This window comes from Triticum urartu, chromosome 7 (genome assembly GCF_003073215.2).
Source record: "Triticum urartu cultivar G1812 chromosome 7, Tu2.1, whole genome shotgun sequence".
Classification (NCBI taxonomy): Eukaryota; Viridiplantae; Streptophyta; class Magnoliopsida; order Poales; family Poaceae; genus Triticum; species Triticum urartu.
The window spans coordinates 547,731,083-547,875,261 of NC_053028.1; positions in this window are offsets into that span (position 1 = coordinate 547,731,083).

Genomic DNA, 144,179 nt, shown 5'->3' on the forward strand with positions numbered 1-144,179 from the left:
GTGGGCTGGGGCGCCACTTCCCCTAGGGCCCATGCGCCTAGGGTGAAAGGGGAACCCTAAGGAAGAGTCCCAAGGAGGGAAGGCACCTCCTAGGTGCCTTGGGGGGGAGGGAAACCTCCCCTGGCCGCCGCCCCCTAGGAGATTGGATCTCCTAGGGCTGGCGCACCCCCCCCCTTGGGCTCCCTATATATAATATATAGTGGGGTAGGAGGGCCTCTTACACACCTTTTGCCTTTGGTGCAGCCCCTCCCTCTCTCCCAAGTTCTTCTCCTCTTCTGCGGTGCTTGGCGAAGCCCTGCAGGATTGCCACACTCCTCCACCACCACCATGCCGTTGTACTGCTGTTGGATGGAGTCTTCCTCAACCTCTCCCACTTTCCTTGCTGGATCAAGGAGGCATGGGAGACGTCACCGGGCTGTACGTGTGTTGAACGCGGAGGTGCCGTCCGTTCGGCACTAGGATCATCGGTGATTTGGATCACGACGATTACGACTCCATCAACCCCGTTCACTTGAACGCTTCCGCTTAGCGATCTACAAGGGTATGTAGATGCACTCTCCTTCCCCTCGTTGCTAGTCTTTCCATACATAGATCTTGGTGACACGTAGGAAAATTTTGAATTTCTGCTACGTTACCCAAGAGTGGCATCATGAGCTAGGTCTATTGCGTAGATTCTATGCACGAGTAGAACACAAAGTAGTTGTGGGCGTTGATTTTGTTCAATATGCTTGCCGTTACTAGTCTTATCTTGATTCGGCGGCATCGTGGGATGAAGCGGCCCGGACCAACCTTACACGTACTCTTACGTGAGATCGGTTCCATCGACAAACATGCACTAGTTGCATAAGGTGGCTAGCGGGTGTCTGTCCCTCCTACTTTAGTCGGATCGGATTCGATGAAAAGGGTCCTTGTTAAGGGTAAATAGCAATTGGCATATCACGTTGTGGTCTTTGCGTAGGTAAGAAACGTTCTTGCTAGAAACCCATAGCAGCCACGTAAAACATGCAAACAACAATTAGAGGACGTCTAACTTGTTTTTGCAGGGTATGCTATGTGATGTGATATGACCAAAAGGATGTGATGAATGATATATGTGATGTATGAGATTGATCATGTTCTTGTAATAGATGATCATGGAGCCCCAAGATGGAGATCAAAGGAGCTATATGATATTGGCCATATCATGTCACTATTATTTGATTGCATGTGATGTTTATCATGTTTATACATCTTATTTTCTTAGAACGACGGTAGTAAATAAGATGATCCCTTACAACAATTTCAAGAAGTGTTCTCCCCTAACTGTGCACCGTTGCTACAGTTCGTCGTTTCGAAGCACGCCGTGATGATCGGGTGTGATAGATCCTTACGTTCACATACAACGGGTGTAAGACAGTTTTACACAGAAAAACACTTAGGGTTAACTTGACGAGCCTAGCATGTACAGACATGGCCTCGGAACACAGAAGACCGAAAGGTCGAGCATGAGTCGTATAGAAGATATGATCAACATGAAGATGTTCACCGATGATGACTAGTCCGTCTCACGTGATGATCGGACACGGCCTAGTTGACTCGGATCATGTAATCACTTAGATGACTAGAGGGATGTCTATCTGAGTGGGAGTTCATAAGATGAACTTAATTATCCTGAACATAGTCAAAAAGGATTTTGCAAATTATGTCGTAGCTCATGCTATAGTTCTACTGTTTAGATATGTTCCTAGAGAAAATTTAGTTGAAAGTTGATAGTAGCAATTATGCGGACTAGGTCCGTAAACTGAGGATTGTCCTCATTGCTTCATAGAAGGCTTATGTCCTTAATGCACCGCTCAGTGTGCTGAACCTCGAACGTTGTCTGTGGATGTTGCGAACATCTGACATACACGTTTTGATAACTACATGATAGTTTAGTTAAACGGTTTAGAGTTGAGGCACCAAAGACGTTTTGAAACGTCGCGAAAGATATGAGATGTTTTGAGGGCTGAAATTGGGATTTCAAGCTCGTGGCCACGTCAAGAGGTATAAGACCTCCGACGATTTTCTTAGCCTGCAAACTAAGGGAGAAAAGCTCAATTGTTGAGCTTGTGCTCAGATTGTCTGAGTACAACAATCATTTGAATCAAGTGGGAGTTGATCTTCCAGATAAGATAGTGATGTTTCTCCGAAGTCATTACCACCAAGCTGCTAGAGCTTTGTGATGAACTATAATGTATCAGGGACATATATGATGATCCTTGAGATATTTGCGATGTTTGACACCGCGAAAGTAGAAATCAAGAAGGAGCATCAATTGTTGATGGTTAGTGAAACCACTAGTTTCAAGAAGGGCAAGGGCAAGAAGGGATACTTCATGAAACGGCATATCAGCTGCTACTCTAGTGAAGAAACCCAAGATTGAACCCAAACCCGAGACTGAGTGCTTCTGTAATAAGGGGAACAGCCACTGGAGCAGAATTACCCTAGATACTTGGTAGATGAGAAGGCTGGCAAAGTCGATAGTAGTATATTGGATATACATTGTGTTGATGTGTACTTTACTAGTACTCCTAGTAGCACCAGGGTATTAGATACTGGTTCGGTTGCTAAGTGTTAGTAACTCGAAATAAAAGCTACGGAATAAACGGAGACTAGCTAAAGGTGAGCTGACGATATGTGTTGGAAGTGTTTCCAATGTTGATATGATCAAGCATCGCACGCTCCCTCTACCATCGAGATTGGTGTTTGCGTTGAGCATAGACATGATTGGATTATGTCTATCGCAATACGGTTATTCATTTAAGGAGAATAATGGTTACTCTGTTTATTTGAATAATACCTTCAATGGTCTTGCACCTAAAATGAATGGTTTATTGAATCTCGATCGTAGTGATACACATGTTCATGCCAAAAGATAGTAATGATAGTACCACCTACTTGTGGCACTGCCACTTAAGTCATATCGGTATAAAACGCATGAAGAAGCTCCATGTAGATGGATCTTTGGACTCACTCATTTTTGAAAAGTTTGAGAGATGCGAACCATGTCTGTTGGTGTATATGCATGAAGAAACTCCATGCAAATGGACCGTTTGGACTCACTTGATTTTGAATCACTTGAGACATGCAAATCATACCACATGGGCAAGATGACTGAAAGCCTCGGTTTCAGTAAAATGGAACTTGAAAGCAAATTGTTGGAAGTAATACATTTTGATGTGTGCAGTCCAATGAGTGCTGAGGCATGTAGTGGATATCGTTATGTTCTTACTTCACAGATGATTTGAGTAGATGTTGAGTATATTTACTTGATGAATCACGAGTCTGAATTATTGAAAGGTTCAAGTAATTTCAGTGTGAAGTTGAAAGATCGTCATGACAAGAGGATAAAATATCTATGATATGATCATAGAGATGAATATCTGAATTACGAGTTTGGCACAGAATTAAGACATTGTGGAAATTGTTTCACAACTGATACAGCCTGGAACACCATAGTGTGATGGTGTGTCCGAACATCATAACTGCACCCTATTGGATATGATGCATACCATGATGTCTCTTATCGAATTACCACGATAGTTTATGGGTTAGGCATTAGAGACAACCACATTCACTTTAAAGAGGGTACCACGTAATTCCGATGAGATGACACCGTATGAACTATGGTTTAGAGAAACCTAAGCTGTCATTTCTTGAAAAGTTTGGGGCTGCGACGCTTATGTGAAAAAGTTTCAGGCTGATAAGCTCGAACCCAAAGCGGATAAATGCATCTTCATAGGACACCCAAAACAGTTGGGTATACCTCCTGTCTCAGATCCTAAAGCAATAAGGGATTGTTTCTAGAATCGGGTCCTTTCTCGAGGAAAAGTTTCTTTCGAAAGAATTGAGTGGGAGGATGGTGGAGGCTTGATGAGGTTATTGAACCGTCACTTCAACTAGTGTATAGCAGGGCACAAAGAGTTGTTCCTGTGGCATCTACACAAATTGAAGTGGAAGCTTATGATATTGATCATGAGACTTCAGATCAAGACACTCCCAAACCTCGTGGGATGACAAGGATGCGTACTGCTTCAGAGTGGTACGTAACCCTGTCTTGGAAGTCATGTTGCTAGACAACAATGAACCTACGAGCTATGGAGAAGCGATGGTGGGCCTGGATTCCGATAAATGGCTCGAGGCCATAAAATCCGAGAGAGGATCCATGTATGAAAACAAAGTGTAGACTTTGGCAGAACGGCTCGATGGTCGTAAGGCTGTTGAGTATAGATGGATTTTAAAAGGAAGACGGACAATGATGGTAAATGTCACCGTTAAGAAAGCTCGACTTGTCGTTAAGAAGTTTCCCGACAAGTTCAAGGAGTTGACTGCGGTGAGACTTTCTCACTCGTAGCGATGCTAAGAGTCTGTTGGAATTATATTAGCGATTACTGCATTATTTATGAAATCTTGCAGATAGGATGTCAAAACATTGTTTCCTCGACGATTTTTGAGGAAATGTTGTATGTGATACAACCGGAAGGTTTTGTCAATCCTGAAAGATGCTAATAGGTATGGAAAGCTCCAGCAATCCTTCTAAGGACTGGAGTAAGCATCTCGGAGTTGGAATGTATGCTTTGATGAGATGATCAAAGATTTTGGGTTTATATAAAGTTTATGAGAAACTTGTATTTCCAAAGAAGTGAGTGGGAGCACTATAGAATTTCCGATGAGTATGTGTTGTTAACATGTTGTTGATCGGAAATGATGTAGAATTTCTAGAAAGCATGTAGGGTTATTTGGAAAGTGTTTTTCAATGGAAAGCCTGGATTAAGCTACTTGAACATTGAGCATCAAGATCTATAAGGATAGATCAAAACGCTTAAAAGTACTTTCAAATGAGCACATACCTTGACATGATCTTGAAGGTGTTCAAGATGGATCAGTCAAAGAAGGAGTTCTTGCCTGAGTTGTAAGGTATGAATTTAAGACTTAAAGCTCGACCGCGGCAGAATAGAGAGAAAGGACGAAGGTCGTCCCCTATGCTTAAAACATAGGCTCTACAGTATGCTATGCTGTGTACCGCACCTGAAGTGTGCCTTGCCATGAGTCAGTCAAGGGGTACCAGAGTGATCCAAGAATGGATCACAGGACAGCGGTCAAAGTTATCCTTAGTAACTAGTGGACTAAGGAATTTTCTCGATTATGGAGGTGGTAATCGAGTTCGTCGTAAAGGGTTACGCCGATGCCAACTTTGACACTAATCCAGATTATTCTGAGTAGTAAACTGGATTCGTATAGTAGAACAGTTATTTGGAATAAGCTCCAAATAGAACATGGTAGCTACATCTAGGAGATGACATAGAGATTTGTAAAGCACACACGGATCTGAAAGGTTCGGACCCGTTGACTAAAACCTCTCTCACAAGCAACACGGTCAAACCTAAAACTCACTGAGTGTTAATCACATAGTGATGTGAACTAGACTACTGACTCTAGTAAACTCTTGGGTGTTAGTCACATGGCGATGTGACCTGCGAGTGTTAATCACATGGCGATGTGAACTAGATTATTGACTCTAGTGCAATTGGGAGACTGTTGGAAATATGCCCTAGAGGCAATAATAAATTGGTTATTATTATATTTCCTTGTTCATGATAATCGTTTATTATCCATGCTATAATTTTATTGATAGGAAACTCAGATACATGTGTGGATACATAGACAACACCATGTCCCTAGTAAGCCTCTAGTTGACTAGCTCATTGATCAATAGATGGTTACGGTTTCCTAACCATGGACATTGGATGTCGTTGATAACGGGATCACATCATTAGGAGAATGATGTGATGGACAAGACCCAATCCTAAGACTAGCACAAAGATCATGTAGTTCGTATGCTAAAGCTTTTCTAATGTCAAGTATCATTTCCTTAGACCATGAGATTGTGCAACTCCCGGATACCGTAGGAATGCTTTGGGTGTATCAAATGTCACAACGTAACTGGGTGACTATAAAGGTGCACTACAGGTATCTCCAAAAGTGTCTGTTGGGTTGGCACGAATCGAGACTGGGATTTGTCACTCCGTGTAAGCGGAGAGGTATCTCTGGGCCACTCGGTAGGACATCATCATATGCGCAATGTGACCAAGGAGTTGATCACGGGATGATGTGTTACGGAATGAGTAAAGAGACTTGCCGGTAACGAGATTGAACAAGGTATAGGTATACCGACGATCGAATCTCGGGGCAAGTACAATACCGCTAGACAAAGGGAATTGTATACGATTGATTAAGTCCTTGACATCGTGGTTCATCCGATGAGATAATCGTGGAACATGTGGGAGCCAACATGGGTATCCAGATCCCGCTGTTGGTTATTGACCGGAGAACACACTTAAGGTTCGATGACGCTAGGGTTATAAAGGAAGCTTGTATGTGGTTACCGAATGTTGTTCGGAGTCCCGGATGAGATCCCGGACGTCACGAGGAGTTCCGGAATGGTACGGAGGTAAAGATTTATATATAGGAAGTCCTATTTCGGCCATCAGGACAAGTTTCGGGGTCATCGGTATTGTACCGGGACCACCGGAAGGGTCCCGGGGGCCCACCGGGTGGGGCCACCTATCCCGGAGGGTCCCATGGGCTGAAGTGGGAAGAGATCCAGCCCAAAGTGGGCTGGGGCGCCACTTCCCCTAGGGCCCATGCGCCTAGGGTGAAAGGGGAACCCTAAGGAAGAGTCCCAAGGAGGGAAGGCACCTCCTAGGTGCCTTGGGGGGGAGGGAAACCTCCCCTGGCCGCCGCCCCCTAGGAGATTGGATCTCCTAGGGCTGGCGCACCCCCCCCCTTGGGCTCCCTATATATAGTGGGGGTAGGAGGGCCTCTTGAGACACCGCTTATGCCTTTGGTGCAGCCCCTCCCTCTCTCCCAAGTTCTTCTCCTCTCCCGTGGTGCTTGGCGAAGCCCTGCAGGATTGCCACGCTCCTCCACCACCACCATGCCATTGTGCTGCTGCTGGATGGAGTCTTCCTCAACCTCTCCCTCTCTCCTTGCTGGATCAAGGCATGGGAGACGTCACCAGGCTGTACGTGTGTTGAACGCGGAGGTGCCGTCCGTTCGGCACTAGGATCATCGGTGATTTGGATCACGACGAGTACGACTCCATCAACCCCGTTCACTTGAACGCTTCCGCTTAGCGATCTACAAGGGTATGTAGATGCACTCTCCTTCCCCTCGTTGCTAGTCTCTCCATAGATAGATCTTGGTGACACGTAGGAAAATTTTGAATTTCTGCTACGTTACCCAACACCAGTAGGCCCATCTGGCATAGCTGTCACAATTATGCCCGTAAGCCTGCAATGAAGAGGAGCTCGAGAGGGGTGCGATAGTGGGGCTTATAAACCACTGCGCTCCCCTCTCAACTAGCGAGGTGGGACTAAACTCCCACCAGCACGCCGTTGTGCGCGGCCATTGGTTCCGGTTGGTGGCACCAACCGATTCTAAAGGGGTGCATTGGTACCAGTTCGTGCCACAAACTGGAACCAATGCACCCCATTTAGTACCGGTTGGTGCCACCAACCGATTCTAAAGGGGTGCATTGGTACCAGTTCGTGCCACAAACCGGAAACAATGCACCCCATTTAGTACCGGTTGGTGCCACCAACCGGGACCAAAGGCCGCCGCTTCCCGCCCTTTGGGCTCCTGAAAAGATACCTTTGGTCCCGGTTGCTGGCACCAACCGGTACTAAAGGTTGCATTCGTAACGGTTGGTGCCACGAACCGGTACTAATGCCCTTGGTATATAAGAAAACACTTTGTATTTTTCACACTCATCTCTGCAGTTAACCCGCCCCGACGCCGCCACCAGGCTGCCCGAGCTCGCCCCGTTGCCGTCGTCGCCGCCCTCTGCCCCGTCGACGCCGCCGCCCCTTCCCCGAGCACGCCACCATCGGCCCGCCCGACCACGCCGCCGTCGCCCCGCCCCGACCACGCCGCTGTCGCCCCTGCCCCGGCCCGACCACGTCGCGCGCCCTCACCCTGCCCCGATTGACCACGCCGCCATCGCCCCTGCCCCGATCATGCCGCCGTCGCTGCCCTCTACCACGCCGTGCCTCTGCCCCTGCCCCGACCACGCTGGTCAGGCCGGCGCCGCCCCCTTTCCTCCCTATTTTTTCCCACATTTATATGATGTTTTTTTCCAGATTATATGTATATGTGTGAGTATATGTATGTGTGTATATATGATTATATGTCCTGGTTTTTTTCCAGATTTTTTGTTCATATATATGATGATTTGTTTTTTGATTTTTTATAAAAATGTATATATGTATGTATGTTCTCTTTGTATATATGTTCATATATGCAAAAGTTAGATTTTTAGAAAAGTTTATCTATATATCTTCTCTGATTTAGTACATTTTAGATTTGTTTCATTTTTTGCAAAGTTTTACATATTTAGGAAGAAGGAAGCGAGAAGGAAGAAGGAAGAAAGAAGAAAAATTTAAATATATGCATATTTTTAGAAAAGTTATATATATATATATGCAAAAGTTACATTTTTAGAAAAGTTTTATATATCTAGCTAGGAAGAAGGAAGAAGAAGAAAAATAAGGAGAGGAAAAAGGAAAATAAGAAGAGGAAGAAATGAGAACAAGAGGGGAGGAAGAAGAAGAGAAATAAATAAGAAGAGGAAAATATTCTTATCCTCTATTCCTTTCTTCTTCTCCTCTTTTTTTTCTTCGATCTTCTCCTCTATTCCTTTCTTCTTCTCCTCTTTTTATTTCTTCTTCGTTTTCTTATTTTTTATCGGGTATGTCGTAGTCGATATACCCCCTCCGGATAACTTCAACACGAGGGGGGGGTCGATATACACCCTCCCCAATAACATTATTTTCCCATGTATGTATGTCGTCGTTGTCGATATAACCCCCTCCCGATAACTTCAACACGAGGGGGGGGGTCGATATACCCCCTCCCCGATAACATTATTTTCCCGTGTTTGTATGTCGTCGTTCACGATATAACCCCCTCCCGGATAACTTCGACATGAGGGGCGGTCGATATATATACCCCTCTCGACCGTGATAACTCATACCATGGGAGCACCCCCCGGCCCTCTCGCTCGACCAAAAATCTCGAGGACACCCAAACCCTAGAAAAAAACAACGTCGGTCTCCTACCTCCTCCCGCCGCGCCCCTACCCGACAAACTCTCTCGAGGCCATCCCAAACCCTTGAAGCGTTGTCGAGGCCACCCCAAACCCTAGAGAAGTAGCGTCGAGGCCACTAATATGATTCGTTATTGTGATTAGCTAGCTAGTTCTACGTTTGCCACTAATATATCCATCTATCATGTTTGAATAATAATTGCCATGTTGTAAATATTTGTAGAAACTATGGAGGACACCCGAGACGAAGCAATAGAGGCGATGTTGGGGGACATAATCGCAAAAGGAAGTGATGCCGTCTTGTCGGAGTAATTGGACACGGATACCCCGAAGACGGCAAGATGATATTTCAAGACATCGGGGCTAGCAAAGCCCCTCAGTCTGACTGCCCGGCCGCTTCCGCCGGCTCCCTAGCCGGCTGCCGACTGCGCCAACCAGCCGGCTGCCGACTGCAGCCCGACCCGACACCGACAAGACCCAGACGGGACGACCATACCGCGGACGAGACAGCTGTACCGCGGCGCCATCATCTACAGTGTACCGTGTCCCCTAGGTACTGATTTATAAAGTACCCTAGGGGACAAGCATGACGTGCACCATGGCACTAGCTATGCCTACATAGCTTGGCTTGTAAGCTACCCAAGGTAGCTTACATCCAACGCCACCACCATTCAGCTTAGGTAGCAAGCTAGCTCCCACTAGCATACCACACGCATACATTTACCAAGTCAGATGCCTTTGGCACTGACCTTATATACAGCTCTAGGAGCGACTCTGTACCAGATATACCAGATATACTCAGACATGCAGGAGTAGGGGTATTATCTCTCCGGAGAGCCCCGAACCTGGGTAAACCACCACGTGCTACTCGCATACCCGCTCCCGGGCCTATCAGCAGCAGTCTTACCCACACACTAAACCCTTGTGGCATCTGTCGACTCGCAAGCCCCCCGTGAGAAATACCACGACAGTTGGCGCCCACCGTGGGGCGGTACTTTGCTACCACGCTGCTGCTGGTTCCGCTGTCCGGGCGGGACCCCTTTTTCTTCATCGCCTCCGCCGCGGCGTCGCGCCGTCTCTCCGGTAGCGCTCGGGGGCTCGACATCGACCCGCCCCCGGAGCGGCCGTGAGGGGTGGCGCGTCCTCGCCGTCGGCCTCTTCGTCTTCACCACCGCGGCGTCGCGCCATCTCTCCGATAGCGGTCGGGGGCTCGACATTGACATGCCCCCGGAATGGCCGTGAGGGGCGGCGTGACCTCGCCGCCGGCGTTGCCTTCTTCACCACCACCGTTGCGACGCCGGCTACCCGTCCCCGCGCGCGCCGCGCGCAGGGCCTCGTCTCGGTCGACCGTGGCCGTCCACGCGCCGCTCACGCCTACTTTCCTCCGTGTTGCGCCTTGCTCCAGCCTCCATATATCATCTACAAGCTAGCTAGATGCATCAGTCAACAATGGTCAAACCATTGGCCATGCACAAGCCTGAAAACCTCCCAGATACATGATATACATCGCATGTATACTACCTAGACAATGGCTTGGTCTGCACTCTGCAGCTAGCACGCTCAACAGACGCTTGCGCCGGCGGCCTCCACCGCGTTCGGCCTCCCTCGCTCGTCTCCGGGCTGCGGCTCCCCCGGCCACCCCGTGCGCTGCTCCACGACCATGGCCGTGGCTACCTCAACAGTCAACACCATGGCCCCAAGCGCCCTCCTCACCATCTTCGGCCCATCTTGCTGCTGCTGCAGTCCATGGTGTGCCTCATCCAGGACCGCCCCGACGCTGGTTGGCTCCCCTGCTTCGACTACACCCGGCCCTCGCCCATGGCCCCCCACCGGACGGCTCCCGCGTGCCCTGCCGGCTTCGCCCGCGCACCCCCGCCGGGTTCGCCGCGTCCGCCAGCCGACTTTCGCGCCCCCGCCTGCGCCGTGTCCGGCCCTCCCGCCGGGTCGCTGCGCCTGGCTGGCCGACTCCGCGCGCCACCCGGCCCCGTGCCGGCTCGGGCTCGCCGCTGCATCCGGCCGTCTCGCCGGGTCCGCCCCGCCCGCTGGCTCCGCGCCGGCCCTGCTCTGCTCCTCCACGCCTGCCGGGTCGCCGCGTCCGCTAGACGACTCCCGCGCCCGGCCTCCCCGCTCCGGCCCGTCCGACCCCCCGGGACCTCCGTGCCGGCTCCGCCTTCTCGCCTAGCCAGCCCCGAGCGTCCGGCTCCTTCCCTCCGGGTCTTCCGCGCCGGTCGCCTGCTCCGCCCTGGCCGGCTCCCCAAACACGGCCGCCTCTGCTGCCGGCCTCCACGCCCGACCCTGGCCGCTTGCCGCCTCCGCCCCGAGCCAGACGGCTGGCTCCGCCGCTTGCCGGCTCCGTCGCCTGCCGGCTTCACCCTCCACCCGGCCGGCCTGGCCGGCTCCCCCGCTCCCTAGCTGTGCGCCTCCCGCATCGCCGTCCGCCTGCTGGCCCCTGGCCGCCGCCGTCTCGCGCGCACACCGAGCCCCTCCGTCGCGCCCGGCTCCGGCTACGTCATGCCTGCCCGGCCTCCCCAGCGGCCGGCTTTGCCTCCATTTGGCCCCGAGCACCGTGCCGGCTTCGGCTCGGCCTACCCCGCGCTGTCCGGCCCCAAGGGCCGCGCTGGCTTCGCCTCCGCCCGTGCGCCCGCGGCCGCCAGCTCCCTCCCGCGTCGCCCGGCTCTGTCCACGCGACCGGCTTCACCAGCGCCTGGCGGTCGGGTCGCCGCGCCCCTCCGCTCCGCCCTGACCGCAACCCGGCTCCGGGTGCTCGGCTCGCCGCCTCACCTCCGGGCGCCCGGGTGCACCTCAGCCGGCTCCCGTTGTTCGCTGCCGCAGCCTGTCGGTGTCGCTCGGGCAGCCGAGAGAGAGAAAAATAAAAAGGACCGGGTGCTCAAAAAAAAGAGCAACTTATACGTCTGCCCGCTACAAGAGAAGAAATGAAAAAACGTCCGTCTATCCGTCCGCCTGCTTCACCACTCGGATGGCTAGACGCGACCCGGCCTGCTTGCCTGCTTCAACATCTGGCCAGCAAGAGCGCCGGCACTGCTGCCTGTTCGCCTCGACGCCTGGCCGGTCGAGCCTAGGCCCGAATCTCGGGGGCTACACCCAGCGGGTGCGCTGACGCGCCCCCGCGAAGAAGAAGACAAAGTAGTTGCCGGAAGATCCGGCCCGACTGCTCAGCAGTCGGCCCGAATCTCGGAGGCTACACCCAGCGGGTGCGCTGATGCGCCCTCGCGAAGAAGAAGACAAAGTAGTTGCCGGAAGATCCCGCCCGACTGCTCAGCAGTCGGCCCGAATCTCGGGGGCTACACCCAGCGGGTGCGCTGACGCGCCCCCGCGAAGAAGAAGACAAAGTAGTTGCCGGAAGATCCGGCCCGACTGCTCAGCAGTCGGCCCGAATCTCGGAGGCTACACCCAGCGGGTGCGCTGATGCGCCCTCGCGAAGAAGAAGACAAAGTAGTTGCCGGAAGATCCCGCCCGACTGCTCAGCAGTCGGCCCGAATCTCGGGGGCTACACCCAGCGGGTGCGCTGACGCGCCCCCGCGAAGAAGAAGACAAAGTAGTTGCCGGAAGATCCGGCCCGACTGCTCAGCAGTCGGCCCGAATCTCGGGGGCTACAACCAGCGGGTGCGCTGACACGCCCCCGCAAAGATTGCAGACAAGAGAAGAGTTTTGTCCAGCTGCCAGCAGCCGGCAGAAGAAAAAGGGCGTTGCAAGATGCCTCGCCGCCTGGCCGGTCGAGCCTGACCGGCCAGGACCCCCCTCGAGCACCCGGGGGCTATAGGGCTACACCCAGCGGGTGCGCCGACGCGCTCCGCGAGCGCCGAGTCGCGCCAGCTGTCTTCGACGACCATGACTACACAAAAATCAATGTGAGCTCCTTGCCCGCATATTTCTGCATCACGCAAGCACGGATAACCCCGAGCGATGCTCGGGTGCTATCTCCGCATTTTTTATTACAGTTGCATCACTGTTCGCCCCGGTGCCAGCCAGAGTTGGCCCGGGGCTGGCCGCTTGGCCTGAGACGTTAATTCCCGCAGACGGCTTAGTAGCGTGCGCGGTACCAAAGGCACACTCTTAGTCACAGACCGCAGAGCTGCTGTCCGACTAGCAAGAGTGAACATTGGAGGCCACCGACGCGAAAAACGTCCGGGAAGAAAAACGGTTCGGGCGACCCGGCCGTTTTCCTTTATAAGTATCTACTCGGTTGAATCTGCTCCTAGACTCTGAGTACTGTACACTCCACTTCGCGGCCCACTCTTAGCCACAGACCGCGGAGCGGCTGTCCGGCAAGAAAGAGCACAAGCCAAAAAGCGGAGGGAACACGAAAAAGATTAAGGGGGCTCGGACGAAACCGAGTCGACACCCTCCGCATAAAACTTGCAATATTGAAAGCAAGCATATGATATATTTGCGTGGACTAACCTTGTCATTTTTTATGATCATTTCAATGAACATTTGCCAAAAAATCTCCGCCCAACTTTGCCAAGTTGCCTGAAGGCTTGGGGGCTACTGTCGGAGTAATTGGACACGGATACCCCGAAGATGGCAAGATGATATTTCAAGACATCGGGGCTAGCAAAGCCCCTCAGTCCGACTGCCCGGCCGCTTCCGCCGGCTCCCCAGCCGGCTGCCGACTGCGCCAACCAGCCGGCTGCCGACTGTGCCAACCAGCCGGCTGCCGACTGCAGCCCAACCCGACACCAAGAAGACCCCGACGGGACGACCATACCGCGGACGAGACAGCTGTACCGCGGCACCATCATCTATAGTGTACCGTGTCCCCTGGGTACTGATTTATAAAGTACCCTAGGGGACAAGCATGACGTGCACCATGCCACTAGCTATGCCTACATAGCTTGGCTTGTAAGCTACCCAAGGTAGCTTACATCCAACGCAACCACCATTTAGCTTAGGTAGCAATCTAGCTCCCACTATATATATACCACACATCCATCCATCCAGGGGCGATGGACTCACACTCTCACGCACGGCCACTAGAGCACACATGCTCTCACGGCCACTAGCATACCACACGCATACATTTACCAAGTCAGATGCCTATGGCACTGACCTTAGATACAGCTCTAGGAGCGACTCTGTACCAGATATACCAGATATACTCAGACATGCAGGACTAGGGGTATTATCTCACCGGAGAGCCCCGAACCTCGGTAAACCTCCGCGTGCTACTCGCATACCCGCTCCCGGGTCTATCAGCAGCAGTCTTACCCACACACTAAGCCCTTGTGGCATCTGTCGACTCGCAAGCCCCCCGTGAGAAATACCACGACACGTCTTGTCGTTTCTCAACGACACCGATGGTCTAGAAGGATAGGGTGAAGAAGCAGGCTATGATTATGATGGTTTCGGTGACCCAATGCCGGTTGCAAGAAGGAGACCGTGATGATGGCTCCGGTGACCCAATGTCGGTGTAAGAAGGAGACCGTGATGACGGCTCCAATGACCGAACCGAGTCCGGGCAGGTATATATATTAGTTAAGACTATGCTGACTAGCTAATTGATGCATTCATTGTTTTGGTATATGTACACATATTAATTAACTTTCATCTTCTTCTTTTTTCTAGCCCTCCAGATCGAGCACAACTTCAGTAAAGAGACGAGGCCCGAAGAAAAAGTTGCGCTCGGATGAAAGGTTTGAGATCAGAGAAATCGCGCACGATGGCCAACCGATTGAACCCATTCGGACAAAGGAAGCATTTGCTGCTCAGTGTGGGGTTCTTGTTAGGGACAAGATCCCGATCAGCATCCACCAATGGCTAAAGCTGGCTAAAGAAGACCCCGAGGTGTCTTATGTCTCTGATATGCAGAAAGATGATCTTTGGACCGCGTTGAAGGCAAATTTCACCCTACCGCCAGAGGAGGATCCGGAGAAGCCAGTTAAAGAGCAATTGATCGAGTCTCATGCTCTTAAGAAGATGGCAGAACTATTCAGGAGGTGGAAGAATGAGCTGAAAAAATTGTGGACAAAGAAAAGACACCAGAATTCATCGGCCAGTATGAGAAAATCAGAGATCACTGGCCCGCATTTCGGACCCACAAGACATCGAACAAGAGTAAGAAGATGTCAGTGAAAAATAAGAAAAATGCTGCGAAGAAGAAGCTTCACCATCCCATGGGGTCAGGTGGCTACCTCAAAGCCCGGCCGTTGTGGGCCAAGGCTGAGAATGACCTGATTGATAAAGGGGTGGAACCAGAGACATTTAACTGGCCAGACCGTTTCCAGACTTGGTTCTTCGGGGTTGGCAGAACCTTGGACCCTGTATCAGGGAAGTGCGTTTGGACGGACGAGCAAATGAGAATGCCAGTCACGAGGCTTCAGGAGAATATCGATGCAGCCCAGCACGGGACGTTCATTCCAGCCAGAGAGAACGACGAGCTCACAATGGGCCTCGGGAATCTTGAGGACCCTGGACGGACGCGAGGCACACCAGGCTCCGTTCCGTGGAAGGTTGGGTTTCCGGACGCAGGCGGTTACAAATGCCAGGAGAGGAGGAAGAAAGTGGAGCATACCCAACTGCAAGCGCTGCACGCAAGGGTACAAGCTATAGAGGAACGAGAAGCAAATCGCAGCAAATGACCTATTGATACATCTCCAACGTATCTATAAATTTTGATTGTTCCATGCTATTATATATTCTGTTTTGGATGTTTAATGGGCTTATTTATACACTTTTATATTATTTTTGGGACTAACCTATTAACCGGAGGCCTGATACGTCTCCAACGTATCTATAATTTTTTATTGTTCCATGCTATATTATATTCTGTTTTGGACATTAATGGGCTTTATTATACACTTTTATATTATTTTTGGGACTAAGCTATTAACCGGAGGCCCATCCCAGAATTGCTGTTTTTTGCCTATGTCAGAGTTTCGCGGAAAAAGAATATCAAATGGAGTCCAAATGGAATGAATCCTTCGGGAACGTGATTTTCGAAACGAACGTGATCCAGAGGACTTGGACCCTACGTCAAGATATCAACTAGGAGGGCATGAGGTAGGGGGGCGCGCCTACCCCCAGGCACGCCCTCCACCCTCGTGGGCCCCACGTTGCTCCACCGACGTACTTCTTCCTCCTATATATACCTACGTACCCCCCAAACTACCAGATATGGAGCCAAAAACCTAATTCCACCACCACAACCTTCTATACCCGTGAGATCCCATCTTGGGGCCTTTTCCGGACCTTGGCCAGAGGGGGCATCGATCACGGAGGGCTTCTACATCAACACCATAGCCTCTTCGATGATGTGTGAGTAGTTTATCTCAGACCATTGGATCCATAGTTATTAGCTAGATGGCTTCTTCTCTCTTTTTGGATCTCAATACAATGTTCTCCCTCTCTCTCATGGAGATCTATTCGATGTAATCTTCTTTTGCGGTGTGTTTGTTGAGACCGACGAATTGTGGGTTTATGATCAAGTTTATCTATGAAAAATATTTGCAAGTCTCTTCGAATTATCAGTTTGGTTTGGCCTACTAGATTGATCTTTCTTGCAATTGGAGAAATGCTTAGCTTTGGGTTCTATCTTGCGGTGTCCTTTCCTAGTGACAGTAGGGGCAGCAAGGCACGTATTGTATTGTTGCCATCGAGGATAACAAGATGGGGTTTATATCATATTGCATGAGTTTATCCCTCTACATCATGTCATATTACTTAAAGCGTTACTTTGTTCTTATGAACTTAATACTCTAGATGCATGCTGGATAGCGGTCGATGTGTGGAGTAATATTAGTAGATGCAGGCAGGAGTCGGTCTACTTGTCTCGAACGTGATGCCTATATACATGATCATACCTAGATATCCCCATAACTATGCTCAATTCTATCAATTTCTCAATAGTAATTTGTTCACCCACCGTAAGACTTATGCTCTTGAGAGAAGCCACTAGTGAAACCTATGGCCCCCGGGTCTATTTTCCATCATATTAATCTTCCAACACTAGTTATTTTTATTACCTCCTATTTTACTTTGCAGCTTTATCATAAAAATACCAAAAATATTATCTTATCATATCTATCAGATCTCACTCTCGTAAGTGACCGTGAAGGGATTGACAACCCCTTTATCGCGTTGGTTGCGAGGACTTATTTGTTTGTGTTGGCGCGAGGGACTCGTGCGTGGTCTCCTACTCGATTGATACCTTGGTTCTCAAAAACTGAGAGAAATACTTACGCTGCTTTACTGCATCACCCTTTCCTCTTCAAGGGAAAACCAACGCAGTGCTCAAGAGGTAGCAAGGCCCAACCCAAATAGTTGTTTTCTTGCCTATTTCAGTGTTTCGAAGAAAAGGAATATCAAATGGAGTCCAAACGGAATGAAACCTTCGGGAGAGTTATTTTTGGAACGGAAGCAATCCAGGAGACTTGGAGTGCATGTCAGGGAAGCAACGAGGTGGCCACGAGGCAGGGAGGCGCTCCTGCCCCCCTCGCCACACCCCCACCCTCGTGGGCCCCTCGTGGCTCCCCTGACCAACTTCTTTCGCCTATATATGTCCATATACCCTAAAAACATCGGGGAACAGAATAGATCTGGAGTTCCGCCGCCGCAAGTGTCTGTAGCCACCAAAAACCAATCGAGACCCTGTTCCGGCACCCTACCGGAGGGGGTAACCCTCACCGGTGGCCATCTTCATCATCCCGGCGCTCTCCATGACGAGGAGGGAGTAGTTCACCCTCGCGGCTGAGGGTATGTAATAGTAGCTATGTGTTTGATCTCTCTCTCTCTCTCTCTCGTGTTCTTGAGGTGATACGATCTTGATGTATCGCGAGCTTTGCTATTATAGTTGGATCTTATGATGTTTCTCCCCCTCTACTCTCTTGTAATGGATTGAGTTTTCCCTTTGAAGTTGTCTTATCAGATTGATTCTTTAAGGATTTTAGAACACTTGATGTATGTCTTGCATGTGCGTATCTGTGGTGACAATGGGATATCACATGATCTACTTGATGTATGTTTTGGTGACCAACTTGCGGGTTCCGTTACCTTGGGAATCTATGCATAGGGGTTGGCACACGTTTTCGTCTTTACTCTCCGGTAGAATCTTTTGGGCACTCTTTGAAGATCTTTGTGTTGGTTGAATAGATGAATCTAAGATTGTGTGATGCCTATCGTATAATCATACCCACGGATACTTGAGGTGACATTGGAGTATCTAGGTGACATTAGGGTTTTGGTTGATTTGTGTCTTAAGGTGTTATTCTAGTATGAACTCTATGATAGATTGAAGGGAAAGAATAGCTTCGTGTTATTTTAATACAGACTCTTGAATAGATCGATCAGAAAGAATAACTTTGAGGTGGTTTCATACCTTACCATAATCTCTTCGTTTGTTCTCTGCTATTAGTGACTTTGGAGTGACTCTTTGTTGCTGTTTTTATATTTTCAAATCACAAAAACCTATATCTATCATCCATATTGCACTTGTATCACCATCTCTTCGCCGAACTAGTGCACCTATACAATTTACCATTGTATTGGGTGTGTTGGGGACAAAACAGACTCTTTGTTATTTGGTTGCAGGGTTGCTTGAGAGAGACCATCTTCATCCTACGCCTCCCACGGATTGATAAACCTTAGGTCATCCACTTGAGGGAAATTTGCTACTGTCCTACAAACCTCTGCACTTGGAGGCCCAACAACGTCTACAAGAAGAAGGTTGTGTAGTAGACATCAAGCTCTTTTCTGGCGCCATTGCCGGGGAGGTTAGTGATTGAAGGTAGATCTTTAGATCTTGCAATCGAGTCTTTTAGTTTCTTGTTTTATCACTAGCTTAGTGTTTAAAAGAAAACTACAAAAAATGGAATTGAGTTTGCCTCATACGCTTCATCTTTTTAATATCTTTCATGAGTATGATGGAAAGGAAAATTGTGCCAAAGTGTTCCAAGAAGAATGCATTAAAATGTTTGGCACTAAATCTTTGAATGATGAGCATGATTGCATTGTTGTTAGTATGAATTCCTTGAATATCCATGATGCTAATGATATGCAAAGACACAAACTTGGGGAAGCTATGTTTGATGAAGATGATATTTTTTGTGCCCCAAGTTTTGATGAGCAAATTTATTATGATGATAGCATGCCTCCTATTTATGATGATTACATTGATGAAAGTGGATTTTAAGAGGTCATGACTTTATTTAGTGATGAATCCACTATTTCATAAGAGGTTCCAATTGATTATGAGAACAAAGTTGCTATCTATGATGATTATTGTGATGACTTGTGTGATATTAATAATAATGATAACCATGAAACTTGTCATCATGATTTTAGTTTTCAATTGGATTATGCTTCACATGATAGTTATTTTGTTGAGTTTGCTCCCACTACTATTCATGAGAAGAATTTTTTTATGTGGAGAGTAATAAAATTTTTATGCTTGTGGATCATGAAAAGAATGCTTTATGTGATATTTATATTGTTGAATTCATTCATGATGATACTGAAAATTATTATGAGGGAGGAACATATGCTTGTAGGAATTGCAATAGTATCAAGTTTCCTCTCTATGTGCTTAAAGTTTTGAAGTTATGCTTGTTTTGCCTTCCTATGCTAGTTGATTATTGTTCCCATTAGTTGTTTGCTCATCCCTATGCATAGAAAGTGGGTTAGAATTAAATGTGCTAGTCATATTATTCATGATGCTCCCTCTATGTTTCAATTCTTATCCTTTTTGTGAGCATCATTGAAATCATCATGCCTAGCTAGGGGTGTTAAACGTTAGCGCTTGCTAGAAGGCAACCCAATTTTATTTTAGTTTCTTGCTTTTTGGTTCTGTTTAGTCTTTACCTAATATTAAAAGAGGGATTGTTTCTCCACTTTTTTTTGGTCATACGGTCGGACCAAGATAAACTTTCGTACGTAAGGCGTTTTCACGTACGTAGCCGCGATGTTTTCTTCCAAAAAAAAATTAAGATGCACATAGCCGCGATGGGTCGGCCCGTTAGTACAGCTCCCGCAGCAGCGAAAAAAGTAGAAAAAGAATACTGCACCTAGAGGACTCGAACACAGGAGCTCAAAGCTAGAGGCTCGGAAAGCTAGCCACTGGACTAGACAAGAACTTATGTTTAGAAAGCAGCGCGACGTCTTACATTAGACTAGGAGCCGGGCCAGATACTAAGAGCAAAAGGAAAACATTTTTTTTCAAGAACTAAATATATTTTAGAACGCAAATATTTAAATTCGAGCACGAAAAAATATTTTTGTTATTTTTTTAACCTGAATATTTTTTAAAACATGAACAATTTTCAAAACCTAGGAGGTACTATAATGATTTTTTTTGAATTTGCGAACATTTTTTAAAAACACAAAAAATTGAACTTTGAATTTGAAATGGCAAAGATTTGTTCAAAACATAAATATTCTTGAAAAATGGGAGGAACTATACCTACTAATAAAACGGGGTGATTTTTTGAAATACACCCACGGATGCATTGTTTTAGTTTAATTTATTAAACTAGGGGTATGGAAGGAATCCTTTTCTTCGTCGCCTTCTCATGTACGACCAGCCTAGCTCGGCCCGGTGACACCCGTTACAATGCATGAGGAGTCCAATTACGACTTCATGGCCTATCTGACACAAACTACTCAATTTATATGATAGCGCAGGCATATATTATGTGCACTACTTTTTCCTAACATATTACTCGGATGATAAAAATAAATCTATGTTCAAGCTCGTCATCTCACCGGACACGAAGGAGGCTCAAGGACCTAGCCGATCTTGGTTAGTGACAACTGGTACTGCAACCGCCGGCGACAAGGACAACAAAGAGGACAAGTGGAAACATGTGTCTGATGTCATATAGAAATGGAGAATGTGGACTTGAGAACGAGGTATTAGTCATGTTTATTATGTTAGGAGAATGAAGGTGAGGTCTTTAGCCATGCTCAATGGGTAAGGACGTATGGGGGCTGCTTCCCCCCGTTGCAACGCACGGGCATGTTTGCTAGTAATAAATAATTTATCTAGCCTAAGGTTAGATGTGGTTTTGTGTTTTAATTAGTGTTTGTGCCAAGTTAAACCTATAGGATCTTCTTGGAGAATAGTTATTTGATCTTGCAGAAAATTCCAGGAACTTTCAGTTCACGAAAACAATTGATAAAAATTACCAGAACGTGATATGATACTGATTCCAATTGCAACAGATCGATAAACAAATTATTTAGGTCGTCCTAGTTTAGTAGAATTTTTAGAGTTCCAGAAGTTTGCGTTAGTTACAGATTACTACAGACTGTTCTGTTTTTAACAGATTCTGTTTTTCGTGTGTTGTTTGCTTATTTTGATGAGTCTGTGGCTAGTAAAGAGTTTATAAACCATAGAGAAGTTGGAATACAGTAAGTTTAACACCAATATAAATAAATAAATAATTCAATACAGTACCTTGAAGTTGTGTTTTGTTTTCTTTCGCTGACGAAGCTTACGAGTTTTCTGGTAAGTTTTGTGTTGTGAAGTTTTCATGTTTTGGGTAAAGATTCGATGGACTATGGAATAAGGAGTGGCAAGAGCCTAATATTGGGGATGCCCAAGGCACCCCAAGGTAATATTCAAGGATAACCAAGCGGCTAAGCTTGGGGATCCCCCGAAGGCATCCCCTCTTTCGTCTTCGTTCACCGGTAACTTTACTTGGAGCTATATTTTTATTCACCACATGATATGTGTTTTTCTTGGAGCGTCAGTTTCTCTTGTTTTTTTTTGCTTGCTATTTGAATAAAATACCAAGATCTGAAATTCTCAAATGTTAGAGAGTCTTCACATAGTTGCATAATTATTCGACTACTCATTGATCTTCACTTATATCCTTCGGAGTAGTTTGTCATTTGCTCTAGTGCTTCACTTATATCTTCTTAGAGCATGGCGGTAGTTTTATTTTGAAGAAATAGATGAACTCTCTGTTGGAAATATGCCCTAGAGGCAATAATAACAAATTGATTATTATTATATTTCCTTGTTCATGATAATCGTTTATTATCCATGCTATAATTGTATTGATAGGAAACTCAAATACATGTGTGGATACATACACAACACCATGTCCCTAGTAAGCCTCTCGTTGACTAGCTCGTTGATCAATAGATGGTTACGGTTTCCTGACCATGGACATTGGATGTCGTTGATAACGGGATCACATCATTAGGAGAATGATGTGATGGACAAGACCCAATCCTAAGCCTAGCACAAGATCATGTAGTTCGTATGCTAAAGCTTTTCTAATGTCAAAGTATCATTTCCTTAGACCATGAGATTGTGCAACTCCCGGATACCGTAGGAATGCTTTGGGTGTACCAAACGTCACAACGTAACTGGGTGACTATAAAGGTGCACTACAGGTATCTCCGAAAGTGTCTGTTGGGTTGGCATGAATCGAGACTGGGATTTTTCACTCCGTGTAAACGGAGAGGTATCTCTGGGCCCACTCGGTAGGACATCATCATAATGTGCACAATGTGATCAAGGAGTTGATCACGGGATGATGTGTTACGGAACGAGTAAAGAGACTTGCCGGTAACGAGATTGAACAAGGTAAATGGATACCGATGATCGAATCTCAGGCAAGTATCGTACCGCTAGACAAAGGGAATTGAATACGGGATTGATTAAGTCCTTGACATCGTGGTTCATCCGATGAGATCATCGTGGAACATGTGGGAGCCAACATGGGTATCCAGATCCCGCTGTTGGTTATTGACCGGAGAATGTCTCGGTCATGTCTGCATGTCTCCCGAACCCGTAGGGTCTACACACTTAAGGTTCGATGACGCTAGGGTTGTAAAGGAACTTTGTATGTGGTTACCGAATGTTGTTCGGAGTCCCAGATGAGATCCCGGACGTCGCGAGGAGTTCCGGAATGGTCCGGAGGTAAAGATTTATATATGGGAAGTCCTGTTTTGGTTACCGAAAGTGTTTCGTGGTTTATCAGTAATGTACCGGGACCACCGGGAGGGTCCCGGGGGTCCACCAAGTGGGGCCACCTGTCCGGGGGGGGCCACATGGGCTGTAGGGAGTGTTACTTGGCCTACATGGGCCAAGGGCACCAGCCCCACTAAGGCCCATGCGCCTAGAAGGGAGAGGGGGCAAACCCTAAGGGCAGATGGGCCCTAAGGCCCATATACCCTGCGCCTCCCTCTCCTCCCCCTTGGGGCCGCCACCCTTAGATGGGTTTCGGGCTGCCGCCCCTCTAGGGGTGGGAACCCTAGAGGGGGCGCAGCCTCCTCCCCTTCCCCTATATATATGAGACCTAGGGCTGCCCCAAAACACAAGCGATTCGATCTCTCGATGGTGCATCCCTGCATCTCTTCTTCCTCCTCTTCTGTGGTGCTTGGCAAAGCCCTACAGGATAGCCACGCTCCTCCACCACCACCACGCCGTTGTGCTGCTGCTGGATGGAGTCTTCCTCAACCTCTCCCTCTCTCCTTGCTGGATCAAGGCGTGGGAGACGTCACCGGGCTGTACGTGTGTTGAACACGGAGGTGCCGTGCGTTCGGCACTTGGTCATCGGTGATTTGAATCACGACGAGTACGACTCCATCAACCCCGTTCACTTGAACGCTTCCGCATAGCGATCTACAAGGGTATGTAGATGTACTCTCCTTCCCCTCGTTGCTAGTCTCTCCATAGATTGATCTTGGTGACACGTAGGAAATTTTTTGAATTTATGCTACGTTCCCCAACAGTGGCATCATGAGCTAGGTCTATTGCGTAGATTCAATGCACGAGTAGAACACAAAGTAGTTGTGGGCGTTGATTTTGTTCAATATGCTTGCCGTTACTAGTCTTATCTTGATTCGGCGGCATCGTGGGATGAAGCGGCCCGGACCAACCTTACACGTACTCTTACGTGAGACCGGTTCCACCGACAAACATGCACTAGTTGCATAAGGTGGCTGGCGGGTGTCTGTCTCTCCCACTTTAGTCGGATCGGATTCGATGAACAGGGTCCTTATGAAGGGTAAATAGCAATTGGCATATCACGTTGTGGTCTTTGCGTAGGTAAGAAACGTTCTTGCTAGAAACCCATAGCAGCCACGTAAAACATGCAAACAACAATTAGAGGACGTCTAACTTGTTTTTGCAGGGTATGCTATGTGATGTGATATGGCCAAAGGATGTGATGAATGATATATGTGATGTATGAGATTGATCATGTTCTTGTAATAGGAACCACGACTTGCATGTCGATGAATATGACAACCGGCAGGAGCCATAGGAGTTGTCTTTATTTATTTATGACCTGTGTGTCAACTTAAATGTCATGTAATTACTTTACTTTATTGCTAACCGTTAGCTGTAGTAGTAGAAGTAATAGATGACGTGACAACTTCAAGAAGACACGATGATGGAGATCATGGTGTCATGCCGGTGACAAGATGATCATGGAGCCCCAAGATGGAGATTAAAGGAGCTATATGATATTGGCCATACCATGTCACTATTTGATTGCATGTGATGTTTATCATGTTTATACATCTTATTTGCTTAGAACGACGGTAGTAAATAAGATGATCCCTCATTAAAATTTCAAGAAGTGTTCTCCCCTAACTGTGCACCATTGCTACAGTTCGTCGTTTCGAAGCACGCCGTGATGATCGGGTGTGATAGATCCTTACGTTCACATACAATGGGTGTAAGACAGTTTTACACATGCAAAACACTTAGGGTTAACTTGACGAGCCTAGCATGTACAGACATGGCCTCGGAACACAGAAGACCGAAAGGTCGAGCATGAGTCGTATATAAGATACGATCAACATGAAGATGTTCACCGACGTTGGCTAGTCCGTCTCACGTGATGATCGGACACGGCCTAGTTGACTCGGATCATGTAATCACTTAGATGACTAGAGGGATGTCTATCTAAGTGGGAGTTCATAAGATGAACTTAATTATCCTGAACATAGTCAAAAAGGTTTTTGCAAATTATGTCGTAGCTCGCGTTTGAGTTCTACTGTTTAGATATGTTCCTAGAGAAAAATTAGTTGAAAGTTGATAGTAGCAATTATGCGGACTAGGTCCGTAAACTGAGGATTGTCCTCATTGCTTCTTAGAAGGCTTATGTCCTTAATGCACCGCTCAGTGTGCTGAACCTCGAACGTCGTCTGTGGATGTTGCGAACATCTGACATACACGTCTTGATAACTACGTGATAGTTCAGTTAAACGGTTTAGAGTTGGGGCACCTAAGACATTTTGAAACGTCGCGAAACATATGAGATGTTTCAAGGGCTGAAATTGGGATTTCAGGATCGTGCCCACGTCAAGAGGTATAAGACCTCCGACGATTTTCTTAGCCTGCAAACTAAGGGAGAAAAGCTCAATTGTTGAGCTTGTGCTCGGATTGTCTGAGTACAACAATCATTTGAATCAAGTGGGAGTTGATCTTCCAAATAAGATAGTGATGTTTCTCTGAAGTCATTACCACCAAACTGCTAGAGCTTCGTGATGAACTATAATATATCGGGGACATCTATGATGATCCTTGAGATGTTCGTGATGTTTGACACCACAAAAGTAGAAATCAAGAAGGAGCATCAATTGTTGATGGTTGGTGAAACCACTAGTTTCAAGAAGGGCAAGGGCACGAAGGGATACTTCATAAAACGGCAATTCAGTTGCTGCTCTAGTGAAGAAACCCAAGGTTGAACCCAAACCCGAGACTAAGTGCTTCCGTAATAAAGGGAACAGCCACTGGAGCAGAATTACCCTAGATACTTGCTAGATTAGAAGGCTGGCAAGGTCGATAGAAGTATACTGGATATACATTATGTTAATGTGTACTTTACTAGTACTCCTAGTAGCACCAGGGTATTAGATACCGGTTCGGTTGCTAAGTGTTAGTAACTCGAAATAAAAGCTACAGAATAAACAGAGACTAGCTAAAGGTGAGCTGACGATATGTGTTGGAAGTGTTCTCAATGTTGATATGATCAAGCATCGCACGCTCCCTCTACCATCGAGATTGGTCTTTGCGTTGAGCATAGACATGATTGGATTATGTCTATCGCAATACGGTTATTCACTTAAGGAGAATAATGGTTACTCTGTTTATTTGAATAATACCTTCAATGGTCTTACACCTAAAATGAATGGTTTATTGAATCTCGATCGTAGTGATACACATGTTCATGCCAAAAGATAGTAATGATAGTACCACCTACTTGTGGCACTGCCATGTAAGTCTTATCCGTATAAAACGCATGAAGAAGCTCCATGTTGATGGATCTTTGGGCTCACTCGTTTTTGAAAAGTTTGGGACATGCGAACCATGTCTATTGGTATATATGCATGAAGAAACTCCATGCAAATGGACCGTTTTGTACTCGCTTGATTTTGAATCACTTGAGACATGCAAATCATACCACATGGGCAAGATGACTGAAAGCCTCGTTCTCAGTAAAATGGAACAAGGAAGCAACTTGTTGGAAGTAATACATTTTTGATGTGTGCAGTCCAATGAGTGCTGAGGCATGTAGTGGATATCGCTATGTTCTTACTTCATAGATGATTTGAGTATATGTTGAGTATATTTACTTGATGAATCACGAGTCTGAATTATTGAATGGTTCAAGTAATTTCAGGGTGAAGTTGAAAGATCGTCGTAACAAGAGGATAAAATATCTATGATATGATTATAGAGATGAATATCTGAATTACGAGTTTGGCACAGAATTAAGACATTGTGGAAATTGTTTCACAACTGATACAGCCTGGAACACCATAGTGTGATGGTGTGTCCGAACATCATAACTGGACCCTATTGGATATGATGCATACCATGATGTCTCTTATCGAATTACCACGATAGTTTATGGGTTAAGCATTAGAGACAACCACATTCACTTTAAATAGGGCACCACGTAATTCCGATGAAATGACACCGTATGAACTATGGTTTAGAGAAACCTAAGCTGTCATTTCTTAAAAGTTTGGGATTGCGACACTTATGTGAAAAAGTTTCAGGCTGATAAGCTCGAACCTAAAGCGGATAAATGCATCTTCATAGGACATCCGAAACAGTTGGGTATACCTCCTGTCTCAGATTCGAAAGCAATAAGGGATTGTTTCTAGAATCAGGTCCTTTCTCGAGGAAAAGTTTCTCTCGAAAGAATTGAGTGGGAGGATGGTGGAGACTTGATGAGGTTATTGAACCGTCACTTCAACTAGTGTATAGCAGGGCACAAAGAGTTGTTCCTGTGGCACCTACACCAATTGAAGTGGAAGCTTATGATAGTGATCATGAGACTTCGGATCAAGTCACTCCCAAACCTCGTGGGATGACAAGGATGCGTACTACTTCAGAGTGGTACGTGATCCTGTCTTGGAAGTCATGTTGCTAGACAACAATGAACCTACGAGCTATGGAGAAGCGATGGTGGGCCTGGATTCCGATAAATGGCTCGAGGCCATAAAATCCGAGAGAGGATCCATGTATAAAAACAAAGTATAGACTTTGGAAGAACTACTTGATGGTCGTAAGGCTGTTGAGTACAGATGGATTTTAAAAGGAAGATGGACAATGATGGTAAGTATCACCATTAAGAAAGCTCGACTTGTCGTTAAGATGTTTTTCCGACAAGTTCAAGGAGTTGACTACGGTGGGACTTTCTCACTAATAGCGATGCTAAGAGTCTGTTGGAATTATATTAGCGATTACTGCATTATTTATGAAATCTTGCAGATAGGATGTCAAAACATTGTTTCCTCGACGATTTTCTTGAGAAAAGGTTGCATGTGATACAACCGGAAGGTTTTGTCAATCCTGAAAGATGCTAATAAGTATGCAAAGCTCCAGCAATCCTTCTAAGGACTCGAGTAAGCATCTCGGAGTTGGAATGTATGCTTTGATAAGATGATCAAAGATTTTGGTTTTATACAAAGTTTATGAGAAACTTGTATTTCCAAAGAAGTGAGTGGGAGCACTATAGAATTTCTGATAAGTATATGTTATGGATCAGAAATGATGTAGAATTTCTGTAAAGCATATAGGGTTATTTGGAAAGTGTTTTTCAATGGACAACCTGGATTAAGCTACTTGAGCATTGAGCATCAAGATCTATAAGGATAGATCAAAACGCTTAATGGTACTTTCAAATGAGCACATACCTTCACATGATCTTGAAGTTGTTCAAGATGGATCAGTCAAAGAAGGAGTTCTTGCCTGAGTTGTAAGGTATGAAGTTAAGACTTAAAGCTCGACCACGGCAGAATAGAGAGAAAGGACGAAGGTCGTCCCCTATGCTTAAGACATAGGCTCTACAGTATGCTATGCTGTGTGCCGCACCTGAAGTGTGCCTTTCCATGAGTCAGTCAAGGGGTACAAGAGTGATCCAAGAACGGATCACAGGACAGTGGTCAAAGTTATCCTTAGTAACAAGTGGACTAAGGAATTTTCTCGATTATGGGGGTGGTAAAAGAATTCATCGTAAAGGGTTACGCCGATGCAAACTTTGACACTAATCCAGATTATTCTGAGTAGTAAACTGGATTCGTATAGTAGAACAGTTATTTGGAATAGCTCCAAATAGAGCGTGGTAGCTACATCTAGGAGATGACATAGAGATTTGTAAAGTACACACGGATCTGAAAGGTTCGGACCCGTTGACTAAAACCTCTCTCACATGCAACATGATCAAACCTAAAACTCATTGAGTGTTAATCACATAGTGATGTGAACTAGACTACTGACTCTAGTAAACTCTTGGGTATTAGTCACATGGCGATGTGACCTATGAGTGTTAATCACATGGCGATGTGAACTAGATTATTGACTCTAGTGCAAGTGGGAGACTGTTGGAAATATGCCCTAGAGGCAATAATAATAAATTGATTATTATTATATTTCCTTGTTCATGATAATCGTTTATTATCCATGCTATAATTGTATTGATAGGAAACTCAGATACATGTGTGGATACATAGACAACACCATGTCCCTAGTAAGCCTCTAGTTGACTAGCTCATTGATCAATAGATGGTTACGGTTTCCTGACCATGGACATTGGATGTCGTTGATAACGGGATCACATCATTAGGAGAATGATGTGATGGACAAGACCCAATCCTAAGCCTAGCACAAGATCATGTAGTTCGTATGCTAAAGCTTTTCTAATGTCAAAGTATCATTTCCTTAGACCATGAGATTGTGCAACTCCCGGATACCGTAGGAATGCTTTGGGTGTACCAAACGTCACAACGTAACTGGGTGACTATAAAGGTGCACTTCAGGTATCTCCGAAAGTGTCTGTTGGGTTGGCACGAATCGAGACTGGGATTTGTCACTACGTGTAAACGGAGAGGTATCTCTGGGCCCACTCGGTAGGACATCATCATAATGTGCACAATGTGATCAAGGAGTTGATCATGGGATGATGTGTTACGGAACGAGTAAAGAGACTTGCCGGTAACGAGATTGAACAAGGTATCGGGATACCGACGATCGAATCTCGGGCAAGTATCGTACCGCTAGACAAAGGGAATTGAATACGGGATTGATTAAGTCCTTGAAATCGTGGTTCATCCGATGAGATCATCGTGGAACATGTGGGAGCCAACATGGGTATCCAGATCCCGCTGTTGGTTATTGACCGGAGAACGTCTCGGTCATGTCTGCATGTCTCCCGAACCCATAGGGTCTACACACTTAAGGTTCGATGACGCTAGAGTTGTAAAGGAAGTTTGTATGTGGTTACCGAATGTTGTTCGGAGTCCCGGATGAGATCCCGGACGTCGCGAGGAGTTCCGGAATGGTCCGGAGGTAAAGATTTATATATGGGAAGTCCTGTTTTGGTTACCGAAAGAGTTTCGGGGTTTATCGGTAATGTACCGGGACCATCGGGAGGGTCCCGGGGGTCCACCATGTGGGGCCACCTGTCCGGGGGGGGGGCACATGGGCTGTAGGGAGTGTTACTTGGCCTACATGGGCCAAGGGCACTAGCCCCACTAAGGCCCATGCGCCTAGAAGGGAGAGGGGGCAAACCCTAAGGGCAGATGGGCCCTAAGGCCCATATACCCTGCGCCTCCCTCTCCTCCCCCTTGTGGCCGCCACCCTTAGATGGGTTTGGGGCTGCCGCCCCTCTAGGGTTGGGAACCCTAGAGGGGGCGCAGCCTCCTCCCCTTCCCCTATATATATGAGACCTAGGGCTGCCCCAAAACACACGCGATTCGATCTCTTGTTGGTGCAGCCCTGCATCTCTTCTTCCTCCTCTTCTGTGGTGCTTGGCGAAGCCCTGCAGGATAGCCACGCTCCTCCACCACCACCACACCATTGTGCTGCTGCTGGATGGAGTCTTCCTCAACCTCTCCCTCTCTCCTTGCTGGATCAAGGCATGGGAGACGTCACCGGGCTGTATGTGTGTTGAACGCAGAGGTGCCGTGCGTTCGGCACTTGGTCATCGGTGATTTGAATCACGACGAGTACGACTCCATCAACCCCGTTCACTTGAACGCTTCCGCATAGCGATCTACAAGGGTATGTAGATGCACTCTCCTTCCCCTCGTTGCTAGTCTCTCCATAGATTGATCTTGGTGACACGTAGGAAATTTTTTGAATTTATGCTACGTTCCCCAACACTCTCATGCTTTAATTATATTATTTTTAGAGTCTTTAGAACAGCATGGTAATTTGCTTTGGTTATGAATTTAGTCCTAATATGATGGGCATCCAAGAGGGATATAATAAAAACTTTCATACAAAGTGCATTGAATACTGAGAGAAGTTTGATTCTTTATGATTGTTTTGAGATATGAAGATGGTGATATTAGAGTCATGCTAGTTGAGTAGTTGTGAATTTGAGAAATTCTTGTTCTAAAGTTTGTGCCCGTAGCATGCACGTATGGTGAACCTTTATGTGGTGAAGTCAGAGCATGATTTATTTATGGATTGTCTTCCTTATGAGTGGCGGTCGGGGACGAGCGATGGACTTTTCCCACCAATCTATCCCCCTAGGGGCATGCGTGTAGTACTTTGTTTTGATAACTAATAGATTTTTGCAATAAGTATGTGGGTTCTTTATGACTAATGTTGAATCCATGGATTATACGCACTCTCACCCTTCCACCATTGCTAGCCTCTCTAATACCGCACACCTTTCGCTGGTATCATACACCGACCATATACCTTCCTCAAAACAGCCATCATACCCACCTATTATGGCATTTCCATAGCCATTCCAAGATATATTGCCATGCAACTTTCCACCATTCTGTTTATTATGACACGCTCCATCATTGTCATATTGCTTTGCATGATCATGTAGTTGACATCGTATTTGTGGCAAAGCCACCTTCATAATTTTTTCGTACATGTCACTCTTGATTCATTGCACATCCCGGTACACCACCGGAGGCATTCATATACAGTCATATTTTGTTCTAAGTATTGAGTTGTAAGTAAATAAAAGTGTGATGATCATCATTGTCAGAGCATTGTCCCAGTGAGGATCAAAGGATGATGGAGGCTATGATTCCCCCACAAGTCGGGATGAGATTCTGGACTAAAAAAAAGAGAGAGGCCATAAAAAAAGGAGAAGGCCCAAAAAAACAAAAACAAAAAAATGAGAGAAAAAGAGAGAAGGGGCAATGCTACTATCCTTTTACTACACTTGTGCTTCAAAGTAGCACCATGATCTTCATGATAGAGAGTCTCTTGTTTTGTCACTTTCATATACAACTAGGAATCTTTCATTATAGAACTTGGCTTGTATATTCCAATGATGGGCTTCCTCAAAATGCCCTAGGTCTTCATGAGCAAGCGAGTTGGATGCACACCCACTTAGTTTCTTTTGTTGAGCTTTCATACACTTATAGCTCTAGTGCATCCATTGCATGGCAATCCCTACTCACTCACATTGATATCTATTAATGGGCATCTTCATAGCCCGTTAATACGCCTAGTTGATGTGAGACTACTCCTTTTTGTCTTCTCCACAACCACCATTCTATCCCTCCTATAGTGCTATGTCCATGGATCACGCTCATGTATTGCGTGAAGATTGAAAAAGTTTGAGAAAATCAAAAGTATGAAACAATTTCTTGGCTTGTCATCGGGGTTGTGCATGATTTAAATATTTTGTGTGATGAGGATAGAGCATAGCTAGACTATAGATTTTGTAGGGATAGCTTGCTTTGGCCATGTTATTTTGAGAAGACATCATTGCTTTGTTACTATACTTGAAGTATTATTGTTTTCATGTCAATATTAAACTTTTGTCTTGAATCTTATGGATCTGAATATTCTTGCCACAATAAAGAAGATTACATTGATAAATATGTTAGGTAGCATTCCACATCAAAAATTCTGTTTTTATCATTTACCTACTCGAGGACGAGCAGGAGTTAAGCTTGGGGATGCTTGATACATCCCTAACGTATCTCTAATTTTTGATTGTTCCATGCTATTATATATTCTGTTTTGGATGTTTAATGGGCTTATTTATACACTTTTATATTATTTTTGGGACTGACCTATTAACCGGAGGCCCAGCCCAAATTGTTGTTTTCTTGCCTATTTCAGTGTTTCGAAGAAAACGAATATCAAACGGAGTCCAAATGGAATGAAACCTTTGGGAGAGTTATTTTTGGAACGGAAGCAATCCAAGAGACTTGGAGTGCACGTCAGGGAAGCAACGAGGTGGCCACGAGGAAGGGAGGCGCGCCCCCACCCTCGTGGGCCCCTCGTGGCTCCCCTGACCGACTTCTTTCGCCCATATATGTCCATATACCCTAAAAACAATGGGGAACAGAATAGATCGGGAGTTCCGCCGCCGCAAGCCTCTGTAGCCACCAAAAACCAATCGAGACCCTGTTCCTGCACCCTGCCGGAGGGGGGAACCCTCACCTGTGGCCATCTTCATCATCCCGGCGCTCTCCATGACGAGGAGGGAGTAGTTCACCCTCGGGGCTGAGGGTATGTACCAGTAGCTATGTGTTTCATCTCTCTCTCTCTCTCTCTCGTGTTCTTGAGGTGATATGATCTTGATGTACCGCCAGCTTTGCTATTATAGTTAGATATTATGATGTTTCTCCCCCTCTACTCTCTTGTAATGGATTGAGTTTTCCCTTTGAAGTTGTCTTATCGGATTGAGTCTTTAAGGATTTGAGAACACTTGATGTATGTCTTGCATGTGCTTATCTGTGGTGACAATGGGATATCACGTGATCTACTTGATGTATGTTTTGGTGACCAACTTGCGGGTTCCGTGACCTTGGGAATCTATGCATAGGGGTTGGCACACGTTTTCGTCTTGACTCTCCAGTAGAAACTTTGGGACACTCTTTGATGTTCTTTGTGTTGGTTGAATGGATGAATCTGAGATTGTGTGATGCATATCGTATAATCATACTCACGGATACTTGAGGTGACATTGGAGTATCTAGGTGACATTAGGGTTTTGGTTGATTTGTGTCTTAAGGTGTTAATCTAGTATGAACACTATGATAGATTGAACGGAAAGAATAGCTTCGTGTTATTTTACTATGAACTATTGAATAGATCGATCAAAAAGAATAACTTTGAGGTGGTTTCGTAACCTACCATAATCTCTTCGTTTGTTCTCTGCTATTAGTGACTTTGGAGTGACTCTTTGTTGCATGTTGAGGGATAGTTATATGATCCAATTATATTATTATTGTTGAGAGAACTTGCACTAGTGAAAGTACGAACCCTAGGCCTTGTTTCCTTGCATTGCCATACCATTTACGCTCACTTTTATCATTAGTTACCTTGCTGTTTTTATATTTTCAGATTACAAAAACCTATATCTATGATCCATATTGCACTTGAATCACAATCTCTTCGCCGAACTAGTGCACCTATACAATTTACCATTGTATTGGGTGTGTTGGGGACACAAGAGACTCTTTATTATTTGGTTGCAGGATTGCTTGAGGGAAACCATCTTCATCCTACGCCTCCCACAGATTGATAAACCTTAGGTTATCCACTTGAGGGAAATTTTCTACTATCCTACAAACCTCTGCACTTGGAGGCCCAACAACGTCTACAAGAAGAAAGTTGTGTAGTAGACATGACCTGCCGAAGCTTCCCCTGAAGCTACCCCGCCATCTCAGCGGAGAAGCAGCGTGGCTTCCACCGAGCAGCTTCAGCTGGAGCCTGTCTTCACGACTCCGGCTAGCTACCCCATGGATGCTATCACGGAGTCTCAACATTGCCACCTTATGACGTAATGGATGAAATTCAAAGTCAAGGCGGCTGTTGGCTCTGTTTTACCTTCTGAACCTGGCGCAACCTACCACAGCTGGCCGATTCCAGAAGGATATGCTAGGGAGATGGTGGATGAAATAATGGATGGATTTGAGGACCTCGAGCTTGAGCACCATACCGGTGAAGGGGAGACTCGGCTGGGTTCTTCTCTGAAGACTCCATGCCTATGACGGAAGGAGCTCATCAACCTTCCGAACTGGTCGCCTCTACCTCCTCCTCCTCCTCCGGCGAGTTAGGGCACTCCGCCTCCTCCCCCGGCGAGGGATCAGGGCACTTAGCCTCCTTCTCCGGTGCGTGGCGGCATTCCGCCTCCTTCTCCGCCTGCACCGGCGCGCCCGAGGAGCCAGCCTCCTCCTTCTCCGCCTCGCCAGCAAGGGCGGAAGAGACCCACCACCGCTCTGGCTGCTCCGGCGCATCGTAGTCCTTCTCCTCCGCCTCGTAAGCAAGCACGAAAGAAGACAGCCGCAACCGCTCCGTCTGCTCCGGCGTCTAGCAGTACAGCCAGTGGCGGGAGGCAATACAGATTCGGTCCTTCTCTGAAGATTCCACTGAAGTTACCATACGAGAGGACCATGGAGGAAAACATGAATATCGTGCGAGCCGAAGTGATGAAATTCTTTGAAGGGGTGAAAGCAAAGAAACATCCACCTCCGGAGGGGAAGATAGTTCCGCTGAAAGCAAAGCGCACTGTGGATGCCCTGAAGAAACCACCAAAGTCCCTGCCGAAAGCCAACTATGACCGCATTATTGAAAAGTCATTTCTAGAAGTGACGCGGTCGGGAAGTACTCTCAGTGATCAAAGGTCAGCAGAACAACGAGCTAGGAAAAAAATTGCCTAGCTCGTCGAACAAGCGGACCAATCGTGCCCCCCGCTCAAGGTGTCTAGTGATATCGTCGCTAATGTTCCGAGGATGGTGCCCGGTTATAGCAATCTTGGAGATTACCTGCCCGACGATGTACATTATGATTTCTTGGTGGTTGACGAACACAGATACGAGTACGGGAAGCCTCTCGTCGAAGATGAAAAATCTCTAACAACGATGATGTGAAGATTCCATGATTGGTACATGAAAACCTGCAGAGAGTCGGGGGGATGAATATTTTGACGCTGAGAGTTAAAGAGGGGCATGACCTCGTTGGAATTGAACTGTTGAATGTTCCATTTGAGGAGTTCTTCCAGTTTTTCAATCAACAGGCCCTCGATAAATTAACGGTCACTTGATACTGTCTGTAAGTACTAATTTTGTCATTAAGTCTCTCTATATATAGGTCAGCTCTTTCATTGCATGTATTTATAATTACCCTCACTATGTTATGCAGATTGAACATCGCCAAATTGAAGAAAAGACAAATCGGTGATATTGGGTTCATTAACACAAATCTCATAGATGCATATGAGGTTGAATTTCAGGCCAAAGATACCAAGGCCAACTTGCTAGGATCGTTGGTAATAAATGAAAACAAAGATATAATACTCTTTCCTTACAACTTCAAGTGAGTGTTACTGTCTTGTACATATTCGGTTTCCCTTATTAGTCCAGGTTATAGTAATGTACTTGATGAGTTATGCATGCGTGCGCAGGTTCCACTATATTCTCCTAGAGATTAAGCTTGAGCAGGGACTAGTAACCGTCTTAGACTCGAGACGAAAAGATCCTAAGGAGTATGCGGACATGACTGAAATGCTCGAGAAGTAGGTTAAATCGATCATTATCACACCATATCAGCAACTTTGTTCATTTCCTGATATCAAGTAATTGTTTTCTTTGTCTGGCAGGGTTTGGACAAAATTCACCAATAAAGCTTTGGGACTGACGAAGAAGCTGCAATTTAGACACCCGAAAGTAAGTACTACTAGCATGTTCCGCGCATCTCCTAGTGATTCAAGCCCTAGTTTCATCAATACCATTTATAGCATGCTTGCTTATCAGTTTGATTGACCTCTATTTCTTATAAACTGGTTGTGGCAGGAAGCCGGGAATAATTACTGTGGATACTATGTTTGCGAGTCCATCCACCACACGAACTGTGAGCGGGGCTACTCTGACAAACAATATGAAGTGCGTAAGCAATAATATTCACAATTTTATTTTATTACCATCATTTGTGTTGAGATTCATTTATTCATATATATATATATATATATATATATATATGTAATGACCCCCTTCTTCAAATTAGATCTGTCGGATGCGGGATGAACTCCTACCACCAGATCGTATGCGAGCAATTCAAGAGGAATTGTCGGCATTCTTCCTTGACCACGTGATCGCTAAAGACGGAGAATACCATGTGGACCTTTACTTCGTATATAATTAGGAGATTATATTGTAAGAGATAATTATATTGTATACATGTAGCCAATAATGTCGGATAGATATACGAGAACTTGTTGTTCGACCAATCTCTCGGAGAAGGAGAGGTGGTCGATATCACTTCTCTCTATATGCATATGTTCATGAAGATCTTCTGTTTCCTTCATTTGCTTACTAGCTAGCGTGTCGAGTCCACTCTATACGTATAATACGTAGCGTACGTGGACCAAGCACGGAGATGAGAGAGGACACTTCTCTCTATTAATTAGCTAGATAACACAATATATGAAACACCTAAATTAACCCGCCAAAACCCCTAAACCACCCCCTTTCAAAAAAAAACCTCAGCTCCTGCCAGCTGCTGACGCGTGGACGCATATTGGACCCGGTTTGTGCCACCAACCGGGACCAAAGGGCCTCCTTCCTGGGCTCGTCGCACGGGCCACGTGGAGGCCCATCTATCCCGGTTCATGTAAGAACCGGGACTAAAGGCCTAGGGCATTAGTAACGACACTTTAGTCCCGGTTCAACAACCGCGACAAAAGGCCCTTACGAACCTGGACAAATGGCCCTTTTTCTACTAGTGGAGGTGTAGAAGATACATACATGCCCTAATGATTGCATCCTCTACCGTGGTGCGTACGAGGATTTCAACGCATGCCTGGTATGCGATGCATTGCGGTACTTGATGACCCTGGTGATGTTGACGGCGAGCCCCGCAGGAAGAGGGTTCCTGCGAAGGTGATGTGGTATGCTCCTATAATACCACGGTTGAAACGACTGTTCAGAAACAAAGAGCACGCCAAGTTGATGCGATGCCATAGTGAGGACCGTAAGAAAGACGGGAAGTTGAGTGCACCCGCTGACGAGTCGTAGTGGAGAAAAATCAAGAGAGAGTACTGGGCTGAGTTTGCATGTGACCCAAGGAACGTATGGCTTGGATTAAGCGTGGATGGCATTAATCCTTTCGGGGAGCAGCGCAGCAATCACAGCACCTGGCCCGTGACTCTATGTATGTATAACCTTCCTCCTTGGATGTGCATGAAGCGGAAGTTCATTATGATGCCAGTTCTCATCCAAGGCCCTAAGCAACCCGGCAACGACATTGATGTGTACCTAAGGCCATTAGTTGAAGAACTTTTACAGCTACGGAATGGAAACGGTGTACGTACATGGGATGAGCACAAACAGGAGGAATTTAGCATGCACACATTGCTGTTTGTAACCATCAACGATTGGCCCGCTCTCAGTAACCTTTCAGGACAGACAAACAAGAGATACCACGCATGCACGCACTGTTTAGCCGACACCAAAAGTATATACCTGGACAAATGCAGGAAGAATGTGTACCTGGGCCATCGTCGATTTCTTCCGACCAACCATCAATGTCGAAAGAAAGGCAAGCATTTCAAAGGCGAGGCAGATCTCCGGAAGAAGCCCGCCATGCGTACCGGTGATCACGTACTTGCTATGGTCAATGATTTACACGTAATGTTTGGAAAGGGTCCCCGCGGATTAGCTGTTCCGAATGACGCTGAGGGACGCGCACCCATGTGGAAGAAGAAATCAATATTTTGGGACCTACCCTACTGGAAAGACCTAGAGGTCCACTCTACGATCGACGTGATGCACGTGACGAATAACCTTTGCGTGAACCTGCTAGGCTTCTTGGGCGTGTATGGAAGGACAAAAGATACAGCTGAGGCATGAGAGGACCTGCAACATTTGCACGAAAAAGACGGCATGCCTCCAAAGCAGTATGAAGGTCCTGCCAGCTACGCTCTTACCAAAGAAGAGAAGGAAATCTTCTTTGAATGCCTGCTTAGTATGAAGGTCCCGACTAGGATATAAAGGGAATAATAAATATGCCAAAGAAAAAGTTCCAGAACCTAAAGTCTCATGACAGCCACGTGATTATGACGCAACTGCTTCCGGTTGCATTGAGGGGCCTTCTACCGGAAAACGTCCGATTAGCCATTGTGAAGCTGTGTGCATTCCTTAATGCAATCTCCTAGAAGGTGATCGAACCAGAAATCATACCAAGGCTAAGGAGTGATGTGGTGCAATGTCTTGTCAGTTTGGAGCTGGTGTTCCCACCATCCTTCTTCAATATCATGACGCACGTCCTAGTTCATCTAGTTGACGAGATTGTCATTCTGGGCCCCGTATTTCTACACAATATGTACCCCTTTCAGAGGTTCATGGGAGTCCTAAAGAAATATGTTCATAACCGCGCTAGGCCAGAAGGAAGTATCTCCATGGGCCATCAAACAGAGGATGTCATTGGGTTTTGTGTTGACATCATTCCTGGCCTTAAGAAGATAGGTCTCCCTAAATCGCGGTATGAGGGGAGACTGACTGGAAAAGGCACGCTTAGAGGGGACTCAATAATATGTAGGAACGGATATTCTTGGTCTCAAGCACACTACACAGTTCTACAGAACTCTACCTTGGTGACCCCGTATGTCGATGAACACAAGAACAGTCTACGCTCCAAACACCCGGAGCACTGCGATGACGGGATTACATGTGAACACATCAGGACTTTCAGCAGTTGGTTGGAAACACGTCTCAAAGGTGACAACACTGTTTGTGATGAGATGTACAGAGGTTACGAGATATATGGGAATACATTTTACACGATCGCCCAAGATCAAAAGAGCACCAACCAAAACAGCGGTGTCCGCTTTGATGCAGCAACCGAGAGGGGAAAGGACACATATTATGGTTACATAGTGGACATATGGGAACTTGACTACGGACATGATTTTAAGGTCCCTTTGTTTAAGTGCAAATTGGTCAATCTGTAAGGAGGTGGGGTACAGGCAGACCCACAGTACGGAATGACAACAGTGGATCTGCACAATCTTGGGTACACTGGCGAACCGTTCATCGTAGCCAATGATGTGGCACAGGTTATCTATGTGAAGGACATGTCTACCAAACCGGGAAAAACAAAAGATACGGAAGCGAATACATCATACGATGAGCCAAAGCGACACATAGTTCTTTCAGGAAAAAGGGACATCGTGGGAGTGGAGGTCAAGACAGACATGTCTGAAGATTATGAAAAGTTTCATGAAATTCCTCACTTCAAAGTCAAGGCTGACCCAAGCATCCTGATAAATGATGAAGATTATGCATGGTTACAGCGCAATAAGGAAAGGACAGAAGCGAAGAAAAAGTGAAGACTTTCTCTCCACAACTATTATGATGATACCATGCCAACTTTCAACATTTTTCGTAGTTCATTAGAAATGCCTATTGTAACAGACAAGTTTCCGTATGAAATCTTGATACTTCGAAAGAGATTGTTCGTTTTGAACACGAAGTGCATCCAGTTTTTGCCGTAACCCTCTCAACTTTCTTGCACATGCTATGTGGATGAAATGATGATACCATGCGAACTTTAACCTTTTTAGAGTTAATTTGAAATGCTTTTCAATTTTAGGGTCTTATAGCTCAAAATAATCAGTAAATGCATGAAAAATAACAAATAAAGTCAGAAAGGGTTGAAAATTGATGATGTGGCTTTGAATGGTGCATTTTGAACACACAAAAAGTCAGGAGTTCAAATAAGTTCTAAAGAATGAAATCCCTTTGTAACAGACGAGTTTTTTTCAGAGTTCATTTGAAATGCTTTTCAATTTCAGGGTTTTATAGCTCAAAAAATCAGTAAATGCATGAAAAATCACAAATGAAGTCAGAAAGGGTTGAAAATTGATGATATGGCTTTGAATGGTGCATTTTGAACACTGAACATAAACCTCTATTATATATAAAATTGATGCGACTAAACTTATCATAGTATTTTCTGTTCAAAATCATTAAAAGCAAAAAGAATTAATCATAAAATATAATAAATAAGTAATTAGAAGCAAAATAATATAAACTTTAATAAAAAATATAGTAGAAACAAAATAAAATAAAGTAAAATAATTTAATAACGTAAATAAAATTTATGAAACTAAAATTATCAAAGAATTTTCTGTTCAAAACATTATAAGCAACCTCTAGTATTATTGAAACTAAAATTATATAAAATTGATGCAACTACAATTATCAAAGTATTTTCTATTCAAAATCATTAAAAGCAAGAAGAATTTTCATAAAAAACTTTTTTGTTAGAAACTTTAATAGCAAAAAGAATTATCATAAAGTAATATAAATAAGTAATTAGAAACAAAATAAAAGAAATAAATAAGTTTTTAGTTGTAAGTAGAAACAAAACAAAATAAATAAAGCAAAAAGAAAAAAATACAGGGAAAAAATAAAAAATATTCCACCTACTGGGCCACCACAGCCTGAATACTACTAGAAACCCATCCATGGGCCAGGATTCAGGCCCGCAGAAGGCCGAGTAGGCCCATCAGGCATAGGCAGTGAAAATTAGGCCCGTAAGACTGCAATGGAGAGGAGCTCGAGAGGGGTGCGGCAGTGGGGCTTATAAACCACTGTCGCGCCGTCTCAACTAGCGAGGTGGGACTAAACTCCCACCACCATGCCGTTGTGCAAGGCCTTGGGTCCCTGTTGGTGGTACCAACCGCGACCAAAGGGGCCCATCGTTACCGGTTCGTGGCACCAACCGGTACCAATGCACCCCCTTTAATCCCGGTTGGTGCCACCAACCGGTACCAAAGGCCTCTTCTTCCCGCCCTTTGGGCTGCTGAAAAGAGGCCTTTGGTACTGGTTGGTGGCACCAACCGCGGTGCTAAAGGTTGCATTCTCCCGGTTGTTTGTCAATGAACGGGGACCAAATGCTTCGTCTATAATAAACTAGCACTTGTGAAAAATTTATTCAGTTCCGTCTTTTCCCCGCCACGACGACGCCGCAGGCTGCCCCTCTATGCCTCACTGTCGCCGTCATCCGCCCTGCTCCGACGCCGCCCCGACTCCGTCCCTCTGCGCCTCCCCTGCCCCGACGCGCCGGCCCTGCCTCCTCGTCGCCCGCACCGCGCCCCTCACCATCGCTGTCGCCGCACCCTGCTTCCTTCGTCGCCCGTCGTCGCGCCCCACCGTCGCCCCCGTGCCTGGCCTCACTACTGGGAAAAGCCTATACACTGAATCTTACCAGCAGCGCGCTTTAAAATCAAGGCGCTGCTGCTAAGGTAGCAGTAGCGTGGGCTATAGAACTCGCTGCTGGAAACAAGTTTATCAGTAGCGCGTGCACTCCAAGAAGCCGCTACTTGCTAAAATTCCCACGACGCCCGGCTGCGAGGCCGGGTTAGCAGCAGCGTTAAACTAAACAGCGCTAACTTCTACGTAACGTAGCAGTAGCGGCATTCCAGGCAATAATCGCTACTTGCTATGGCCATTCCATCTCCCCCCACTCACTAGCCTCATCCACAGATCACACTCACACACACTCACTCGGTCTCCTCCTCACCCCCCGCGCCACCGGTCATCCCCCGTCGCCCCTCCCCCGATTTGCGCCGCTGTCACCTCATCCTCCTCGCTGGACTTGGTACCGGCCTCCTCCTCCGTCCTCCCTCCACTCGCCACTGGCCGGCCCCTCCTCGCTCCGCCTTCCTCCTTGATCCGTCCTCCCTCCACTCGCCGCCGGCCGGCCCCTCTCGTCGCTCCGCCTTCCTCCTCCGTCCTACTATCTTCTCCCTCCTCGAGAGTCGCCCCTCTTGTCCCTCCTCCGTGATACATTTTGATTTAGTAGGCTTTCATATGTAACATTTTGATTAGTTGATATGAATTCAGTTGAATTTAGTAATTTAGAACATTTTGATTTAGTTTATTTAGTAGGCTAGTTGATTTAGTTGATTTAGTAGGCTAGTTGATTTAGAAAATTTGATTTAGTTGATTTAGTTTGCTAGTGGATTTAGTATGCTAGTGGATTTAGTATGCTAGTTGATTTAGTATGCTCGATTTAGTTTTTTCGTAATAAGTTATTTTTTGGCAAAATGTAGGTGCCAATTTAGTTAAATTTGCCACTTGTTTGTTTAAACAATTATCTTAGGCAATAGGGGCCAAATTAGGATTATAATTGTCCATAAAATTGTTTCTCACAGAAGAACCAAAAATATCACATGCTACTGTTTTTCTTTCCTGTGAAGTGAATCATTAATCCTTTGCTCATATTGCTTTAGGAAAATGGCGCCACCACCAGCACCACTATGTCGACTGTGCAAGTCAAGGTACGCTAGCAGCCTTGCAACTGGCAAGTTGTTCGGCATCTACTTCCATCCGAGTTTTTGTCATGCGGCGGTAAGAAATTAGATGAAATGTAAAAACTATTTTATTTTTAGTGTAGGCATTACTGAATTGTGTCATTTTGCTTTTCTTACACAGATCGTCCCATGCAATGTGAGGTTGAAAGGACGCAATATGGAGGTCCAGAAAGGACGCAATATGTCGCAGATTGGAGGAGATGGATGGGCCCATTTCCTCGCTCGCATGTGTCTTACTGGTCGTGAGTTGATCAGATTCTCCTTCAGAGCAGAAAGACCCAAGATGGTTGTCATTTATATCAACCTGGTGGAAGATGATGAAGATGATGAAGATAATGAGGACCCACTCAATGAAGATGATGAGAACCCACTTCATGAAGCCATCATAGCTCAAAGAATGAGGCTGAGCGAGGAGGAGGTGTGCAACCTATGGGACATAATTCCGCCACGTGATGACTTTGTCGGGGTGCCATTCGTGACCCGCCTGACAAGTACCATGGTCAATCGGCATGAAATGGTATGTTATACGTACTGCATGTAGTAATTTGATGATATATATATGCTTTATTGTTATACTTACAAATGTAAATTATCCGATTATATGCTTAGTGAATCCGATGATATGCTTAGTGTAGAGTCCAATGATATGCTTTGTGGAATCTAGTCGATGATATACTTTAGTGTAGAGTCTGATCACATGCTTATTAATGTAGAATCCAAGGCACTATTAATAGTGTAGATAATCCATATATATTTATTAGTAGAATTCATGATTAATTAGTACAAATGCGTAGTACTGTGTCTTTTGATAGTGTAGAAATCTAGACTTCATAGAAATATATTTGCAAGAGTATGTGTGAGGCTATTTATTAATTTATATGTTTTTCTTATTCAGAGATTGCCAAAGAACCTATCTGTGAGTTGTGGTATCGAGCCTGATGTAGAAGGCTCAGTTGGACTACGCCTTACCGCAAGAGGCTCCGTCACCACCTGTACTTACCGCATGGACACAGTTGGTCGCACACACTTGAACTCGGTTGGGTGGAAGAGATTCCTCGTTGGCAAGAATCTTCCTATTGGATAGGCCATCCTAATTACTATCAGGAACACCCACCGCCCAGGCTTGAGGATGATGATCGTCGTCGATATCATCTAGAACTACATATGTGTGTGTCGCTATATCATCTAGAACTACATATGATGATCGTCGTCGATATCATGTAGAACTACATATGATGATCGTCGTCGATATCATCTAGAACTAAATATGATGATTGTCGTTGATATCACCTTGTACTGCTTGAGGATGCATGTTGGGTATATATGAAATTGTTATCTAGTACTCCCTCGGTTCCAAATTACTCGTCATGGTTTGAGTTCAAATTTGAACTAAAACCACGACGAGTAATTTCGAACTGAGGGAGTACTACCTAGTACCTATAATGCTTTATGAAATTGATATCTAGTAGTACCTAGTATCTGGACGATGCCTATCCCGCATCCTCGTCGTCGACTCGGCGGAGGAGGCCGGCTTGATCAGAGGGGCCATGTCCGGGACAGGGCTCCGCCGGGCTAGTATTGGGAGGTGTTACCTTCCGGGTGTTGGGGAACGTAGTAATTTCAAAATTTTCCTACGCACACACAAGATCATGGTGATGCATAGCAATGAGAGGGGAGAATGTTTTCTACGTACCCTCGTAGACCGGAAGCGGAAGCGTTAGCATAACGCGGTTGATGTAGTCGTACGTCTTCACGATCCGACCGATCAAGTACCGAACGTAAGGCACCTGCAAGTTCAACACACGTTCAGCCCGATGACGTCCCTCGAACTCCGATCCAGCCGAGTGTTGAGGGAGTGTTTCGTCAGCACGACGGCGTGGTGACGATGTTGATGTTCTACCGACGCAGGGCTTCGCCTAAGCACCGCTACAGTATTATCGAGGTGGACTATGGTGGAGGGGGGCCCGCACACGGCTAAGAGATCAATGATCAATTGTTGTGTCCATGGGGTGCCCCCCTGCCCCCGTATATAAAGGAGCAAGGGGGGAGGCGGACGTACTAGGAGGAGGGCGCACCAAGGGGGGGGGGGTCCTACTCCCACCGGGAGTAGGACTCCTCCTTTCCTTGCTGTAGTAGGAGAGAAGGAAAGAGGAGGAGAGGAAGAAGGAAAAGGGGGCTTCACCCCTTGTCCAATTCGGACCAGAGGGGGGGCGCGCGCCTCCTTCCTTTTGGCCTCTCACCTCTATTCCCGTATGGCCCAATAAGGCCCATATACTCCCCGGCGAATTCCCGTAACTCTCCGGTACTCCGATAAATACCCGAATCACTCGGAACCTTTCCGATGTCCGAATATAGTCGTCCAATATATCCACCTTTACGTCTCGACCATTTCGAGACTCCTCGTCATGTCCCCGATCTAATCCGGGACTCCGAACTCCTTCGGTACATCAAAACACATAAACTCATAATATAACTATCATCGAAACGTTAAGCGTGCGGACCCTACGGGTTCGAGACCTATGTAGACATGACCGAGACACATCTCCAGTAAATAACCAATAGCGGAACCTGGATGCTCATATTGGCTCCCAAATATTCTACGAAGATCTTTATCGGTCAAACTACATAACAACATACGTTGTTCCCTTTGTCGTCGGTATGTTACTTGCCTGAGATTCGATCGTGGGTATCTCAATACCTAGTTCAATCTTGTTACCGGCAAGTCTCTTTACACGTTCCGTAATACATCATCCCGCAACTAACTCATTAGTTGCAATGCTTGCAAGGCTTAAGTGATGTCCATTACCGAGAGGGCCCAGAGATACCTCTTCGACAATCGGAGTGACAAATCCTAATCTCGAAATATGCCAACCCAACAAGTACCTTCGGAGAAACCTATAGAGCACCTTTATAATCACCCAGTTACGTTGTGACGTTTGGTAGCACACAAAGTGTTCCTCCGGTAAACGGGAGTTGCATAATCTCATAGTCATAGGAACATTTATAAGTCATGAAGAAAGCAATAGCAACATACTAAACGATCGAGTGCTAAGCTAACAGAATGGGTCAAGTCAATCACATCATTCTCCTAATGATGTGATCCCGTTAATCAAATGACAACTCATGTCTATGGCTAGGAAACATAACCATCTTTGATCAACGAGCTAGTCAAGTAGAGGCATACTAGTGACACTCTGTTTCTCTATGTATTCACACATGTATTATGTTTCTAGTTAATACAATTCTAGCATGAATAATAAACATTTCTCATGATATAAGGAAATAAATAATAACTTTATTATTGCCTCTAGGGCATATTTCCTTCAGTCTCCCACTTGCACTAGAGTCAATAATCTAGTTCACATCGCCATGTGATTTAACATCAATAGTTCACATCTTTATGTGGTTAACACCCATAGTTCACATCGATATGTGACCAACACCCAAAGGGTTTACTAGAGTCAGTAATCTAGTTCACATCGCTATGTGATTAACACCCAAAGAGTACCAAGGTGTGATCATGTTTAGCTATGTGAGATAATTTTAGTCAACGGGCCTGTCATATTCAGATCCGTAAGTATTTTCCAAATATCTATGTCAACAATGCTCTGAACGGAGCTACTCTAGCTAATTGCTCTCACTTTCAATATGTATCCAGATTGAGACTTAGAGTCATCTGGATCAATGTCAAAACTTGCATCGACGTAACCCTTTACGATGAACCCTTTTTGTCACCTCCATAATCGAGAAATATATCCTTATTCCACTAAGGATAATTTTGAACGCTGTCTAGTGATTTACTCCTAGATCACTATTGTACTCCCTTGCCAAAATCAGTGTAGGGTGTACAATAGATCTAGTACACAGCATGGCATACTTTATAGAACATATGGCGAAGGCATAGGGAATGACTTTCATTCTCCTTCTATCTTCTGCCGTGGTCGGGCTTTGAGTCTTACTCAATTTTATACCTTGTAACACAGGCAAGAACTTTTTCTTTGACTGTTCCATTTTGAACTACTTCAAAATCTTGTCAAGGTATGTACTCATTGAAATATTTATCAAGTGTCTTGATCTATCTCTATAGATCTTGATGCTCAATATGTAAGCAGCTTTCCCGAGGTCTTTCTTTGAAAAACTCCTTTCAAACACTCCTTTATGCTTTGGAGAATAATTCTACATTATTTTTGATCAACAATATGTCATTCACATATACTTATCAGAAATGTTATAGTTCTTCCATTCACTTTCTAGTAAATACAGGCTTCACCGCAAGTCTGTATAAAACTATATGCTTTGATCAACTTATCAAAGCGTATATTCCAACTCCGAGATGCTTGCACCAGTCCATAGATGGATCGCTGGAGCTTGCATATTTTGTTAGCACCTTTAGGATTGACAAAACCTTCTAGTTGCATCATATACAACTCTTTTAATAAATCCATTAAGGAATGCAGTTTTGTTTATCCATTTGCCAGATTTCATAAAATGCGGCAATTGCTAACATGATTCGGACAGACTTAAGCATAGATACGAGTGAGAAACTCTCATCGTAGTCAACACCTTGAACTTGTCGAAAACCTTTTTGCGACAGTTCTAGCTTTGTAGATAGTAACACTACTATCAGCGTCCGTCTTCCTCTTCAAGATCCATTTAATCTCAATGGCTCGCCGATCATTGGGCAAGTCAATCAAAGTCCATACTTTGATCTCACACATGGATCTCTTCTCAGATTTCATGGCCTCAAGCCGTTTTGCGGAATCTGGGCTCATCATCGCTTCCTCATAGTTCGTAGGTTCGTCATGGTCATGACTTCCAGAACAGGATTACCGTACCACTCTGGTGCGGATCTCACTCTAGTTGACCTATGTGGTTCGGTAATAACTTGATCTGAAGTTACATGATCATCATCATTAGCTTCCTCACTAATTGGTGTAGGAGTCACAGGAACAGATTTCTGTGATGAACTACTTTCCTATAAGGGAGCAGGTACAATTACCTCATCAAGTTCTACTTCCTCCCACTCACTTCTTTCGAGAGAAACTCCTTATCTAGAAAGGATCCATTCTTAGCAACGAATATCTTGCCTTCAGATCTGTGATAGAAGGTGTACCCAATAGTAAATTTTGGGTATCCTATGAAGATGCACTTTTCCGATTTGGGTTTGAGCTTATCAGGATGAAACTTTTTCACATAAGCATCGCAACCCCAAACTTTAAGAAACGACAACTTTGGTTTCTTGCCAAACCATAGTTCATACGGTGTCATCTCAACGGATTTATATTTTTCCCTTTTTGACGTGAATGCAGCTGTCTCTAATGCATAACCCCAAAACTATAGTGGTAAATCGGTAAGAAACATCATAGATTGCACTATATCCAATAATGTACAGTTATGACGTTCGGACACACCATTATGTTGTGGTGTTCCAGGTGGCATGAATTTGTGAAACTATTCCACATTGTTTTAATTGAAGACCAAACTCGTAACTCAAATATTCTCCTCCACGATCAGATCGTAGAAACTTTATTTCCTTGTTACGATGATTTTCAACTTCACTCTAAAATTCTTTGAACTTTTCAAATGTTTCAAACTTATGTTCATCAAGTACATATACCCATATCTGCTCAAATCATCTGTGAAGGTTAGAAAATAACGATACCCACCGCAAGCCTTAACACTCATCGGACCGCATACATCAGTATGTATTATTTCCAATAAGTCAGTTGCTCGCTCCATTGTTCCAGAGAACGGAGTTTTAGTCATCTTGCCCATGAGGCAAGGTTCGCAAGCATCAAATGATTCATAATCACGTGATTCCAAAAACCCATCAGTATGGAGTTTCTTCATGCGCTTTACACCAATATGACCTAAACGGCAGTGCCACAAATAAGTTGCACTATCATTATTAACATTGCATCTTTTGGCTTCAATATTATGAATATGTGTATCACTACGATCGAGATCCAACAAACCATTTTCATTGGTGTGTATGACAATAGAAGGTTTTTATTCATTTAAACAGAACAACAATTGTTCTCTAACTTAAATGAATAACCGTATTGCAATAAAAATGATCAAATCATATTCATGCTCAACGCAAACACCAAATAACACTTATTTAGGTTCAATACTAATCCCGAACGTAAAGAGAGTCTGTGATGATGATCATATCAATCTTGGAACCACTTCCAACACACATCGTCACTTCACCCTTAACTACTCTCTGTTTATTCTGCAACTCCCGTTTCGAGTTACTAATCTTAGCAACTGAACTAGTATCAAATACTAAGGGGTTGCTATAAACACTAGTAAAGTACACATCAATAACATGTATATCAAATATACCTTTGTTCACTTTGCCATCTGAGGGAGTCCTGGATTAGGGGGTGTTCGGATAGCCGGACTATACCTTCAGCCGGACTCCAGGACTATGAAGATACAAGATTGAAGACTTCGTCCCGTGTCCGGAAGGATCTTTTCTTGGCGTGGAAGGCAAGCTAGGCGTGCGGATATTCAAGATCTCCTACCATTGTAACCGACTCTGTGTAACCCTAATCCTATCCGGTGTCTATATAAACCGGAGGGTTGTAGTCCGTAGGACAACCATCATCATACACAATCATACGGTAGCCTAGCTTCTAGGGTTTAGCCTCCTTGATCTCGTGGTAGATCCACTCTTGTACTACCCTTATCATCAATATGAATCTAGCAGGAGTAGGGTTTTACCTCCATCGAGAGGGTCCGAACCTGGGTAAAATAAAGTGTCCCTTGTCTCCTGTTACCATCCGACCTTGACGCACAGTTCGGGACCCCCTTCCCGAGATCCACCAGTTTTGACACCGACACCATCGTTCTTATCCGCCAAATACTTGGGGAAGTTCCGCTTCCAGTGACCAGTTCCTTTGCAGTAGAAGCACTCAGTCTCAGGCTTAGGTCCAGACATGGGCTTCTTCACTTGAGCAGGAACTCACTTGCCGTTCTTCTTGAAGTTCCCCTTCTTCCCTTTGCCCTTTTCTTGAAACTAGTGGTCTTGTCAATCATCAACACTTGATGTTTTTCTTGATTTCTACCTTCATCGATTTCAGCATCACGAAGAGCTTGGAAATCGTTTCCGTTATCTCTTGCATATTATAGGTCATCACAAAGTTCTACTAACTTGGTGATCGTGACTAGAGAATTCTGTCAATCACTATCTTATCTGGAAGATTAACTCCCACTTGATTCAAGCGATTGTAGTACCCAGACAATATGAGCACATGCTCACTGCTTGAGCTATTCTCCTCCATCTTTTAGCTATAGAACTTGTTGGAGACTTCATATCTCTCAACTCGGGTATTTGCTTGAAATATTAACTTTTATTCCTGGAACATCTCATATGGTCCATGACGTTCAAAACGTCTTTGAAGTCCCGATTCTAAGCCATTAAGCATGGTGCACTAAACTATCAAGTAGTCATCATATTGAGCTAGCCAAACATTCATAACGTTTGCATCTGCTCCTACAATAGGTCTGTCACCTAGCAGTGCATCAAGGACATAATTCTTCTGTGCAACAATGAGGATAAACCTCAAATCACGGATCCAATCCATATCATTGCTACTAACATTTTTCAACATAGTTTTTCTCTAGGAACATATCAAAAAATAAACAGGGAGCAACAACGCGAGCTATTGATCTACAACATTGTTATGCAAATACTATCAGGACTAAGTTCATGATAAATTAAAGTTCAATTAATCATATTACTTAAGAACTACCACTTAGATAGACATCCCTCTAATCATCTAAGTGATCACGTGATCCAAATCAACTAAACCATAACCGAGCATCACGTGAAATGCAGTAGCTTTCAATGGTGAACATCAATATGTTGATCATATCTACTATATGATTCACGCTCAACCTTTCGGTCGTAGTGTTCCGAGGCCATATCTGCATATATTAGGCTCATCAAGTTTAACCTGAGTATTCTATGTGTGCAAAATAGGCTTGCACCCGTTGTAGATGGACGTAGAGCTTATCACACCCGATCATCACGTGGTGTCTGGGCACGACGAACTTTGGCAACGGTGCATACTCAGGGAGAACACTTTTATCTTGAAATTTAGTGAGAGATCATCTTATAATGCTACCGTCAATCAAAGCAAGATAAGATGCATAAAAGATAAACATCACATGCAATCAATATAAGTGAAATGATATGGCCATCATCATCTTGTGCTTGTGATCTCCATCTCCAAAGCACCGTCATGATCACCATCGTCACCGGCGCGACACCTTGATCTCCATCGTAGCATCGTTGTCGTCTCACCAACTTATGCTTCTATGACTATCGCTACTGGTTAGTGATAAAGTAAAGCATTACAGGGCAATTGCATTGCATACAATAAAGCGACAACCATATGGCTCCTGCCAGTTGCCGATAACTCAGTTACAAAACATGATCATCTCATACAATAAAATTTAGCATCATGTCTTGATCATATCACATCACAACATGCCCTGCAAAAACAAGTTAGACGTCCTCTACTTTGTTGTTGCAAGTTTTACGTGGCTGCTACTGGGCTTAGCAAGAACCGTTCTTACCTACGCATCAAAAGCACAACAATAGTTTGTCAAGTTGGTGTTGTTTTAACCTTCGCAAGGACCAGGCGTAGCCACACTCGGTTCAACTAAAGTTGGAGAAACTGACACCCGTTAGCCACCTGTGTGCAAAGCACGTCGGTAGAACCAGTCTCGCGTAAGCGTACGCGTAATGTCGGTCCGGGCCGCTTCATCCAATAGTACCGCCAAAACAAAGTATGACATGCTGGTAAGCAGTATGACTTATATCGCCCACAACTCTCTTGTGTTCTACTCGTGCATATAACATCAACGCATAAAACCTAGCTCTGATACCATTGTTGGGGAACGTAGTAATTTCAAAATTTTCCTACGCACACGCAAGATCATGGTGACGCATAGCAACGAGAGGGGAGAGTGTTGTCTACGTACCCTCGTAGACCGAAAGCGGAAGCATTAGCCGACACGGTTGATGTAGTCGTACGTCTTCACGATCCGACAGATCAAGTACCGAACGTACGGCACCTCCAAGTTCAGCACACGTTCAGCCCGATGACGTCCCTCGAACTCCGATCCTGCCGAGTGTTGAGGGAGAGTTTCGTCAGCACGACGGCGTGGTGACGATGTTGATATTCTACCGACGCAGGGCTTCGCCTAAGCACCGCTACAGTATTATCGAGGTGGACTATGGTGGAGGGGGGCACCGCACACGGCTAAGAGATCAATGATCAATTGTTGTGTCCATGGGGTGCCCCCCTGCCCCCGTATATAAAGGAGCAAGGGGGGAGGCGGCCGGAATAGGAGGAGGGCGCACCAAGGGGGGAGTCCTACTCCCATCGGGAGTAGGACTCCTCCTTTCCTTGCTGGAGTAGGAGAGAAGGAAAGAGGAGGAGAGGAAGAAGGAAAAGGGGGCTGCACCCCTTGTCCAATTCGGACCAGAGGGGGGGCGCGCCTCCTTCCTTTTGGCCTCTCTCCTCTATTCCTGTATGGCCCAATAAGGCCCATATACTCCCCGGCGAATTCCCGTAACTCTCCGATACTCCGATAAATACCCGAATCACTCGGAACCTTTCCGATGTCCGAATATAGTCGTCCAATATATCGATCTTTATGTCTCGACTATTTTGAGACTCCTCGTCATGTCCCCGATCTCATCCGGGACTTCGAACTCCTTCGGTACATCAAAACACATAAACTCATAATATAACTATCATCGAAACGTTAAGCGTGCGGACCCTAAGGGTTCGAGAACTATGTAGACATGACCGAGACACGTCTCCGGTCAATAACCAATAGCGGAACCTGGTTGCCATATTGGCTCCCACATATTCTATGAAGATCTTTATCGGTCAAACTGCATAACAACATACGTTGTTCCCTTTCTCATCGGTATGTTACTTGCCTGAGATTCGATCGTGGGTATCTCAATACCTAGTTCAATCTCGTTAATTACCGGTAAGTCTCTTTACTCGTTCCGTAATACATCATCCCGCAACTAACTCATTAGTTGCAATGCTTGCAAGGCTTAAGTGATGTGCATTACCGAGAGGGCCCAGAGATACCTCTCCGACAATCGGAGTGACAAATCCTAATCTCGAAATACGCCAACCCAACAAGTACCTCCGGAGACACCTGTAGAGCACCTTTATAATCACCCAGTTACATTTTGACGTTTGGTAGCACACAAAGTGTTCTTTTGATAAACGGGAGTTGCATAATCTCATAGTCATAGGAACATGTATAAGTCATGAAGAAAGCAATAGCAACATACTAAACGATTGAGTGCTAAGCTAACGGAATGGGTCAAGTCAATCACATCACTCTCCTAATGATGTGATCCCGTTAATCAAATCACAACTCATGTCTATGGCTTAGGAAACATAACCATCTTTGATCAACGAGCTAGTCAAGTAGAGGCATACTAGTGACACTCTGTTTGTCTATGTATTCACACATGTATTATGTTTCTGGTTAATACAATTCTAGCATTAATAATAAACATTTATCATGATATAAGGAAAAAAATAATAACTTTATTATTGCCTCTAGGGCATATTTCCTTCACCGGGGGGCGTAGGTTGGTGAGGAGCCAGCCCGTCGTTGACTCGATCCTTGTTTGGTGGCGGTCGCGTGGGACAGTGACGGTGCCGAGGCTTCCGGACACCGCGGAGGTGGTACGGCACCGTGTCAGCGAGGAGGACGAGCACGTCCGTCGCTACAGGGTTGCGCTCGAGGCAGGTTCGACAATACCTAGCAGGTTCTTCAGGTATCTCACTGGAGCTATGATCGTGTGATGGTTCCTTCTCTTTGGGTGTCCACCACCCGCGCCGATGCCTGTCGGGCGCTACGGTTCTAGCTGTATTAGCGATGCTATATGTATGATAGTATTCGAGGAGTATTAGTGATTATATTCGACGATGTACGGACGCAAGAGATTTAGTTTTAAGATTTGAATACTACTTTATTTTACGATTTGGTTTTGCTTATTTAATTCTCAAATTTGAAAAGTACTCCTACTTTGATTGCTAAAATTGGAGAGCACTATGCGAGGCGTATGCATTTGATTACTTGATAGCTTGTAGGGTTTTTGTTTTTACAGAAATCTAGGAGGCCCTTCCATCATCCGCACCGTCGTCCCCGTCACCGACCGTCCTCCGACCTCGAGGTAAGACCAGCCAAATCTTTATAACCCACAAGTATAGGGGATCGCAACAGTTTTCGAGGGTAGAGTATTCAACCCAAATTTATTGATTCGACACAAGGGGAGCCAAAGAATATTCTCAAGTATTAGCAGGTGAGTTGTCAATTCAACCACACCTGGATAACTTAGTATCTGCAGCAAAGTATTTAGTAGCAAAGTACTATGGAAGTAACGGTAACGGTAGCAAAAGTAATATTTTTGGGTTTTGTTGTAATTGTAACAGTAGCAACGGAAAAGAAAATAAGAGAAGAACAATATGTGAAAAGCTTGTAGGCATTGGATCGGTGATGGAAAACTATGCCAGATACGGTTCATCATGTAACAATCATAACATAGGGTGACACAGAACTAGCTCCAATTCGTCAACGTAATGTAGGCATGTATTCCGAATATAGTCATATGTGCTTATGGAAAAGAACTTGCATGACATCTTTTGTCCTACCCACCCGTGGCAGCGGGATCCTAATGTAAACTAAGGGATATTAAGGCCTCCTTTTAATAGAGTACCGGACCTAAGCATTAACACATAGTGAATACATGAATTCCTCAAACTACGGTCATCACCGGGAGTGGTCCCGATTATTGTCACTTCGGGGTTGCCGGATCATAACACATAGTAGGTGACTATAGACTTGCAAGATAGGATCAAGAACTCACATATATTCATGAAAACATAATAGGTTCAGATCTGAAATCATGGCACTCGGGCCCTAGTGACAAGCATTAAGCATAGCAAAGTCATAGCAACATCAATCTCAAAACATAGTGGATACTAGGGATCAAACCCTAACAAAACTAACTCGATTACATGATAAATCTCATCAAACCCATCACCGTGCAGCAAGCCTACGATGGAATTACTCATGCACGGCGGTGAGCATCATGAAATTGGTGATGGAGGATGGTTGATGATGACGATGGCGACGGATTCCACCCGAGAGAGTTTAGGTCTTGGCGGCGGCTCCGTATTGTAAAACGCGATGAACCTTTCTCTCTTATTTTTTTCTCCCCGAACACGAATATATGGAGTTGGGGTTGAGGTTGGTCGAGCACCAGGGGGCCCACGAGGCAGGGTGGCGCGCCCAGGGGGCAGGCACGCACCCCACCCTCGTGGACAGGGTGTGGGCCCCCTGGCCTTGATTCTTTCGCCAATATTTTTTATTATTTCCAAAAATAATCTCCGTGGACTTTCAGGTTATTCCGAGAACTTTTGTTTCTGCATATAAATAACACCGTGCCAATTCTGCTGAAAACATCATCAATCCGGGTTAGTTCCATTCAAATCATGCAAGTTAGAGTCCAAAACAAGGGGAAAAGTGTTTTGAAAAGTAGATATGACGGAGACGTATCAACTCCCCCAAGCTTAAACCTTTGCTTGTCCTCAAGCAATTCAGTTGACAAACTGAAAGTGATAAAGAAAAACTTTTACAAACTCTGTTTGCTCTTGTTGTTGTAAATATGTAAAGCCAACATTCAAGTGTTCAGCAAAGATTATGAACTGACCATATTCACAATAACTCTTAGGTCTCATGTCTACTCATATCAATGGCATAATCAACTAGCGAGCAATAATAATAAATCTCGGATGACAACACTTTCTCAAAACAATCATGATATGATATAACAAGATGGTATCTCGCTAGCCCTTTCTGAGACCGCAAAACATAAATGCAGAGCAGCTATAAGGATCAAGGACTGACTAGACATTATAATTCATGGTAAAAGAGATCCAGTCATAGTCATACCCAATCCAAATTCATAGTAATGAATGCAAATGATAGCGGTGCTCTCCAGCTGGTGCTTTTTAATAAGAGGGTGATGACTCAACATAAAAGTAAATAGATAGGCCCTTCGCAGAGGGAAGCAGAGACTTGTAGAGGTGCCAGAGCTCGGTTTTAAAGCAGAGATAAATAATATTTTGAGCGGCATACTTTCATTGTCAACATAACAACCAAAAGATGGCGATATCTTCCATGCTACACACATTATAGGCGGTTCCCAAACAGAATGGTAAAGTTTATACTCCCCCTCCACGAGCAAGCATCAATCCATGGCTTGCTCGAAACAACGAGTGCCTCCAACTAACAACAGTCCCAGGGGGAGTTTTGTTTGCAATTATTTTGATTTGATTTGCATAAAGCATGGGACTGGGCATCCCGGTGACCAGCCATTTTCTCGTGAGTGAGGAGCGGAGTCCACTCCTCTTGAGAATAACCCGCCTAGCATCACTACTAGGGAAAAGCCTAGCAGCAGTGCGGGTTTTAGGCCTATCAGCAGCGCGGGCACCCGCGCTACCAATAAGGCGCTACAGCTAATAGTTAGTAGTAGCGTGGGCTAACACGCGCTACTACTAACTTTGTTAGTAGTAGCGTGTGCCACCCACGCTACTGCTATTACGTACATGCGCTACTACTAATGAAATAGCAGTAGCGTGGGTTAACAACCAACGCTACTAGTATCATTTATACTAGTAGCGCTCAGTTTCCTCCCCACGCCACTACTAACTTATTAGAAATTAAAAAAATAAACCAGTACACATTATTACACCAGCATTAGAACACATCCAGTAAGATCCTACATAATTGACATGGGCTCCTATTTCATGGTTAACTGGACACCGAAGCCAATAAATGAGCCAAAACCCCATCATTATGCATTGGTACTCATGATTGACCACTTCAAAGAACATGCAAGTATGTATATCATTAACAATTGCAAACATAAGTTTCTTTGTATCTACTATCACACAGTTCCTCATTCCACCTGTTCTCACTCCAATAGTAAGAAAAATGAAAAGGAAAAATAGAGATAATCTGCCGCAATTGCACTTCGGTGTCATGGATTCCATCTACCGCTTCAACATCTCATTATCCTGCAGCAATGGAAATTTGCCCAAAATTACCTTTTGCAACAACATAAAATTGCATTGAGATTTCAGAATTAAACATAGGCATATCTCATAGTTTAAAACAAAGGCACTCAACGGAAAAGTGCATAAATTGAGAAAAAACCTTTGGCTAGAATAGCAACACAGCACAGGAGCTACGTTCGGTGGCGGAGCTAACTAATCGGTGGAGAAGGTCGAACTACCAAGTACGTAGCAGCACGACACAGGAGCACCTATGTTAATGCTGCCCACACAGTTGATTTAACTCTTACTAGTTCTTACTTGTTCTTACTAAATTTACCAAGTAATAACTATAATAATAAACGTGTCCAGACCTCTTTTTTGGACTTAGGACTCCACATACTGTAGCCTATGTGCTATAAGCAGTTTGCGTTACTACTAAAACAGAACTGAGGTAGAGAGCTTGGTGATGATCATATTAAGTTTAACCAACATTTCACAATTCACATTAGCAAAGATTAAACAAAATCATATGACAACCCTATCAATTCCTGCTTAACACTTGGAACAAAAAGCATCAAGATAGAACTCAGGAATTAGTAAGTCAGTAAGTTTACCATCGATCATATTCAAAACATATCATACGCATCTTACATATTACAATGAAAGTGTGCATTATGCAGATCAACGGCCTAGGTGGATAACGATCTAGGACAGAATATGATTGAGCACTAGGAGCAAACACACTGTAATTTTGAAGAACATAGTAGTGTTCAAGTCCCCAACAGACCACAATCCCAGACAGGAATAGCGTTGTTCTTTTTCAAATTACCATACATGGGAAAACAATGATAAGACTCGTTTGTTTTAAAAAGAAGGAAGAGGATGATTAAGAGGCTTTACTTCAGATCAACAACGTGTCAAACAAATCACTCTACCAAGGGTACAACTATGAGGTAGGTTGCACCAAACTCTCATTGGAGAGAGGAATAAAAAACGAGAGAGAGAGAGAGGGAGAGAGAGAGAGGGGACCTTCTATCGTGTGGGCAGTAGCAGGGTCAGAGCAGCCACTCGCCTCGTCGTCCTCCTATCACAGCAGAAGATTTCTGCTTGACAAGCAGATAGGAGCACAAAACACACGCATCAGGTGGCGTCAAGCACATGGCTGCATGTATAACAAAAGGAAAGGCAACTCTCTTCATTTTTCAGTTTCTAAACTAAATACAAAATGATTGTGAAATCTTAGGCATAACCAAAGGAAAGCAGATTCGCAAAATCACTTGAACTTGCTTATACTACACATACAAAGTCCATTTTTTTACTGTTAATATTGATGTTATAACATGTTCAGTTACAAAGATGCAAACTGCACTAGAGTGATTTCAAATCTTGCCACCAGCATGAGTCGAGTTGAGTTGCTAACTAACGAAAGACAAGCACAATGCATATACAAGGTAAATTTTGTAAATACAGGTGGCCAACGTAATTTATTCAGTTTGAAACTTGAGGTGTTGCAAATTATTGTGCTTCATTTGTTCAAGAATACAGGTAAGTTGGATTGCAAGACCTCTCCTCTTCTCCTCTCTGAAAAAAATAATTACTTGCTGTGGTGCAGCAAGCAATCGGAGGAAGGAGACGAACAGAGGGTAAGGGGGAGAAGAGAAATGCTTACCTTTCCCCACTTTGGAGGAGAACCATTGAATATGTATGAGCATTCAGGGGCCAACCAGTTTGGAGGAGAACCATTGAATATGTATGAACCATTGAAGATACAAAGTAACAAGTTGCATTGCTTACTTTATAGAACTTGTGAAATCAAACTCATTCTGGATACAAATAAAAGGACTCCAAGTTATTCAACAGAATAGGATACATGGAAACAGTTTGAGATTAGCTGATAACAAGCATCACATAGACATCAATGGACAAGCCCCTAAAGTTCGAGAATGAAACTGACTTAGGACTCCACATACTGCAGCCTATATGGTGTAAGCAGTTTGCCTAGCAATTATTCATGACTTTTTCTTGAATACCACAATCCCAATCAGACAAAGCGTTGTTCTTTCTCTAAAAAAATACCAGACACGAGGAAATGATGGTAAGACTGAATTATTTTCAGAACCATGATTCACCATAACCATTCCGAGAGCATGACTAACACCAGGAAAGCATTGTTCACACCAATAAAATCACAAACAAAAGTTTCCCTAGCTAACAGTCAAAGCCATCACATAGCCTAGCCCAATTCAAGCACGTCCTGCTATTCATACACTGGCTGACAAATCAATTGAAATGAGACTCTGGCCTCTGCAGAATACAAACATACAGGAAATAAAACGTAAGCGATTTTTTGCTTACAATCATCGGAATCTCAGAGCACTCGACGCAAATTTGGGGCTCCAATCGCGCAGGAAACAATCAATCTACAGCAACCTAAAGCAGGGTATGTGCATTAGTAACGTTCCCAAATGTTTTTGCCTGGAGGAGCGCGCCCTACCTATGCAGCTAGGGAATCCCTCATCAGATTAGCCCAATCGAGATGGAACATGAGCATTATTTTCGCGCAACCCTAGATCATGAGATACCCACGGAGGCGCGGCGAACAGATCTCGTGATGCAGCAAGGGGAATGGAGAGGTGAGGCGGAGGGGGTTGGGGGCTTACGGAAGAGGATGAGGCCTCCGAAGGCGCCGGCGAGGGAGGAGTAGGCGACGCGGCGGATGGAGATGTCGAGGCAGGCGTCCCACTTGGCGTCGAGGTCATACCGCGGCAGGATCCCGGAACTGGTGGGCGGGGACGGCTTCGTTGCCGGCACCGGGGCCGGGGTGGGGCGGGCAGCGGCGCGAGACGAGGAGCGGTGGGCGCGCGGCCGCCGACGTGGCGCACGCGGCGGGGGGCATGGGGGCGGACGGACGGAGGAGAGGAGGTGGAAGGGAGGCCGGCGACGAGTGTGTTGGGAGAGGAGAGGAGGTTGGGGATCTAGATCGGGCTGTGTTTTTTTTTGAGACAGGCGGGGGGGGGGTGGGGTGGGGGGGGTGGGGGGGGGGGAGTGTGGATCGGACCGGGGTGGACACGCTTAGTAGTAGCGTGGGGGTCTTACCTGCGCTACTACTACTTACTTAGTAGTAGCCCCTGTTTTATACCCCTCGCTACTACTATGGCCTATCCTGGGGGCATTGTTGGAGACCATTTAGTAGCAGCGCGAGTTTATACCCCTCGCTACTACTATCAACTTAGTAGTAGCGCGGTTTTTATACCCCTCGCTACTACTAATTAGCAGTAGCGCCCATTTTTAAACCGCGCTACTGATAAACTTCTGTGTATAAGGTTTTCCCTAGTAGTGCATGGAAGATACGAACAGCCCTAGTTGATACATGAGCTATTCGAGCATACAAAGAAGAATTTCATTTGAAGATTTAGATTTTGGCACATACAAATTTACTTGGAACGACAGGTAGATACCGCATTTAGGAAGGTATAGTGGACTCATATGGCATAACTTTGGGGTTTAAGGGATTGGATGCACAAGCAGTATTCCCGCTTAGTACAAGTTAAGGCTAGAAAAAGACTGGGAAGCGACCATCTAGAGAGAGACAACAGTCATGAACATGCATTAAAATTAAAAAACACTAGCCGTCAACCCGTGCATTTGCATGGGCTAGTACGTTGTATAGAGGAAATACATTGGAGGTGTAACATTTCTTATATTTTTAAAATCTATTTGAGTTTAGAATATGGTTCTGGCATCTCAATTGAGTGATCAATAAAAGTAATGACATACCATTCTTTGACCGGTGACAACTAACTGGTACTCTAGCTTATGATCTATAGCTTTATCTAGAGACACCTATGCCGTAATTTCTTTGGGCCTGAACACATTCCTTGTTTTGATTGCTATGAACTAAGATTATTTATTGATTATAATCTGTCTTTTTTTGCATAATAATTAAATATCTTATATATTGAACTTAAAACGCACATATTCATTCCCTCAAATAAAAAATGCACACATTCACATCTAAAATCCATGATTTTAAGACGCACTTGCACCCCTTTAGAAGTTTACAGTTTTCTTCGAATCTAGCATTTCATTATTACATATATTTTCTAGATAGATTTAGAATTTTGTTTCGCTAATTTATTTATACTTTTTGAAAACACTAAGCGCATAAGATATATACAAACTTGAGAGAATAGATAAATGTGTTTTATTGACATGATTGATATAGTATGCAGGACAAACATATTGTGACTGTGTGCCTTTTTTTAAACCGTGTACCTATTTTTGTGGAAGAGAACAATTAGTTCTTTTTTTGTGGGTAAGAGAACAATTAGTTCTTTTTTTGTGGGTAAGAGAATAATTATCTGTTGTACCTAGATATATGTACAACTCACCTAGATACTGTACGCAGATTTTTAACATGGGGAAGATAGTATCTTGCAGGCTGCGTCAACCATGCATGCATGGGTAAATGGATTATTTTGTTTCCGGGCGAAAACTGTAGCTTATTAGTTTTTTATAGAAGATGTAGCGTGTTAGTTGGTCTGAGTGTTTCTTCGCTTAACATACATGGACTCTTGTTTTTTTAGGCAAACATGCATGAACTCTTTAGGGACGAATGGATCAATAATTCTAAATGTATATTGACTGCTAACCATGGTCCAATATACTTCCATATATCATTTAATCATAGTCGTAAAATTAAGATCCATTGGTTATTCGTAAATTGATTGATAGGAGGTCTTAGCTTAAACTTTCCTCACGTAACATGCGTGCTCCTGTTTGGGTCGATCAGATAAAGAGTTCTGAACGTATATGGGCTGCTAAGCATCAGCAAATATACTTCTCAATTTTTTGTGTTTTAAAGAAAGATTTAGTTTTTTTTGAAGGAAACGGTGAGAGTCCCAATGGAGTAAAACTCCCATACGTGATAGTTTTTATCTAAAGGCTATAAATACATTATATATTAATCAAACGGTCAAAATTCCTTAATTCTGAGGATTAACATGGTGTCTCGTATGGTGCCTCCAATTAGTAAATATAAAATTGAGTGCAAGCATGAGTAGGATATAATCAACCATGAACATAAATATCATGAAGGCTATGTTCATTTTGTTTCAACTGTATGTGTGAACATGTGCCAAGTCGAGTCACTCGAATCATTCAAAGGAGGATACCACCCTACTATACCACATCACAACCAATTTAATAGCATGTTGGCACGCAAGGTAAACCATTATAAGCTCCCAGCTAATTAAGCATGGCATAAGTAACTATAATCTCTAATTGTCATTGCAAACATGTTTATTCATAATAGGCTGAATCAGGAACGATGAACTAATCATATTTACAAAACCAAGAGAGGTCGAATTCATACCAGCTTTTCTCATCTCAATCAATTCATCATATATCGTCATTATTGGCTTTCACTTGCACGACTGAACGATGTGAATAATAATAATAGTGCGCGTGCATTGGACTAAGCTGGAATCTATGAGCATTCAATAAACAGGAGAAGACAAGGCAATATGGTCTCTTGGTTAAATGAACAATAATGCATATAAGATCCACTTCAACAGTTTAATCATGGTCTTCTCCTATCGACCCCCAAAGAAAAGAAAATAAATAAAATTGTTTACACGGGAAAGCTCCCAACAAACAAAATAAGAACATGAAATCTTTTTGGGTTTTCATTTAATTATTACTACTACAGCATGAAAAGTAAACTGGCTAAAGCTACAACTATTTTTTTTGTTTTTCTTAAGGTTTATCAAACACACAAGAAGAAAGCATAAAAGGAAAAATAAGCTAGCATGGATATTACAGTGAAAGAGTATGAGCACTGATGACCCACAAGTATAGGGGATCTATCGTAGTCCTTTCGATAAGTAAGAGTGTCGAACCCAACGAGGAGCAGAAGGAAATGTTTAGCGGTTTTCAGCAAGGTATTCTCTACAAGTACTGAAATAAATGGCAACACATAGTTTTGTGATAGGATAATTTGTAACGAGCAACAAGTAACAAAAGTAAATAAATTGCAGCAAGGTGGCCCAATCTTTTTTGTAGCAAAGGACAAGCCTGGACAAACTCTTATATAGAGAAAAGCGCTCCCGAGGACACATGGGAATTATCGTCAAGCTTGTTTTCATCACGTTCATATGATTCGCGTTCGGTACTTTGATAATTTGATATGTGGGTGGACCAGTGCTTGGGTGCTGTTCTTACTTGAACAAGCATCCCACTTATGATTAACCTCTATTGCAAGCATCCGCAACTACAACAAAAGTATTAAGGTAAACCTAACCATAGAATGAAACATATGGATCCAAATCAGCCCCTTACGAAGCAACACATAAACTAAGGTTTAAGCTTCTGTCACTCTAGCAACCCATCATCTACTTATTACTTCCCAATGCCTTCCTCTAGGCCCAAATAATGGTGAAGTGTTATGTAGTCGACGTTCACATAACACCACTACAGGCTAGACAACATGCATCTCATGAAAATATCGAACGAATACCAAATTCACAAGACTACTAATAGCAAGACTTCTCCCATGTCCTCAGGAACAAACGTAACTACTCACAAAGCATATTCATGTTCATAATCAGAGGGGTATTAATATGCATATAGGATCTAAACATACGATCTTCCACCAAATAAACCAACTAGCATCAACTACAAGGAGTAATCAACACTACTAGCAACCTACTAGTACCAATCCCGGACTTGGAGACAAGAATTGGATACAAGAGATGAACTAGGGTTCTGAGAGGAGATGGTGCTGGTGAAGATGTTGATGGAGATTTCCCTCTCCCGATGAGAGGAGCGTTGGAGATGATGATGGCGATGATTTCCCCCTTCCGGAGGGAAGTGTCCCCGGCAGAACAACTCTGCCGGAGCCCTAGATTGGTTCCGCCAAGGTTCCGCCTTGTGGCAGCGGAGTCTAGTCCCGAAAGGTTGCTTATGATTTTTCCCTTGACGAAAGAATTCATATAGAAGAAGATGGCCACCGGAGAGCCAACAGGGGCCCACGAAGCAGGGGGGCGCCCCCCCACCCTCGTGGCCACGTGGGTCCCCCGCTGGCATACTTCTTCCGCTCAATATTTTTTATTATTTACAAAAATAACTTTTGTGGAGTTTCATGACTTTTGGAGTTGTGCAGAATAGGTCTCTAATATTTGCTCCTATTCCAGCCCAGAATTCCAGCTGCTGGCATTCTCCTTCCTTATGTAAACCTTGTAAAATAAGAGAGAATAGGCATAATTATTGTGACATAACGTGTAATAGCAGCCCATAATGCAATGAATACCGATATAAAAGCATGATGCAAAATGGACGTATCAAGCACTGACATCTAGCAATGAGTGTGTAAACATGAATGTAATGTCGGTGGGAGATACCTACTCCCCCAAGCTTAGGCCTTTGGCCTAAGTTGGTCTAATGTCACGGATGGCCTGGCGGATATCCAAAGTTGTAGTTGTGGTCGTACTGATGGGGTCGTATTGAGATGAAGAAGACTCTGATTGCCACTGGTTGGCAATCATCTCCGGATCCCACTGGTAATTAGACTGTCGTGGAGGATCAAATTGTGGCTCCGTCTCTGGCTCTGTGGCTGATGTAGGGTGCCGGTAGGCGTGAATGGCCGCCAGCGGAACGAGATACTGGCCTGCAGATAAATCAAACAAGCAGGGAGCAGGCAAGGTAATAGTCTTAGGGTGATGTTTATCAAAGAGCAATTTGTATTTAAGCTCCCTTTCCCTATTCTTAACAATAAAATCATGCGCTGCCATACTCTTATAATCTAAGTAAATAGTAGGCAGCAATTTTTCTTATTTTTCATAGTGCCTAATAGGTATGTTATAGTATGCAGCAAGGCGTGAAGCATAGACACCTCCAAAGATGGGGCCCTTTGTACGGTTCAGACTTAACCATTTGGTAATAATACCGCCCATACTAACAGAGTCATCACGGAATAAACCATGGAACAAAATAATAATATCAGGAACACTAAGGTTTCCATAGTTTCCGTGACCAATTAAGCAACGACTAGCAAATATTGCAAAGTAGCTTAAAACAGAAAAATGTATGCTAGTGATTCCTACATCGGAAACCTTCCTAGTTTCCCCGTCCACATCTTTAAGATGTGGTTCCTCTAAGCTACCCTCGAAAGGTATTTTGCAAACCCTGCAAAATTCATATAGTGACATCTTCTTAACCACATCATATAAATGAAACTCTACTGAAGGAGGTGATTCCTTAGGATAATAGTAGAAGTTTTGCACAAAATTATTGGTGAGTAAGAGATACTGTTCGCGTTGGTCGCGGATGAAGTCGGTGAGGCCTGCATTCTCAGCCAATTCATAAAAATCATCATAAATCTCGGCTGCTCTCAAGAAATCATCGGAAGGACATTCACACGACTGAACCTCCGCGGTGCGAGGCAGATTATATTTGGGCCTCTCTGCTTCTTCACTTTGCTTTTCCTTCGAGCTTCGGCTCAATGAGCCCCTCAAAAATCTCTTCATTATTTTCTGAAATTTCTGAAATTTTTAGTAACTTCAAATAAAAGTGAACCAAGCTCAACAAAATTGATAGAAACTACTCCTACAAGTTCCTAGAGACTATATCATGCATTAGAACTACTTGGAACCATATAAATTTGACATGCAAGCTCAAGAACATGGTCAACAAGGCAGCACAAATTTGCAATGAATAAAGCACTAGAACAAAAACTAATTGGACCAATGGAGGAGTCACATACCAATGAACAATTCCCTAAAGCAGTTTTGTGAGAGGTGCTTTGAGCAAGGAGATCAAAAATCGCAGCAAAATGAGCTAGAACTCGTGCTTGAGCTGGATGGTGATTTTTTGGGAGGAAGAAGAAGTGTGTGGGTGCAGGAATAAGTGGAGGGGAGCCACCATGGGACCACGAGGCAGGGGGGCGTGCCCGGGGGGGTCGGCGTGCCCTGGACCCTCGTGGCCAGGTGCTTGCCCCCCTGATGTGTTCTCAATACCAGATATTGTCAAATATTCCAAAAAAAATCATATTAAATTGGCAGGGCATTTGGAGAACTTTTATTTTTGGGGTATTTTTATATTGCACGGATAATTCAGAAAACAGACAGAAAATATTGTTTTTACTTTATTCCAACTAAATAACAGAAAGTATAGAGGGGGTACAGAAGGTTGTGCTTTCTAACTTCATCCATCTCATGCTCATCAAAAGGAATCCACTAACAAGGTTGATCAGGTCTTGTTAACAAACTCATTTCGAATAACATGAAACCAGAGAAATTTCGAATAACACTATGTTACATCAACGGGGGAAATTCAAAACCTCCAATAATAATCGATGGAATTTTTCCAATAGAATTGATAGTATGAACTTGAGGCTGTTTCCTCGGAAAGTGTACCGTGTGCTCATTACCACTAACATGATAAGTGACATTGCCTTTGTTGCAATCACTAACAGCCCTTGCAGTATTCAAAAAAGGTCTTCCAAGAATAATAGACATACTATCGTCCTCGGGAATATCAAGAATAACCAAGTCTGTTAAAATAGTAACGTTTGCAACCACAACAGGCACATCCTCAAAAATACGGACAGGTGGAGGAGTTGATTTATCAGCCATTTGCAAAGATATTTCAGTAGGTGTGAACTTATTCAAATCAAGTCTACGATATAAAGAGAGAGGCATAACACTAACACCGGCTCCAAGATCACATAAAGCAGTTTTAACATAGTTTCTTTTAATGGAGCATGGTATAGTTGGTACTCCTGGATCTCCTAACTTCTTAGGTATTCCACCCTTAAAAGTATAATTAGCAAGCATGGTGGAAATTTGAGCTCATGGTATCTTTCTTTTATTAGTAACAATATCTTTCATGTACTTAGCATAAGGATTCATTTTGAGCATATCAGTTAATCGCATACGCAAAAAGATAGGTCTAATCATTTCGGCAAAGCGCTCAAAATCCTCATCATCCTTTTTCTTGGATTGTTGGGAGGAAAAGGCATGGGTTTCTGAACCCATGGTTCTCTTTCTTTACCATGTTTCCTAGCAACTAAGTCTCTCTTATGATAACGTTGATTCTTTGATTGTGGGTTATCAAGATCAACAGCAGGTTCAATTTCTACACCATTATCATTGCTAGGTCGAGCATCAATATGAACATCATCATTAACATTATCACTAGGTTCATGCTCATTACCAGATTGTGTTTCAGCATCATAAATAGAAATATCATTGGGATTCTCAGGTGTGTCAACAACAGGTTCACTAGAAGCATGCAAAGTCATATCATTTTTCTTTTTCTTCTTTCTAGAAGGACTAGGTGCATCAATATTATTTCTCTGAGAATCCTGCTCAATTCTCTTAGGATGGCCTTCAGGAACAAAGGTTCCTGAGTCATTTTACCAGTTCTAGTAGCCACTCTAACAGCATAGTCATTATTCTTATTATTCAATTCATTGAGCAAATCATTCTAAGCTTTAATTACTTGTTCTACTTGAGTGGTAACCATGAAGCATGTTTACTAATGAGTTTAAGTTCCCCTTTAACTCTATACATATAATCACCCAAGTGTTCAATCATATAAGCATTATGTTTTAATTGTCTACCAAAATAAGCATTGAAATCTTCTTGCTTAACCATAAATCATCAAACTCATCTAAGCATTGGCTAGCAAACTTAGTAGGAGGGATTTCAACTTTACCATATCTATAGAGAGAATTTACCTTTACTACCTGTGTCGGGTTATCAAGACCATGAGTTTCTTCAATAGGTTATAAAGTAAGATCATATGTTGCTTCGACAAGCGGTAAATTAAGACCATGTATTTCTTCAATAGGAGGTAAATTCTTAACGTCTTCAGCTTTAATACCCTTTTCTTTCATAGATTTCTTTGCCTCTTGCATATCTTCAGGACTGAGAAATAGAACACCTCTCTTCTTCGGAGTTGGCTTAGGAATAGGCTCAGGAGTTGGCTCAGGAAGTGTCCAATTATTTTCATTTGTCAACATATTATTCAATAGAATTTCAACTTCATCTGGTGTTCTTTCCCTGAAAACTGAACCAGCACAACTATCCAGGTGGTCTCTAGAAGCATCGGTTAGTCCATTATAAAAGATATCAAGTATTTCATTTTTCTTGAGTGGATGATCAAGCAAAGCAATAAGTAATTGGAGAAGCCTCCCCCAAGCTTGTGGGAGACTCTCTTCTTCAATTTGCACAAAATTATATATTTCCCTTAAAGCAGCTTGTTTCTTATGAGAAGGGAAATACTTAGCAGAGAAGTAACAAATCATATCCTAGGGACTACGCACACAACCAGGATCAAGAGAATTAAACCATATCTTAGCATCACCCATTAATGCGAACGGAAATATTTTAAGGATATAAAAGTAGAGAGATCTCTCATCATTAGTGAAGAGGGTGGATATATCATTTAATTTAGTAAGATGTGCCACAACAGTTTCGGATTCATAGCCATGAAAAGGATCATATTCAACCAAAGTAATTATATCAGGATCAACAGAGAATTCATAATCCTTATCGGCAACACAAATAGGTGAAGTAGCAAAAGCAGGATCATATTTCATTGTAGCATTCAGAGTTTTTCATTTAAGATTAGCTAATAATTTCTTAAGATCACTTCTATCATTGCAAGCAAGAAAGTCTCTTTTAGTTTCTTCATCCATAACATAGCCCTCAGGCACAACAGGCAATTCATATTTATTGGGAGAGCCTTCATCATCACTTTCATCAATATTATTAGTTTCAATAATTTCATTCTCTCTAGCCCTAGCAAGTTGTTCATCAAGAAATTCACCAAGTGGCACAGTAGTATCAAGCATAGAAGTAGTTTGATCATAAGTATCATGCATAGCAGAAGTGGCATCATCAATAACATGCGACATACGAGAATTAATAGGAGAAGCCGGTTTAGGTGTCACAAGCTTACTCAAAATAGAAGGTGAATCAAGTGCAAAGCTAGATGGCAGTTCCTTACCTGCCCTCGTAGATGAGGGATAAATTTTAGTTTTCTCATCTTTCAAGTTCTTTATAGGGACCAACAGATATAAATCCGAAGTGACTCAAAGAATAGAGCTATGCTCCCCGGCAACGGCGCCAGAAATTAGTCTTGATAACCCACAAGTATAGGGGATCGCAACAGTTTTCGAGGGTAGAGTATTCAACCCAAATTTATTGATTCGACACAAGGGGAGCCAAAGAATATTCTCAAGTATTAGCAATTGAGTTGTCAATTCAACCACACCTGGATAACTTAGTATCTGCAGCAAAGTATTTAGTAGCAAAGTAGTATGGAAGTAACGGTAATGGTAGGAAAAGTAGTATTTTTGGGTTTTTTCGTAATTGTAAAATTAGCAATAGAAAAGTAAATAAGAGAAGAACAATATGTGAAAAGCTCGTAGGCATTGGATCGGTGATGGAGAATTATGCCGAATGCGGTTCATCATGTAACAATCATACCATATGGTGGCACAGAACTAGCTCCAATTCATCAATGTAATGTAGGCATGTATTCCGAATATAGCCATACGTTCTTATGGAAAAGAACTTGCATGACATCTTTTGTCCTACCCTCTCGTGGTAGCGGGGTCCTAATGGAAACTAAGGGATAGTAAGGCCTCCTTTTAATAGAGTAGCGGACCAAAGCATTAACACATAATGAATACATGAACTCCGCAAACTACGGTCATCACCGGGAGTGGTCCCGATTATTGTCACTTCGGGGTTGCCGGATCATAAAACATAGTAGGTGACTATAGACTTGCAAGATAGGATCAAGAACTCACATATATTCATGAAAACATAATAGGTTCAGATCTGAAATCATGGCACTCGGGCCCTAGTGACAAGCATTAAGCATAGCAAAGTCATAGCAACATCAATCTCAAAACATAGTGGATACTAGGGATCAAACCCTAACAAAACTAACTCGATTACATGATAAATCTCATCAAACCCATCACCGTGCAGCAAGCCTACGATTTGATAACTCAACTGCTAATACTTGAGAATATTCTTTGGCTCCCCTTGTGTCGAATCAATAAATTTGGGTTGAATACTCTACCCTCGAAAGCTGGTGCAATCCCCTACACTTGTGAGTTATCAAGACTAATTTCTGGCGCCGTTGCCGGGGAGCATAGCTCTATTCTTTGAGTCACTTGGGATTTATATCTGTTGGACACTATGATGAACTTGAAAGACGAGAAAACAAAAATCTATCCCTCAACTACGAGGGGAGGTAAGGAACTGCCATCTAGCTCTGCACTTGATTGACCTTCTGTTATGAGTAAGCTTGCGACACCTAAACCTGCTTCTGCTATTCGTTCTGATATGTCGCATGTTATTGATGATGCCACTTCTGCTATGCATGATACTTATGATGAAACTACTTCTATGCTTGATACTACTATGCCCCTTAGTGAATTTCTTGATGAACAAATTGCTAGGGCTAGAGAGAAAGAAATTATTGAAACTGATTATAATGATGAAAGTGATGATGAAGATAGGCCTATTATTCCTGAGGGTTATGTTTTTGATAAAGAAGCTTCTGCAGCTATTTTAGCTTGCAGAGATAGTCATGAACTCAAGAGGCTATTAATTAAATGGAAAAAGGAATCTCTTAGAGATAGAATGAGGCCTGACCCTGCTTTTGCTACTTCACCTATTTGTGTTGCCGATAAGGATTATGAATTCTCTGTTGATCCTGATATAATTACTTTGGTTGAATATGATCCTTTTCATGGCTATGAATCCGAAACTGTTGTGGCACATCTTACTAAATTAAATGATATATCCACCCTATTCACTAATGATGAGAGATCTCTCTACTTTTATATCCTTAAAATATTTCCGTTCTCATTAGATGGTGATGCTAAGATATGGTTTAATTCTCTTGATCCTGGTTGTGTGCGTAGTCCCCAGGATATGATTTATTACTTCTCTGCTAAATATTTTCCTGCTCATAAGAAACAAGCTGCTTTAAAGGAAATATACTACTTTGTGAAAATTGAAGAAGAGAGTCTCCCACAAGCTTGGGGGAGGCTTCTCAAGTTACTTAATGCTTTGCCTGATCATCCTCTTAAGAAAAATGAAACACTTGATATCTTTTATAATGGACTAACAGATGCTTCTAGAGATTACCTGGATAGTTGTGCTGGTTCTCTTTTCAGGGAAAGAACACCGGATGAAGCTGAAATCCTATTGAATAATATGTTGACAAATGAAAATAATTGGGCACCTCCTGAGCCAGCTCCTGCTCCAATTAATGATCCTATTCCTAAACCAACTCCGAAGAAGAGAGGTGTTCTATTTCTCAGTCCTGAAGATATGCATGAGGCAAAGAAATCTATGAAAGAAAAAGGTATTGAAGCTGAAGATGTTAAGAATTTACCTCCTATTGAAGAAATACATGGTCTTAACCTACCACCTGTTGAAGAAACATATGATCTTGATCCATTACCTATTGAAGAACCTCCAGATCTTGATATCCCGATACAGGTAGTAAAGGTAAATTCTCTCTATAGATATGATAAAGCTGAAGTCCCTCCTACTAAAATTGCTAGTCAGTGTTTGGATGAGTTTGATAACTTTATGTTTAAGCAAGAAGACTTCAATGCTTATTTTGGTAGACAATTAAAACAAAATGCTTATATGATTAAACACTTGGGTGACTATATGGCTAATATTAGAGGTGAACTTAAACTTGTTAGCAAACATGCTTCTATGGTTACCACTCAAGTAGAACAAGTACTTAAATCTCAAAATGATTTGCTCAATGAAATGAATAGTAATAAAAATGATTATGCTGTTAGAGTGGCTACTAGAACTGGTAGAATGACTCAGGAACCTTTGTATCCTGAAGGCCATCCTAAGAGAATTGAGCAAGATTCTCAGAGAAATAATATTGATGTACCTAGTTCTTCTAAAAGGAAGAAAAAGAAAAATGATAGGACTCTGCAAACTTCTAGTGAACCTATTGCTGAACCACCTGAGAATCCAAATGATATATCTATGTCGGATGCTGAAACACAATCTGGTAATGAACATGAACCTAGTGAAAAAGTTAATGATGATGTTCATGATGATGCTCAACCTAGTAATGATAATGATGTAGAAATTGAACCTGTTGTTGATCTTGATAACCCACAATCAAAGAATCAACGTTATGATAAGAGAGACCTTGTTGCTAGGAAACATGGTAAAGAAAGAGAACCTTGGGTTCAGAAACCCATGCCTTTTCCTCCCAAACCATCCAAGAAAAAGGATGATGAGGATTTTGAGCGCTTTGCTAAAATGATTAGACCTATCTTTTTGCGTATGCGATTAACTGATGTGCTGAAAATGAATCCTTATGCTAAGTATATGAAAGATATTGTTACTAATAAAAGAAAGATACCAGAATCTAAGATTTCCACCATGCTTGCTAATTACACTTTTAAGGGTGGAATACCAAAGAAACTTGGAGATCCAGGAGTACCTACTGTACCATGCTGCATTAAAAGAAACTATGTTAAAACTGCTTTATTTGATCTTGGAGCTGGTGTTAGTGTTATGCCTCTTTCTTTATATCATAGACTTGACTTGAATAAGTTGACACCTACTGAAATATCTTTTCAAATGGCTGATAAATCAACTGTTATACCTGTCGGTATTTGTGAGGATGTGCCTGTTGTGGTTGCAAACGTTACTATTTTAATGGACTTTGTTATTCTTGATATTCCCGAGGACGATAGTATGTCTATTATTCTTGGAAGACCTTTTCTGAATACTGCAGGTGCTGTTATTGATTGCAACAAAGGCAATGTCACTTTTCATGTTAATGGTAATGAGCATACGGTACACTTTCCGAGGAAACAACCTCAAGTTCATTGTATCAACTCTATTGGAAAAATTCCATCAATTATATTTGGAGGTTTTGAATTTCCTCTTCCTACTGTCAAGCAGAAATATGATATTCTTATTATTGGGGATGTGCATATCCCCGTTGAGGTAACATAGTGTTATTCGAAATTTCTCCGGTTTCATGTTAATCGGAATGAGTTTGTTAATAAGACGTGATCAACCTTGTTAGTGGATTCCTTTGGATGAGCATGAGATGGATGAAACTAGAAGGCACAACCTTCTGTACCCTCTTTATACTTTCTGTTATTTAGTTGAAATAAAGTAAAAATAGTATTTTTCTGTTTGTTTTCTGATTTATCCGTGCAATATAAAAATACCCCAAAAATAAAAGTCCTCCAAATGCCATGCCAATTTAATATGATTTTTTCATGAATATTTGAGGATTTATGGTACTGAAATCACCGCCGGGGAGCTGCCACCTGGCCACGAGGGTGGAGGGCGCACCCTACCCCCCCAGGGCGCGCCCCCTGCCTCGTGGGCCCACGGTGGCCCTCCTACACTTATTCCTGCACCCATCCTCTTCTTCTTCCTCCCACAAACATGAATAACCAGTTCAAGCACGAGTTCTAGCTCACTTTGCTGCGATTTTCGGTCTCCTTGCCCAAAGAACCCCTCACAAAACTGCTTGGGGAGATTGTTCCTTGGTATTTGACTCCTCCATTGGTCCAATTAGTTTTTGTTCTAGTGCTTTATTCATTGAAAATTTGTGTTGCATAGGTGACCATGTTCTTGAGCTTGCATGTCAAATTTATATGGTTCCAAGTAGTTCTAATGCTTGATATAGGCTCTAGGCACTTGTAGGAGTAGTTGCTATCAATTTTGTTGAGCTTTGTTCACTTTTGTTTGAAGTTACTAAAAATTTCAGAAAATTTTAGAAAATGATGAAGAGACTTTTGAGTGGCTCATCGAGCCGAACTCGAAGGAAAAATAAAATCAAGAAGCGCAGAGGCCCAAATATAGTTTGCCTCGTACCGCGGAGGTTCGGCCGTGTGAATGGCCTTCCGATGACTTCTTGAGACAAGCTGGGATTTATGAGGATTTCTATTCATTGATTGAGAATGCCGGCCTCACCAACTTCCTCCGCGACCAACGTCATCAGTATCTCTTACTCACAAATACTTTTGTGCAAAACTTCTACTTTTTTCCTCCTACAGTAGAGTTTCATTTATATGACGTTGTTAAGAAGATGCCATTAGCTGCATTTTGCAAGGTTTGCAAAATACGCCCCGAGGGCACCTTAGAAGAACCACACTGTAAAGATTTGGAAGCATTTATTGACACCATAACTGTGGAAGAAACCAGGAAGGTTTCTGATGCAAGAATCACTAGCATACATTTTCCTGTTTTACGCTACTTTGCCATATTTGCTAGTCGTTGCTTGATTGGTCGTGGAAACTCTGGAAATCTTAGTGTTCCTGATATTATTATTTTGTTCCATGGTTTATACCGCGATAACACTATTAGTATGGGCGGAATTATTGCTAGATGGTTATGTTTGAACCGTACTAAGGGCCCCATCTTTGGAGGCATCTATGCTTTATGCCTCGCTGCACATTCTAACATACCTACTAGGCTTTATGAGAAAGAAGAAAAATTGCTGCCTAGTGCTTATTTAGATTATAAGAGTATGCTAGCACATGATTTTATTATTAAGGGCAGGGAAGGAGAGCTCAAATATAAATTATTCTTTCATAAACATCATCCTGAAACTATTACCTTGCCTGCTCCTTCCTTGTTTAATTTTGAAGGACCTTATCTCGTTACATGGGCTGTCGTCCAAGCCTACCAGAATCCTGCACCAGTCCCGGAGCCGGAACCGCAAGATGAGCCTCCAAGAAAGTCTGTTTATTCTTGGGATCCGGAGATGGTTGTCAGCCAGTGGCAGTCAGAGTCCTCTTCATCGTAGTACGACCCCAGTTACACCTACGGGTATCAGTCAGGCTACCCCTAGCAATGAACCAACTTAGGCCAAAAGCCTCAGCTTGGGGGAGTACGTATTTCTCACTGACATTACATTTATGTTCACACACACTCATTGCTAGATGTCGGTGCTCATACACTTTCATTGTAATATCCATGCTAGTTTATTTTCTTTTTCCTGCTTTCTTGTGTGTTTAATAAACCTTAAGAAAAAAATTAGTGTAACTTTTAGTAGTTTACTGTTCTTGCTGTAGTAGTAATAATTAAAAAGAACAACCCAAAAATATGTTCCGTTCTACTTTTGCTTGTTGGGAGCTTTCCCGTGTAAATAGTTTTTATTTATTTTCTTTTCTTTGGGGGTCGATGCATGGGAGAAGACCATGATTAGATTGCTGAAGTGGCTCTTATATGCATTATTGTTGATTTATCCAAGAGCCCATATTGCCATGTCTTCTCCTCTTTATTGAATGCTCGCAGACTCCAGCTTAGTCCAATGCACGTGCACTCTTATTATTATTCACATCGTCCGGTCGTGCAAGGAAAGGCAATTATGATGATATATGATGGACTGACTGAGATGAGAAAAGCTGGTATGAACTCGACCTCTCTTGTTTTTGTAAATATGATGAGTTCATCGTTCTTGACTCAGCTAATTATGAATAAACATGTTTGCAATGGCTGGTCACCGGGATACCCAGTCTCATGCTTTATGCAAACTATATCAAAATTAATTGCAAACAAAACTCCCCCTGGGACCTGATGTTAGTTGGAGGCACTCGTTGTTTCGAGCAAGCCATGGATTGATGCTTGTTGGTGGAGGGGGAGTATAAACTTTACCATTCTGTTTGGGAACCGCCTATAATGTGTGTAGCATGGAAGATATCGCCATCTCTTAGTTGTTATGTTGACAATGAAAGTATGCCGCTCGAAATATTATTTATCTCTATTTCGAAACCGAGCTCTGGCACCTCTACAAATCACTGCTTCCCTCTGCGAAGGGCCTATCTATTTAATTTTATGTTGAGTCATCACCCTCTTATTAAAAAGCACTAGCTGGATAGCACAGCTGTCATTTGCATTCATTACTGTTAATTTATATTGGGTATGACTATGATTGGATCTCTTTTACCATGAATTACAATGTCTAGTCAGTCCTTGATCTTTAAAGGTGCTCTGCATTTATGTTTTGCGGTCTCAGAAAGGGCTAGCGAGATACCAACTTGTTATATCATATTATGATTGTTTTGAGAAAGTGTTGTCATCCGAGATTTATTATTATCGCTCACTAGTTGATTATGCTATTGATATGAGTAAATATGAGACCTGAGAATTATTGCAAATGTGGTTAGTCATGATCTTTGCTGAAAACTTGAATGCTGGCTTTACATATTTACAACAACAAGAGCAAACAGAGTTTGTAAAAGTTTTTCTTTATCACTTTCAGTTTGTCAACTGAATTGCTTGAGGACAAGCAAAGGTTTAAGCTTGGGGGAGTTGATACGTCTCTGTCGTATCTACTTTTCCAAACACTTTTGCCCTTGTTCTGGACTCTAACTTGCATGATTTGAATGGAACTAACCCGGACTGACGCTGTTTTCATCAGAATTGCCATGATGTTGTTTTATGTGCAGAAAACAAAAGTTCTCGGAATGACCTGAAACTTCACGGAACATCTAGTTAAAAATAATAAAAAATCCTTGCCAAAGATGAAGACCAGGGGGCCCACACCCTGTCCATGAGGGTGGGGGGTGCCGCCCCCCTACGGCGTGCCCCCTACCTCATGGGCCCCCTGAGGCTCCTCCGACGCCAACTCCAACTCTATATATTTGCTTTCGGGGAGAAAAAACTGAAGGAGAAGAAATCATCACGTTTTACAATACAGAGCCACCATCAAGCCCTAAAACCTCTCGGGAGGGCCGATCTGGAGTCCGTTCAGGGCTCCGGAGAGGGGGATTCGTCGTCGTCATCATCATGAACCATCCTCCATCACCAATTTCATGATGTTCATCGCCGTGCGTGAGTAATTCCATCGTAGGCTTGCTGGACAGTGATGGGTTGGATGAGATCTATCATGTAATCGAGTTAGTTTTCTTAGGGTTTGATCCCTAGTATCCACTATGTTCTGAGATTGATGTTGCTATGACTTTGCTATGCTTAATGCTTGTCACTAGGTCCCGAGTGCCATGATTTCAGACCTGAACCTATTATGTTTTCATGAATATATGTGTGTTCTTGATCCTATCTTGCAAGTCTATAGTCACCTACTATGTGTTATGCTCTGGCAACCCCGAAGTGACAATAATCCGGACCACTCCTGGTGATGACCATAGTTTAAGGAGTTCGTGTATTCACTATGTGCTAATGCTTTGTTCCGGTTCTCTATTAAAAGGAGGCTTTAATATCCCTTAGTTTCCATTAGGACCCCGCTGCCACGGGAGGGTAGGACAAAAGATGTCATGCAAGTTCTTTTTCATAAGCACGTATGACTATATTCGGAATACATGCCTACATTACATTGATGAATTGGAGCTAGTTCTGTGTCACCCTATGTTATGACTGTTACATGATGAACCGCATCCGGCATAATTATCCATCACCGATCCAATGCCTGCGAGCTTTCCATATACTGGTTTACGCTTATTTACTTTTCCGTTGCTACTATTACAATCACTACAAAATACAAGCGGCCAGGGAGGGGCACGCCACAGGGGGAGTCCAACTAGGATTCCCAATCCTAGTTGGACTCCCCTTCCTTTTCCAAGAGGGGGAGATAGGGAAGGAGGAGGAGAGGGAGAAGGAAAGAGGGGGGTGCCGCCCCCTCCCTAGTCCAATTCGGACTTGCCATGGGGGGCGCGCGGCCACCCCTTGCGCCCCTTCTCTCCTTTCCACTAAGGCCCATGAAGGCCCAATACGTCCCCGGTGGGTCCGGTTACCTCCCAGTACTCCAAAAAATACTAGAGTCACTCCGGAACCATTCCGGTGTCCGAATATAACCTTCCAATATATGAATCTTTACCTCTCGACGATTTCGAGACTCCTCTTCATGTCCGTGAGCTCACCCGGGACTCCATAAAAACTTCGGTCATCAAATCACATAACTCATAATACAAATCGTCATCGAACGTTAAGCGTGCGGACCCTATGGGTTCGAGAACTATGTAGACATGACCGAGACATATCTCCTGTCAATTAGTAATAGCGGAACCACTAGTGCAGAACTGGGCTTTAGCGCCGGTTCGTAAGGCAACCGGCACTAAAGAGTGGAGACTAAAGCCCCCCCCCCATTTACTACCGGTTCGGCATGAACCGGCGCTAAAGTGCCACCACGTGGCACGAGCCGGGCCCGGGTGCTGGTAGACCATTAGTACCGGTTGGTAACACCAACCGGTACTAAATGTTTGGGGGGGGGGGTTGGTTTTATATTTTATTTTTCCATTAATTTTGTGTTTTCCATTTAATTCTTTTTTTGTTTGCTGGTATTTTACGATACAACATATTGTACACATTATGCATATATATAAATAGATTTTCTCGTAGAACCGCATATATATAAATATATATCATCGAATATCTCACAACCACCACCATTAATTATTCACACATACACATGTATATATATATACAATTTCTCCTAAATGTTGCCTTGGTGCCTTCGGAGCACGATGACAAGTGGTTCATGGGGGCGGTAGCGGGTAATAGTATTCTCCTTTGGGATCTATGGCCTGGTCGAGCAAAAATCCCGCTATTTCCTCTTGAAGTTTTCATATGCGCTCCGTTGGTAGGAGCTTCTTCCGCATGTCATGGAACTGTTAAGAAGGAGATCAATTTCGATAATCAAGTAAAAATTGTGAATAGTGTTCTGTGAAACGTATCCATTGCTGTCTATCAGATCTGATCCTTTCGGACGCCATCATGCAAATATTCTCGCAAACGTAGTATGCACATAGATTAGTCCCCGACGCCTGCTTCAGGGCCTTTACGAGAATGGAATTGAATCAGACAATGATTAATTAAGCATGATATAATTAATTAATGGTATTGAAACAAGAATTAAAGAGATGGTAGCTAGCTAGCTATAGTACTACTTAATTACTTACCTTGGGTCGATACCAAAACAACTTCTTTGCCCATTTGCCTGGAGTCACCTTGATGAACTTTGCCCAAGCCCTGCCTGCCAGCAAAGAAAATTAATAAAGGGTAAATAGTTCATATCAGGAAAATGACGAACTAAATAGGCCGAGATATAGTTAATAATGATTGAAATTACCTGTTGACTTGTCGCGACCGGTTTTCTGGGTATTAATTTCCAGAAAATTGCCGTCGTGCTCACCAGCCCCAGGATTACTGTTAGCTGATGAGGCACAAACTTGATACAGAAATTCCAAGCAAAATACAAAATGTGTAGTACAAGACCATTCTGGCATGTGAGTACAACAAATGTTTTCTAGTGATTGATGGCGGAAGCAGTTTGTGGATCATCAGTGTCTATGGAACTCCATTTCCCACAGGAACAGTTGACCGGGTTAACTCTTATCTTCGTGAGGCTGCTATCACCGTTGCTTAGTTTCTGGGGCTGTTATCGCCACGCTCCTCTCCATGCAAGAAATCTGGCCAAGACAATAGCCAGGGACAAACCAGTGAGTACTTTGAATGTACTCACAAACATTGTGAACACTGGGATAATATAATTGATAAACATGCACTGAAATATTCTAAGATCACATCGTCAGTCATAAATAATTTTTTTTGCATGCAAGCAGGCTATTTAGATGCAACATGAATAAGCAAAAATGGAGTTGGAATAAAATGCCGTAGTCGGGCGTCTGTGCGACACCACATAAAGGGCTTATAAAGTGAATAAATAACAAGCAATGACGCAGTCGGGCGTCTCAGCGACACCACATAAAGGGCTTATAAAGTAAATAAATAACAAGCAATGCCACAGTCGGGCGTCTCAGCGACACCAAATAAAGGGCTTATAAAGTAAATAAATAACAAGCAATGTTACAGTCGGGTGTCTCAGCGACACCACATAAAGGGCTTATAAAGTAAATAAATAACAAGCAATGCCACAGTCGGGCGTCTCAGCGACACCACATAAAGGGCGTATAAAACAAATAATCACAATGAATATCCAGGAGGTAGAACCATCCCAGGGATACTCGATAATGCAAATAATGCAACGGGTTAGTCCATAACAAAATAATAATCATGGTCCTCACAAGTCACCAGTCGGTATCCAAGTTTGGTTTATCAATTTCTCCTCCGAAGACCGACACTAAGACCAACTCTTGACCCATCCCAGACTGTAATCCTTAACCATGGACACAGCTATTCGAATAGGTTTAATCTCTGCAAAGGGTGTACTCTTTACCCACGAGTAACGGATTCCTTTAGTCCGTCAGGACTAATTCCGTCTACGGCCTTTTAGTTGAAAACACACCTAACTTGCACACACCAGCCTAACTCACCGGTGTCTGGAATCACCCACGACACCTGTTAAGCAAAACTCTAAGTGGGGAGGCTACAACCTCGCGTAGCATGGGATCAAATTTATATCGCGCGCTCTAAGCGGTGGCCTCCCCTCTCGGTCTCAACAGGAAACACCCATGCCCCCAGACCAGGTGGCCTACCTACTGGCTACAACCGGTATCTTCCACCATGGCCTCTCTGTACGGTGTGTGCTTGAAAGGGGTTGACGACTTACTGAACCGTACCCTACTTGTTGTAGGGGCAAGTGGTAGTATGAAACAAGTGTGGGGGTTACTGGAACAAGACTCGATCTGCGGTCGACTCAGGAGGTTTATAAATTTCCCTGCATGACAATGTATAACAAAAGTTTCAATCAACAAATCAACACCCATATTGCCTTATCATGCCATGCCAAATATAACTGTCCCGACGGAGGCCGGCGACAAGCTCATGCCTACCCAAGGCAGAGGCCTTCCCGGATTTCTTTACCGGCATGCATGCAAGGCACATGAGGATGATTACCTTCACATGTATATTCATTTCCGATAGCAAGGGAAATCACTAACATGCATTCATGCAAATGATCATATCACATGAAATAACAAGTTCTCCGAAATGAGATGGTGTTATAAACGAGTCAACTAACACACCAAAAATATTATTCCGGGGTTCAGAATGCTTGCCTTCAAGTTGTGGAAAGGCAGGGTGTACTCCAAAACTTTTGAAAGTTTTCTCCTCTCTCCAAAAATCCTATTCAAAATATTTTTGAATCAATATGTATTTTCAAAAACAGTACCAGAAAGTTGTCTGATTTTTTTGAAATAAATCTTAAAATAAACTAGACAAAATTTGAGGAAGGTAGGAAAAAGAATCAACTCATTTGGAGTTGTATTTAAAAAGTTATAGGCAGTCAAAGTTGTGGTCAAAATCTGTTTTGAATAAAATCAGAAAAAAGAAAACGGTTCAAAAGAGATTACGCTTTCGGGCAGAGAACACGTACTACGGGTTTTACGCCTCCACTTATCCAGCGTGGACCGTGCGGGGAGTCACTGACAGTGGGTCGAGGGGGCCCACTAGTCAGGTTTGACTAGTCCCCACTCCCTCCTCTTCTCTGCCCAAGCAAAGGCGGGACATCCGGCGATCGTCACCGGCGAGCGGCGGTTCTTCGCGGGCATCTGAGTGGAGGGATGGATCCGCCACTCCTAGGCGGTCCTCCCGGTGGTTGTAGGGTCGCTGGGGATGGAAGGAATCGCCGGCGGTGAGCTTCGCGGCGGAGGAGGCTTCAGGAGCAAAGTGGGTTTGGGGCTACGGTGGATCCCGATCAAAATCGAGCAGGGGGATGGGTTCACGAGAGGAAGAGAGAGTTTCTGGTGAAGAGAGTGGAGAGGGGGAGGCACTGGTGGCGCCGGAATGGTCGGGGCTGTGGCGGCGGCTGCGGTTGCCGGAGATGGGGAAGAAGACCTCCCCGGGTCGACTGGCTACCACGGGGAAACTAGGGGAGTGATCTGAGGTTTCCTGAGTGCAGGGACGAGCTCGGGGCTTCCTTTTATAGGCGAGCGGGGTCGGTTCCAACGGTGACCGCGGATAAGGTCACCGGCGACCGCCATTCTGTAGCTAGGGCATCGTGGCGGCGACGAGCGCTAGGGGCCACTCTTGTGGATGAGCTCGCGCTGCTTCAGGGGGCAGGTGGCGAGCGGGAGAGGCTCGGGCGGCGCCGACCTGAGCAGGGGCTGTCGGGCGGCCGTGGCGGCTAGCTCCTGGCCTGCCGGGGACGTGGCGAGGGGCGGCTTGGTGTGATGCGGTGAGAAGGGGAGTGCGTGGCGTGGTTCTGCAGTGAGGGCAAACCAGGGGCGCGACGCGTTGGCTCGGGCGCGGCATGTGCAAAACGCGTGGTCTGCTCGCGCCTAGAGCACACACGGAACGTGCTCAACGAAATGCTAATGCATGCTAGGGGGCTCTAAACCACAAGAGAGTTAGTAGGGTGGGTTGTAGGCTAGGGAAAATCCATGGGACATGCTGGTTTGGTCAGGGGATCAGGTTCACAAAGCAAACTTAAACTCATGCCAAAACTGTCCATGCTCTCTAGGTGTTTGACAAAATGCCACAGGCACCTAGGCATTTCTTGGAGTGGCCAAAATCTCTAGAGTGGGGTCTCTTTAGATGAATAAGAGGGTGGTGAGGTTAGTTTGCCAAAGATAGAAACTTGTTAGTGCAAGTTTTGCAAAACTACAATTCTGGACAGGGGACAAATGACATCACTTCATGAACCAAAAATGACCCAATGGGTGCATGCTCCTGGACTTAGGGGTATGGTAGGGTTGACTACAAGTAGGAGAAAGCACAAGGTCACTGGAGCAAAAATAAATAGGGTTGCAGTAGAAATCACAATGCTGGACCAGAATGGAAAAGAGGTTGATTCACTCAATTTTTCAAAGGACATCACTGGATTTTTGCATAAAGTTGAATTACATGCTACCACTGACATCCCATAATTTTGGTGGAGTCTAGAAAGAAATATTTAAATGGGTTGTAGTGCAAAATTCCACTCTGGACCAGAGAAGAGAATTGGGTGTAGAGCTCAAAATATTTCATGAATAAAAGATATTTTTGTATAAAAGTGATTAAAAACATCATATGACATCTCCAAGTTTTGGTTGAAATTTTAAGTGAATTTATCAAATGGTTGTAGTTCTAATATGGCCATGTAACCTTGAAAAACCATTTTTCAAGAAAATAAAGATCAAGCAAAATAATTATGTAATTAGTTCCACTAATAAAAGAAGAGTTTTTCTTGAGAGGTTAAACAAGTCCAATAACATATTTGAAAAGTTTTCTCTTTGGGGAAAAACTTCATAATAACAAGGGAGAAAATGGTTCAAAAATCAAAAGGGAGCCCAGAAAATAAAAGTTTTAAATTCCTGGCAAGATTTTAATTTATTAAAACAAGGTCAAAATTTTGGGGTGTCATAACACTACCCCCCTTAAGAAAAATCTCGTCCTCGAGATTTCCTAAGAGCTGTTTTAATAAAAATATATGCATTAAAACAATAGTGGCTACAGTGAGAGGGTAATAAGTGGTGTAAAACCACAGTGTGGAACACTGGCGTTGCGTGGAAAAATCTACGGTTAGGGACAAAAACTAGAGATTTCTACGCTGGATATAAATTTAGAATAAATTCTAAATTAAAATAATACGCTGGTCGTACCCGAGAGCACAGTGCCCCCTCTGGCTGACAGGTGGACCCAGGGCCCACTGTCGGCCTCTTCTTCTCCCTCTGGCTCTTTCTTCTTCCTCTCTCCCGCGCGCTTTCCCGTGCTTTCTCCACCGGCGACGTCTAGCATGTAGGGCATCTAGGCCGTACCGCGGTAGTGCGCAGCGTGCTAGCTGCCGGGGCAGCGTGCACACACCTCGTGGGCCAGTGCGCTGTCGGCACTGCTCGCGGATTCGCCTCAGAACACCGGCGGTCGAGCGACAAGCGGCGCTGGTGGACCTCGCCCACCGTACACAGAGCTCAAGCTATAAAACGGCCGAGGTGCCCCTCTCTTCTTCCTCACACCTGGCCTCGCTTCTCCTCCTCCTTCTTCCTCCATTTCTGCTTTTCAGAAGCTCGAGACGAGGTTCTAATGGTGGAGGCGATGCCGGATTGGTTCGCGATCCTGGTATGCGGAGGGCTAGCGCCACTGCTGGGGCTCTCCGTGCTCCTGTGCGCGATGATCCTCGATGAGCGTCGTGATGCTGCCGCTCGAGTGTTAGCTCTCCGCGGTGGCGGTGATTACGAGGATTAGGTGTGGTGTGCCGGGTGCTAACTGTTGTTCGGGGTGCTTAGTTAGACGTAACACCATTGCAAAGTTTTGGAAGCAGTGTATGTGTTCGGATGATTATGGTTGTGAGTCTGCTGCCGTGGCGTTGCATGAAATAAAATAATCCACGTCGTGAGAAGGTGCAGATGCAGCAACTCAGGGAGAAGAAATCTCACTCCAGGATTATTCGCGAGAGAAAACAGTAATACATTAGAGTCAAACCGCAACAGAACCACTCACATTAATAGAAACTAAAAGATTTGCTCGCTGCACAAACTCGGGGTACCACTCATAAGTTACAACTTATAAATAAATGTTGCAATAATAAACACAGCAGTGACGTCTATAATAAAAATGGTAACTGGACGTCCCTAGAAAACGTCTCTGGTACTGGCATACACTCCTCTTCTGTCGGGGAAAGTGGATTGACCAGTCGATGAACGTGTCTCTCCTGGTCGGGCCTTAGTGATCTGCCAATGGCGATCTGAGGATTTAAATCCGCGAGGCTCTGGAGATAACCCATCACACGTTGGGTTAAATGTTCTTGAGCGATGACGTACTGGACAAGGTTGGCCAGGACTGGGTCTCTCTCAACTCGCCCATTGGGAAAAGATGTTACTTCTCCGGGTGCTGCACAGTTCGGAAAGTAATATTACCCTCGTTCGCTGGCATAGGGTACCCCGAATCGAAGGTGAGCAAGCGCTTCGTATGCAGCAGCTTCTATGGCCATATGCGGGGTCGGCATAGATTTCCATACGAAGGAGACCTCCGTTGGGTCTTGGATTGAGTTTACGGGAGGGATGTGTACTGCTGCCCAATATCTCCAGGAGGAAGGGGTGATTCTTGATTTGAACAGCTCGTACTGGGGTGGCTAGGTAGCGCCCATGGTACTGCAGGTAAAATCCCACAACATCATGACAAAACTACCGGGGTTGCATCCAGAGTTCTCAGATAAATACTAGGGCTCGGCATGGCAAGAAATGGTTGTGAGGATGGTGCACAAGGTGAGGGGTGCTTGGCAGGGTCACGCGGTGGCCTTTTTATAGCACTGGAGCTGGGTTGTTTTTACCATGGTGAATGCTAATGAAATTGCCAGCTCTGCTCCAAGGGTCGGGGTCAAGCCACGGAAAGACACATTTCACTAAAGTGATGTGTTACTGTGGGGGTTGTCGGGGAGGTTTTTGGTAACTGTGTCTGGGATAGAAATTTTATACCGCATGCTGGCATATCCATGCAAAGCTACTATTTAAAACAGAGACACGACCACAGGCGGCGTTTATTTACAAAGTCACACGATTAGAAAGTGGGGAATACCCTGAGACTCGACACTACTCGATTGGCTTAGTCTACCTCGTTTACATCCAAGCAGGCGTGCCTTGTGGATGTCGAGGCTTCTCCACGGGTCTCACCGTCGGAATTAGCTGGAGTGGGTTGAGGGGCTGCAGGCTCGGGGTAGCGATGATGACCATCTCGGGGATTGTTGGACACGACCCCGTTGGAGTGTGCTCCCAAGAGGCGACGAAGCACTTCTGGGGTCATCAGAGTACCTTGGCCGACGGCTGGGGCAGATCTCAGGGACTCGATCGGATGTCCAAACAGCACGACTAGGTTGTCGGTGTTGGGCTCGTTCTCTTCTCTCGCCGGGGCTCGACGAACCAGCTCTCCACGAGCTGCGATTAGATCAATGGTGATTTGATCGAACAGTTCCTCCAGTGCACCTACATAGCGCACTAGGTGCAACAATGCGGGATCTGTCTCGTGATCTCCGTTGGCAAATTGGGGTGGTCTTCCATACCCTTCACGTCTGGGGTAGTAGTGGAACGAGCGACAGTTAACTCTGGGCGACAAGTGCTGGAGACGAACTATAGCTTCTCGAGCGGCTAGTTGGATGGCTTGTGGATGAAAGGAATTTGTCCTTCCGGTGAACCTGTAGGGGCGCTCGGGCGCTAGACCCCTACCGTAGATGTGTACCGTGGCCCAGAATTGTCGGCTCTCACCGCTCATGGGTCCTTGGTATACAACATATTTCGGGGGCTCTTCTAACGCAAAGGCACGACGGGTGAGGTTTGCGAGTATGGTCACAAAGCCTCCAAGGTTGGTTGCTGCGGTCTCATTGTGCACGACGGTGCCAGGCATTGTGGCTCGGTTTGGGGTAGCGACTGTGCTGTGCTGGGTTGAGGCTAGCTTGCCCTTTTTATAGGAAAAAGGGGACGGAGTCTTCCTTCGCATGCTTGCGAATGAGACACCTTGGGTGCTGGTCACTGGTGCGCGATCGACGGGCTAGGTTGATAGGTGGGGCACCGACTGCCAAAAGGTGTCGGGTCACTGTGTGGCTATCTTGCACGAGAAGTTTGGCTAGGGTTTGGTTATGGTTTTGGTGGGTTGGTTTGTCTAAGCTTATTGACCTGGCTGAGATAGGATTAGCCAATGGTCAGCCTGGCTCTGATACCAAGTTTGTCGTGACCGGTTTTCCGGGTATTAATTTCCAGAAAATGGCCGTCATGGTCACCAGCCCCAGGATTACTGTTAGCTGATGAGGCACCAACTTGATACAGAAATTCCAAGCAAAATACAAAATGTGTAGTACAAGACCATTCTGGCCTGTGAGTACAACAAATGGTTTCTAGTGATCGATGGCGGAAGCGGTTTGTGGATCATCAGTGTCTATGGAACTCCATTTCCCACAGGAACAGCTGACCAGGTTAACTCCTATCTTCGTGAGGCTGCTATCACCATTGCTTAGTTTCCGGGGCTGTTATCGCCACGCTCCTCTCCATCCAAGAAATCTGGCCAAGACAATAGCCAGGGAAAAACCAGTGAGTACTTTGAATGTACTCGCAAACATTATGAACACTGGGATAATATAATTGATAAACATGCACTGAAATATTCTAAGATCACATCGTTTGTCATAAATAAAACATTTTTTTGCATGCAAGTAGGTTATTTAGATGCAACATGAATAAGCAATAATGGAGTGGGAATAAAATGCCGCAGTCGGGCGTCTGTGCGACACCACATAAAGGGCTTATAAAGTGAATAAATAATAAGCAATGCTGCAGTCGGGTGTCTCAGCGACACCACATAAAGGGCTTATAAAGTAAATAAATAACAAGCATTGCCACAGTCGGGCATCTCAGCGACACCACATAAAGGGCTGATAAAGTAAATAAATAACAAGCAATGCCACAGTCGGGTGTCTCAGCGACACCACATAAAGGGCTTATAAAGTAAATAAATAACAAGCAATGCCATAGTCGGGCATCTCAGCGACACCACATAAAGGGCTTATAAAACAAATAATCACAATGAATATCCAGGAGGTAGAACCATCCCAGGGATACTCGATAATGCAAATAATGCAACGGGTTAGTCCATAACAAAAAATAATCATGGTCCTCAAAAGTCACCAGTCGGTATCCAAGTTTGGTTTAACAATTTCTCCTCTGAAGACCGACACTGAGACAACCTCTTGACCCATCCCAGACTATAATCCTTAACCGTGGACACGGCTATTCGAATAGGTTTAATCTCTGCAGAGGGTGTACTCTATACCCACGAGTAACGGATTCCTTTAGTCCATCGGGACTAATTCCGTCTACGGCCTTTTAGTTGAAAACACACCTAACTTGCACACACCAGCCTAACTCACCGGTGTCTGGAATCACCCACGACACTTGTTAAGCAAAACTCTAAGTGGGGAGGCTACAACCTCGCGTAGCATGGGATCAAATTTATATCGCGCGCTCCAAGGGGTGGCCTCCCCTCTCGGTCTCAACCGGAAACACCCATGCCCCCGGACCAGGTGTCCTACCTACCGGCTACAACCGGTATCTTCCACCATGGCCTCTCTGTACGGTGTGTGCTTGAAAGGGGTTGACGACTTACTGAACCGTACTGTACTTGTTGTAGGGGCAAGTGGTAGTATGAAACAAGTGTGGGGGTTACTGGAACAAGACTCGATCTGCGGTCGACTCAGGAGGTTTATAAATTTCCCTGCATGACAATGTATAACAGAAGTTTCAATCAACAAATCAACACCCATATTGCCTTATCATGCCATGCCAAATATTACTGTCCCGACGGAGGCCAGCGACAAGCTCATGCCTACCCAAGGCAGAGGCCTTCCCAGATTTCTTTACCGGCATGCATGCAAGGCACATGAGGATGATTACCTTCACATGTATATTCATCTCCGACAGCAAGGGAAATCACTAACATGCATTCATGCAAATGATCACATCACATGAAATAACAAGTTCTCTGAAATGAGATGGTGTTATAAACGAGTCAACTAACACACCAAAAATATTATTCCGGGGTTCAGAATGCTTGCCTTCAAGTTGTGGAAAGGCAGGGTGTACTCCAAAACTTTTGAAAGTTTTCTCCTCTCTCCAAAAATCCTATTCAGAATATTTTTGAATCAATATGTAGCTTCAAAAACAGTACCAAAAAGTTGTCTAATTTTTTTTGAAATAAATCTTAAAATAAACTAGACAAAATTTGAGGAAGGTAGGAAAAAATCAACTCATTTGGAGTTGTATTTAAAAAGTTATAGGCAGTCAAAGTTGTGGTCAAAATTTGTTTTGAATAAAATCAGAAAAAAGAAAACGGTTCAAAAGAGATTACGCTTTTGGGCAGAGAAAACGTACTACGGGTTTTACGCCTCCACTTATCCAGTGTGGACCGCGTGGGGAGTCACTAACAGTGGGTCCAGGGGGCCTACTAGTCAGGTTTGACTAGTCCCCACTCCCTCCTCTTCTCTGCCTGAGCAGAGGCGGGACATCCGGCGATCGTCGCCGGCGAGCGGCGGTTCTTCGCGGGCATCTGAGTGCAGGGATGGATACGCCACTCCTAGGCGGTCCTCCCGGTGGTTGTAGGGTCGCCGGGGATGGAGGGCATCACCGGCGGTGAGCGTCGCGGCGGAGGAGGCTTCGGGAGCAAAGTGGGTTTGGGGCTACGGTGGTTCCCGATCAAAATCGAGCAGGGGGATGGGTTCACGAGAGGAAGAGAGAGTTTCTGGTGAAGAGAGTGGAGAGGGGGAGGCCCTGGTGGCGCCGGAATGGTCAGGGCAGTGGCGGCGGCTGCGGTTGCCAGAGATGGGCAAGAAGACCTCCCCGGGTCGACTGGCTGCCACGGGGAAACTAGGGGAGTGATCTGAGGTTGCCTGAGTGCGGGGACGAGCTCGGGGCTTCCTTTTATAGGCGAGCAGGGTCGGTTCCGATGGTGGCCGTGGATAAGGTCACCGGCGACCGCCATTCTGTAGCTAGGGCATCGTGGCGGCGACGAGCGCTAGGGGCCATGCTTGTGGATGAGCTCGCGTTGCTTCAAGGGGCAAGTGGCGAGCGGGAGAGGCTCGGGCGGCGCCAACCTGAGCAGGGGCTGTCGGGCGGCCGTGGCGGCTAGCTCCTGGCCTGCCGGGGACGTGGCGAGGGGCGGCTTGGCGTGATGCGGTGAGAAGGGGAGTGCGTGGCGTGGTTCTGCAGTGAGGGCAAACCAGGGGCGCGACGCGTTGGCTCGGGCGCGGCATGTGCAAAACGCGTGGTCTGCTCGCGCCTAGAGCACACACGGAACGTGCTCAACGAAATGCTAATGCATGCTAGGGGGCTCTAAACCACAAGAGAGTTAGTAGGGTGGGTTGTAGGCTAGGGAAAATCCATGGGACATGCTGGTTTGGTCAGGGGATCAGGTTCACAAAGCAAACTTAAACTCATGCCAAAACTGTCCATGCTCTCTAGGTGTTTGACAAAATGCCACAGGCACCTAGGCATTTCTTGGAGTGGCCAAAATCTCTAGAGTGGGGTCTCTTTAGATGAATAAGAGGGTGGTGAGGTTAGTTTGCCAAAGATAGAAACTTGTTAGTGCAAGTTTTGCAAAACTACAATTCTGGACAGGGGACAAATGACATCACTTCATGAACCAAAAATGACCCAATGGGTGCATGCTCCTGGACTTAGGGGTATGGTGGGTTGACTACAAGTAGGAGAAAGCACAAGGTCACTGGAGCAAAAATAAATAGGGTTGCAGTAGAAATCACAATGCTGGACCAGAATGGAAAAGAGGTTGATTCACTCAATTTTTCAAAGGACATCACTGGATTTTTGCATAAAGTTGAATTACATGCTACCACTGACATCCCATAATTTTGGTGGAGTCTAGAAAGAAATATTTAAATGGGTTGTAGTGCAAAATTCCACTCTGGACCAGAGAAGAGAATTGGGTGTAGAGCTCAAAATATTTCATGAATAAAAGATATTTTTGTATAAAAGTGATTAAAAACATCATATGACATCTCCAAGTTTTGGTTGAAATTTTAAGTGAATTTATCAAATGGTTGTAGTTCAAATATGGCCATGTAACCTTGAAAAACCATTTTTCAAGAAAATAAAGATCAAGCAAAATAATTATGTAATTAGTTCCACTAATAAAAGAAGAGTTTTTCTTGAGAGGTTAAACAAGTCCAATAACATATTTGAAAAGTTTTCTCTTTGGGGAAAAACTTCATAATAACAAGGGAGAAAATGGTTCAAAAATCAAAAGGGAGCCTTGAAAATAAAAGTTTTAAATTCCTGGCAAGATTTTAATTTATTAAAACAAGGTCAAAATTTTGGGGTGTCACATGACTATCCCAAACAAGATGGTGTAGTCACTTTCTTTTTTAAGTAGTGTGTCGAGTACTTCAACTTTTCCTTTATCAACTTTAATGTCTAACAAGATCCAGTGGAAACTGCATGCACACATGATTGCATGTCTTAATTAAGCGGGCATGTGCATAACACTAATCAACTACCCTAAACCATATACACTTAATTATTAACATCTAGCTAGCTAGTAAGCAAAAACATAATTTGTAGTACAAGACAGTGTGACTCACAGGAAGTTGTAAGGAAGTAGTATATCTTCATTGGTATTGAGGCGCTTGAAGAACTCTAGCATGCTTTCCTCTAAACTTGCTCGACAACTTGGAATATCCGTGTGTACTCATTAATGGTATTTGGGTCAATGAACCCAATGCCATAGCGTCCATATTTTTTCATTTCATCCATCTTCATCCTGCATAATACCACAGAAAAGAATATAGTGAGGATAATTACAGGTAATGATTGATCAAAATGATCACTACAGCTAGCTTGAGACTTAAACTATAGAAAGAAATCACTTACAGACAATAGCAACTGACGATAGATTTGTCGAGTGCGTCTTGATTGTATAACTGAAATAGTTCTGAATACTCAACGGACACAGCTTTCTCATGGAAGTAATGCTCCTCCTTGACATTCACCATGAGGGACTCTCGATTGGAAATCTTGGTAATGTTCATGTACCATTGATGCAATTCATACATTCTCGTTGGGAGGTTCTTGACCTCGTCTGGCTCGACCAAAGGTTGGCCCCGAACATATTTCCGTTTTATTTCCTCCTCTCTAAGTGGAGACATGGGCTCGATATCGAGGAGTTGTCCAAGAGTGATCTTGAGCATTTTAGCCTGCATTATATGATCCTCAGTCATTACCACATTGCCCAGCTGGGGAACGTAAACAGTTTGCCCACAATAATATTGGGCGCGCATACTCTCATGTGTTGTTGGCACAACAAGCGGGGGGGGGGGGTCGATTGTGCCGCCTGTTGTCCCAGGTGGGGAATGGTTTTCCCGCATTTTTTGACAGCTGCTTGTTGGCTCGAGCTCGAGCTCGCTTCTTTCTGTAGTCGTGCTCGATGTGACTTCCTGATTTGGCGCTCATAGTCTGAGTCAATAGGCTTGGGAGCTGGTGGTATAGCCATACGAATGAAGTGGTCAATCTTTTCCTCAGGCACTTTCTCCCTCGGCGGCGGTGCCGGTTTCGGTCCATAATGGGCGTCCACTTCGGCCCGCACTGTTGCATCCTTTTGCTCCTCGGTCATGTCGTAAGGCCTCTGAGGAAGAGGAGCGAGGCTGCTTGGACCATATTTATATCACTTGTCTCCGCCTGTAATTCCTGTACAACCTCGACTTGTACCGCTACGCACCATAGCTGCGGCGTGTCTCTTCTGCGATTGCTGGGGCGGCGGAGACAGCTGACGTGGCTGAGTTGGAGCAGGAGGAGTGGCCTGACGCTGTGCCGGACTTGAAGCAGGAGGTGTGGCCTAACATGGTGTCCGACTTGAAACAGGAGGAGTGGCCTGACGCTGTGCCGGACTTGAAGCAGGAGTCTGCTCACGTGTTTGTGGACTTCCAGGAGCGGGAGTCTGCTGACACGGTGGCGGACTTCGAGGAGGAGTCGGCTCACGCGTTCATGGACTTGGAGGAGCGGGAGTCTGCTGACTCGGTGGCGGACTTCGAGGAGGAGTCGGCAGATGCGGTGTCGGTGGACTTCGAAAGACGATGCAATCCTTTCTCCAAAGGCTGATATGATGTATGGCCTCTCCTAGTGTGTGCTCGTCGTCACCTCCAGGAATGTCAAGCTATAGCCCCGAATATGGGTCCACCACCTCATCAACCAAGACACAAGCATAGCCCGCTGGAATCGGGGTGCAATGGAAGGTTGCTTCGGGGGTTATTGTAAAAGCAACAGCGTCCGCCACCTTCATGTATATGTTCTTCATTTTGAAGTGTAGCTCACAGTTAGTGTTCCCTATGATGTCATCCACAGCGTATGTATCCAGCAGTGCGTCGCCCGGGGCGGAACCGACGCTGCTTCTCGGTATGGATGGGACGGTGCTATCCAATGCATGACGATCATCCACTTGCTGCTGCCGCTGCTGAGACCCCCTTTCCTGGCTAAGTGAGTCGATCTGCTGCTGCTGCTGCTGGAATTTGAGTGCCAAGTCCGTCTGCCTTGCTTCTAGGCCTTTACGGCGTTCTGCGTCCTGCTTCGTCTGCTCCTCCTCCAGCTTCCTCTTCTTCTCCTCCTCCATCTTCTTTCTTGCACGGTTCCTGTAGTCGTCGTTCCATTCCGAAAAGTCCTCATACCAGGGAATAACCCCCTTGCCTCGTGTTCTTCCCGGGTGTTCAGGATTTCCCAGGGTGCACGTAAGCTCGTCGTTCTCTCTGTTGGGCATGAACACCCCCTTTCGAGCATCTTCTATTGCGTCAAGTAACTTTTTTTTCGGCTCCTTTTAGACTTTCCTTCTTTGAAACCAAGCCTGTCTTCGGGTACAACGCCCCCCATGCGCATAGAACCAAGTTCTGCACCTGGGGGCCAGCTCCTAGTAACCGGAGTGACCCCTGCATCCTCCATCTCTTGCTCAGACTTATCCCACTTAGGCATTGCCACCCCGTAGCCACCTAGCCCCAGCCTATGGAACTGCGTCTTTTTTGCCGTCTTCTCTATGCCATCGCATCGCCTTGGCATGCTCTTTGTTTTGGAACAAATGATTCAACCGTGGTATTATAGGAGCATACCACATCACCTTGGCAGGAATCTTCTTCCTGGGGTGCTCGCCCTCGAAATCACCAGGGTCATCGCGCCTAATCTTATAGCGCAATGCACCGCATACCGGGCAAGCGTTCAAATCCTCGTACTCACCGCGGTAGAGGATGTAGTCATTAGGGCATGCATGTATCTTCTGCACCTCTAACCTTAGAGGACAGACAACCTTCTTTGCTTCGTACATACTCTCGGGCAATTCATTGTCCTTTGGAAGCATATTCTTTATCATTACTAGCAACTTTGCAAATCCCTTGTCAGATACACCATTCTCTGCCTTCCATTGCAGCAATTCCAGTGTGGTTCCCAACTTTTTCTTGTCAGCTTCACAATTCGGGTACAACAATTTCTTGTGATCCTCTAACATGCGCTACAATTTCTTCTTCTCCAAATCACTTGCGCAGTTTCTCTTTGCATCGGCAATTGTCCGGCCTAAATCATCAGCGTGCTCATCTGATGCCTCTTCTTCAGCTTCTTCCCGCATTGTCGGCTCAGCTTCTTCCCCCATTGTTGTATCATCGTATTCAGGGAACCCATGGCCAGGATAGCTGTCGTCGTCCTCTTCTTCTTCATTGTCTTCCATCATAACCCCTCTTTCTCCGTGCTTGGTCCAAACATTATAGTGGGGCATGAAACCGGACTTAAACAGGTGGACGTGAATGGTGCTTGACGTAGACTAATTGTGATCATTCTTACAGACAGCACATGGACAAGGCATAAACCATCCGCCCGCTTGTTTGCCTCAGCCGCAAGTAGAAAAGTTTGCACGCCATTAACGAACTCGGGAGAGCATCGATCATCGTACATCCATTGTCGGCAAATCTTCATTACACAACACCGAAAAGACCAAATTAATACAAGTTCATACATAAAGTTCATACAACACTTAAATGCAACAAACAAATAACTCTCTAATTAAAGCATTTAAATGCAACAACAAATGCGATCAAAACAGCATAATGATACCAAGCCTCACTATCAATGGCGTATTTCTAATCTTTCTAATCTTCAAGAGCATTTTATCCATATTGATGTTGTGATCATCGATGACATCGGCAACATGCAACTCCAATTCCATCTTCTCTCCCTCAATTCTTTTCAATTTTTCTTTCAAATACTCGTTTTCTCTTTCAACTAAATTTAACCTCTCGACAATAGGGTCGGTTGGAATTTTCGGTTCACAAACCTCCTGAATAAAAATATCTATGTCAACTTGATGGGCATAATAATTTCTCATAAACACGAAATGCAACAACTAGTTTTAAAAGAGAATATACCACATCTGAATCATAGCAAGGACGAGGGCCGACGGGGATGGATATCAAAACCATGGCACTATGTACAACAAACAACGTACGGGTAAGATAATTATACGAGTAACTATATATCCAAATCACACAATCATCAATTTGGTAATGTAAAACATTCATGAACAAGAGGCTCACCACAAGGTGGTGCCGGCGACGGGACGGTGCGAGCGATGGATGGTGGTTACGACGGAGATTTAGAAGGCACTAAGTAAACCACACCTACATATGCAAACTAAGTGTTATTTTTTTTTACCTCAAATTGCATATAAATCAAATACCAGGACATATATTTCCTCCCAAATTACTAAATTCATAAATTAATCACTATACAAAGCATTGCAAGAGCTAATCTAGCAATCAGAGATGAAAGGACAAAGTTGCTAACCTTTGTCATCATTTGAATGGGTGGGGGCCTTCAAATCTTGACAAATTTTGGGAAAATGTGTGATGAGCTCGAGAGGAAGAGGGGAAGAACAGAGAGGAGAGGGGAAAGGGGAAGAACAAAGCGAGCTCGAGTGGACGAAGGGTTTATATACGACAACCTTTAGCACCGATTCGTGCCATGAACCGGTACTAATGGTGCTAGAGGGGCCCCGGACTGACAACATCCTGCCACCACTCACTTTAGTACCGGTCCGTGGCATGAACCGGTGCTAAAGGTTAGCCACGAACCGGTACTAATGAGAGCTGCCGGCTAGCCGTTGGAACCGGCACTAATGCACACATTAGTGCCGGCTCAAAATCAAACCGGCACTAATGTGCTTAACATTTGACCCTTTTTTACTAGTGAACCTGGATGCTCATATTGGCTCCTACACATTCTACGAAGATCTTTATCGGTCAAACCGCATAACAACATACGTCATTCCTTTTGTCATCAGTATGTTACTTCCCCGAGATTCGATCATCGGTATCATCATACCTAGTTCAATCTCGTTACCGGCAAGTCTCTTTACTCGTTCCGTAATGCGTCATCCCGTAACTAACTCATTAGTCACAATTCTTGCAAGGCTTATAGTTATGTGCATTACCGAGAGGGCCCAAAGATACCTCTCCGATACACGGAGTGACAAATCATAATCTCGATCTATGCCAACTCAACAAACACCTTCGGAGACACCTGTAGAGCATCTTTATAATCACCAAGTTACGTCATGATGTTTGATAGCACACAAAGTGTTCCTTCGGTATCTGGGAGTTGCATAATCTCATAGTCAGAGGAATATGTATAAGTCATGAAGAAAGCAATAGCAATAAAACTAAACGATCATTATGGTAAGATAACGGATGGGTCTTGTCCATCACATCATTCTCTAATGATGTGATCCCGTTGATCAAATTACAACACATGTCTATGGTCAAAAAACTTAACTATCTTTGACTAACGAGCTAGTCAAGTAGAGGCATACTAGGGACACTCTATTTGTCTATGTATTCACAAATGTACTAAGTTTCCGGTTAATACAATTCTAGCATGAATAATAAACATTTATCATGATATAAGGAAATATAAATAACAACTTTATTATTTCCTGTAGGGCATATTTCCTTCAGTCTCCCACTTGCACTAGAGTCAATAATCTAGATTACATAGTAATGATTCTAACACCCATGGAGTCTTGGTGCCAATCATGTCTTTCTCGTGGAAGAGGCTTAGTCAACGGGTCTACAACATTCGGATCCATATGTATTTTGCAAATCTCTATGTCTCCCTCCTTGACTTGATCGCGGATGGAATTGAGGCATCTCTTGATGTGTTTGGTTCTCTTGTGAAATCAGGATTCCTTCGCCAAGGCAATTGCTCCAGTATTGTCGCAAAATATTTTCATTGGACCCGATGCACTAGGTATTACACCTAGATTGGATATGAACTCCTTCATCCAGACTCCTTCATTTGCTGCTTCCGAAGCAGCTATGTACTCCGCTTCACACGTAGATCCCGCCATGACACTCTGCTTGGAACTGCACCAACTTACAGCTCCACCATTCAATATAAATACGTATCCGGTTTGTGACTTAGAGTAATTCGGATCAGTGTCAAAGCTTGCATCGATGTAACCATTTACAACAAGATCTTCGTCACCTCCATAAAAGAGAAACATATCCTTAGCCCTTTTCAGGTATTTCAGGATGTTCTTGACCGCTGTCTAGTGGTCCACTCCTGGATTACTTTGGTACCTCCCTGCTAAACTTATAGCAAGGCACACATCAGGTCTGGTACACAGCATTGCATGCATGATAGATCATATGGCCGAGGCATTGGGAATGAGTTTCATTTTCTGTCTATCTTCTGCAATGGTCGGGCATTGAGTCTGACTCAACTTCACACCTTGTAACACAGGCAATAACCCTTTCTTTGACTGATCCATTTTGAACTTCTTCAAGACTTTATCAAGGTACGTGCTTTGTGAAAGTCCAATTACGCATCTTGATCTATCTTTATAGATCTTGATACCCAATATATATGCAGCTTCACCGAGGTCTTTCATTGAATAATTCTTAGTCAAGTATCCTCTTATGCTATCCAGAAATTTTGTATTATTTCCAATCAACAATATGTTATCCACATATAATATTAGAAATGCTACAGAGCTCCCACTCACTTTTCTGTAAATACATGCTTCTCCAAAAGTCTGTATAAAACCATATGCTTTGATCACACTATCAAAGCATACATTCCAACTCCGAGAGGCTTGCACCAATCCATAAATGGAATGCTGGAGCTTGCACACTTTGTTAGCACCTTTAGGATCGACAAAACCATCTGGTTGCATCATATAAAACTCTTCTTTAAGATATCCATTAAGGAATGCAGTTTTGACATCCATTTGCCAAATTTCATAATCATAAAATGCGGCAATTGCAAGCATGATTCGGACAGACTTAAGCATCTCTATGGGTGAGAAGGTCTCATCGTAGTCAACTCCTTGAACTTGTCGAAAACTTTTCGCAACAATTCGAGCTCTGTAGACAGTAAGATTACCGTCAGCGTTAGTCTTTTTCTTGAAGATCCATTTATTCTCTATTTCTTGCCGATCATCGCGCAAGTCAACCAAAGTCCACACTTTGTTCTCATACATGGATCCCATCTCAAATTTCATGGCCTCAAGCCATTTCGCCGAATCCGGGCTCATCATCGCTTCCTCATAGTTCGTAGGTTCATCATGGTCAAGTAACATGACCTTCAGAATAGGATTACCGTACCACTCTGGTACGGATCGTACTCTGGTTGACCTACGAGGTTCAGTAGTAACTTGATCTGAAGTTTCATGATCATCATCATTAGCTTCCTCACTGATTGGTGTAGGAATCACTGGAAATGATTTCTGTGATGAACTATTTTACCATTCGGGAGAAGGTACAATTACCTCATCAAGTTCTACTTTCCTCCCACTCATGTCTTTCGAGAGAAACTCCTTATCTAGAAAGGATCCATTCTTAGCAACGAATATCTTGGCTTTGGATCTGTGCTAGCAGGTGTACCCAACAGTCTCCTTTGGGTTCCCTATGAAGACACATTTCTCCAATTTGGGTTCAAGCTTATCAGGTTGAAGCATTTTCACATAAGCATCGCAACCCCAAACTTTAAGAAACGACAGCTTAGGTTTCTTGCTAAACCACAGTTCATATGGTGTCATCTCAACGGATTTAGATGGTTCCCTATTTAACGTGAATGCGGCCATCTTTAAAGCATAACCCCAAAACCAAAGCGGTAGATCAGTAAGAGACATCATAGATCGCACCATATCTAATAAAGTACGGTTACGACGTTCGAACACACCATTACGCTGTGGTGTTCCAGGTGGCGTGAGTTGCGAAAATATTCTACATTGTTTCAAATGAAGACCAAACTCATAACTCCAATACTCACCTCCACGATCAGATCGTAGAAACGTTATTTTCTTGTTACGATGATTTTCCACTTCACTCTGAAATTCTTTGAACTTTTCAAATTTTTCAGACTTATGTTTCATCAAGTAGATATACCCATATATGCTCAAATCATCTGTGAAGGTTAGAAAATAATGATACCCGCTGTTGGGGATATTACTACTGGGCGTAAACCGGCCTACCTGGGCCGGGTTAACTTCATCAGTAGTTCAAAGGTGTTAAAGCCCAAGGAGGCAGATAAGGGCCTAAGGCCCGTAGTCGGTTTAAGACCTGTAGCCGTAAACCGGCGTTTGTCTATAAACTTGTACTATAAGTTAGGAATAAGGAGAGACCAACCCGGATATGAATATGAACCTGTGTTGGGACTCTGTGAACCGACAGGCATCACCTGTGTATATAAGGGGACGACCCAGTGACGGTTCAAGGACAACAGACAACAACTCGAGACTTAGGCGAAGCTTGTTTGCTCCCTAGTCATCGAAACCCCATCAATTCCATCACAACTAGACGTAGGCTTTTACCTTCATTGAAGGGGCTGAACTAGTATAAACTCTCTTGCGTCCCTCTGTCCGCTTTAACCCCTTCAAGCTAACCCGTCGCGATGGCACTACAACTAAGTCCTTTCATGAGGACATCTGCCATGACAAAACCACGACAGTTGGCGCCCACCGTGGGGCTATCGCACGATGGTTTCAAGTTCTTGGAGGGCCGCTTCGAAGGACTCGAGGGCTACGCTGTGGGCTGCATGACTAAGAGTCGTCGCGGCAAGCTCTACATCGACGACGCAGGCTGGGGCCCCGAGGCCGGCTCAATTGAGTACGTGTACCGGGTACCCTTTGGTGGCATACACGTTTTCATTGGCAAGATCGGTGAACCGGGCCCTAAGCCGGACATCTGCACCGACCTCGTCGAAATGGCTCAGCGTGCGCGATCTGCCCAGGCTAAACCGGCCGTGAAGTGTGCCTTCGTGGGAGTCATCCATGGAGGAAGTTATGAGGATGGATCGGAATCTGGTGGCGAGACCGTAGTTTACTCCGGCGACGAGTCGTCAACCGGAGAAACTGAATCGCTGTATCAGCTACAAGATGGCCGGATTGGGGGCTGTTCCGATGGCGACAGTATTCCGGACCCCTTTGATCTGCCCAACCGGGTTGGAATATTCATGGCCGGTACAAAAGCAGTGCTTCATTCTTCGACCGCTGCGGCAATGATCTCCGGTTCAGTAGCGGCAACGGCTGCCGAGGCAGGAGGTTCTGTGCGCCCGCCGGCTCAAGTTTTGTCGGATCTGTTTGATGCGTTGGCTGCGCTCATGGCAGAGGCTAACCCGGTGGATCAGGACGCTCACAACGCGGAGATTGCAAAGGTGAGGGAACAGATCACTCAAGCCAAGGCGGACCTAGCAGCTGAAAATACCAGGATGACTGCAGAGCGGGCCGCTTTGGATGCACAAGCTTATAGGCTTATGTTGGATCAGAGCGCATCGCATGAAGTCATGAAGAGGAAATACAGATCCCGTCTGCCTCCGGTTTTCGAAGCCAGCGATCTCTTCAATACCCCAGGGGCGGGAACCAGTAATCCGCCAGTGGTAAACCGGGCGGAAGCACCTGGGACGGGCGCGCCGGTTCAGCCCCGTTTGATAGATCTGCCTCATCATAACACTGTTGTACCTCAGGCTATGCCAACACCTCTGGGTCACTACTCCAACCCGATGGACAACCTTGTTGCAGCCGCTGCACGGTTGGAGGCCATTCCAATTGAAGGTGATTCACCGCAGGCAGTGGAGACGCACCGGGTCAAGGAGCTTCTTAGGACAGCTTTGGTCCAACAGGAAGCATACTCGTACAGCCGCAACCGGATCCATTCCACTCCTCGACCAAGCCGGAGCTATAGCAGGCATATGGATGAGCCGGCCGTATCAAGTAATGCACGACGTGGAGCGCCCCGTGGTAACAACCCGGCAGGTGGTGTTGATAATGCTCAGGAAGTGGTGGACCAGGCCCGAGCGCGCAAGGAGGCCGAGTTAGCAGCACAGTATCAGGCTCGTCAGCTTACGCCGGTTCGTCCGACCACCTCGGTCGAGCCTGGAGTTACCTCTAGCTCTTTGGGGGTGCCTTGCCTTATCCCCGGTTTATGCAATGTGCACCTGCCCAAGGATTTCAAGGGCCCGCGCAAGGTACCGAATTACACGGCGGATCAACCTCCAGAGACATGGGTGGAGAGTTATGAGATGGCCCTGGAGATGCTTGATGTGGATGATGCGGCATGTGCGAAGTACTTCACCATGATGCTCGAAGGAACGGCCCGTACTTGGTTAAAAAGCTTACCGGCCAATTCTATCAGTTCATGGGCCCAATTACGAGCCCGGTTTATCAGTAATTTCAAAGACACATGTAAGCAGCCTATGTCGATAGTGGATCTAGCTGCCTGTGTCCAGGAGGAAGGAGAATCGACGACTCATTGGGTGCGCCGGGTCTCGCAAGTTCTGCATTCATCAGACCGCATCAACGCTGACACCGCGGTTATAACCCTAGAAGGCAATTGCCGGTTTGGGCCCCTAAAACTGAAGTTAGGGCGGATGAAGCGCCATTGCACTGACATGGGGACTCTCATGGCTGCTTTGGTAAAGTATGCTGATTCTGACAGTACCAAGGATCCCGAGTCTGATGATGACAAGACAGGGAAGGGAAAGAAGAATGGCAACTCCAAAGGTCAGCAGCATCACTCGGTAGGTAATGGTAGCGGAGGCAAGCGTAAAGCGGATGGCAACATGGACTTCGTGGCTAATACGAACGCGCAGGACAAGGGCCAGCGACGCAAGGGTAAACCGCCGAATCGCAGTGGAGCGCCTAACCCTAACTCAGACCGCTTAAATTATCTATTGAACCAGCCCTGTCCAAAGCATGGGACGAAGGAGGTGCCAGCAAACCACCTTTGGAAGGATTGCTACATTATGCGGGACTTCAAGAATTCTAATGCTTTCCGGTATTATCACAGCTCCGGCGGTGGCTCAGGATCCGGGCCGGGTTACGGTGGAGGAAATTCCGGTTCAGGATTTAATGGTAATCTGGGCGGACATAACAATCAAAATAATCAGAATAACGAGGGTGGTTATAACCAGCAGCAGCAACAGTCGGGTTACCAGAGCAACCCAAAGCAGTCGAATAGTGGGCAGTACCATGTCTTCACCACTAGCTTGGACAAGCGAGACTGGAAGGTTCAGAAGCGGGCAGTCAACTCTGTTGAACCGGCCGTGCCCCGTTATCTACGCTGGTCTGAACAGCCAATCATATGGAGTAGAGAGGATCACCTTCCCCGGGTTGACAATCTGGGTCAGTTGGCTTTAGTGGTGGCGCCTCAGGTGGGAGGTTACAAGTTCACCAAGGTGCTCATAGATGGAGGGAGCAGCATTAATATCTTGTACTATGAGACCTTCCGTCGTATGGGACTAACAGATAAATATCTCAAACCGTCCAATACGGTGTTCCATGGTGTGGTACCTGGTAAGTCAGCATATCCTGTTGGTAACATAGCGCTGGAAGTGGCTTTGGGGATGATCATGATTCCAGGTCGGAGACATTGACGTTTGAAGTGGTAAAAATCCAAAGTCCATATCACGCCCTGTTTGGGCGACCGGCCTACGCCAAGTTTATGGCACGACCCTGTTATGTGTATTTACAGCTCAATATGCCGGATCACAAGGGGACAATAACGGTTCACAGGAGCCGTAAAGTCGCTTTGAAGTGCGAGGAAGGTGATGCGGCCTAAGGAGAGTCGGTTTGTGCCACCGAGGAGTTGAAGTATTATAAGGACAATGTTGATCCGACGGACATGACTCCGTTGAAGAAGCCAACTACGGAGCATGATCCGACCCTGAATTTCAAATCAGCAGCTGAAAATAAGCTTGTTGACTTCGTGCCTGGCGATTCGTCCAAGCAATTCAGCATCAGTGCCAACTTGGATCCGAAATAGGAAAGCGCGCTCGTCGAGTTCATCCGTGAGAATTGGGACATTTTTGCATGGAAGCCTTCTGACATGCCAGGTGTACCGAGCCAACTCGTTGAGCACACTCTTAATGTGGATCCTAAATACAAACCGGTGAAACAGTTCCTCCGCCGGTTTAACGAAGAAAGACACATGGCTATTGGAGAAGAGGTAGCCAGGCTCTTAGTAGCTGGCTTTATCATTGAAGTTTTCCAACCTGAGTGGCTTGCTAATCCGGTGCTGGTCCTTAAGAAAAACGGCACCTGGCGCATGTGTGTGGATTACACAGATCTTAATAAGGCTTTTCCAACAGATCCTTTTGCCCTCCCCCATATTGATCAAATTATTGATGCTACGGCGGGTTGTGAGCATTTGAGCTTTTTGGATGCATATTCCGGCGATCATCAGATCAAAATGGCAGTTAAGGACTAGGAGAAGACGGCCTTCATAACTCCCTTTGGAGCCTTCTGCTATGTATCTATGCCTTTTGGGCTCAAGAGTGCCCAGGCGACTTATCAATGGTGTGTACAGAATTGCCTTCACAAGCAGATTGGTCGTAATGTACATGCTTATGTGGATGATATCGTGGTTAAGTCAAGGGAGAAAGAGACTCTGGTTGACGATTTGAAAGAAACCTTTGATAACCTGAGAACGTACAAGATGATGCTCAATCCGGCTAAATGTGTCTTTGGTGTACCGGCAGGCAAGTTATTGGGTTTTCTGGTGTCCAACAGGGGAATCGAGGCTAATCCAGAGAAGATCACAGCCATCAGCTCCCTGGCTAAGCCTAAGTGTATCAATGATGTTCAACGCCTGGCAGGCCGGATTGCCGCGTTGAGCCGGTTTATCAGCCGCCTTGGTAAGAAGGCAATCGCTTTGTATCAGATATTGAAGAAGACGGATCAATTCGTTTGGAGTTTTGCTGCTGATAAGGCATTTGAGGACTTAAAGCGGCAACTGGCTAATCCGCCTGTGCTCGCCGCTCCCATTGACAAGGAGCCGTTGCTGCTATATGTTGCCGCCAATGCTCGTGCGGTCAGTATGGCTATTGTGGTGGAGCGGAAGGAGGCAGGCAAGGAGCATCCGGTTCAACGTCCGGTCTATTATATCAGCGAGGTACTTATTGAGTCCAAGCAAAGGTATCTGCATTGGCAGAAGCTAGTATATGGAGTTTTTATGGCAAGCCGGAAGCTTAAACAGTACTTCCAAGGGCACCCCATTACGGTGGTCAGTTCTGCTCCCTTGGGCGATATTATCCAGAACCGGGAAGCGACTGGCCGGATTGCCAAGTGGGCTATAGAACTTGGGCCGCACGGGTTGAAGTATGTGCCTCGGACGGCGGTGAAGTCTCAAGCACTTGTTGATTTCATCAATGATTGGACGGAGCTACAAGCACCTGAAGAGAAGCCGGATCACACAAATTGGACCATCCACTTTGACGGATCCAGGCAATTGGAGGGCTCGGGGGCTGGAGTCGTATTAACTTCCCCACGAGGTGATAAGTTTTGTTATGTTCTCCGCTTAATGTTCCCTTGTACTAACAATGCGGCTGAGTATGAAGCCTTGCTCCATGGTCTCCGGATGGCTAAGGAGATGAATCTAAGCGGAGTTAAGTGCTTCGGTGACTCGGACCTGGTGGTTCAACAGGTGTCTGGCACTTGGGATTCCAAGGACCCACTCATGGCTGCATATCGTCGTGAGGTGGATATTGTTGCAGGTCACTTCAAGGGCTATCAGGTGGACCACGTGGACCGCCGGAAGAATGAAGCGGCGGATGCTTTAAGCCGGCTGGGCTCTCAACGTAAACCGGTCCGGCCTAATGTTTTTCTTGATGTGCTGCGCAACCCGTCGGTCAAGCTCCCTGGTGAAGCAGATTTGGCTATTCCTGATCCGGAGGCTCAATTGGTGGCAGCTCTTCACGTCATTCCGGATTGGATGCTTCCTTATCTTGCGTACATGAACCGGGGCGAGTTACTAGAGGATGAGACCTTGGCCCGACAAATAATCCGGCGATCCAAGTCTATGACTATTGTTAATGGCGAATTGCATCATTGAAGTGTGTCAGGGGCGTTTCAACGCTGTGTGTCTCCTGAGGAAGGCTGTGAAATTTTGCGTGAAATCCACGAAGGAGATTGTGGTCACCACGCCGGTTCAAAATCTTTGGTGGCTAAAGCGTTCCGCCATGGTTTCTATTGGTTGACTTCTCATGCTGATGCAGGAGATCTGGTCAGACGATGTGACGGTTGCCAAAAGTTTTCAAGACGTGCTCATGTGCCGGCTCAAGAATTGAGGATGATTCCAATCACTTGGCCGTTTGTAACTTGGGGGCTGGATATGGTTGGACCTTTCAAAAGGTCCAAGGATAAGAAGACCCACCTCCTGGTGGCGGTTGACAAGTTTACAAAGTGGGTGGAGGCAGAACCTGTTAGCAAGTGTGATGCGGCCATGGCGGTTCAGTTCATCAAAAAGGTGATTTTCCGGTTTGGCTTTCCACACAGTATCATCACAGATAATGGTACCAATTTGTCCAAGGGTGCCATGAAGGAGTTCTGCGAACGTGAGCACATCCGGCTTGATGTTTCATTAGTAGCCCACCCACAGTCCAATGGTCAAGGAGAAAGGGCTAATCAAGAGATCTTGAGAGGCATCAAACCACGGCTTATGGTTCCTTTGCAGAGAAACCGGGTTGTTGGGTAGAAGAGCTACCATCTGTTATGGAGCATCAATACTACGCCTAACAGATCCACAGGATACACACCGTTCTTCATGGTCTACGGAGCGGAGGCGGTTCTCCCCAGTGATATCCGTCATGACTCACCTCGTGTGGCGGCTTATGTTGAAGCGGACAACGAGACAGCACGGCAAGATGCTTTGGACCTGTTGGATGAGGAGCGTGACATAGCAGCTGCCCGCTCGGCGATTTACCAACAGGATCTTCGTCGTTATCACAGTCGCTGAGTCAGAACCAGAACCTTTCAAGAAGGAGATTTGGTGCTTCGGCTCATCCAAGAGCAGACTGATATGCATAAGTTATCCCCACCTTGGGAGGGACCTTTCGTGGTCAGCAAGAATCTGCACAACGGGTCATACTATCTGATCGATATTCGAGAGCATAAAGACTCACATACATCAGAGGAGGAGACCAACAAGCCGTGGAACATAGCTCATCTTCGGCCTTACTATACCTGAGCCATCGGCTCTACCTATGTACATATTTTGACAATGTATATATTATGATCAATACAATAAACCGGAGCCTCAGCTAAAGCGGGGTCTCTGTTCTTTTACATCATGCGTGGTTACACGGAGTTGTCCTGTCTCAAAGCGGCCTCTGGTTTACCCCTTGAATTTGCTTTTCAAAAAAGTTTTATGATGTCACTTGGGGGCTTGGTCGTGTCCGACCCAATGCAACACCTTTTGATAGGCGAAAGCCACCAGATCACTTGGGGACATGGTCAAGTCTGAACCAGTCACGCCTCATGATCGGCCTAAGGCCACAGAATAACTTGGTGGCTTGGTCAAACCCGAACCATTGCCACGCCTCTTGATCGGCGTAATGCCACTGTTTCATTTGGGGACCTGGCGGACTTGAACCATAGCTACGCCTGTCGGGGGCTTGGTCGTGTCCGACTATGGTAACGCCATCTGATCGGCTCAGTAAGCCTCTTTTTGCAAACGGTTCTATCATTGCCTTTGCTTGAAACTTTTCTTTGATAGAAATTTCTTTATCTTTGTTGGGTTTTTTTAAACCGAAAAAGTTTTTTAAACCGGTTCAAACTGTCAATTGACGGAACACGGTCCATTTTTAATCCAGAGACTGTTTGCCCGGTTTGATTTTCTGTTCACATCTTATTATGGAGTAACACGGTGTTTTTCACAACCTGGCACGGTTTACATGGTAAACCGGCATTGTATACACAGGAGCTGTTTTCTCCTTCGACGGTATAGGTTTATGAACCTCCGTTTCAAGATCGGCCAAGCCAACTTCATGCCCAACGATGGCAGGTATTTTGTATCACAAGATTTGATCATATACCTCAAGTTCATTTTATGTATATACAGCGATCATAATCCGTCTGGCGGTACAACCGCTCTGGCGCTTTAACATTTTTTGATTGCAGAATAAATAGCTTGGGCACTTAAATCATCCAGAAGAAGTACAGGTTGCAGTACTTATGCACGAAGGCATATCACAATCAAGAGTATTGGCTAGCCTATTACAAGGCAACATGCGGCCCAAATAAATTCATTGTTTTTCTGTCAAGCATAAGAGAATAGCAATTTAAACCGGCCTCTGGTTCAAGCATGGTCGCCGGCCTGGCCTAATGGTTGCGGGTCATCTTGCGCTGCTTCAGCTCCTGTTTCCCTACCCAGTGGCTGGAAATCAACAGTTGTCCAGTCGATTCCCATTAAGGCTTGAAAGACAGCTTCAACATTCATCAGCAATGACGGTTCAATATCAGGAGCATAAGTGTGCTTACGGATTGGAGGGATCAGATTCTCCGCTTCAGGGATTGGTGCAGCCACTCGTTTGTTCTGGTTATCATATTGGGCTTGATAGTGAGACAAGTCTGCTTCTTCCACCAATTGACAAGCTAGAGGGCGCACCTCCCAGTTTATCGCTCTCAGATCCTCCTCACTGAACTCTGAGCCATCTTCGTTGAGGTGGGGATAGCCTTGAGCCGCTTCAATAGGATCAAAATCCGGCACGCACGCTTTTTCCGGGATTAAGGCATTGATAGCACCGGTTAGAATAGCAGATTTTTTCAGCTCTTCAACCCGGGCAGGAAGCATAGACAGTCTTTTCAGGGTGTCTTGGATCAAGGTGGGCGCCGGGTTGTTGTGGGACGCAGTTGAGATGATCCGCTGCCCGCCAGTATACAATTGTTCTATCAGTGTATAGGCAGCCTTCAACTTCTTCCGCACATCTGACCCCAAGTAACCAATGCTTGTCCCTGCAACATTACAAAGAATTCACAAACCGGACCAATCATAGGAAGGCCGAATTACTACAGAAATGAAGAGAGCTTACCAGAGATGGCGGCAGTCATGGCATGCACTTGCCGTTTTACGTTGGTCAGTTCATTACCACCGGTTTAAGTGCGGCTACGGCGTTTTCAACTTGCTTCGTCAAAGCGGCCTTCTCAGTGGCCCAATCCGCCCGCTCTTTCTTGAAACCCTCCTTAAGCTGTTCCATGACGCTTAAAGCGCTGGTCAACTCCTCTTTTGTTTTTGAGGTTTTAGCTTGTTGGGACTTCAAATTTTCTTGGAGATCGGCGAGTTGGCTTTCTTTTGTCTTGAGCTCAGCCTGCATACAGACAGTCATATGATTTAGAAAACGGTACAAGAATTGAAGTACCAACCACATAACAAGTTATGCGCTTGGCACTTGGGGGCTAATGCATATTTGATCTTCATCTTTCCATTGATTACAAAGTCCCAAGCTCAATACAAATATTCAACTTCGCACTTGGGGGCTAATGGCTATTTGCTCGAATACATTCTGATGATGTGATCTCAATTACTTAAGGTCCCGGTTTAACTACACTAAGTTGAACCGGCCCTTGGGGGATACATCAGCAAATTCCGAAGCATTGAGATTTATATTAACAAGTTCCGGTTTGAATGAAGATTATAAACCGGCCCTTGGGGGCTAGGAGAGTTAGCAAGATTGAAATATCCAAGCAGGAAAAAGAACATGGAAGTTACCTCAAATTTTTCTTTCATCATATTCACCAGACCAACTTCATAATCACGGCTGGTATACAGCCGGTTCAGATAGCCGGAATGAAGATCTTGGGCATTCAGAGCAGCATAAGTCGCCAGATCAACATTCCACTTGCCTTTGCCCATGGCAGCAAATTCTTCTTTGGCAGTATGCTTGGATAAGGCGACAGGATTGTTTGGCTTTGTACGGCCAATGCCAGTAATCACAACATCATCATCCTTAGCATCACCGGTTTGCGCTGGGGCAGTCGGTTTGTCAGCACGCTGGGACGGACTGGTGGATCTCTCAATCCGGATGGGGCTTGTGGGCTGGTCGACAGGGCCTGAGGTGTCAATAGGCCTTTCTTCAGCAATAAAGTCATCATCTTGCAGTGGCGGGTCATTGGGTATATCTTCACGAATAGCCGCTTCAAGATTTGGGGCTTTATCCGGTTATGGGGCGGCGTCCTCCTCGGCCTCTTTATCCAGGCGAGCCTTCTTGCTTGGCCTAGGCTTGGCCCTGAAAGGAGTAACAAAAGTCAAATACAGTATATGTTACAAAATAATACATCAGAAATGTGATGATAAATATAGCTTACCCAAGCATCGTTTTGAGCGGTGGCAGCTGAGTAGCCGCTGACTCGCCAGAGGATGAATGGGAAGTGACCTGATAATCGGAGTCAGATGGATTAAGAGGTTGACGAAAACAGCCCGCTTTAGGACAAGCACTGACAAGCAAATTAGAGACCTCTGAACGGCGTTTCCGAACCGGACTGTTCGGTAAACCGGCTGAGGTAACTACCTGGCCGCTGTGCCGGGTTGTGCGGCGAGCTTCATGCTGTTGGGTCTTCATAAGAAAGTTGGGATCCAAGTAAGCAAGAGGATGAGAAAATTTAACCTTCCGGTTTGCCTGACGGATTTTTAGCGAAGGCAAAGGGTTTGAATCGGAAGAGAGAGTAATTACCTCTGCAACATCAGCATGGCTGGCTTCGGCATCATCCTGACAAATATCATCATCAATAAGGCGTGTGAAAAATAAGCCAAGTGAGTCAAGCTCTACCTCAAGGTCCGGGTTACCCACATCATCGTCAACTGCCGGATCAGAAGATGCAGTGGTTTTCTTCCTGTGAGCAGACCTCTTCACAACTTTAGTCTTTGGCCGGATTGGTCTTTCCGGTTTGTCTGGTTTCTCTGGTTTCTCCTGTGGAAGCTTCTTGCTCCAAAATGGATCATCGCCCTGTTCAGACAGATGTTGATGGTAAATAATGGGCAAATTTAGCAAGGAAAGGCTTAGTAAAAAGTAAAGTTTAAATCTTACAGCTGGCGGTTTGTTGGTGGCATAGAACGGATGCAGGCCTGTTCGAGCGTAGAGGTGTTCCGGTTCGTTCAACATTTTCTTCACAGCTTCTGTGACTTCATCATCTGTGAGCTGGATGTTAACATGTCGCAGTGGGTCATCGACACTGCCAGTATACTCGCACATCAAACCGGAGCGCTGACTAAGGAGCAGTATGCTCCATGATATCCAACGGCGAGCGAGATCAACTCCTGTTAAACCATTGGCCATGAAGGCTCTGAGCTTGGACAGTTGAGGAGCGTATTTACTCCTCTCCTTGGCAGTCAACATTTGCGGAAAAGGGAGTGTATTGCTAAGCCGCTCCGGACGAAAGCTAGGCAAAGGATTTTCATCAGCAGGGGAGGTGTCTTTGCAATAGAACCATGTTTGATTCCACTCTTTGGGGTGGCTGTGCAGTTTAGCATGAGGGTAAGTGACCTCTTTTCTTTTCTGAATCGCCACACCACCCAATTCAATATTGGAACCATCAGTAAATTTCGTGCGGCGGTTTAGATGGAAGCAGTCTCTGAACAACTCAACTGTGGGTTCTTCTTGAAAGAACACCTCACAGAGCACTTGGAAGTGACATATGTTGGTAACAGAGTTGGGGCCAGTGTCTTGCGGGCGGAGTTGAAAATTGGCTAAGATATCCCGGTAAAATTTAGAACCAGGTGGATTAAAGCCCCGGGCTAAGTGATCTGCGAAAACGATGACCTCTCCCTCTTGAGGTGTGGGAGGACATTCTTTACCAGGGACCCTCCAATGGATAGTGTCTTTGCTGCTTAAAGCGCCGGTCAAGACTAAATTATTCAGTTGAGTTTCTGTGACACAAGAAGGAGCCCAGTTGCACTCATATACTTGTTTGGCCATGGTGAAATCTACAAAATAAGTGATTCCGGTTCAAGAATGTATTTGATAAATGTACATTGGCAGGTACAAAGATTAAACCGGACACAGTTATATCTAAACCGGAGTTTTATGAAGCGACAGCATCTAGCTAGAGAGTTCTAGTGGTTCAACAAGGGGACTAATGGTATATACCGGTTTATTAATTTTTTCTACACTAAATTAAACCAAGGACGGTGCAGAGGTCGACGGCGGTGGCGGAGCTCCGGGGATGGTGACGCGAGGAAGACGAAGAGGAAGGGTACGAAGGGGAGAAAAGAAATGACCCTTCGGTCCTATTTATAAGGCAAAGGACATGTGTCAGGCGCGTGAATCAAGGGACCGCAAATTTTGGTAGTGGAGCTGTCGCCTCGGTTATTGCGGATCTATTGAACAAGAAGATATCATGGATGCTTTCTTTATGACAGATGACGTCACGCCGGTTTACAGCAACCAGAGAAGGTGACATCACGGCGGTTCAACAACTAGAAGAAGATGTTGAGGACGAAGATTTTTTGCTAAGGATTAACATGAACCCGTTCAAATCAATCTGGGGCCTAATGTTGGGGATATTACTACTGGGCGTAAACCGGCCTACCTGGGCCGGGTTAACTTCATCAGTAGTTCAAAGGTGTTAAAGCCCAAGGAGGCAGATAAGGGCCTAAGGCCCGTAGTCGGTTTAAGACTTGTAGCCGTAAACTAGCGTTTGTATATAAACTTCTACTATAAGTTAGGAATAAGGAGAGACCAACCCAGATACGAATATGAACCGGTGTTGGGACTCTGTGAACCGACAGGCGTCACCCGTGTATATAAGGGGACGACCCGGCGACGGTTCAAGGACAATAGACAACAACTCGAGACTTAGGCGAAGCTTGTTTGCTCCCTAGTCATCGAAACCCCATCAATTCCATCACAACTAGACGTAGGCTTTTACCTTCATTGAAGGGGCCGAACTAGTATAAACTCTCTTGCGTCCCTGTGTCCGCTTTAACCCCTTCAAGCTAACCCGTCGCGATGGCTCCACGACTAAGTCCTTTCATGAGGACATCTGCCGTGACAAAACCACAACACCCGCCGCGAGCTTCAACACTCATCAGACCGCATACATCAGTATGTATTATTTCCAACAAGTCTGTTGCTTGCTCCATTGTTCCGGAGAACGGGGTCTTGGTCATCTTGCCCATGAGGCATGGTTCGCAAGTATCAAGTGATTCATAATCAAGGGATTCCAAAAGTCCATCAACATGGAGTTTGTTCATGCGCTTTATACCAATATGACATAAACGGCAGTGCCACAAATAAGTTGCACTATCATTATTAACTTTGCATCTTTTGGCTTCAATACTCTACTTTGCTGCATCACCCTTTCCTCTTCAAGGGAAAAACCAATGCAAGCTCAATAAGTAGCAGTACTCCTTCGAATCGTTGCTTCCTAAGAACTTGGGCATGGTAAACTTGAACTTGTCGCAGCATAGTTCTTCATCATAGTGGTCGTTGTTATGTCGCTCTTGGCATGGAGGAGGGTCTTTAATTTCACGCTCCTCTAGATGGACTTGCCGATTAGGTCGAGGTATTGGAGCCCGGTTCCTTCTTTCTTGTTGCTCTTAAGGACAACGGCATCATCTCGTCGTTGTTGGCGAAGTGCTTCTTCTTGTTCACGCAGTTGACAGTTTCATTTGGTGACGACTCTAATGGCCTCGTAGAGTGCGCGTTGTGCTACGAGGGCTTGTTCTTCACGACGTCTTTGTTCTTGCCGAATCGCATCACCATCCTAAGGTGCTTGATGTTGCGGTTGTGGAGGTTGCTCGTGGTCCATGACACCGCATTCTTTCACGTGCTCAGACTTGGTCATGCAAACCATTGCCCTGGAATGGATTTTGGTTGTCATTGCGGTGAGGTGAGCGAGCTCGAGGAAGAATTGCATCAGAAGAAGAGTAGGCCAAAGAGTGTTGACTTGAGTGGTGCAGTCTTGACGAAGAAGTGGTGGAGGATGTGCGGCTCACGATCATGTCTTACTTCCGATTGTCGTAGGCCGATGGTGAGTTGCTCGATGCGCTCAAAGCTTCACTTTCTTGATGGAGAGCTTGTTGGGCGACGAAGAAGTGATTTTTGGGGACGTACTGGCGTTCGTCATCTTGATACTCAAAGAGTGGGTTTGCCGAAGGGCTTGGCCTACCCATTATATGCAAGTGGTGGTGAGTAGGAAAAGGAGAGAACAATACCAAAGTTAACTTTTCCGAAGATTGAGGATGAATCGAGCATCACTCAGCGCAATGCTATAATAGGAGAACTGGTACCGGGTTTTGTTTTCTCACACCTACAAGTAAAGGCTTATAGAGTTGCTTGGTTAGGATGAGTGGCACAATATTCAAGCAAATGTTAGTCAAGATATCCAAAATGTTGAAAAGATGCACAAATTGCAAGTAAGACAAATAGATCAAACCCAAGGATATCACTAGGAACACACACCCGGAAGATAAATGGGATCCGCACAACAAAGGAGTGAGCTCAAAATGTGTAACCACATAAAATGCCCTTATTGTACGGATATTCGGTAGACGCTAGCTCGATATGCTTGTGCACCAACCCATGAGAGTAATGTGCCTTCCTCAATCCCAAGTATCCTAAGTATGTATGGATCACTATGATAGAATGATGCAAACTGGCTCTATGCTATTGCTTACACGCTCTTTGTTTCACTTATTTTGCCTAAAAGCTTTTTTTACTATGCCACAATGCTTGATGTGCGAGCCGGAATATGAGACGACAAGTATGATATGCACGGGAGAGACTTATGGCACAAGTATGATAGCATGATGATTGCATGCTAAATGTAGCTATGTGGGATAGGCTTATCATATAAGGTGCACAGAGAGCATGGCCAGACAATTCTCAACTCGCTAGTCTCGATGGGTAAGTGACGCAAAATGGCTCGAGGCTATCAAAGTAATGGAAATGTATGAGTACAATATGTCATCGAGGTTACCATCCTTGCATATGGTTAGTATGAAGATGTAGTGGTCGTTGTCGATGTCGAGACCGGGGCGATCAGGAGTGGCGGTGAGGTTGAGGTCGAACCGTCCCTAAGTAGCTGAAACACCTTAGGACACGGTGCACCGCAACCCAAAATCTGAAACACCAATGAGATGTAATGCGAAAGGCAAATGGCCGTGGGAAAATTAGATCTTTTGCCCCACTTTACTTCCCCATTAGATAATTTGCCCCCGCCCCCTTGAGAGGCTACTGGGTGGGGCTGGGGCCACTCATCATTGAAGCAACCCTGGGAAAATCATATAACCCCCTTGTAAAGTGGGACAAATCATCTAATCTCCCCAATGGCGGTGATAAGATGTGAAAATGGAGGAAAATGGGTTGTGGCCGAACTGTACAGAAGTGGTTGTGCACATGGGGTAAGTTGCGCCAGTGTGCACGGGGTCCCATTGCCCGTGCGCATGGGGTGTTCTGCCCGCGCAAGAACACGCCCAAATCTGTGGATAATCTCAGCCAAAATCAACGGTAGGATGGTTGTGGGAAGGTGTTAAGGGGTAGATCCACTTGTTAAACACGAAATTCGTGGATCAAATCAACAAAGTCTCACAAGATCCAACAAATTGCAAGAAAAATTTTGGGGCTATTTTTTGTCGGGATTTTCGATTTGGGACAAAAAGCAACAAAATTAGGCTAGAAGATGGGGGGTAGGGACTCCAAGGTGTGAAGCAACCATCCTCAGTATACCAAGATGTTGTAGGGTGGAACCCTAAGTGGAGATCTTTTCACACTTGGAGGGGGAAAAGGGATGAACACAAGAACACAAAGAGGAAATTCACTCAAACAAAACCCAGTCACTCCACTAGAATAGCATAGTTGAGATCCACAAGAATACAAGAACAATCCATGGAAACAAGCCCAAAGGAAAGGTTCTTCCCACTCCTAAGGAGGTGAGGTCTTGGTGATAGTCTTGTCCAAAAGGAGGTCTTGGTATCCACTTGGGATCTTCTCTAAAGAAGCCTTGATATCCAAGAGGAGTGATACAAGGATCAAAGCTCTATAAATGTCTCACATATACTTTGCTACAAATGACTTAGACACGAAATATATAGCTATAGGGAGGTAGGGGACGACTTGGGAGGCAAGACAAGAAACCCTCGGTCGAAACCTGGGAGGGTCGTGCACACGGGGTAAGTGAGGCCCGTGCGCACGGGGGTTCCGTTGGCACGATACACGCCCGTGCGCATGGGGTGCTACAGCAGTGAGGGCCTGTGCGCATGGCGTCTGGAGGCTGTGTGCATGGGGGTGCGTGCATCGGTTACAGAAGGTTTCTGGGATGCTCGTGGGCATTGGGTCGGGTAGGCCCTTGCGCACGGGGTCACCTGGGACCTGCTTTCTTCGTCTTAATGGACTCCTTCTCCTTCCTTGAGGACTTGGGGTCCTTCTCCTATGCCCATGGGGTGTTCCTTAGCTGCTAGGTGGCGTTCGTCTTCGTACCTAATGACACATAGCATGTTCTGGTGAGGTAGCATCCAAATTTCATTCATATCCATATCTATCTCAAGTAGGAGTGAGTTCACCTCGGTTTCGATGGCACGTCCTTGAGATCTTGTCATAGGTCGGCATGGTGCTTGATGAGTTGTATTCAGTACAAAAAAAAGACACATCCATGACATTTTGGGCCGAACAAATTTTTTTTCTGTCATACATATGACACTTCTATGATGATAATTGTGACAAAACCCGGTATCATCATAGATATGGTGGGCTCCTACTTCTATGACAAAAAATCATGAAAGAAAATGGGCTTTTCGTCCTGGGCGGGCCGGAGACGCAGCTGCATGACATTCTTTGGGCCATCCATGACAGAAAAAACTGTGGTAGAAGCGAGGGCGAGGAAAATTTCGGGGAGTTCCCGGTTACGGTGAGAGGTCGGGGGTCGAGCGATGCGCGTTTCTCTTGTACACGTACGCGCGTGTGTGCGAGGCGTTGGCTCTAACTGAACCCGAGCGAGGCGTTGGGCTCTAACTGAACCCGAGCGATTGCACTGCAGGCTACGCATTACTGAACCCGAGTGATCGATCGATGGCTGTTAACTGAACCCGATCGAGTGATTCCTTCGCTACTGCTGCTAACTGAAGCCGATCGATGGGATGAACAGTGAGCGTTGCAGGGGGGTTTGGATGAACAGTGAGCGGTGGCGTTGCCTCTGGATGAACAGGACCCCGTGGTGTGGTGGAGGGCTGGATGAACAGTAGACGGTGGAGGGGTGCCCATGGAGGGGTGCACGAACAGGACCCCGTGGTGTGGAGGGCTGGATGAACAGTAGATGGTGGAGGGGTGGTTGAACAGGACCCCGTGGTGTGGAGGGCTGGATGAACACTAGACGGTGGAGGGGTGGTTGAATAGGACCCCGTGGTGTGGAGGGCTGGATGAACAGTAGAAGGTGGAGGGGTGGTTGAACAGTAGCCGGTGGAGTAGCGTGCGGTGGAGCCTGGATGAACAGGAGCCCGTGGATGAACAGTCATAGGTGGAGGCTGGAGGAGGTCGATGGTGGATGAACAGTACCTCGTGGAGGCTGGAAGGGTCGACGGTGGAGATGAACAGTATCCTGTGGAGTCCCGTTTTGCGGTACGCCACACCCCTCCCGATGAACAGGACCCCCGTTTCGACCGTAGCGCTCCAACATAAGTCCGTTTCCTCCGTTTTGCGGTACGACACACCCCTCCCGATCAACAGGACCCCTGTTTCGACCGTAGGAGGTCCGTTTCCTCCATTTTGTGGTACGCCACACCCCTCCCGATCAACAGGACCCCCGTTTCAACCGTAGGAGGTCCGTTTCCTCCGTTTTGCGGTACGCCAGACCCCTCCCGATGAACAGGATCACGTTTCGAACGTGGCTGACCGAACACAAGGTTGTTTCCTCCCTTATGCGGTACGCCAGGCCTCGTTTCCATCACCTGTTACTTCCAAGCCCTCCCGATGAATACGACCATGCATTCCGTTGCCTCCCCATGAACATGACGACGATGCTGTTTCTCTGTTCCGACCCAGTCATGTACACGAGCCCTCGCCGTATGTATGCGCGAGTAGGCGTTTGAGACCCCGCCCGTATGTACACATACGTGGCCGTATTTTCTTTCTTGCACCCTGGCCGTTGTACGTATGTGTACATACTACGTGCGTGCCTCTACTACGACACGTGCGCGCCTCTACATCGACCAGTATGTACGTACACGTTCGCGACCAGAATGACAATGCTACGTACGCTTCGACCAGGTGGGTTCCGACTGTCACGCACTTCCTTGCCTGCGAAGATGTAGCTGGTCGGTCCCGGCAGTCAGGGGGCGAATCATTTTTTTTTTGCCCGGACGCACTTCCTTGCGTGCGAAGATGTAGCTGGTGGGTCGCAGCAGTCAGGGGGAAACGTTTTTTTCGCGAAATACAGTGGCCCGTCCGGTGGGTCCCAGCTGTTCACTACTAGGAAAAAGCCTACTAATGGCGCACTGGTTTTGCCTACTAATGGCGCATTACCAGTGCGTCATTAGTAGCACGCCACTAGTATATCTTACTAATGGCGCACCAAAGGTGCGCCATTAGTATCTGGTATACTAATGGCGCACCCACTTGTGCGCCATTAGTATGTAACAGCACGCACCATTAGTGTGCCTCCCGAGGGGCCATACGTAAGCATGGCTTTGTCATACTAATGGCGCATTCTCCTCTGATGCGCCATTAGTATACTTTGGCATACTAATGGCGCACCTGGTGGTGATGCGCCATTAGTATGAATAATTGGTTTATTTTTTTTTCTTTTTCTGATTTTTGCGCAGGTTACAAAATATATTATTAGACAGAATATAAAATATATTATTAGACAGAATATAGACAGCAGCACACAGCAACATCAGATTCATCCAATACAATAGAAGATTAGTCTCCGAATACAATTCATCATATTAGTCTCCGAATTCAATAGACCGAACAAAGATAGAACATTACAGGTCTCAAGACCGCGAGTATCGAGTTTGTCTTTACATTACAAGTCGATATCGATCATCTAAACTACCATCACATAGAAGAGAGCTATGGTCATCACGATGAGCATCATCGCGATCAAACTGGTCTTCATCCGGTTCCTCCAACGCTCCCTCCTCACTCCCACTAGATAGCGGGCGTATCTAGATTCGGCCTCCGCCCTAGTGGTGTACCCTTTGTAACTGTTACCACTGAAACGGTGAACCTGTCTCCGACACTCCTCCCAGTCATGGTAGACTCCGGGAACGTTACCCTTGTACACGACATACGACGGCATCTCTATGCACAAGCCAAACAACAGACAATACATAAGCAATATGTAAGTATGCAACAAAAGGATCGGAAGAGAAAAGCAAGACTTTAATAGCACGATTCATGGTCCTACTAATAAATAGCATCGATTACATCTAAGTTGAACAACTGTCCAAACCAAAGAGACATATGAATTCATTAAAGTTTAATTACAACATGAGCCAATCAATGTTTCAGAACTACACATCACTACTTTCGACCCGACTCATCGGACAGGAGCGTGGGTGAAGCCGTCGTCTGTCATGATGGTCATGAAATCACGGGCGTTGTCACCCTGCATTTGTAGCGTTTCATCTATCTCACTGTTGGACGGTTGATATCTGAGGAAGAACTGCCCCGCGGTATGAAGGACATCTTGATGGATGATGTCCGCAAACTCCGACTGGATGCGAAAGAATTCTTGTCTGAGGTCCGCGTCCTGGACTGCCGACAAGCTCGCGGCACAATCTTTGAGATTATCTGGTAGCAGAAGGTGATGATGGTCCCTTACGATCGCCCGCATGTGATGGAGGGCGTAGTAGGCATCCTTCTGACCGCCAGGCGGCTGCTTGACGCAGCAGAACTTCGTATTGTGTGAGAACATGTGCTTGCCGTACTTACGAACTGGCCTGGTGAAGGTGCCTCCAGATTTGGCGTAGCCGGGGAGAACATCATCAAGAACTTTCTTGATATTTGTGTAGTCTATCTTGGAGTTACGGTTCGGGTCGAAATACGTGGCCATGGAATATTTCGGGCTTAAGAGGATGAGTGTGCAATGTGTGTCACTGCACAGAACACGGAATGTTAGAAAAAAAAAGAACGATCGAAATCTAAGAAATCATATGTTACGGGGCGGTTAAGGGATGACTTACTCGGGAAAGTAAGGCAGAAGGAAGTTATCCTTATCTGCATTTGCCAGAATGACGCCTTCGAGGTGTGAACTCGCAACTTGGCGGTCCCCAGCGCTGCTCAAGTGCTTGGCACGCATGTAGAAGGGGTCGACTATCACGATGTCCGGGGTCTTGTCTCTAATGATCCGCATCTGCATGCTCAGCGAAAACAGCCGAACGAAGGTGTAGTGCAGCGGATAAAGGTTAAACATAGCAAAGATGTCATCAAACCGCAGGACGATTGTACCCCCGATGTCACCATCCACAAAGCCCTTGCCCTCTGGCACCTAGGCCACGAAAACCGGGTATGCCACATCCTTCTCTCTGAGACGCCGCTTCTCCAAAGAAAGAACACTGTCAAGTAGACTCCGCATAGCACCGGTTGCAGCATTCAGCATATTTGGCGGTAGCATCGCCCTACCTGCCACATGCACCCTCCTCGAGATATCCTTAGGTGAAGGTGGCCCGTCCTGAGCACGGATCGAACTCGGTGCTGGCTGGCTCGCACCGGCGCCCTTGTTAGTCTTTCGTTTCCGTCCCTTTTTCTTGATCTCCTATAATGGGACCGAGTTCTGCTCACAGACCGCCTTCTTGAGCGTGTTGGGGCTGATAATCTTTCGCACCTCAGCTATCTGAGGCTCGGTTAAGGCGGGAGCTTGAGGCGTGTCCTAAGAACTGAACGCCAGACGACGCCTATTGCAATTGGATTTCTCCGCAGTACCAGCTAGATCGCAGTCATCTTGGTTGGGTTCTTGAGAAAGAGGCCCGCAGAACTCGTCAGCGTACCCATGTTCGGAAAAGTACTTATCAACTTTGGTAAATGTACCGTCATCGTTGTCGTCGCCGTCCGGATCCTGTGACATAGGGCTGTCCGGATCCTGTGCCATAGGGATGTCCGGCAGGTCCGGTAGCGTTGCGGCGTTCTTGCCATGGCTTGGCGCCGGCACGACTGGCGGTCTTGTCTGTGGGGTGGTGTCCCCCGCCCCTAAACGAATCTGGCTCTTCGGCCAAAGCAGGGGCCAGTTTACGCAGGTGCTGAGGGTCATCTCATCTTCTTCGTCGGCCCCAGTGGGTCGAATCGGAGGTAACAGCTCGTCGCAGCCTGGCAGCACCCGAACCACTTCAACCCTATACATTGTGGGTGGCATCGGATTACCATGGAACATGGGGTTGCCCGGTTGAACGATTCTGCCCTTGGCGACATCGACCAACTCGGCGCTCACGAAGTGCAGAAGAGTGCAAAGAACGTTGGCGGTGCCCTGCGAAAACATGTACAGGGCGTCAGGGATGCCCAGTCAAAGGCAAGGAGATGAAGTCATCGGCCGAGAGGCTTAGTTACCATGATGCCGTCGAGCTCGGCTAATGTCGAGGCACCGCCAACGGCGGGCATGCAACTGACGGAGGGGGTGCTTGCTGGCGAGGTGCCGGCCGGCGTACACCCGGGTGCATTAAGCTCCAATGCCCGTGCCGGCGCCGGAGACACGAATACCTCCTCCGCCGGAGACACCAATGGCGCCGCCGCCGGAGACACCAATGGCGCCGCCTGCGCGCTGTGCGAGTTGCTGGCCGTGAAGCTGGGAACCGGGGGAGGCCCCTGTTGGCCGCCCGCAATCCACGTCGTCAGCCCATGAATCAACGTAGGGACCATGGCGTTGAGCGTCGTTCCAAGTTGTTGTTGCACTTGCTCTTGGACAAGCTTCGGAATCCGCGCCACTTGTGCCTTGAGTTCTTCAACCTCGCGCGTCTGGCTTTCCGAGCTAGTCTTTTTCTCCTTCCGCACACCAGCGGTATAGTATGACCCCCATTTTGTGGACAAGCCTTTGCCGGCCACACGACCAAATGACGTCGGCTTAGTGAGCTTATCCTTGTTTTTCATTACGTTCAACGCCCTATTTAAAGGGGTGTCGAAAGGGGAGCTCTGAGATGACCCCGCGCTACTGCTTTCATTGTCCTGCGAAAGGAACGTGAATCATTTAGAAATATTGGGGATTAATTACAGTGCCACCATATGGTGCTAATTACGCGGGGGTGTATTCCTTGCCAGAAGAAGCTTAAGCGCCCTGGTCTTTGGATCCGTGGTAAGCTCCTTTGTTATCGGGTCCTCCTTGTACCGGGCCCTGACATAGTTCCTGGTCTGCTTGTCACCGCTGTATTTCTCGAAGCGGGGCGGTAGGCCTTGCTCGGCACGCTCCGCGTCCCCCTTGTCCCATATAGGCTCCGCCACTCTGTAACCGCCGGGACCGAGTTTGTGTTCCTCTAAGTTCAACTCCGGCATTTCTTTCCCCCACTGACTTGATTCGGAGGTTGCGGGGCTCTCGCACTTGATCTTGAACTCGTTGTAGTCATCTTCGCTCATCAAAGGATATTTTGCCTTGATCTTGTCATAACTATAACCTTTATCAATTATTCTCTTCACCGCGCTTCTCCAAGTAGACAGGGCCATGCTCATCTTCATGAGGGTGGCATTGTTCACTTTATTCCCTGATAGGCGTGTGTTTTCAAATTCGGCGGGGAACTTGTATCGTTCGTGCAGCTTCGTGAAGAGGAGGTTGCGCAAATTCCCTCGGTCCTTATGCCTATGGTTCTCGGTGTTGATCGAGACGGTGCTCCGGAGAATGCACCCGAGCTGAAGCGACTACCCCTTGACTATATGTTTGGGCTCCGTTGGATTCCCGTCGGAGTCCACTTGAGTAAATTCCTCCTTGAGGGCGCGGGGCGCATTCGGGTGCCGGTCCTTCCTTTGCTTCTTCGGTTGGCTGCCATCTGTGTGTGCGCCACCATCATCAGTGGCGGCATCCTCGGTGGCACCATAAGTGGTGTCATCCCCGACGCCACTAGGGGTTGTGTAACCAGGATCGGTGTCTTCCGCGGCGTCCTCATAGCGGTGAGGTTGTTCCTCCATCTCCTGGGACAGCTCCCAGAATGGCTTGCCGCCGGAACCACCGGCCTCATCGTTGTGGGCCATGTTTCGCTCTAAATAGGAAAAAAGTTTGGTCAAAAAGTTGGTTATTGTCAAGGAACAAGATCATGGTCTCATCATTTAGGGTTTGTCGACACCGAGGCACCCTAAAAGCCTAAGCTTTCATCATTTAGGGTTTGTCGACGCCGAGGCACCCTGAAATCCTAAGCATACATCATTTAGGTTCTCATCGACACCGAGGCATCCGTGGCAGCCAAGTTAAGTTTTCATCATTTAGGGTTTATCGATGCCGAGGCACCCTAAATGCTAAGTTAAGTTTTCATCATTTAGGGTTTATCCATGCCGAGGCAACCTAGGTTGGGCCTAATCACTTGGCACTAATCACTTGGCTCTATTGCTACCTATGTTGGGTTTATCATCTAGGGTTTATCGATGCTGAGGAGAATTCTAAGTTGGGCCTAATCACTTGGCTCTATTGCCACCTCTGGTTTAATGCAGCAAGAATAAATGGGCAGTTGATCCTACCTAATTAAGTACTAATATACCCCGGCCCATGCATTAGTAGCAAGTACCTCATATGTCCGATTTTTAGCAAAGTCATGCTAAAATTCACGGAAAATTTCAGCATGGCCTTTGCTGAAAATAGGACATATAGAGTACTCGAATTTGCCGGAACGGAAGTTAATCGACATTCCGGCAAACTCAAGGGCCTCTCGGGGTACCTCCAAAATCATCACGACACGACGGTCAGAGACAAAAGCCAGCCACAGACCATATGGTCCTCTGCTTTCATATGGACAAAAATCAGCTCAACTTATGTGAGCTTCCATTCCAGATATAATATGTCACCCAACAAAAAATCATCAATAGTTTAGCACGTCTGTACAAACACAGGAAGAATGACAAATGTATTTTACAGATCATGGCATTGTTTTTACTATATGCACCATGGCAAATTTCTTTTCTTTTTGCAACATGGAAAATTTCTTTTAGCCATGATCCCTGAGGATTAGAGCCTCCACAAGTCAGACAAAATTAGTGTCTCCACTTATGTGATATGCATCCCAATTAGCCTTTTCATTTTCCATCTATTTCACAACATAAATTTTAAGGTTAATTGTCAAGCACTTCATGCACATACTGCTGCCATGCATTGTTGTCATAACACTTTAATCAATCAACACATATACTAATATATGCTAATCTGACCATATATTTGACATACATCAACACAGTTTGTATTATTGCAGCAAGAATTCACACAAATATGGCAGCAATAATTCACACAAACACAACAACAATATGGTATCTATCCCACATATGGAAGCAAGCACAAACAGGGATTTGTACATCACAAAAGTATATTTTTTTTCCTCACAGAGAGCTGCCGGGACAGAGCTTTGGCGAGGTAGGTGGTGCAGCTTGGATTAGCAGCAGCAGCAAGTTCCCGGAGTGAAGAGGCTCGTCGGGCGAAGGAGGAAGGGGGGATGGAGGCGTCCGTCGGTGGTGTCTTGGATAAGCTGAGTGTTGTAATGAAGATGTCTTGGTGACACTTGATATATGTCCAAAATTATAAAAATCACACGGTACTTTTGAAGGAAATATGCCCTAGAGGCAATAATAAAGTTATTATTTATTTCCTTATTTCATGGTAAATGTTTATTATTCATGCTAGAATTGTATTAACCGGAAACATAATACATGTGTGAATACATAGACAAACAGAGTGTCACTAGTATGCCTCTACTTGACTAGCTCGTTAATCAAAGATGGTTATGTTTCCTAACCATGGACAAAGAGTTGTTATTTGATTAACGGGATCACATCATTAGATGAATGATCTGATTGACATGACCCATTTCATTAGCTTAGCACCCGATCGTTTAGTATGTTGCTATTGCTTTCTTCATGACTTATACATGTTCCTATGACTATGAGATTATGCAACTCCCGTTTGCAGGAGGAACACTTTGAGTGCTACCAAACGTCACCACGTAACTGGGTGATTATAAAGGAGCTCTACAGGTGTCTCCAAAGGTACATGTTGGGTTGGCGTATTTCGAGATTAGGATTTGTCACTCCGATTGTCGGAGAGGTATCTCTGGGCCCTCTCGGTAATGCACATCACCTAAGCCTTGCAAGCATTGCAACTAATGAGTTAGTTGCGGGATGATGTATTACGGAACGAGTAAAGAGACTTGCCGGTAACGAGATTGAACTAGGTATTGGATACCGACGATCGAATCTCGGGCAAGTAACATACCGATTACAAAGGGAACAACGTATGTTGTTATGCGGTCTGGCCGATAAAGATGTACGTAGAATATGTAGGAGCCAATATGGGCATCCTGGTCCCGCTATTGGTTATTGACTGGAGACGTGTCTAGGTCATGTCTACATTGTTCTCGAACCGTAGGGTCCGCACGCTTAAGGTTTCGATGACAGTTATATTATGAGTTTTGATGTACCGAAGGAGTTCGGAGTCCCGGATGAGATCGGGGACATGACAAGGAGTCTCAAAATGGTCGAGACGTAAAGATCGATATATTGGACGACTATATTCGGACTTCGGAAAGGGCATGCTGCGCCCCCCCTCCCCTCTAGTCCGAATTGGACTAGGGAAAAGGGGGCCGGCCACCTTTCCTTCTCCTCCACTTCCTTCTCCCTTCCTCCCCTCTTGGTGGACTCCTACTAGGACTTGGAGTCCTAGTAGGACTCCAGATCCTGGCCGCACCTAGCCTTGGCCGGCCTCCTCCTCCTCCATCCTTTATATACAGGGGTAGGGGGCACCCCATAGACACAAGTTGATCCACGTGATCGTTCCTTAGCCGTGTGCGGTGCCCCCTGCCACCATATTCCACCTGGATCATATCGTTGTAGTGCTTAGGCGAAGCTCTGCGTCGGTAGAACATCATCATCGTCACCATGCTGTTGTGCTGACGAAACTCATCCCCAGAAGCTTTGCTGGATCGGAGCCCGGGGAGCGTCATCGAGCTGTACGTGTGCTAAGAACTCGGAGGTGCCGGAGTAACGGTGCTTGGATCGGTAGGATCGGGAAGACGTACGACAACTTCCTCTACGTTGTGTCAACGCTTTCGCAGTTGGTCTACGTGGGTACGTAGAAAAGACTCTCCCCTCTCGTTGCTGTGCATCACCATGATCTTGCGTGTGCGTACGAATTTTTTTGAAATTACTGCGTTCCCCAACAGTGGCATCCGAGCCTAGGTTTTATGGTTTGATGTTATATGCACGAGTAGAACACAAGTGAGTTGTGGGCGATATAAGTCATACTGCCTACCAGCATGTCATACTTTGGTTCGGCGGTATTGTTGGATGAAGCGGCCCGGACCGACATTACGCGTACGCTTACGCGAGACCGGTTTCCCCGACGTGCTTTGCACATAGGTGACTTGCGGGTGACTGTTTCTCCAACTTTAGTTGAACCGAGTGTGGCTACGCCCGGTCCTTGCGAAGGTTAAAACGGAGTCAAATTGACAAACTATCGTTGTGGTTTTGACGCGTAGGTGAGATTGGTTCTTGCTTAAGCCCGTAGCAGCGACGTAAAACTTGCAACAACAAAGTAGAGGACGTCTAACTTGTTTTTGCAGGGCATGTTGTGATGTGATATGGTCAAGACGTGATGAGATATAAGTTGTTGTACGAGATGATCATGTTTTGTTGAAGTTATCGGCAACTGGCAAAAGCCTTATGGTTGTTTGTCAATTGCATAAGATGCAAGCGCCAAATAATTCCTTTACTTTATCGCTATGCGATAGCAATAGTTGCAAGAGAAATTGTTGACGAGACGACCATGTGACGACACATTGATATAGATCAAGATGATGGAGATCATGGTGTCATGCCGGTGACGATGGAGATCATGACGATGCTTTGGAGATGGAGATCAAAGGCACAAGATGATGATGGCCATATCATGTCACATATTTTGATTGCATGTGATCTTTATCTTTTATGCATCTTATCTTGCTTTGATTGACGGTAGCATTATAAGATGATTCCTCACTAAATTTCAAGATAAAAGTGTTCTCCCTGAGTATGCACCGTTGCCAAAGTTCGTCGTGCCCAGACACCACGTGACGATCGGGTGTGATAAGCTCTACGTCCATCTACAACGGGTGCAAGCTAGTTTTGCACACGCAAAATACTCAGGTTAAACTTGACGAGCCTAGCATATGCAGATATGGCCTCGGAACACTGAGACCGAAAGGTCGAGCGTGAATCATATAGTAGATATGATCAACATAGTGATGTTCACCATTGAAAGCTACTCCATTTCACGTGATGATCGGTTATGGTTTAGTTGATTTGGATCACGTGATCACTTAGAGGATTAGAGGGATGTCTATCTAAGTGGGAGTTCTTAAGTAATATGATTAATTGAACTTTAATTTATCATGAACTTAGTCCTGGTAGTATTAGCATATCTATGTTGTAGATCAATAGCTCACGTTGTTTCTTTCATATCTTTATTTTGATATGTTCCTAGACAAAAATTGTGTTGAAAGATGTTAGTAGCAATGATGCGGATTGGATCCGTGATCTGAGGTTTATCCTCATTGCTGCACAGAAGAATTATGTCCTTGATGCACCGCTAGGTGACAGACCTATTGCAGGAGCAGATGCAGACGTTATGAACGTTTGGCTAGCTCAATATGATGACTACTTGATAGTTTAGTGCACCATGCTTAACGGCTTAGAATCGGGACTTCAAAGACGTTTTGAACGTCATGGACCATATGAGATGTTCCAGGAGTTGAATTTAATATTTCAAGCAAATGCCCGAGTTGAGAAATATGAAGTCTCCAACAAGTTCTATAGCTAAAAGATGGAGGAGAATCGCTCAAGCAGTGAGCATGTGCTCAGATTGTCTGGGTACTACAATCGCTTGAATCAAGTGGGAGTTAATCTTCCAGATAAAATAGTGATTGACAGAATTCTCTAGTCACCATCACCAAGTTAGTAGAACTTCGTGATGAACTATAATATGCAAAGGATGACGAAAGTAATTCCCAAGCTCTTTGTGATGCTGAAATCAACGAAGGTAGAAATCGAGAAAAACATCAAGTGTTGATGGTAGACAAGACCACTAGTTTCAAGAAAAGGGCAGAGGGAAGGAGGGGAACTTCAAGAAGAACGGCAAGCAAGTTGCTGCTCAAGTGGAGAAGCCCAAGTCTGGACCTAAGCCTGAGACTGAGTGCTTCTACTGCAAAGGGACTGATCACTGGAAGCGGAACTACCCCAAGTGATTGGCGGATAAGAAGGATGGCAAAGTGAACATAAGTATATTTGATATACATGATTATTGATGTGTACTTTACTAGTGTTTATGGCAACCCCTCAGTATTTGATACTAGTTCAGTTGCTAAGATTAGTAACTTGAATCGGGAGTTGCAGAATGAACAGAGACTAGTTAAGGGTGAAGTGACGATGTGTGTTGGAAATATGATCATCATCGCACACTCCCTATAATTTCGGGATTAGTGTTGAACCTAAATAAGTGTTATCTGGTGTTTGCGTTGAGCATGAATATGATTTGATCATGTTTATTGCAATACGGTTATTCATTTAAGTTAGAGAACAATTGTTGTTCTGAATAAAACCTTCTATGGTTATACACACCAACGAAATGGTTTGTTGGATCTCGATCATAATGATACACATATTCATAATATTGAAGCCAAAAGATGCAAAGTTAATAATGATAGTGCAACTTATTTGTGGCACTACCGTTTAGGTCATATTGGTGTAAAGCGCATGATGAAACTCCATGCTGATGGGCTTTTGGAATCACTTGATTATGAATCACTTGATGCTTGCGAACCATGCCTTATGGGCAAGATGACTAAAACTCCGTTCTCCGGAACAATGAAGCAAGCAACAGATTTGTTGGAAATCATACATACTGATGTATGTGGTCCGATGAATATTAAGGCTTGCAGCAGGTATCATTATTTTCTGACCTTCACAGATGATTTGAGCAGATATGGGGATATCTACTTGATGAAACATAAGTCTGAAACATTTGAACAGTTCAAAGAATTTCAGAGTGAAGTGGAAAATCATCGTAACAAGAAAATAAAAGTTTCTACGATATGATCGCAGAAGTAAAATATTTGAGTTACGAGTTTGGTCTTGAATTAAAACAATGTGGAATAGTTTCACAAACTCATGCCACCTGCAACACCACAGCATAATGGTGTGTCCGAATGTCATAACCGTACTTTATTAGATATGGTGCGATCTATGATGTCTCTTACCGATCTACCACTATCATTTTGGGGTTATGCATTAGAGACAGCTGCATTCACGTTAAATAGGGCACCATCTAAGTCCGTTGAGACGACACAAATCTGAACTATGGTTTGGCAAGAAACCGAAAGTTGTCGTTTCTTAAAGTTTGGGGTTGTGATGCTTATATGAAAAAGTTTCATCCTAATAAGCTCAAACCCAAATCGGAGAAATATGTCTTCATAGGATACCGAAAGGAGACTGTTGGGTACACCTTCTATCACAAATCCGAAGGCAAGACTTTTGTTGCTAAATTTGGAGTTTTTCTAGAGAAGGAGTTTCTCTCGAAAGAAGTGAGTAGGAGGAAAGTAGAAAACTTGATATGGTAATTGTACCTTCTCCCTTATTGGAAAATAGTTCATCACAGAAATCTGTTCCTGTGACTACTACAACAATTAGTGAGGAAGCTAATGATGATGATCATGTAACTTCAGATCAAGTTACTACCGAATCTCGTAGGTAAACCAGAGTGAGATCCGCACCAAAGTGGTACGGTAATCCTGTTATGGAGGTCATGTTACTTGACCATGACGAACCTACGAACTATGAGGAAGCGATGATGAGCCCAAATTCCGAGAAATGGCTTGAGGCCATGAAATCTGAGATGGGATCCATGTATGAGAACAAAGTGTGGACTTTGGTGGACTTGCCCGAGGATCAGCAAGCATTGATAATAAATGGATCTTCAAGAGGGAGACGGACACGGATAGTAGTGTTACTATCTACAAAGCTAGAATTGTCGCAAAATGTTTTCGACAAGTTCAAGGTGTTGACTACGATGAGAGTTTCTCGCTCGTATCTATGCTTAAGTCTGTCCGAATCATGTTAGCAATTGCCGCATTTTATGAAATCTGGCAAATGGATAAACAAAACTGAATTCCTTAATGGATTTATTAAAGAAGAGTTGTATACGATGCAACTAGAAGGTTTTGTCAATCCGAAAGGTGCTAACAAAATGTGCAAGCTCCAGCGATCCATATTTGGACTGGTGCAAGCATCTCGGAGTTGGAATATACGCTTTGATGAGTTGATCAAAGCATATAGTTTTATACAGACTTGCGGTGAAGCCTGTATTTACAAGAAAATCAGTGGGAGCACTACAACATTTCTGATAAGTATATGTGAATGACATATTGTTGATCGGAAATAATGTAGAATTATTCTGTAAAGCATAAAGGAGTGTTTGAAAGGAGTTTTTCAAAGAAAGACTTCGGTGAAGCTGCTTAAATATTGAGCTCCAAGATCTATAGAGATAGATCAAGACGCTTGACAAGTTTTTTTCAATGAGTACATACCTTGACAAGATTTTGAAGTAGTTCAAAATGGAGCAGTCAAAGAAAGAGTTCTTGCCTGTATTACAAGGTATGAAGTTGAGTAAGACTCAAAGCCCGACCACGGTAGAAGATAGAAAGAGAATGAAAGTCATTCCCTATGCCTTGGCCATAGGTTCTATAAAGTATGTCATGCTGTGTACCAGATCTATTGTATACCCTGCACTGATTTGGCAAGGGAGTACAATAGTGATCTAGGAGGAGATCACTGGACAGCGGTCAGAATTATCCTTAGTGAAATAAGGATATGTTTCTCGATTATGGACATGACAAAAAGGTTCGTCATAAAGGGTTACGTCGATGCAAGTTTTTGACACTGATCCAAATGACTCTAAGTCTCAATCTGGATACATATTGAAAGTGGGAGCAATTAGCTAGAGTAGCTCCGTGTAGAGCATTGTAGACATAGAACTTGCAAAATACTTACGGATCTGAATGTGTCAGACCCGTTGACTAAAATTATCTCACAAGCAAAACATGATCACACCTTAGTACTCTTTGGGTGTTAATCACATAGATATGTGAACTAGATTACTGACTCTAGTAAACCCTTTGAGTGTTGGTCACATGACGATCTGAACTATGGATGTTAATCACATGGTGATGTGAACTATTGCTGTTAAATCACATGGCGATGTGAACTAGATTATTGACTCTAGTGCAAGTGGGAGACTGAAGGAAATATGCCCTAGAGGCAATAATAAAGTTATTATTTATTTCCTTATTTCATGATAAATGTTTATTATTCATGCTAGAATTGTATTAACCGGAAACATAATACATGTGTGAATACATAGACAAACAGAGTGTCACTAGTATGCCTCTACTTGACTAGCTCGTTAATCAAAGATGGTTATGTTTCCTAACCATGGACAAAGAGTTGTTATTTGATTAACGGGATCACATCATTAGATGAATGATCTGATTGACATGACCCATTTCATTAGCTTAGCACCCGATCGTTTAGTATGTTGCTATTGCTTTCTTCATGACTTATACATGTTCCCATGACTATGAGATTATGCAACTCCCGTTTGCCGGAGGAACACTTTGTGTGCTACCAAACGTCACAACGTAACTGGGTGATTATAAAGGAGCTCTACAGGTGTCTCCAAAGGTACATGTTGGGTTGGCGTATTTCGAGATTAGGATTTGTCACTCCGATTGTCGGAGAGGTATCTCTAGGCCCTGTCGGTAATGCACATCACCTAAGCCTTGCAAGCATTGCAACTAATGAGTTAGTTGCGGGATGATGTATTACGGAACAAGTAAAGAGACTTGCCGGTAACGAGATTAAACTAGGTATTGGATACCGACGATCGAATCTCGGGCAAGTAACATACCGATTACAAAGGGAACAACGTATGTTGTTATGCGGTCTGACCGATAAAGATCTTCGTAGAATATGTAGGAGCCAATATGGGCATCTAGGTCCCGCTATTGTTTATTGACCGGAGACGTGTCTAGGTCATGTCTACATTGTTCTCGAACCGTAGGGTCCGCACGCTTAAGGTTTCAATGATAGTTATATTATGAGTTTTGATGTACTGAAGGAGTTCGGAGTCCCGGATGAGATCAGGGACATGACGAGGAGTCTCGAAATGGTCAAGACGTAAAGATCGATATATTGGACGACTATATTCGGACTTCGGAAAGGTTCCAAGTGATTCGGGTATTTTTCGGAGTATCGGAGAGTTACGGGAATTCGCCAGGAGAAGTATTGGGCCTTGATGGGCTTTAGTGGGAAGAGGAGAAAGGGCCTGCTGCGCCCCCCTCCCCTCTAGTCCGAATTGGACTAGGGAAAAGGGGGCCGGCCACCTTTCCTTCTCCTCCACTTCCTTCTCCCTTCCTCCCCTCTTGGTGGACTCCTACTAGGACTTGGAGTCCTAGTAGGACTCCACATCCTGGTCGCACCTAGCCTTGGCCGGCCTCCTCCTCCTCCATCCTTTATATACAGGGGTAGGGGGCACCCCATAGACACAAGTTGATCCACGTGATCATTCCTTAGCCGTGTGCGGTGCCCCCTTCCACCATATTCCACCTCGATCATATCGTTGTAGTGCTTAGGCGAAGCCCTGCGTCGGTAGAGTACCATCATCGTCACCACGCCGTTGTGCTGACGGAACCCATCCCCGAAGCTTTGCTGGATCAGAGCTCGGGGAGCGTCATCGAGCTGTACGTGTGCTAAGAACTCGGAGGTGCCGGAGTAACGGTGCTTGGATCGATCGGATCGGCAAGACGTACGACTACTTCCTCTACGTTGTGTCAACGCTTTCGCAGTCGGTCTCCATGGGTACGTAGACAACACTCTCCCCTATTGTTGCTGTGCATCACCAAGATCTTGCATGTGCGTAGGAATTTTTTTGAAATTACTGCGTTCCCCAACAACTTTCTCTACCTAATAAACTCCATATGACCACATAAAACCCTGTTTAACACACCTGTAAAGAGGAACAACCCCCCTAAGGAGCTAGAAAGCTATATCGCCCACTGCCTCGTCGAATGTCTGTCAAGGGAAGAGATAAAGAGCATATAAAACATTACCCACACAAAAAATGAGAGCATGTAAAAAATTTAAAAACGAGAACCATATTGACCAATCTAAACTTGACATTACACTTGGCACGGAGGGAGTACACAATGACATAGTAGTTATCAATTTTCTCCTGTATGAGCAGTAGCAATCCCCACATACAAGAAAAAACTGAAAGCAAAGCTTTACTCTCCCAACAAGATTCTAAGCATACAACTTGACTAATAATAGAAAGCCCACGACAGTGAGGGTATCTAATACAGTAGTATTTCTAATTCTATAAGCCTGCAAGTTTACGAAATTGACACAAACCAATTTGGTTAGCAAGTCACGGCAGCACATGACAGTGAGGCATCACAGTTGCAGCAAGCATCAGCAAATGATTTCAAAGAATTTAGTAGCCTGATCCGAATGATGCATCCACCATTTAGCTGTATGATTGCAAATGAAATGTACTACGATTACAAATACTATTGCAATCAGGCCCAAGTATTTCTCACATTCTCGAAATGAAATTTGGCAACGCGCAGGACATCATCTACTCCAAACCAGTTACACTTACAAATATGACTTTTGAGACCCTCTACAATACACACATAATTCAAGAGACTGGTAACACTTTACAAATGTTAAGCTCCAATCGGCATAACCAGCAACACTCTGATGGTAAACATGGCAAGTGCAATCACAAAACGTCTCGGATAAACATCAGGTAATCCACTAGGATTTTCTCCTCTACTAGAGCAAAGCTCTCAACCAAATTCCACCAGAAACAGAACAAGCAGAAGACGCAAAATTCACTTTTATAGGCGGTCGCGGTGCGGTGAGCACGCCTGGGCGGGGCCAGGGCGCGGCCAGGGGCCGAGGGGAGCACGGCCACGGGGGGCGGCAACCAGGAGCTGGGGCGCGGGGTGCGACAGTCTACAGCGACGAAATCGAAGGGGGGGGGAAGGGGAACCGGTGCAGCTCACCGAGAGGAAGACGATGGCGAGCTCGTGCGGGGCCGGGGTTGACGAGGTGACGCGGATCAACGGTGAGGCCGCGGTGGCCGGAGGAGGAAGAAGACCTTGATCCGCACGATGCAGAGTCGTCGAGCTCGAACGGCTGGCCGTAGATGACGTAGAAGAACACTGCAGAGCTCCTGGACTCCTTGGTGGGGTGCGGGGGCGACGGTGGTCGCGGGGATGATGCGGTGTCGGTGGAGACGACCTAGTCGGGTGAAGCAACGTGAGGGGAGGGGAAGTGGGGAGGTGCTAGGGTGTGGAGCGGGTGCGGGGGTCGTCGGAGCAGGCGCGGGGGAGCCGGAGCGGGTGTGGAGCGGGCGTGGGGGTCGCCGGAGCGGGCCGGGGGTCGTCGGAGCGGGTGTGGCGGGGGAGGGAAGGGGGATCTGGCGAGGGAGAGGGAAGGGGGGATCGGGCGAAGGGGTATCCAGCTAGACACTATAGCAATGGCGCACCACCCTCTGGTGCGCCATTAGTAGTTTTTTTTCTGATAGTAATGGCGCACCCTTCTCTGGTGCGCCATTAGTAACGTTTTTTTTTTCTGACAGCAATGGCGTACCTTCCTCTGGTGCGCCATTAGTAAAAAAAAATTTCATTATTTCTTGTTGCATCTAATAATTTGTTTTTTTATCAAATTTGTTATTTTCATGAGGACTAGAACAGAAGATATCATCACATATCATCAAAATTTTTTTGAAAAAATCATCAAATTAGTTTTTTTATTTTTAATTGAAAATATCATCAAATTTGTTATTTCAAGATATCATCAAATTTCTTATTTGAAAATATCATCAAATTTGTTATTTAAAAATATCTTCAAAAAGTGGGGGAGGGTGCGGGTGTCGGCCGCGGCGGTGGAGCGGGCCGGGGGAAGGTGCGGGGTGTCAGCGGCGGCGGTGGAGCGGGCCGGGGAGGGTGCGGTGGGTTGTCGGCGGCGGTGGAGCGGGGGAGGGTGCGGGGGGTCGTCGGCGGCGCTGGAGCAGGGGGAGGGTGCGGGGGGTGCTCGAGAATTCATTATATCAAAAAGTGCCCATGAAATTTAAAAAGTGCCCATGAAATTTAAAAAAATGCCCATGAATATCAAAAAATATTCATGAATTCAAAAAGTGCCCATGAAATTTAAAAATATTCATGATATCAAAAAGTGCCCGAGAAATGAAGACTACGATTTAAATACAATCGATCTTAGCTAGCTATCTGTTCACAATCTTCTTGCCCTTCTTTTTCGCAAATGGAGTTCTTCTGTGGAACGGACGTCCTTTAGGTAGGGTGGTCCTGCTTCTTCTTGTGGGGTGTGCTGCTACTTCATCGTCGTCGTCATGTTCGATCTTCGGGTCGCCGTACTTGTCGAAGTCTTGCTCATTGGCTACTCCATCCATTCCGATGATCTTCCTTTTGCCTCTCCTCACGACAACACGACTGGGCTTTGACGGGTCGGTAATGAAGAAGCATTGGTCCACTTGGGAAGCCAGTACCCATGGCTCATTTTTCGCGGTGACGTTTGCGCCCGCGGTCTTGGATTTCGCTTCGGGTATAACCATGCTGGTGAAATACCGGTCTTCTTTTAGGACCCTCTTGGCCGATCTGACACGGAACATCGGGACCTTCTCTCCAGCGTAGCTCAGCTCCCAGATCTCCTCGATCCTTCCGTAGTATCTGTCCTTGTCATTGCCGGTGTAGGATTCCATCATTACCTCGGAGTTCTGATAACCATCGCTCTTCATGTCCTTGTCCTCGGTGTAGAATGTGTAGCCGTTGATATCGTACGCCTCATAGGTCATCAGGTTGTGCTCGGTGCCCTGTGACAAGGCGAATATGAGTAGTTCTTCCACGGAATAATCCTCATGTAAAGGGTACGACAGAAGCTTCTGCTTGAACCAACGCGTGAAACATGAGTTGTGCTCTTTGAGTATATCTCCGTCCGTCCTCTGTTGGCCTCGGTCATTGTACATCTTCTCAATAAAGGTTTTGTGCTCTACCACCCACGGATCGGCCACGTCTATGTGTTGTAGCGCGACTAGGTTTGCTCTTTCAAAGTCGGCGAGTCGACCCTCGAAGTCAACATGCATTTCGCGGCGACCCTCACGGTGACCCCATCCAGCGAGCCTGCCGAGGTGCCTGTTGACGGGCAGACCAACGGCGTTCTCGATGCCTAGATAATTCGTGCAGTAGGAGATGCACTCTTCGGTCAGAAAGCCCCTGGCTATACTTCCCTTTAGACGTGACATGTTGCGAACGTCTCCTTTGATGACACCATTCATCCTTTCGAACGGCATCATGCTGTGCAGGAACGTCGGCCCGAGTTGGATGATATCCTCCACGATATGGACCAGCAGATGCACCATAACGTCGAAGAATGCGGGCGGGAAGTACATCTCAAGCTCGCATAGTATCACCACGATCTCTTCCTGTAGTCTTCTGAGTTGCCTCACACCAATCGACTTCTGAGAGATGACGTCGAAAAAGTTGCATAGGCCAAATAGTGTTTCACGGACGTGCGCGTCCATGATCCCACGGATTGCAACTGGAAGTATCTGCGTCATCAGCACGTGACAGTCATGAGACTTCATCCCGCTGAACTTCTGCTTCGCTGGGTCTAGGTATCTGCTTATCTTCCCCGCGTAACCGTAAGGAAGTTTTACTCCTAGGAGGCAGGTGAAAAACTGCTCGATCTCCTCCTGACTTAGAGTGAAGCACGCGGGTGGGTAGTCATTTCCGGTCTTCTTGGCCTTTTTGCCTTTCCGACGACTTTCTGTGTCCTGCTTCGCCTCATCATCATCATCATCATCATCGTCATCATCATTAGCGTGAAGCTCCTGCCTGATGCCCATTGATTTCAAGTCTGCCCTTGCTTTCGGCCCATCTTTGGTCCTCTCTGGCATGTTGAGCAGGGTACCAAGCAGACTCTCGCACACGTTCTTCGTGATATGCATCACAACAAGGCTCTGAGGCACACGGTGGATCTTCCAGTACGGCAAGTCCCAGAAAACAGACCTCGTTTTCCATACCTTCAGCAGCAGCTCTGGCGCCTTTCGCTTCTTTCCCAGCTCTGGCGCCTTTTGCTTCTTTCCCGGCAGTGGGCAGTGTTTCCAATTTTTCAACAGCTTGTCTATTTCCTCGCCGCTCCTTGTACACGGGCGTTTTCGGGGTTCGGTTTCACCATCGAACAGATCCTTGCGTTTCCTCCACGGGTCATCGTCGCGAAGCCACCTTCGATGTCCCATGAACACGGTTTTCGAAGACCCGGGATCTCTATCTAGCTGGTGATACGTTGTGTCATCCATGCACCTTACGCATCCAGAAAATCCATGGACTACCTGCCCCGTGAGATATCCATAACCGAGATAGTCGTGCACCGTCGTGAGCAGTGCGGCTCTCATAGGGAAATATTCTTTCTCTGCGGCGTCCCACGTATTGGCTGGCATTTTCCACAGTGTGTCTAGCTCCTCCTTCAGCAGCCCCAGATACAGATTGATGTCGTTCCTTGGATGTTTCGGCCCTTCAATTAGCATACTCATGTGAATGTACTTCCTCTTCATGCACAACCAGGGGGGAAGGTTGTACATCCACACAAACACAGGCCAGGTGCTATGTGTGCTTCTCTGGCTGCCAAACGGATTGACTCCATCGGTGCTCAGGCCCAGCACGATGTTCCTTGGATCCTTCCCAAATTCTGGGCATTGGAAGTTCAACGCTTGCCACTGGCTCGCATCCTTAGGGTGACTCAGCATCTTGTCTTTTTTATTTATCTCCAGATCATTTCCGTCATCTTCCTGCTTCTTCTCCTCCCTATCCGCGTGCCAACGCAGGAGCTTTGCTACCTTAGGGTCCGTGAAATACCGCTGCAGACGAGGAGTGATCGAAAAGTACCACACCGATTTTCGAGGAGCTTTCTTCCTCTTCTTGTATCGAGTGACGCCGCACATCGGACATATGGTAGACTCCGCTTGCTCGTCCCGATAAATGATACAATTGTTCATGCACACATGGTATTTCACGTGCGGTAAATCCAGAGGACACATGATTTTCTTCGCCTCCTCGAAACTGGTCGGGCACTTGTTCCCCTTGGGAAGACGTTCGTGCCAGAATGATATGTTCTCGTCGAAGCATGCGTCGGTCATTTTGTGTTTTACCTTCATCTCCAGAGCCATGACCGTTACTTTCAGGTGGGTATCCTCGGGCTTGCATCCTTCATACAATGGAGTAACCGCGTCTATGTCCAGTTGATCCAGCTTGGCTTTCTCTCGGGCGGCAGCTCTTGCGTTATCCGTCTGCTTGAGAAGCAGCTCTTGAATATGAGGGACCTGCACCCAGCCTCCATCGTCGTCTACTCCGGCATCTTCATCTTCATGATCATGCCCTTCGTCTTGATCTTCCTCATCATCATGTACGACATCTTCTACATGATGACTGTGTACAGCATCACCGTCGTGATCATGTCCTGGAGATTCTTCGTCTTCTCGCCCGCCCTCGCCGCGGTGGTACTTGTCTTGTTGCCCTTCCTCATTTCATGCCCGGCGCCGGCCATGGACGACTTCATAGTCATCTTCATCACCTTGCCACCGATAGCCATCCATGAAACCACGCAAGAGCAAGTGGTCCCGCACCTGCCCGGAATCCGGGTCCGCAATAAGGCTCTTCAGCTTGCATCTTCGACACGGACATCTTATCTCCGTCTCGTTCTTTTGAAGCATCTCGGCCTTCGCGGAGCTCAAAAACCTATTCACGATGCCTTCAGTCATCGTGCTGACCATGGTCGCCTGCGGGGTAGAGCAAAACGATATTTTAGAACCAAGAAAAAATTTGGCATGACCTTCCCTAAAAATAGGACCAAAAAGAATGCATAGTGCCAAAATTCTCGCCGAAACGGAAATGAATCAAAACATTCCGGCAAAATATTGGCAACTATCGCATTTCAAATACCGGTACCTTCAGACACAACCATATATGCAACACCACAAACACATGCAACACCACAAACATACATAGATCTAGCTAGGCCACAAAAAGTTCATGTGCACGTTGTTGGACCGAGCTAGGGAGAAAAAAAGTAGATCTACATCATGAAGATAGCTTTCCCTTACTTACCTATCAAAAAAAGGTAATTTCACCACTTAATTTTGATGAATCTATGGTGGAAATGAGGTGAGGAGGAGGAGATGGCCGAAAGCTTGGAGAAGGATGTGGAGGGAATGAAGTGGGGAAAGTGAGTGGGTAGGTGTGGGGCTGTCCAAAATATCTTGTTGGGGTCCCAGGTTACTAATGGTGCACCACCTGCAAATGCGCCATTAGTAACCCTGGTTACTAATGGCACACCAGAAGGTGGTGCGCCATTAGTAGTTTTGCAAAAAAGTAAAAATAAATATATATATATATATATATATACTAATGGCGCACTGTGGGACGATGCGCCATTAGTAGTTTTGCAAAAAAAAGAATAAAAAAAATTTGCAGTAATGGCGCACTGTCTGCTTGATGCGCCATTAGTAGTTATAACTAGTAATGGCGCATTATAGACCTGATGCGCCATTAGTATGTATGGAAAAATGGAAAAAAAATTAACACTAGTGGCGCACCCTGTTTCTGGTGCGCCATTAGTGTCTTCCACACTAATGGCGTATCACCAACAGGTACGCCATTAGTATATACTAGTGGTGCACGGCTCCCATGGTGCGCCATTAGTATCAATCCTATCTATAGCCCTTTTCCTAGTAGTGGTTAGGTGGAGGAAACATTATTTTCCGCGTAATAAGTAGGCACTTCCTTGCTGCGACCGTGGACCCAGCTGTCAGCCTCTCCATGTACAGTCCATGTCCGACGGAAGTCGTTCCTTGAACACGTTAACCACGCCGCGCCGAGAGCACCAGGGCGGTGGACGACGGCGAGGCCTAGAAAGGGGACGACACGGAGACAGGGAAGACTCGGCAGTTGTTTCCCACGCGGAGGGGAGTACGACTGTACGAGGGTTTACTAGTTCGTTTGCCGTCGCCGGAGAATAATAGTAGGTGTGGGTGAGTAGAGGGATGTCTAGGCCATTGATGGGAGTAGGGTCGGGCGGTGAGGCCTGCGCGGCAATACAGTCGGCCGCGAGGAGGAGGGAGCAGGCAGTCCCGCTGGCGCTTGTTTGAGCGGCTGGAGCAGGAAGAGCAGTGATTGAAGAAGCACGACGGCCGTTGGATAGACATCCAATAGTCAGTGCTTGTGCGTCAACCTTTTTTAAGAAAGCCTCAAATCCGTGGAAAACAACATACAGCTCATCTGCCATTATTTCTAATAATTTACTGCCCATTTGCTAATTCTTAAGGTTTTATTTGGAGCCCATATTCTTTTTGTTAGCACTGCAGCCCATATTGTGGCAACGGTTAAAAAATTATACGAAATTTTGCATATTTTGGTGTGGTCCGAACTGTTTTTAATCCCGAAATTTCGACTCACATTCAAACTGATTTTAAAAATAAATGTATATCAATATAAAATCCAACAAATTCTCCACGCATAAAAATTAATGTAATTTAAAATCTTGAAATGAAAAAAAAGTTGTTTGAAACTAATTGCCGGTTTGATGTGTTTTAAAAATGTACAACCCATTTATCATTACTGATGGGCCATTTTCTCGGCCAGCCGAATGAAAGCCCTCCTCGTCTTGAAAGATTTGGAGCCCAACAGGCCTGACAAAGCGACTTACTTGGCAAATCACAAAAAACTAGGCTGTGGCCGTGGACCTAGCTGTCAGCCTGTCCACGTACAGTACTCTTCCGATGGAATTCGTTCCTTGACCATGTTGACCACGCCGCGCGGAGAGCACCACGGCGGTGGACGACGGCGAGGGCTAGGAAGGGGACGACGCGGCAGCGGAAGCCCGCGCGAAGAGGACTTCGAGGGTTCACTGGTTCGAATGCGGTGTGAGGCTGCCGTCGCCGCAGGGCCTGGCCAGCGGTGGCAATAGTACGGGGCGGTGAGGCCTCTGCGGCAGCACAGCCCGCCATGGGAGGCAGGAGCATGCGGCACGACCAACGCTGCTTTGGGTGGCTGGAGCAAGAAGACTAGAGGTTGAAGAAGCACTACGGCCGTTGGATGGACATCGTACAGTCAATGGAGCTAGAATCGTTCATATTGACTAAGTTGACAAAGCCCTTTGTCCCCGTCAACTTAGTAGGCCCACAAGTCAGCCTCCCAGCAAGGTGGGTCCCAACTAGTCGGGGGAGTATTCATTTTTTTGTGCGTAATGAGGAGGCACTTCCGGTGGGTCCGAGCTGATAGCGGGGGGAACGTTTTTTCGCGAAATATGGTGGCCCGTCCGGTGGGTCCCAGCAGTCAGGGGGAAATGATTTTTTTCACAAAATACTGGTGGCCCGTCCGGTGGGTCCCTGCTGTCAGGTGGAGGAATAATTATTTTCCGCGTAATAAGGAGGCACTTCCTTATGGCTGCCGTGGACCCAGCTGTCAGCCTCTCCACGTACAGTACTCTTCTGATGGAAGTCGGTCATTGACCACGTTGACCACGCCGAGCCGAGAGCACCAGGGCGGCGGACGACGGCGAGGACTAGGAAGGGGTCGACTCGGAGCCGGGGAAGACGCAGCAGTGGATGCCCACGCGAAGAGGAGTACGAGACTTCACTGGTTCGGCTGCGGTGTGAGGCTGCTGTCATCGTAGAATAACAGGGGGTGTGGGTGAGTAGAGGGATGGCCTGGCCAGCGGTGGGAGTAGTAGGGGGCGGTGAGGCCTCCGCGGCATCACAGCCGGCCACGGGAGGCAGGAGCACGCAGCACGACCGGCGCTGGTTTGGGCGGCTGGAGCAAGAAGACCAGAGGTTGAAGAAGCACTACGGCCGTTGGATGAACATCGTATGGTAACAGGAGCTAGAATCGTTCATATTGACTAAGTTGACAAGGCTCTCCATCCCCGTCAACTTGGTAGGCCCACAAGTCAGCCTCCCACTATGCTGGGTTCCAGCTGGCAGGGGGAATATTCATTTTTTGTGCGTAATAAGGAGGCACTTCCTTGCGTGCGAAGATAGCTGGTGGGTCCGACATGTCAGCCAGGGGCACTTTATTTCATGAAATACAGAGGCCCTTCCGGTGGGTCCCAGATGTCAGGTGGAGGAATCATTATTTTGCGCGTAATAAGGAGTTATTTCCTTGTGTGCGGCCGTGGACTCAGCTGTTAGCCTCTCCACGCACAGTCTACTTCCGATGGTGTTGTTCGTTGACCACGTTGACCACGCCGCGCCGAGCGCATCCAAGGTGGTGGACAACGGCGAGGCCCCGGACAGCAACGAGCCGGAGATGGGAAGACGCGAGAGTAGAGTCGCAGACGGAGAGGTGTACGAGGGTTAACTGGTTCTAGTGCGGTGTGGTTCGGCTGTCGGTGGAGAAGAACAGGAGGTGTGGAGGGGTGGAGGGATGCCCTGGCCAACGGTGGATAAGATGTGGGATATTGTTTTCTTACATATGTAAGTATCTGTTAAATATATGATGACAATAACAATAATATATAATAACATATGAAATAATTTTTTTTAGAAAAATAGGGAGCATCTCCCCGGTTCCATTGCTGAGAACAAAACCACAACATATTCTTATAGAGTAGCTCAAAGAGCAGTTCCAAAGCAAAGGTAGAAAAGCTACAAACTAGGGGGGTGGATGAACAAGTTCTCTGAATAACACAAATTACCCGAGCGGTGCCAAAGGCAGAGCGGATAGAGCACTCAAATGACACAAGGAGGGTCTAGCGAAGCCTTATGGTCTTCAGCCGAGGGGCCGTGTCAGCCTGCGGCGACCAGTAAGCAAGCGGAGACACCGGGCTGGAAGGCGTAGCATGGTGGATGTCCCCCTTTTTCGGCGCCAGGTGCCCATCATCTTCATCAGAGATCTTGAGACGAGCCCACGGGTCCAGCCCCAGAGCAGGTCGAGCCTTGTTCAGCCACAAGTGATCGCCAACGGTTTCTGGAGGGATCTTGTTAGGGTTTCCATGAAGCTCATCAACTTATCCTTGTCCGATCCGGAGGAGAGAATCGCCCAGTTCCTCACCATGTTCCTGATCAACCTCAAGACCTGTGGAATGGAAATCCAGGAGGTGTTACTAAAAATCATAGCATTTCTATATTTCCAGAGGCACCAAAGACAGCTGAGCTAACAGTGTTTAAAACTGAGCACTTTTTGGTAGCAATCCAGAATCTGGCGACAGATTCGAAGGATGAGCCAATCTAACTAGAGAAATATTCCTCAATGTGGGCCCAGAGATGTTTAGCAACTATACATTCAAAAAATAGGTGAGAACAAGACTCTTGTTCCAAGCAGTAAACACAATCAAGGGGTTTGATGATGTGTCTCTTCCTAAGGTTATCCCTAGTCATCAATTTGTTTTTGGAGAGAAGCCAGAGAAATACATGAATTTTAGGGGGAACTCTCAATTTCCAGACAGCAGGGATAAACACGGGTTGAACCCCTCTAAAGTTGATAACATGATAGAGGGAGCTGGAGGAATACTTCCCCTTATTGTCCAGCTGCCAAATCAGGGCATCCGGCTCGGTAGTAAAGATAATGCTTTTCTAAAGAGAGTTTTAGGCATTGACCGTCCCAAACTTCATTGACACTTTTGTTAAGCTCATTGCGGACAGAGTAAATAAGCCAAAATTGGACTGCTAGGGGGGATGTGCCAAACCAACTATCTTCCCAGAACCTGGTTCTGCTCCCATCCCCTATGTTCCATCTGTAGCCAAATTTCACAGCATGCATAATAGATTTTAATCCTTTCCAGAATCTAGAGGTCTTAGCGTTGGAGGAAGGGAAAAAATATTTGGTTTATTTCCTAGGTATTTATGGGCAATAAGAAGCTTCCAGGGTTTCAGGTCTTCCTCATAGAATCTTTTAATCCAAGACCCTAGAAGACAGATGTTAATTTCTTGGAGGTTAGGTATGCCTAGGCCTCCAAAATCTTTTTTCATAGAGACTAGGGCCCAATTAGCAAGGTGTAGCTTCCTATTTCCCTCAAAATCATTCCATAAGCAATGAGTCATCTGAGTTGATGAGGTTCACTGCCCATTTAGGGAACTTGAAGAAGGAGAGGAGATACACTGGAATGCTAGCCGAACAAGCTTGTATGAGGATCAATCTACCTCTGTAAGAGAGAAGTTTGCCCCTCCACCCAGCAATCCTTTTAATGATTTTATTCAGAAGGGGTTGGATATCCTCCCTCCTCAGTTTATCATAGTGGAGAGGCATACCTAGGTACTTAATGGGGAATTTACCTTTATTACAGACTAGAATAGAGAGGAAGTCAGCTAACTCCTGATCATCCATGTTGATAGGGATGAGTTCACTTTTAGAGTAGTTGATTCTAATGCCTGAGACTTGTTCAAACAAGGTTAGAACAGTTTTCAGATTGCTAGCATGTGTGGAGTCATTGTCTAAGAAAAGGATGGTATCATCTGCATATTGAAGGCAGATGATGCCACTAGGGCAGACCTCAGGACAGAGCCCTGCACTCAGACGATGATCAGCAGCTTTTCTCAGCATTTTAGTAAGAACGTCCACTACTAAATAGGTCTTTGTAGAAGTCACTAGCCACTTTCAGCATCTCATCTACCTCAGTAACAGGGCCATGAGGACCATCAAGGGAGTGAATGAGGGTTTTCCTCCTCCTCTGGTTAGCTACTGCATGGAAGTAAGCAGTATTTATATCACCCTCCTTAATGTTCCTATCTCTAGACCTTTGTTTGGCTTTGATTTCTTCTTGAAGCCAAATTTTCTTGAGCTCTCCATGGACAAAGTTTAATCTATTAGTCTCAGCCTCAGAGAGGTCAGTGGTTTCTACCTTAATATCTAGAGAATCAATCTCAAGGAGGAGAAGCCTTTTGTATCTTCTAAGATTAGCTTCCTCATTGGAGTTCCACCCTTTGGTAGTTCTTTTAAATCTCCTGATTTTGATCTGCCAATTTTCTAGGGGGTAGCTGCTCCCAGTAGGCTCATTCCAGATTTTCCTGACTAGCTCAGTAAAATCTTCTCTAAGAAACCACCACTTTTCAAATTTAAAACTATTGCTCTTTGGAGTTTGGTTAAGACCAGAGTCCCAGAGCAAAGGAGTGTGGTCACTACCACATCTGGGCAGAGCTCTACAACTAGAAGGGGGAAAGAAACTATCTAATTCTGTGTCACAGAAAATTTTGTCAATGGTGGACATAATCCTGGAGCAGCACTTCCAACATATCTAGCAGAACTGTGGGTTTTCCATCTGACAGGGCAATTCTCAAC